Genomic DNA, 131305 nt, shown 5'->3' with positions numbered 1-131305 from the left:
ATCTGATATGCAATGAAATTACCTATTCATGATAAAATCTATATCAAATAACATAATATTCTATACATTACCAGTTGTTAGGTTACTTAGCCTTAAAGGTTGTACAGTTTTTTTTTTCTTTTGGGGCTTTGGGATTGCGTATTTTGTGCACTTGAGGGGACGTATGCTTTTTTTTCTGCAGGAGTCAGAAAAACAGCGCCCCTTACAGTTGCAGAATTTTGTGGAAACTGGCGTCACACCAGACTTTATTGACAACACCATTAGTTCTTTATCAGTAATTTCTCTAATCTCCTCAACACATATAATAGTCTATTAAAGGCCTTTCTGTCAAACTTAGAACAACAGTCTTCAAAAACACAGATGAACTGTAACAATGCCCACATGGATAATAACGTTAATAATGCTATAGCCCACCATCATAATTTTAAAATAATTATAGTAATTGGCTGAATACCAATGTGTTTCAGTGGTATTTTACTGCAATATGATGGGAAAAAAAACACACACACACACACAGATAAGGAAACTGAATCACTGACCAAACTCATTGGTTTCTGATCAGTGTGACCAATGACTGAACAGATAAGGTGCCAGGATTAACTAAGCCTGGCTGTTAGCCTAGTCAGGAACAGGCTAGCTGCACAGAATAAATCGCCATGGTAACTTATGTGTCACTGCTTTTGTGAACCCGAGTACAGACTTAATTCAGCCAGAATATCATGAAAATCCCAGTTTAATCCTCTGCCTTGGTTTTGTGAAACAGGCTTTAGATCTGAAACATTAAGGATATGGCTTGATCTTTACGTTTGGAGCCCTATTCACTGGCAGACAAAAGCAAAAGCAAAAATCATGGTTGTTAAAAGTTGAATACCTTGTGATGCAACTTACATTTTCTATTTAAGATTTAGATTTGTATCTTTTTCTAAAGGCCTGGCATCAGTGCAAATTGCTGTCTGCATTAGTTGAGTTGGCAAACCAAATTTATGCCATTGTTTAACTGTTGTTGACTGCAACAGTTGACTGGATCAGGGGAACACCCCTGATCCAGGCATTGCTTTAAAACAAATGGCCAACACAACAAAAGCTTAAAGGCCACCTTTATAAAGATCAAGTTGTTTAGCAGATAGCCTAATTCAGATCAGATCCTTCTTCCATTTGTGAGACGTTGAGGAGACAGCTCCATCCCAATCCACCCATATCTGCTTGTGCTCGGCAACTGTTTACCATTCATGTGTTTCTTTAATCTCATGCGTGATAGATTCAATTAACTCTGCAAACAGCATCAGGTGTTTTTCTGTGCCTAAAATAATTAGGTGATGCATTATTCATAATATGGAACCAGGGAAGCAGGTCTGAGGTAAACAGGAGGCGTCCGGCTTTTGTTGTTCTCATTACTGTTCAGTTGGAATGATGGGTGTTTTTGTAGTGCTCCCTTGTGACCACAAGATGGCAGAATACACCCATTTGTTTGCCGCTATACTTGTGAGGCAGGAAGGTCTCCTGGACAGTGAGGCCTCCCGGGTAAGGACATTTATAAGTATTTAACTTCTTGCTGAATTAATAAACATAAACAGCAAAACGGCTGTTGATTAATTTATCAGTTATTTAGAGACCTTATGTAAGGTTTTCTCCTCACAGATCTCAGAGTGAGTAATAATTATCTCCCCTTCGTCTTACAAGTTTACCCCCAACTGTTCAAACAAGGCTAGACATTAATAATAGATGAAATGACTCTCTGTGTCATGTGTGCACTATCTGATGATCTGGCTTTTGAAGAAGCTCGGACTGGAGTGGTGGGTCAGCCGTGGTGCAGCATCCATTGAGCAGATGAGGTTTTAAGCCAGCTTTCCTGTGCTGAGGGCTGAACTTCGGCCTTTTAATCAGCAGGTCAGAGTCTGAACTGAGGAAAAACGTCAGAACACACAGCTTATTGCAGAAACAAAATGGAAAATACAGCCAAGGTTGAAAGGAAGCTTCATATGAAGATAAATACACTTGCTGGGTACCTTATTGGATGTACCCTGCTGGTGCTGAGTTCCGAACCCCTTGTTGCCTTCAGAACTTCCTTAATTCTTCGTGGCTTACATTAAACAAGGTTTACATTTTCAGAGATATTTCTCTAGATTGACATGATAGCATCATATGGATGTGGGAGATTTTGCAGCTGCACATGATGTAAAATTTCCTGTTCTATTGCATGATGATCTGGTGACTTTGGAGGCCATTCAATTATAGTAAACCAATTGTCGCGTTCAAGCAACAAATTTAGGATATAAAAAATTGTCATATAGTGCATGTTTCTACTCTTTTCCTCTCTGCTGTCTCTTCATGCATGCTCAGTATGAGGGATTGCTGCAAAGCCATCAACAATGCAGACGACTGTCCGCTGTGGCTCTACTTTCTTTCAGGAGGAGTGAATGCTGCTTGGAGAGACTTGATGTACCCTGCTGGGTTTCCTCAGAGAGGAAACTTTTTGACCAATCTGTATAATTTGATTGCATTTGACTTTGTAAAGCACTGAATTGGGTTTGAAATCAATGTGTTGTGAATTGAATTGAATACTGGATGTAGCCATCAGAAGACAGCCCTAAAGCATGGACTTGGTCAGCTACAGGAACAGCCCTCAAGTGCAATGCTCCCTCAGTACGAGGACCTCAGAGCAGCAAGAAAATAAATATCCTCCAAACCATTGTACCAGCAGCAGAATGGACCACTGATACAAGATAGGCTGGATTCACGCTTTAATCTTTAATTAAACAAACTCCCAACACACTATCTGGATGTTGTAACTGAATTTGGGACTGGTTAACTGCGTTTACCAGTTGTAGCAATTGGTTTTGCCTTTCTTGTTGTCTCGCAGCAGTCTGCTCATTCTTGTCTGACATTAGAAAAACATACCATCAGATATTTTGTCTGTTTCAGGCCATTCTCTGTATACCTGAAAAATGATTTTGTATGACAATCCCAGTAGGTCAGCGGTTTCTGAAATGCTAGTAAATAGGCCACTTTCAAATCCCCTTTCTTCTGAAGCTTGTTTTGAAACCTAGCAAGACGTCCTTACCACCAAAATAAGAAATAAGAAGTTGCTGCACTCTGATTGACTAATTTATTATTGTAATATGCAATTGAACACCCAATAAAGTGTCCAGTGACTGTACATCAGGATTGTACATAAAGTCAACCAAAAGTGACAGTTTATGTTGTTTCTTCTACCCTGATGCATCAGTAATAAATAAGCAAGTTTTGAAATTCCTGTAAAATAGTCGTTAGAAGATTCATTTTCAAAATTTTGTGATTCGGATGCACCTTGCTCTCTGTCTTCAATGTCAGCAAGACCATGTTCTCCATGCAAATATCAAATCAGATCAAATTAAACAGGCGGGATTTGAAAAACATCTACAGTTGTTGGAACAAAGTTATACCAAAGAGGCTGGTATTTAAATATGTCTACACAGTACTGATAATCTGCAGTTTGTTGGGTACGGTGTGAAATAACACCTCATTTCACCTCCTGAAAAATCTGCCCAGTCATTCATGAGAAATTATTTGTAAACCCCCCTCAGACATGTCTGATCTATCCAAAAAGACCCAGAGGCTGTTATTAACGCTGACCCTACAAAGCTTTGGAAATCTCTGGCCAGCAGCAAATCGAGCTCGACAGGAACGTGAAATAGCCGCAAACTAATCCCTTCTGCTACCCTGGGAAGTTTGTTCCATCTGAAATAACTTTACTGTTATTTTTTTCTTCATTTTCCCAGAAAAACAGTTGCCTTTTAGTCAATGTTCAACAGCCAGGTCCACACAAACTGCCATTTTATGATTGATTTCAATTATTATAATCTGAGATTTTAAATGATAAAATATTGTTTAGCAGAAAACCCTTTAATATCTGCACATTCTGAAGTAATCGGTGAGGAGTATCTGCTGGAAGGTAAACCTCTGTCCCAGAGGCTCAAGTCACCTCTGTTAGATTTTCTACTCTATTTTTATCCTTGACTAGTTTACCTGTCTACTGAAAGCACATTGCCACAGCATGCTGCTGCCACCACCATGTTTTTGACACACCCTTTGGATGTAGGCCAAAAAAGTTCACATTTACTCTCATCGCGAAAGCATCTTCTTCTGCATGGCTTGTGTTAAACGATCAGTAAGTAACGATGACACCTAGTGTGGTTTAAATCGGAACAACACCTACACTATTCTTTTTACAGAGAGGAAACCTGGGAACTCTCATATGATTGGCTCATGAACAAGGAAGTAAACCGAAGTAGTTCCAGACCATACCTCTAGGCTTGAAAGGAGAAAAAACGTGACTAAGACATTGTTGATGGAGAGGACCAATTGTTTATGAGGAATGTTACTTCCATTCTAGGTGACAAATGAGAATGATTTAGGTTGATTTTACAGTAAATGGCTTACTTATTGCTCCTTTAAACTGCAAATTTAACTTCTCATGGCTTTCTTCTTTCTAGTTTCACATAAAGCCCTGATGTGTGGAGGACACAACTAACTTTTGTGCTGTCACTTATTTCCCGTAGTTGTCTCCATCCATATTTTGTTAAACTGCAACCAATTTACTTCCCTGTCCCTGCTAAAGAAAAGCACTCCCATAGCATGATGCTGCCACCAGCATATATTGTATTTCATGATGGAGACTTGGGATGGGCGGAGGGTCTTGTGTAGTGAAGCTTTTCATTTAAAAATGGAGGTGAGTCTAGCCCTAATTTGTTCCTGACAGAAAGCTTCAAGCCTCTGAAACTGGAGGAACTTTTTTCAGGGATTGATTTGTTAGAAAGAAATGTGCTTTGATAACTTTTTAAACTTTGTAAGAATGCCTGAGAAAAAAAAAAGACCAAACACAACACATATATTGCTTCAGTAAATTGGTTTCCAGGGCGAAAACTTATTAATACTTAGAAATTCCAGAACCACCAACGACTGTCTCCATTCAGGTCAAGCACTAAGTTTGAACTACATCGGTATGCGCACTTGACGCTGTGGGAAAGCTTGTGTGTGAATGTGCGTGAGAGAGACAGAGGCACATGCAGAGACCACTGACCCCAATAATCCTCTTTCTCCCTGCGTACACATCTTTTTCCTGGGTGGAGCTCTGCTGTTGTCATGGCGACTGGCTGAGGGGAGGAGGAGGAAGAAGAAAACGAAGAAGGGGGGGCGGCGGATAAAAGCGAACACTCTTGTTTCTCTGTGGGATGTAGCGATGACCAGTGGAGCGGCAGAGACATGCGGGGCCTGTGTCGAGACCGTGCTCATTACATTACTTTTGTCTCCTCTCCTTCATTTTGCTGACAGCTTGCTCAAATGAGCTATTCGTACAGGAGGGGGTTTGAGTATGTGTGTGAACCCACACACTCCACCTCTCATCCATCATTCACAAACAACGCTCATAGCAGCTCTGTTAAACCCATCTCTTTATTGGTTTTACCTGCTCCATGCCTTCATTCCACCTTCCTCTGCCAAATCAGTTTATTTCCTTAATTTAGGAAATGAAATAGAAGTTGTTGTTCTTTTTCCGGAACAACATTTGACGAAGATAAACACCCCCTTTTTTGTGCTGTTTTCACAAAAGTCCCACAGAATTTTAGAAGTGATCTGTTAGCACCCAATGTAAAACGATTTCTGTTTCATCTTCTTATTTCTACCCTGAAGACAGATCAAGGGGCTCAGACAGCAGGAACAGCCTGTGCCAGAGCGTTTTCATGTTCACTCGTTTCCACCTTTTTTTAATAAAAATAAATCTGGCTGGACTAGCAGGGTGCTTTCTTAAAATAATAAAAGGGATTAAAAAAAAAGGAATACAACTTGTCGAATCTCTCTCGGCATTCAACTTGTACTAATATTGGTTTTTAATTGCTTATAACTTTACAGATGATATTACTGATTTATAACCCATAAAACAGGTCTCACTGCTTTGGATAAATTCACAACACTGGGAATAAGAACTTCAACAAAGATAAAAGGGCAACTAAAGGAAATTCACATTTACTGATATACACAGTAAAATATGTCCCCAACAAATTTGGATAAAGTTCTACACTGCTTAGAAATATGTAGACAGAGAAAAACACCCTGAGTCTGAAAAAGCTCAGTTAATCAAATTGCTCGGGCCACTTTGAAGTTTGAACACTGTTATTATCCAATTAAGTGTGGCGTTATTATTAGTGTTGCGCCGATGCCATTTTTTGGCCCCGATACGATACCCGATTCCTGGCTGTGCAGTATTGGCCGATACCGATACCATACCGATACCATCTGTTTGAAACTGATGTGTATGTGTATATATGAAGAACTGCATACTACTTATGGTAGTATAACTTTTTATTGCCTACCTGGAATGGGTGACAATAGTTGAATAAACTTTTGGCTCTCAAAGGCCAAAATAGTGCAACATTCCTGAAATTATAACATGTATAATTGCAGTGCAAGAGTAATACAGTAAAATTACATTAAAAACTGAATAATCTCATTTAAACCCTTAGTTTTGGCTCTCAAATGCCAAAATAGGGCAACTTTTATGAACTTATATAACATCTAGATTACTAGTCGGGAGAAAGAAAACTGCGTTCAAGTGACATACAAACATCAAAATGGTATCGGTGCCCTATTTGTTGGTACTCGCGGATACTGATACCACCATTTAGCCAAAAGGCTGAGCCAAAAGGCGAAGCTCTCGATTTACCGGTCGATCTACGTTCCTACCCTCATCTATGGTCACGAGCTTTGTGTCGTGACCGAAAGAACGAGATCCCGGATACAAGAGGCTGAAATGAGTTTTCTCCGTAGTGTGTCTGGGCTCTCCCTTAGAGATAGGGTGAGGAGCTCAGTCATCCGGGGAGGACTCAGAGTAGAGCCGCTGCTCCTCCACGTCGAGAGGAGCCAGTTGAGGTGGCTCGGGCATCTGGTCAGGATGCCTCCTGGACGCCTCCCTGGTGAGGTGTTCCGGGCACGTCCCACCGGGAGGAGGCCCAGGGGAAGACCCAGGACACGCTGGAGGGACTATGTCTCCCGGCTGGCCTGGGAACGCCTTGGGGTTCTTCCTGAGGAGCTGGCCCAAGTGGCTGGGGAGAGGGACGTCTGGGCCTCCCTACTGAAGCTGCTACCCCCGCGACCCGACCCCCGATAAGCGGAAGAAGAAGACGGACGGACGGACGGAGGAAAAGAAAAAGGACAAAATCATAAAAGTTGTCAGCTAGAAAAACATTTGATTTGTAGGATGACAAACTTTACTTTAACAAGATATGGTGCAGTTTATACGGACCAGTAAAGCACGAGTTTGCTTTCTGGCTCTGCTCTAAGTCCACATTATTGCAAACGAAGCTCCAATCTGTCTGTTCAACCCCAGTTCTATAGTTCCATGACTTGTGAACAAGAAACCAAACAAGAAACCAAAAATATTCCTCTGCTTGAGATGGCCTTAAGCAAAACCCAACCCAGAGGGAGCTCTTCATCTTTATTCAGGTAGCCTTAGACTAAGAGGAGCTGACTCTCTTCCCAGCCGTTTCACACCTAGCTATCAACCACTCCAGTGCCCGCTGGAGGTTGTAGCCTGATAAAGCCAACAAAACCACATCATCTGCAAAAAGCAAAGATGAGATCTTATGGTAAACGGCTTGTACTTGTATAGCGCAAGTCTGTTGCCCCAATCCAGAGTCAAGGCTCAAGTCTCTAATAACTAAAATTAAATAAAAAAAAATTAACTTTTTTAGACGAGAATATAGCAGTGTAAAACTCCGTCAGCTGACGGGGCGGTCTGCGCTCGCTATACCTGGAGAGAACACCTGAAGACTCCAGCTGGATGGAAGTTGAGCACAGATGTAATTCAGTTCAATTAAATCTTGCGGTCAATGTTTGGTTTATTGTAGTATTTCATTTGTTACTGAGCAACAAACAGTTCGCTCATCTTAAACACACGTCTGTGACAATAGTACAACTGCTGGAGTTCCTCAAGGATTAAATAAACAAAAACAGAACAAAAGTTCGGACTCCATTTTTACGGCTTGACGACTCTGTGATCCATCCTGTCACGGTTGTTAGGCCACAGCAATTATGCCGAGGTAAGGGCGAGAACAGCTGGTGAAGGCTAGAATGTCCAATTTCACAGCTGCTCACCTTCGGCCTTTGTGATCTCCGCGGCCTCCAAAGGACCAATGCTTTTTTTAGCCTGGGTATTTCAAAGGAGCTCACTTCCAATTTTGAACGCAGTTGGTGTCAGAGGTAAGTTGTGTTTTTTTTTTCTTTTTGTTCTGAAACTATCCAAATTCATTTAATACACTTGGATACATTCATGTGGTGATTTTTATGAAGCTACAGTTAGCATTAACAGATTGTCATGAGCCACTAACGTCCCAAAATTCACCAATTTCACTAGCTAAAAGTTGAGCGCATCCTTTAACAGTCAATCATGTGCAGCAGCTACAGTCTGTAGCTGCAATGACCTGAAGACAGAGACCCAATATTCGAACAGACAAGGAGTGCGTAGTAAAACAAGTTTATTTGACCGAGAGACTGGTCGGAGGCAAGAGTTAGTGGTGCGAACTGAACCACCAGAACGGCAGCAAGACAAAGGAGGTGATGATTGATTTCAGTAGGAAGGCTCTTCAAATTGCACCACTGGAGGGTTTGGACATTGAGATTGTGTAGGAGTAAAATACCTGGATGTTCATCTCAATAACAAACCGGACTGGACACACAACACCAATGTCCTGTACCAGAAGTGCAAAAGTCATCTCCACCTACTGAGGAGACTGAGGTCTTTTGAAGTGGACAGAACACTAAGGACTTTTTATGACTCTGTGGTGGCAGCAGCAGTCTTCTACGCTGTGGTCTGCTGGGGTTGTGGAAGCACAGACAGGGGCAGTAAGAGACGTAATAAACTGAAGGGCTGGTGGGGGGGGGGGGGGGGGGGGGTGAGGGGACGATGTTATCCAAGCTGATAGCAATCATGGACAACTCCTTTTAGCCCCTGTATGAGACTGTGGGGGCCTTAAGTAGCTTCTGGTGTAGGACGCAAAGTAAAACACAAAAGTAAAAACAGTTGGTGTAAGATACTTGCATAACAATATCATTTTGAAAAATAAGGATTTGGTGCACAAATTGGCATGTTTTGTGATATTCTTCAATCAACAAAATGGCAAAGCCTCAAATATATGACAACCTTGAGCAGAATATATAAAGCAAAGGTCCTAAAGGTTGTAGAACCTATTACCTTTATTTGACTTAGGCCTTTTAATTTTTGATTGCGGCTGGTAGTTTGTCTTTGCCAACAGGAACAAGCATTTGTTTGACAGAACTCACTGAATAGACCAATTCTGAAACCAACCGCGAGTCCAAGGAATATGTAGCAGATCTGATGAATACTACAGATTTATAGAAGTTGGGAAGGTCTTTTGGAGCAATTTCTAAAAAACTGTAGCTAACAAGATCATCACTTCAAAGCATTTAGGCAGTTACAAGTCATTAATAACAGGCGGTCATTAACAGACCGCCTGTTATTACTCTCCTGCGGTCTGGAAGAACTCCTTAACTGTCCCGCTCAGAAAAAAGGGAATTGGTTGTTCAGGTACCACCAAGGCTCCAAACTGCCATGAACTATAAATTGCTGTAGAAGAAATCTCACTGTCTACAGAAGAACGATATTATAAATGCATGGGTTGAGAAGATTGTGACCAAGAAAAAAAAGCCTTGGCTTCAAAACAGACTCTGTGGCATAAATTTGAAGCTGGTGACACAAACAAGCCACATTCTTCTAGGGCAAACGTCTATGGCTAAATGAGTCAAAGATTCGGCTAATTGATCATGCTGATAATGAACGAAGAAGTCAATGTCTGACTTTCAAACTTGAGAAAATTGTACTAACTGCTGAGCATGGTAGGGGTTGCATCATGATTTGGGATTGGTTTGCTGGTGGTGGGCTTCAACTCCTTTAAAAAAATGTTTGGACTGTTCTTAACAGCCTAGTCCTTGCCAGGTACATAAAAACGTTAAATGAATTCCCACAAGTTCAGTAGGAAGAATTGTGTGGGCCTCTTTGTACCAATGGTTTCCACCTCCATGGGTTGTCATGATTATGAAACACTGATGAATTCAAACTGTGTCTGGAAATGAAAGCCGACTTACACAACGTTAAATAAGTCAGACAAGGACTTCCTATTTATTTCTGTAGATCACTTCATTAGATGGACAATACTTTGAAAGGTAGCAGCTAATCGTTTTACTCAAGATCAGAGTTGGAAGAGGTCCGGAGAGTTTTTTGGACTCAAACATTCCTTTCACAGCTCATTAGCTGTTTTTAGAAACAAAACAATTGAGTCTTGCAGTCAGATGTTTCGGCTCCACATGTCTTGTTTTTACAAATCACAGTCAGCAGTTCAGTTTTTAACAACGGTTAATTGTAAAATATTTGTTTTCAGTCCCAAACTTTTTCTAAAAGGAACTAAAACTGATCAGTTACCATCCTTCTTTAAAACATTTTCTTGGACCTTTAATCTAAAAATATTACCAGCTCAGGCTTGGAAGAGTAATGCATGTCCTTTTGCTCCTTACTGTCCTCTTTTTTTACTTTAAGCTCTCCTCCTCCTGGGAAAGGCACAATTAGTTTTGACATTAGAAGTACAAATAAGGTTCAAAGTCACAGGATTTTGTCTCAGGCAGGGGATGGACTTCAAATCCTGCATTGCAGCTTATTAGGTGTGGCTGCAGGTTCAATTTCACCTGTCTGACAAATACAATATGACTATTACCCAGCCTGTCTCTGTCTCAGCAATGATCAATATAATCGATTACTAAGTTTATGGTGCTGGATGCATAAATATGTGCAGCTCATCCGATTCATGTTCATATTGATGTTGCTGCATTATGAAGCAGGAGGTTTGCCATAAACCCAAAGGAAAGACTTACACAGACTGTTGGGCCCCAGAAGAAATGTTCGCTCCTTTTATCATTTCTGCATTAAGGGCAACGCTCCTGTAGGTCAGCAGCTAAAAAAAAAATAGAGCCACTGTATGCCATAGATAAATCCTTTCTGCACCATGCACTAACCACTTTATAACCCCAGAGGCTGGAGTCTGTGAGTAAGTCCATCTCTAGAAAAGTCTCTGGTGTGTCTGGTTGGAGACATATGAGTTTCCAGAAGGAAGAAGAACAAAGCCATTGGAAGATGTGGCTATAGAAATGAATATGAAAAGCCATCTTGCAAAAATAAAAAACCTACACAATATATCCCTTTCTATACATTTTTGTCCTGAACTGAAGGGCAGAAATGTTTCAGCTAAGACGCTTGTAGGAAAGAGCAACTGTTAAACCTGACTTGATGACCTTCATGTAAAAAAGGCTAAAGTGTTGGACCAAAACTGTGAAAACCATCTTGGGCAAAATGTATTTCAGGTTTTAAATTGCCAATCAAAGCGCCTTACACACTGACAGACGGATCTGTTGGGGAGCAACAACATGTAGCTGGAGGAAGCTGGAATCAAACCCACAGCTTTCAGAACAAGACAACAAGCTAGAGAACAGATCTTCCTTCGGAGCCACAGACGAACAAGAGTTACAATACTTTAGATTCTCTTATTATAGCTTCTAGTGCCCTGCCTAGTTTCAGCCCAGTAAACTCTTCCGTATAACACCTTACAATTCCATTTTACAAAGTAATCATGTCCGTGAATCTCATATTATTATTATTTTTATTTTTTATTAATTTATTTTTTATTATTGTTCATCTTGGTGGTGTTGGGGACCGACATGCAGAGACAAGAACAGGGGATGAATAGCGGCTTTAATGATAAATAGAACAAAGGCCAAGAGACTGGAGATCTCACAACGAGGGACTGAACCAAGGTGTGTGGAAACAGGGGAGTTTACCCGCTGAATGCTACTCAGGTGAGTTAAGGAACAAACAAGGAACATCTGTCAGAGTAGGAAGCTGAGGCATTGAGGAAAAGTAAAGCTGGCTTCAAACTGACTACATGCATTGTATGTTCCATCATCCTTTGTAAAATGTGGCTTTTCCCCAGAGAAGTTAGATGTGTGCAAAGAGTCATTAGCAGATATGTGGATCTTCAAGGTAAAGGCAATTTGCATGGATGTCCAAACAAACACTCCCTAGGAAGCTAAGAGTGTGCAAATAGACATTAGCATGTGAGAGCATGTCAAAACAATCCTCAGTTGGATCAAGAACCTATAGAACCAGCAGCATGTTTGTTGAATGCAGCAGACTATAAACTTGGCTGGTGGTTTATTTTATTCTCAGCAGGGGACAACAGCCCTCATAGTTTTGGGAAAGAAGCTGTTTTTAAGTCCATTGTTTTTTTTAACTTAATGTTCCAGAATCATTTACCTGATGGAAGAGGGACAAACGGTGCATTGCCCTGGTGGGTGTGATCTGTGGCAATACGTCTGGCCTTTTTCTGGACTCGTGCTGCAGAAATCGTGTCTAGATTTCATAGATGGCATCCCACAATCCCCCTGTACTGATCTTAAATCCTTCCTCTCCTGTGCCGTGCAGCGGTAATATCTGTGGTAAAGCAGGTATTAGTGCCTGTGGCGGTATCGGCAGGTGCCAATTCCCACTGGAAAATTAAATCAACATCTCAATAAAGCCTGGTAGAGGGCTGCACTGACTTTGGACTTGGTCAAACATGTTGGAGCAAAAGAGCCCTGAAGACATAGCTCCCTAGATCATCACTGACGGTAGGAATTTCCCACTGCACCTCAAGCTACTTGGATTCTGTCTATCTCCCTTCAGAGTCTGGGACCTTGATTTCAAAATGGCAAACAAAATTTATTCCAATTTGAAATGAAAACACTGAACCACTCAAAAACAGTCTAGTCGTATATGTCAGGTAAGTTGCTTCTGATACTGTCTCCGGTCCAGGAGTGGGTTAATAGACGGAATGTGACAGCTGCAGCAAATATCCTGGAAATATCTCTTACAATCATCAACACTGCGGTTGTACGCCTTTTTTCCCTTCCACTTAACTTTTCAACTGTCAGTAAAAAGACTCAATGGCTGTTAAGGCCACAATATGTTTATCATTTCTGTGTTAAACATCCCTTGAAACTGGAATTAGCTGTAAGCTGTAAAATTTACAGAAATAAACAGTCTAATGTTGCACCTTTTCGATAAAATGACTAAACTAAATGGCATTTTCATTTATATAAATTTTTATTTAGTTGCACCAGTGGAAGAAGCCTCAACTCATTTAACATAAATAGTAAATGTATAAAATAACTTTACAGGTCCACAGACAACGCCTTTAAACGTCTGTCTGCCAAGTACAGCATCTAAGTTTTTATAGTGACAGAATATTTATGACTTGTTTCATTTGTATGCATTGGTGAAAAATACATCTGTGTCAAAAATGAAATTTTCAGAGATACCTATATACTAGGTACGTAGCGTTTATTTAATAACCAAAATAACAATTTAAAGACTTTTTCCGTGCGTATATGTCTGCTACAGCTGCCTTCCTTCTGTAAGTTTGTAGGATTTTTTTTTATTTATTTTTTTGTCCCGAAGAAATCTAACATTAATTATTCTTTAAAATAACAATGAACGGGATTGTGGAGTGTGGGGCGGAAAGGCGAGCGTAAAAAAAAAAAAAAAAAACACAAAGTCATGAATGAACCGGCAGAGAGATAAATGAAAGGAAGTAGGACACGGGCTGCTTTTCCACATGGCAGCCGCCAAGCGACAGTGTTTCTCCCCTCTGAGCGGAATCGCTCCCTTTTTGCATCGTTTGATCACATGCTGGGAAGGTTTGAAGTGGCGGCTTTGTGTCACACATGCGTACCGACAGAGTGAATGGCACACGGGCGCAGAAGTGACTCCGAGGAGAGCGGAGAGAGAGGCAGAGAGAGCGGAGAGCCATACCAGAGCTGATCCTCGGCAGCTGGGTAAAGCCTTCGCAGGGGGGAGAAAGAGAGAGAGAGAGAGAGAGAGAGAGAGAGAAAGAGTGGAAGAAGAGACGCTCGTGGAGAAGATGAGCATGAAACCCGTGGGAGGTTATAGTATCAAACCACCGGTGCCCACTCTATAGGACTCGCGGAGGAGTCACGGGAGGCGTGAATTTGGCTCAGTTGGGGGGGAAAGTTCTGCAGCTGTGCATGACAATGGTCATAAATGGGTCTCACCTGAACAGCTCTGCCCGGGACCCCAGTGAGGTCGTGCTGAGCCGCCCGCCGTGGGTCACCACAACTTTGGGCTGCTTTCTCATCTTCACCATCGTCGTTGACATCCTGGGGAACCTGCTGGTCATCTTCTCCGTGTACCGAAACAAGAAGCTCAGGAACGCAGGTGAGCGCAGCAAGTGTGGGAAGAAATGAAAAGGAAAAAAAAAAAAAAAAAAATCAGAAAAGCGAAGGTATGTTGAGCGCGCGTGGCGCCCGGGAGCGACGCGCGCGTGATTACTCAGCAGCGACAAAAACAAAACAAACGTCAACATTTCAGAGTGATAGCCGTGGCGCGAGCCCGTTCCGGCAAAATAACCAAAACAAACAACACGTTTATTAATTAGAAACCAACTTTATGACGCAGGGGCTGTACGTAACAGCAGGACGGTTTAGTTTAAGGTTGGTAAACACAAATCTCGTGATATAAAACCACAATTGTTTACCACGCAATCTCTATTTTATTATTATTATTATTATTATTATTATTATTATTATTATTATTATTATTATTATTATTATTATTATTATATTTCCTCATTATTTTTATGATCATGTTTTGCCACGTGCGGGCAGAAATGAACAAATTCTCATCAGCTATAGCTCCGAAGAGGCTGATAACATTTCACCGACCTTCACCAAGTTGCAGACAGGTAAAACAACCTCTTAAAGATGCTTTTTGGCGTCTCCTGACAGCGCTCACTCATCGACACCAAACGCCTCCTAGGCTTATTTCCTAGATCTCAAAGTGAGAAAAAAATAATAATAACAGGAACTTTTATTTTGTTTGTTGTTGTTTTTTCGTTGGCTATTTGTGCGTTTATATGCGCCATGAATCCCATGCTAACGCCGTGGATTAGAGTGTGCGCACTTGGTTAGTGGAGGCGGTAAGGCGCGCTTCTCGTTTAACAGTCAGAAGACAGAGCGCTGCTGAGAAAACCCAAGAGGCTCCTGTCGTGGTCAGGTCTGCTCACGCTGACTGGCAGCGGCGCTTATCGCCGCTGTCATTTGGGGTGGTTCTAAGGGGGGGCTTTTGGAGGGGGTGAACGCATTTAGTCTTTCTCTTTGGGCAGAAATGTTAGGGTCACATCAGACTCCCTTCGTGTGGGATGATGACAGCCACAGCAATGAGAGGTATGCCTCTTGTGAGAAGTAGACGGCACCTCAGGTGAATAAGAGTTAAAAAGCCTCAAGATTAATGAATCTTTTATTATTGTAGAATAATATCATTGTGGTGAAAGCAATGCAACCTGTAATTTGGGTGCATTTATTCAGTGGGGGAAAAGTCCTATGTTAAAGACATGATTGTAGTTTTTATTTTTTTTATCACCTGCGGCACAGACTCACAGATTCATTTAAAAGACTTTTAACTGAATCTGTTTATATATAAGTGGGAACATTGCTGCAAGATTACCTTAACTTGACCGTTTAAACAACGTGAGTATTTATACGTTTATATTGCCTCCGTGGAAAAATAAGAGATTACTGGGTAAAATGAAGATGAACAGCAAAGTGGCTCTTTGAGGTCACAAACTGTTCATAGTAATCAGTCGACTTTTCCTAAATGCCAAATACATTTTTAGGAGTGATGTCGAAAAAAGCGTTCATGTCCTACCACACGTGTAAACATTCAGAGTTTGCTAAACTCTCCTGGGATTTATTTGGAACTGCTTTGGTCAGATGGGATCAATGCCTGAGCATATTTATTATACAGATTTTTATAAAAAATGTTTTGCTAAAAACCTTTTTTATTGACTAGACTTGGACATGAAGCTGAAAATCTCTGGAAAAACTATGTCCATTGTTAAGTATGGTAGAGGCTCTATGATACTGTGGGCCTGTTTCTCTTCAAGTCTTAAGTGATGGGCTAATGTTGAAAGGGGGTTTCACAAAGTATTGGCAGCAGGGGAATGTGAACTGTGAACAAAAAAAAAAGTAACTTAATTAATGTATTTAATTCAAAGGTTGATTTGATAACTTACCTGGGATGCCAACAAACCTTCCAGTGACTGTTATAGGTTGCACATTTATAGGCACAATTGTATTACTTTATGATGATCAGAAGCTGGCAAAGCTAAAGCTTCTGTCTGTTCTCTACTTCTGTTGCTCACATCTAACGGCTTTAGAAAGAGTTGTGCAATCAAAGTGAAAAAAGGTGAGGACTTTATTTCTGAGTACTGCGCAATAATGTGTGGAGCAAAAGCACAATGGAAGACAATGGTTAATTTAGGAAACTGCATCTTTAAAAATGCTCCCTTCATTATGGCTAATCACATGTAAGGAGGTCATAATACAACAACAGGACTTTAATCAAGCATGTTAGTATATATTATTCCAAGACTTTAGAGTCTTCTGTGGGTAAACCTTCCTGCTCATTAACTAAAATATTTTTCCCGTTTTGAATTCTTATCTGTTATCCTGAATGTGGGTCCAATATTTAAGGAGAAGACAAAATTATGATTTAATGGATTTTGCAAATGTCATCTATAAATATTGATTATAGATTTGACAAAACCCGCGACAGTTCTCAAAATCATGCCTTTGGGGCACAGTCGCTACTTTCCCCTCAAAGCTCCGAAGACGTGTATGCCTAACTTGAATCTCTTATGATTTTGAGCTCAAACAGCTGCTGGCAAATTATGTATGGATTGGCAGACGTATTGATTGACATAAAACCGTCCCGTTCACACTTTAAACCCTTTGTTTTACCAGACACAGCAGAAATCTGATGCTGCAGACGACTGACCACACATTTGACTTCACAGTTTAAAAAAAATCTCAGGAGCGTATTTTTGCAGTTTCGTTTTACAGCCAAGATAAATTTAATTTCCCTTTGGCGAGTCTCTGCTATGGCTAAACAAGTAGGCATATATTTTCTTGGCATGTGCTAAATGTTTTTAGAAACTGCAGGGCAGTCTGACTAGAAGGGGATAAATTAAACAGCAAGTAATGAAGCACACTCAGTTGAGAACCTGGCAGACATCATAGACACACACTGGAGGCAGAAGCAGCGCTGCCGTCTATGCATGGCCAAATCCTCTGTCGGTGCATGAAACGGCCCATGATAGAGTGAGCAGGGAGCCAGCAACACATGGTGATTACTCTCAGCTGCACGAGTGAGCACACTCAGTATTGTGGCCTCAGCTCACTGCCAATAAATAATCTTAAATGTATCATGTCTGCTTGTGACGAGGGAGTTTTTATTTTATGCTAGAGTTGAAATTAATCGGGCCAACACAGCCTTGTCTAAGCGGATATTTTGACTGTCTGTTGGCGCGAGAAACACCAGAGTTTGGAGTATGAGCTTAGAAAACCAAATCTGACAGCTGGGTGTGAGTGCTGACATGCCACCTTGCTGGGCCTTTTTCCTCCCGTCCCACAAGACTCAACACTTTGAATGACAGGTGTCATCGTCTGCTATTTCAATGGGCATTGAAACGGGGTAGTTTTTTTTTTTTAAAACATAGTGCAAGCTGCCTCTCAGAGGTTGGTTGTCAGTTATTGTTGTTTCATAATAAAATCAAAATTTTTCACACACATTTGCCAAAATGTACTCTCCTGGAGTTAGGAAATGATAAATGGGACTCGCTGATAGTTGTGATGGCAAATGTCTAGCCCTGGTAAAACAGGAACAATTCCCCGGAGAGAGAGTTTGAGTTATTAACAGATTCAGAAAGTGCTGTTTCTCGCATGGAGATCTGAGAATATTTAAAGTTTAGTCATTTGAAGTTCACTTGGAACAAAAGTAAAGAAGCATTTATGTTAAGTTGATTATTTTGTCTGTTGTTTAATGGTGCCACATTTATAATGAAAATGCATCTTTGGCTTGAGCAGCAGAGTTGAGTGTATGGTTGCATCCATAAAACACTTGCCAAATCCACTCTGGCGATTCTGAACAGCTCTTTGGTGGCAGTAGTGGGATGGTTTGGGGTGGCGTTACTCTCAGCGGAAAAACAGTACTCGTCATCACTGGAAGCAGTCTCTGTGCACAGGGATGTCAAGAAATGATACCAGTTTGCAACCAGAGGTAACACTATGTACATCTCCACACTTTGGGAACAAACTATCCTACAAGATGACATTGCTCAACCCCACAGAGAAGGAGTCTATCGGAGACTGCCTCCAGATTTTGAAGGCACAGAGAATAAATTAGTCTTCATCCAGGAAAAAACCTCAACCATATTCAACCCTTGTGGGATCAGAGTTATAAACACAACCACATTGGTTGAGTTGTGGAAAATGTTGCTCGAAGAATAGGATGTTTTCTGACCGCAGAGTGTGACTAGCTTGGTCACGCACGGCTGTTAATTGCTGTGTATAGGCGTAGTTCCACCGACCCTAATTGTTTTGGCTCACCTGATTTGGCTTCTTCCAACTCGGGTTATCTTTACCCGTTTTTTTTTTTTTTTTGTAATTCAAATTTTTATTGATTTTCTGAACATTATCTCACATAAAACACAAATACAAAACAAAACAAAAAAGGCTGGTGCACCACCCCCCGCCCCCCCAATACCCAGGGTACAGTCATATATTATATGTATGTTACAGTGTCAATTCAAAAACATTCAGTAGTTGAGAGAAAGGTAATTGTCCGGGAAAATCCGACTTCATCCAGATACATTACTTGAAGCCACAGTTCAAAGCACTTTGCATTGTCTCTGTACTGAATTGTGCTATATAAATAAATTTGCCTTGCCTTGCCTTGCCTTTTCAATGAGTCCCAAAAGCTATCCCATTCCATGTCCCTGCTCCCCTCCATGTTTTTGATCATGACTTCATAAGAAGCTGTATCCGTCATTGATTTAATCCACTCATTTAGCTCTGGACACTTTGTGGTCTTCCAATGCCTTAAGATGATCCTGCAGGCTGTCACCAGACCTTCACCCGTTTTGTTATTCCACCAGCCTAGAAAGACCTGGAAGAGGCAAACACCTCCTGGGTGAGCCGGTAGAGCCCGATTTCAAAGGCGGGACTAACAGGTTTAGCATCATCAGGTTAGAACCAATCAGATAACTACGGATGTGACACAATAAACTCTAAGCGGCGCACTCTATCTTTTTCAATTTGTAGTCCGTGAAACATGTCATGCCATTGAGCAAACTCTCCAATAAACAATTTTATGACGCTTTTGTCTAAAGAATTAGAGGATATGTGGTGTACTCGCATGCACTTTCTTAATCTTCCAAGGCACAAAGCAACAAAAATCTCCATATGTATCTTGACTGTTATGGTAGCAGAAAAGCGCTGTTGCATTATGGGTAATTCTGCCACTCAGAGTGACGCATTGTAAAGTCCCGCCTCCTGCGCTGTGATTGGTCCGGTCTGTTTTGGACCGGAGGGAATGGAGCCTTGTCAGACTGACTTCAGTCTGGCATGCCAGGCTACATATAAAAAGCTGAAGTGTCCACAGTGAACCCCACAAGAAGCAGCCAGAACAGGAATGTGGTGTGGAGTAGAGAGGATATACTATTCTCTACTATTATATCCTAGTAGAGAGGATATAATGTAAATTCAGATTAACAGAATTGTATAGTGGTGTTCTCTGGATGTTCATTTCATTTCTGTTAATAAATTCTTGAACTTGAAGAGAAGTTGACACTCATTTATTCTATATGTGTGCAGAGTTTGCTGTTAAAAGAATGCCAGGGCTCGAATCTCCCTTTCAACTATTGTGCTAATATCAGCTGTTTGGGCTGATATTCACCGAACAATTCCATAACAGACATAGTTATTTATTAAACATTAAATAACTTAAAACGTGTAATGGCACAACACCACCACTATCAGTTTCTGTCCCATGTTAAATGAAAACAGCTTTGTCTCCACTGCAGAAAAGTTTGAGATTTTCTGTCAAACTTTGACACTATATGACTGAAGGAGAAAAAGAGTGGAAAGAAAAATATATTAGAATTAGTAAACATGTTACTAAAATTTAGTTTGATCTTGTCATCTCAATGTCAATAATATCTATTGTCTTGTCTTGGAAGCTAATGTACTGTTGCTCCCCTGTTATCTGGGTAGCAATTTAAACATCTTCACCTACCTCTACACCCATACCTTTTTATCTAATAACTGACTAACTAATACATTTCTGAAAGCACAACCAAACTATTTAAAGAAGTACGATTAAGGCAAGGCAAGTTTATTTATAAAGCACTTTTCAGTAACGAGACAATTCAAAGTGATTATCCAGCGGCCTGCTTGAGAAGGCTGCCAGCACTGTGAATGTGTCTCTTAACATTAGAAATGATGATGAACAATGTAGACTTCATTCTAAAACTGGAAAATAATCTCTCCCAGCAATCAGCACAAAGTATTTTCTCTCTTATCAGTGTTCTCTTCATCAACTTCAACCAGTTTAGTGAGTCTTTAGTGCCAACACCAAGCCATTTTTACCTGAACAAGCGCAATTCTCTGGATGTTCTTTTTGTTTCTTTCTTGACTACTTTTTTTTTTACTCCAGTATTTGAGGTAGTCAAACTGAGCTGTCAGCAATAGTCAGAGTCACTTACTTCACCTATATACTTCCCTCTGATGCTTGGTTCGTACTGCATTGGACCATTTTGGCTTGATCTCCAAGCCTGAATATGTGCTTAATAAAGCAGTAAAACTAGTGTGGTTAATAACAGTGTTGCTTTATTGTGACATTGTTACGCATCACAAATAATAAAACAAATGGAGCGGCAGAGGAATGTTCATACAGCGACTCATCTCATGTAGCATCCACAATCTGAAGTGACAGGTAGCGAAAAGCTTCACAGATCTGATACCTCTGTGTCCAAAGCTGTGCCTGCGCTCAAAAACCGCAAGCTCCATATTGCAGTAGAACTGTTTTGAAATATGATGCAGTGTGTATGTTGAGCGATTTGGCTATGCGCCATTAGAATGGTATTTCACCTTTTAGTCTCAGCTTGATTATTATTTGCAATTAATATTTTACAGCATTAATGCAGTATTAAAAGGCATTTGCATCAGTTTTTAATTGAAATGAGTGTATTAGCTTTGAAAATGTGCTCCAGCTTTGTTGTGATATTGTAAACCGAAATCGGCTCAGACTCATGGAGCTTAATAGAGAGAAAAGAAAACAAATCCATGTATGTTATAGAGTCTTATATTCAGCTTCCTGTTTAACTTGGGATCCTCTTGCTGTGAGAAACTGTAAGCCTTTGAGCTTTATTGGGGTTATATTTGTCTCACAAACTCATTCCCACTTTTTAGTTTTTCCATATTGTACCCCATTACAACCAAAAATGTTTATAAATTTAATTGGGAGTTTATATGATAGACCAATATAAAAGTAACAGTTGCAAAGTAGGAGCAACAAATACACATAGTTTAGAATTTTTCCAAAGACAAATCAAAAAAAAAAAAAAGGTAGCTGCACATTTGTATGCCCCCTTACTCTGACACCCCTAAATAAAATCCAGTGCTGTCAGCTGCCTGCCTCGTTAGTAAAGTCAGTACTTTGGACAATCATTCTCTGCAATTGCTTCTGCAATTCGTTTTGTCTTTACCAGCTTTTCACCTCTAGAGACTGAAAATGTTCATCTTCTTTACAAAATAACTTAAGCTCAGTCAGATTGGATGGGTAGGATTATTGAAAAGCAGTTTTTAAGGCTTTTAACAGATTCTCATTTGGAATTAGATCTGGAACGAACCTCTGCCCTAGTCTCAAGTCTTTTGCAGCCTCTGATATATATATATATATATATATATATATATATATATATTTTTTTTCCTTTCAGAATTGACCTGTATTTAGCTCCATCGTTCTTGGAGTTAGTTTGATGAGCTCCATCGTTCTTCTCCTTGCTCTGAATGCATTCCCCATCTGTCCCATGAGCATGATGTAGTCTCTGCCTTGTTTCATAATGTGTTCACAGTAACATGCAGCATTGGCCCATAATGGATGACAAATCATTATGTCGACAGAGTTTTCCACCTCGGCTGTGGATCTCTGCAGCCCCTCCAGAGTTACCACTGGCCTCTGGTCTACTTTTCTGATAAATGCTGTCCTCGTACAAGTTGCTGTTTGTTATTTCAAAAGATGGTTTGATGGCTCTGTTGGATGAGCTCCAAAGGTAATTTGCTCCAGAGGATGTTAAATAGGGCTGCATGGTGGCACTGTTGCCTTGCAGTAGGAATCCTGGGGTCTTTCTGCATGTAGTTTGCATGTTCTTCCTGTGAACACTTGGGTTCTCTCGTTATATTCTGGGGCCCCGTCCACACGGAGACCAGATTGGGTGCATCCGCAAAGGTATTTTGTCGTTCAGGCCGTGTTTCCACACGGATTCGGCCTGTTAGGAAACCATAACCCACCGTTTTGGAAACTGCGTCCCAGAGTGAAAAAATTTCAAAGCGCTAGTTTTGTGTTTTCATGTGTACATCCAAGCCACACCTGCTCTGACATCATAGCTCCATCACTCTTTGTAACTCGCGTGCGCTTCACTCACAAATAACACCAAACGTGGCACCGTTCGGTGTAGCATTCATGCTAAGGCAAATGTCGGCTTTTTAATGGCTGTTGCGGATTCTTCCTTTCCGACCACCCCGCTCTGCTAACTGTGTCCTCTGCCAACTCACATAAAGGTCACGTTGAACATACATACATGTTTTTCGTCTGCTGCCCCGCCACGTTGCTGTGTTTACTTCATATGAGCCCATGCTCCGTGTTTTTTGCATGTTTCTATTGCAGCGCTACCAATGGGACAGGTTGTTTTGAATGGTGCCGCGTCCTCTCTTCTGTGGAAGCACATCGTTTATGAAAACTTACCGTGTTCATCTTCATGTGGACTAGGCCTCGTTTCATCCAACAGTCCAAAAATATGCATGTTAATCAGACTCTGAATCTTTCCAAAAAGAGTGTGTGTGGATGGCTGTTTGTCTTGTGTGGCTCTGTGTTGTCTTTCACCCATTGTATTTAAGTAAGACACCAGGCAGCCCCCTCAGCTCCCACCCCATGAGACCATGCAAGGATAAGCAGGCTTGGACAATGGCTGGATTTCAATTAGAGGTGTTGGAGTAAAAATGGCTCAATACCAATACATACCACGCTTTTCCGATTTTTGTTTGTAAAACTTTTTTTTCCACCTATAATTATTCACTACTTTGTGTTGGTCTATTTAGTAATAATATGCACTGATGTTTGTGGAAGTAAAGAAACAAAATATGAAAGGGTTATGGATATTTTAGCATGGTTCTGTGTATGGCTTGCCATTAAGTTCTTCATTTAGCTACACGTAGATGTTTTGTTTTTTTCCCCCTTGATATGCCTGGTGCTGTTTATTTTAACATGTTTTTAGGTTGAGCCATTCTCACTTTGAGCTTACATCAACACATTTTTCAGTGAAAGCTTCACCACCTCCTGCTTAAATGGCAACCTGTTGTTCATTGAAAGCCGGCACATTTCTTTTTTTTTTTTTTGCCACATAAACAAAAGGTAGAAAAAAACAAAGGGTAAAGTACTATTCTAAAGTTTGTCACAGAGAAAATGTGATCTTAAAAGGTGACAGCTTTGGAAAAGCTGGAATGTTCTCTGCTTGCTGTATCAGTGTCAGGTGGCTGGATCATGTGCTCCTGCTTTTGATGACACCGATGGCTCCTTGCAAGCCCTGCAGAACAGCCCAAAGCCTGAGTTTCACAAAACCTGAGAGACAGTCCCCATTAGTGCATAATGCTAGAGCCTATAAGCAGAGAATTTTGTATAGAGTAACAAATAAAATATACTTTTTGCCCTCCCAGATAATCTTCCAGATCACCACCATTGTACTTTTCTTTTAGGAATCTGTAACTTCAAGAAGGCAAACAGCTAAATCAGACACAAGTTAGTGCATTTCTGTCAATGCATTCTGGCTTGCAGTAGTGTTTATTCTTAAAATTGATAATTTACAGTGGTGACTATACAGTGACTGCTGTAGAGAATTGTACAGTTTCCAGTTTATATATATATACATGGAGTAGATCTGCAAAGTTTCTGCATTATATATGAAGCACTTTCAGCTCCTTGCCAAGCATAGACATAGTTTAAGTGGTCTGTATTACAGGATCTCAATGAGTGAAAGAGAGTTTGCATGAACGGTGCCTTGCAGGAGTATTCACAACTCTCAAGCTCTAATATATATTTTATTGCCATTCGTTATGATGGAGAAACTCTACATCATGTAAAGTATAAGAGAGGTGATGCATGCTTTTTACTTTTAAAAAATATCTGAAAAGTGTGGCATGTATTTGTATTTAGACTTCCTGAGTTTAAGCCTTTATATTTCTAGAGTGTGTGATTCCAATTTGCTAATTATTAGCTCAAGCACAGTCAAACTGGCTGGAGTTCATATGTGAAATTGAACAACAGTTTTCCATAGATTTTCCAATTGGATTTAGGTCTGGACTTTACCTGGGCCTTTCTAATAAGCATTGATATAAACCATTAAATTGTGGCTCTGATTATCTGTTGAGGGTTGGTGTCCACAGCCACAGTCTCAAGACGTTTGGAGCCTTTACCCTTATTTATTTACCCTTATTTATTTTTCCATGATTACCTTGCATTTAAATTCATCCATTTCTTCTTGAAGCTTGACCAACAGCCCTGTCCTTGTTCAGGAAATCCTCACAGCATAATGCTATGTCACAGAGGGGATTGTGTGTTCAGGGAGATGTACATTATTAGTTTCCTCCCACACATATAATTGTTCATGTAAGCTAATGTAAACAGGTGAGACCAAATGTAAACATTTGGTCTCACCTGACCTTGTTGCACATGTTTTTTGGGTTATCAACATTCCTTGTTTTACCCTACAAATAGGACTGCTTATGGCTTTCATTGAGGAAGAACCTTTTTGTTGGTCATTGTGCCTTCTTTGCCTGACAGTGCATTTTAACAGCCACGTCTTGGTAGTTATTCTTTAGTGCCATTTCCTTTTCTTTTTTGTATAATGGATCGAGCAGTACTTTGTGAGATGTCCAAACCAAAGGGGAGATTTTTTATAACCCAGTCCCACGTTAACCTTTTTCACAAGTGAATCCCATTCTGCAGTGTTCCTTGGTTTTCATGATGCTTTTTATTCACTAATGGCCCCTAACAAATCCCTGAGGCCTTCATAGAACAGCTGGACTTATACTGAGAATAAATAACATAAGTTAAGGACTTAAGTTAAGGACTTATGTTATTTTTACTTCTAAATCTGAAGGCAATTGCTTGCACTAAATTTAATTTTGACAAAACAGAATAAGGGGGTCAACTACTCACAGTAGACTCCTCACCGTTGTACACCATTGTGTTGGTCTCTCAATAAGAATCACTATAACACCTTGAAGACTGTAGGTTTTTGTTGGCAGAGAAGATGGAAAAGTTCAAGAGGAATGCAAAATATTGCAAGGCACTGCACTGAAGGCAAACCTGACATGCAGTAAGTGTGGCTTGTTGTCCTTTGATTTTATAAACTATATTATTGGGCAGTTTTATATGTCACGCTGCTGATTGGGAAATTATGGATGTGATAACTCGAGAGGTCTGTGTAAAGGTTACGCAAACATTTTCATTGGCTCATATTTGCCTCATTGTCTTATGTTTACAGTTCTCTAACAGATATGTGAAGGTGCAGAAGTCATAGCTGCTCAGCAGGTCACAGCCGTGACGGCTGGGATGAACATCAGAGTGGCACAGTGTGGTGGAGCAGCTTAACATTACATGAAAAGCAATGAAAAGGTTCATTGGGGGGAAAACACTCACTAATTAGGGAACCATAGTGGTGACCGGGTCATGACCTTGGAATTAATTAATAGTTTTCCTGAGCTGAATAATTGAACTTTGAGTGATAAGGATTTATTTTCTTTTCTCAAGGCGCTTAACTCCTCAGTGCGCCTTAAGTTAACGTCTGCACCGCAGTCAGGACCAGGTAAAACAGAGCATACAGTGGCCTACCCAGAGGCTTCTCCTCAGCTGATAATTTATGGATAGCGTAAGCGGGTTCTCTCTCTGTGCCTTAAAACTTATCTAAGCTTTTATACGTTTTTGATAATCATGCCTTGTAGGGCTACTTGATTTGATGTCAGGAGGCTTTCTGGCTTTTACAAAGGATTAACTCTTAAACATCCAATCACATCATCTAACGACCTGATTACCTTGCATTGCTGCAGGGAATGGACTGGGAATGGACTTTTTAAAAATAATGTGCATCTAGGAGTTTTATTGCCCCATACTTGTTACTTTGACTTGAGTAATGCCATTTGGAATTCATTATTGTTATTTTTAATATTATTTTCAATGTGCTAAGCCTGCTGTGTTCTTTGGAGGTCAGGTCAAAATACAGTAAACAGTATGTGTTGTCAGAGGAAGTAGGCCTACTTTGCAATTTTCAAACATATACTCATCACCTATTCCCATGTATTTATCAAAAGCTTTATTGCGTAAAAAAAAACACATTTAGAAATGTCTGTTTCTTCTGCTTGAATTAGTTATTTTGAAAAAAAAAAAAGTAAAAGAACTTTTACATAACATTTCTTTCTGTCTGATTATATACTTTTCTGCAAAATGAGACAGAGTTTATGATCAAACAGTTGCTTAGTACCTTGGTAGCCTTTTTATCAAATACTTTTTTTTATTTCACATAAAATTTGAGAGTAAAATTTGTGTGACTAATATATTTTTACCGAGGTAAAAATAAAATGTAAAGTAATGCGGCTCTTATTTGAATACAATTTTTGTCTGCTTTACTCACATGTGGTCGGCACACAACTACCTTTTGTGACAATGCCTCCCTTATTGTATGGCATGTTGCTTAGATACAGTGCTGACCTGTGTGCTACTTCATAATGATTCTAACTTCCAACAAGGTGTTCAGCTAATAGGGATTATTTTAAGTTTCATTTTATTAAGTATTTGCACCATGCATATGCAAGTAAATTCACACTTCTCCATTTTTGAGCAGTTAAAAATTAAGGAAGAATAAGTTGAAAGGTTAACTTCTTGTCTTTATTCATAATCTCAAAAAAATTTTTTTTTCCATTAGCCCTTGAGTTATTGAAATACTTATCAGCCTGGCAGATTTTTCATAATTCATTGAAGCACATTGTGCTGGAGTTTTGATAGAAGGCCTTCTTATGAAAAGGTTTATCTTTTTAATGTTAAGGTTATGTCATTCAGTCACACAGCATCTTTGCTATTCTTCATATTAATGTCTTGTATTGTATTGTATATTGAATCAAAGTATTAACTTTAATCTTGTTTTTTTTGTGTTCCTTTGGTTGAAAATTTAGAGAACAATCCTGAGTGACTGACAGCCACTCAATAATAGCAGGAACGTAATAGCCCAAAGAATCATGCAGAGCAAAATAAAAGCTATTATGTTTACTGATTGTTAAGAGTCTTACAAAATAATTTACAAAGGTCACAAATAAGCCCCTTTTCATGTTCTACATCTTCCAATCTCATCTTCAATGTTGTGTCATCCTTTTCAGTTCTGGTTTTCTTTGCACATGATGGTAGGTTACATGATCATTACAAAACAAGAAATATAATCAATGCTTACACGAGGTCAGGGTAATGAACTGACCTGTGCTGGTCAGTTCATTCGTCTTTTTTTTTTTACACTTGCACAGCCTGAATCTTTGTGTAAAAATGTTCTCTTCAAAAGAAATGCTATACGGTTTTATCCATGTGATCCATGTAATTTGAGTGTAGAAATCTTGTCGTGAAAATTTCCATTTGAATACCAGTTTGAACTTGCAACCTAACTACCTATATACTGTAGACACAAACTCCAACTACAGAAGGATGGTTTGGTTGGGCAAACTGCAAAGGACAAAATGGGCATAGGAAATAGATGGATGTTGTCCAGTGTCAATTATGGTTAACTCCATTTTCTTAGCTCTTTTGTTTTTCTTACTTTATTCATAACAATGGCCCTATCTGTGTTTGTGAACTTTACATCCACTAAAATGTACACCAGTGAGGGCACTGAAATCCATTCAGCTGGCTAAAGATGTTGTTGGCATACAGAAAACAGAAGCATAGTACTTGAAATAATATATCCTATAGTGTCCAAGCAGAGGCCCCCATAACCACTCATACAATTCACCTTAGCTAAGGCCCGCCCCCTATGTTTACCGTCCGTTACTATGCCTGGCAAACATTGCTAGCCGCCCACATATTGTTATGGATTCCACAGTGATTTCAGTGAAGGATATTCCTAAGGAAATTATTTCAAATCTTTGGAGTAATGTCTCAAAAATATTGGATAGGACCAGACAGGAAAGGACTGCAATATGCATATGAAAAATATATTCACAGCATTAATTGTCAGGGGAGGGATGTATAAGGAGAGGACACAAAAATAGAAGCAAGGGCTCAACCTTCATATTAAAAGACTCAGCCACCCCACGTCTTGATAATTCACATATAAAACGTATAAAGGAACAGCAATGTTCTTGCATCGCAGGGGAAGGAAATATATTACTTTATTATAATCCAACTTTCTGGTTTTAACCAGGAAGCTGTAAGCTAGATTTTGGTATCTGTTATGCTAGCCGGCTGCTTAAGGTGTTTTCTGTTTATAGCATGCTGGGATATTGTTCGCACATGATGGGTTTATTAAATACACAGAGCATATCTACCTTACTCAATGTTAAAAAAAACCAACAACTTTTAACTGATTATCTAATACTGTCTTGTAGCCAACAACTGTGTGCTAGTTAGCATTAGCATCTTACTTTGGAACAAACATGGTAGTTTTTCGTGATCTTCGATGGATTCAGCTGTTCTTGGCGAACACATCAATAGTACCCAAACATTCAGGATATTTTTATTCGACTTGTAAGTCCCATAAACACATCGCCTCGGCATTTTGCAAAGGAAGTGAATGTTTGCCGGGCCCTCCCCTCTTAGTTACGGTTGCTAACGTATGATTGGTCAGGGGCGGGACTCAGCGAAGGGTCATTTTCAATAACGCAGATGTGTGTTGATCTTCATGTTTAGAAATGGCTGCAAAAAAATCTTCTTTCCTGAACTTGTTTATATTTACAGTCAGCACAATATTTAAACATTTTAAGACAGCTGGGACTGATACATAATCTTTTAGCGAAAGTTTATTTTGTTTTTCAATTTTCATTTTAAGTGAGGTAAAATACATCTTTCAGTGCCTGTTGAAGAACTGCAGCAAAGAGGGGCATCTTGGATCACAATATCTCCAAAACAACTATTTATTTCAAAGCAAACAGCAGAGCCAGCGGTATATTGCTTATTCAGGAATTGCGCAATTGTAATAAAAGCACCGCAGGATCCTAAAGAGAAATGGCAATGCAAGATTATACAAAAAAACCTTTGTATTTGCATTTTTAAAAAGCACATGCAATTTCACATTTACAAAAGATGCCAATAACTGAGAAGGGTGATGTAAGTTGGAAAGAAAAATGTTGATTTCTAAAGGCTCAAAATTTCTCCCTCCTTTCCCTGAAAAATTTAAGACTCTCATTATGTCATCTTTCTGATATTGTCATTGATGTCTAACATTTAAAGGAATATCTGTGCACAGCGTTTGCTGCATAAGCTGTATCTCAATTATTTTGTTCATCTATATGTATTTCAACGTGTATATAGTGTAATGCAATACTCTCAATTCTAACCCTCTTATCAGCCGCCCACCTTCTTTTTTAATTCCTCTTCCTACCAAGCCTTACTCATCCTTATACAATCAATGCTTGTTATTTTTTTCTCTCCTCTTGCTTAAATCTGACCTTCTAGGCTTCATATTACACGACAACCTGTCTGTTTGTATCACTTTGATCCAACACCCCCACTGTTCTCAGAGGATTCTAGGTTGTCAGGCTACATACCTGTGGAGGAATTCTGCCAATAGCGCTTTGCATCAAGCCAGTCAGGCAAGAAGACATTTTTTGCAACAAACCCTGTGGATTCCAGATCAAAAGAATGGCCAGATGGACAACGCGAATTAAGGACCTTTATTAGTGTGAAACAGTGACCCTGTTTGATGTGGTCAGATTAAATAAGTTCGAGACCCCCTGTTTCTGGTTTCACACGCTCACAGATCAAAGTGTGATTTTTCCTGAAGTTAGAATAAAATAATGAGTCCGTTAGTACCACAGGTGCATTTCAAGAAATTAGAAGATCAGTGATTTTTTTTTATTTATTTGCTTCAGTAATTCAATTCAAAAAGTGAAACTCAGAGGGCTTTACTGCTCACAGGGTGACATCACAAACACTTTTTTACTGTTAAAGGGGACGTATAATGCTTTAAGTTCTTCCTTTTGACACTGAAATAATCCAGTTGTTGTCAATATAAAGTGGAACAGTAGAACAGAATTCCTTGTTAATTTATCCCCACATTCTTCTATTTTGCCCCTCATCTGAGGTGTGTCTGAGAGCAACTTATTTTGGTGCGATCTCTTTAAATCTAATAGAGGCACTTCACAGCCTGACCTCCTTTGGGTCGCAGAACTTTCCACTTCACTCCGTTTGGCCATTTTGTAGGATTCTGGGGGACAGTGTAACACACATTTGGATTATCCACTTATAGCCTCAGCATTTTTCATTTTGGATTACAAAATTGCTCTTTGAAATAAAAATTTGTGAAACTGGTAATCTGGAAGTCGATGACCTTGTTTAGCAGCTCCGCAGTACTGTTTCTCAATAATGCGACGTTCAAAAAAGGTAATTGAAAACTGAATGGCTTGAAAAATACGACCCAAACAGAATATAAAGATATCCCTGCAGCACCTGGACAGACTACATTAAAATCTTCTGCACGCCTAGTGATTCCAAGTACACAACAAAATGTATTTCAGGGCTAAAAAATGGGATTTTACATGACATGTCCCCTTTGCATTTCCTGAAATGCAAAAGGAAATGCTGAGTTTTTATTAGCTGGAAGCCATAATCATCACAATTAAACTGTTATGTTTCTAGCCTGCATAATCATGGGGAAGACTGGCAACTTGACAGTCGTCCAGCAGACAATCCCTGATAACCTCCACAAAGAGGGTACGCAACAAAGGTTACTGCTAAAGAAGCTGGATGCGCAGCACCAAACATGCTGGAATGTTTAGTGGAAGGAAAACTGTGGTAGAAAAAGGTTCAGAAGCCCCAGAAATAACTGCTACACTTCCTATACGCGAGTTTGGGGGAGATTCACAAGGCGTGCACTGTAGCTGAAGTCAGAGATTCACCATACACACACACACACACACACACACACAGATGTATCCAGGACATGGGTGATTCATTCCTTGTGCTTATCAACTCCTGAACCAGGAGTGTCAGCAGTGTCTTACCTGAGCTAAGTAGAAAAAGTAATGGACTATTTATCTATTGATCTTTATCTTCATGTACAGCACTTTAAATGTCTTGTTACTGAAAAGTGCTATATAAATAAACTTACCTTACTAGGGGTCTTAATTAGATGTTTTTTGTAATGTGTCTTTAAATGACATTTGTTATGAATTGGTGATATACAAATAAACTAAATTGAAACTGAATTTTAACAATATAATGTACAGAGGTGCAGAGTACATGAGATCATGTTGCCATTTGCAATTCAAGCCCGCTCTCAAACTAACTCCATCTGTGACCCACCCCCTCACATTTCCATGTGCTATTTTTAATCATTCATCGTATTATTAAGTGAAAACTTCTTTGCGCCCAGAGGAAGCTTGAGATGACGTCCGTGTGGACCATTAGAGGAGCGAGATCAAGTAAAGCCTTATGCTTATCCGAGGGGAACTGTGCATAACACATATATAGTGCAAAGTGCCTGCAGTGCAGTTTTAACAATTTGATTATACACACATGGAAGGGTTTGGAGTATAGAGATGATAGCAAGTGAAAGGGGAGGAAAACAGTTTTAATCCCATCGAGAAGAATAAAAACAAAGAAAAAGAAATGCTGCCTTCCGCTTTCAAGGTGCCCTTGGAGGAAGCACTTGGTCCACTACTGCTGGTCTACAGTGAAGACTAAGGTTGGACTCAGCAGCTTCCAGCTGTGAATGTGTCAGGCCTCATGACCGTTAAAACACAGCAGCAATGGCAAAATGAAAAAGGAAGAAGATGCAGGCTTGCAATAAAGAATCGGATACTCTGACCTCTTAAAACAACAACAACAGCAGCAACAACAAAAAACTCACTTCTTTCACTATTTTTTCATTTCTTTTTATTAATAGGGGTTAAAAAAGACCACAGTTGAGCCTGTGGACTAATAAGCAAACAGCTTAATCAGAAAGCCTCAGCAGTCTCCATGAGGCAGCCGGGTGATTCACTTTAACAGGATGTAATGATGATTATTACGGCAGACACATGAATGCCATTTGATGCAGCCTTGTGAACACTGCCTCTCGCAGCTTTATCAGACTACTCTCTTGGTTCAGCGAAGCAGTTTATCATACTACACTTACTCGCATATACGCACACTCCAGATGAGTGCACCATTAAAAAATAACAATTTCACAAAGTGCACAGTAAAGACATGAGGTCATTGCATTCATGGGGTTAGACGGGGGCATGCTGGCCGTATAACTTAGTGATGAAGTTCATACAAAGCCGCATCCAAAATTGGAAAGATACTTTTAGCTTGGTACTGTTGGCTAAATTTGGATCAGTAGTGTTACTATTTAAGGGAAATGTGTACTTGGAAATGTAAACCTGGTTTAGTTTTTAATTTTTTATTTGAGAGTGTGAAGTACAGATATTTGTGGAGAAAAGAAAGAACACTCTTTTAGTTCCAGGATGTTACATACAAATTATCTGGGGTCTCATTTCTTGTGTGTTAACCAGTGTTAATCATGCTTGCGCTGGTGACACATAACTATACAAAAGGACCTTTCAAATAAATAAAAAATGCCCATAAGCCAACTTAAATCTTAATTTAATAGTCCAGCTCCCGCCTCAATCGATCGTGACCGACCCAAAACGGGTCAGCCAATCACATTGCAGTATTATGGTTTAAGGTTGGAAATACAGCTGTGATAAAAGCAAGAGGTGCTGAGCCCACAGCTGAACCAAACTAAACATGACAGTGCAAGAGGATGCACGCATAGCTGTTGGTATCACATCTGTTTTGTCAGAGTCCACAAGTGTCACAATCCAAATAAGCGAGCCTTTACTAGCATAGTTTCATGTGGTTTCTCATAGCATGTGCTGGTTACAACATTTTCATTCAATACAGTGATTGGCTAAAACCAACCTTTGGTAGACAGGTACTAGGTGTCACTCAGAAAAATTTGCTCAATGTCCCTCCTCTACCTGAACGGATTCGATGAGAGCAATCCCAGATTAATAATGTGCAGAAAGGAGAGTGCTACACATTATCAATATGGATTCCCATGGTACATATTTTCAGCTTTAAGTAGTGGATTAAAATTTATAGAGATTTTGTGATCCAATTGATTTATAAATAAATGCGATTTTGATTATAAAAGTGATTAGAGTTATTACCCTCTTCTTTCAGTTGCAAATCTCTGGTTTCTTGAGGATGAATAGCGTTTTATGCATTTAATGGCAAATGTAAACGTTCTTATTGGACAAGAAATTTGATTAATGAATGAAATGCTAAAAAGAACGACAACAAAACTTTTGTTGTTTAATGCTAGGACCTCTGTTGGGAGAAAGCGCACTAGTGTCAAACCTCTGTATTTTTAATCAAAGGAGAAATAAGTAAGACATTTACTGCAAAAATTAACCAAAATCATTCTCATTTATCACCCAGGATGGAAGTAACAAGTTTTTCTCCTTTCAAACATATAGTTACGGTCCGGAACGACTTCTGTTCAGAGTGTAGCCCCTATTTACTTCCTGGTCCCTGAGCCAATCATATGAGAGTTCCCAGGGTTCCCAAAACGGAGCCCAGCATTTGGTATTTTATTTTGGCAAAAGAGCAGCAGCCTGCAAACAAGAAAGCCAGTAAGAGAAGCGGACCAGAAACAGAACAGAATACAACATCATATACTTATGCTGTGTAAGTAAGCATTTGGTACAAAGATTGGAAGGTGTGGTAAATGTTTTCCACTTCTGAACAATCGGTCGTAAATTGATGGACTTCAACTTGTGTAAACAAATTTTAATCTGGGATCCTTCGCAGATTAATAGGCAACAACACTTAGTTCCCCAAGGTCATTGCTGATATCCCTCTGTTGTGGCATTGTAGCAATACTTCCATGATCAGCAAGCTACAAAAACTCCTGCAGTGGTTATACTTGCTAACATGGCAAGCCGGATTGATAATGTGTAGCAGTCTTCGTTCTGCACATTATCAATCTGGGACTCTTCCTATTGAATCCAATCAGGGAAAGGAGGGACATGCAGAAGAATTCTCCAAACTCACTGGGCGAAACGGCACGCAGTTCCCACTACCAAGGGTTGGTTTTAGCCAATAATGGTATCAAATGAAAATGTTGTAAATAGGAAGCGCCATGTGAAACCGCAACAAGTTACACTGGTCAAGGCATTCTTGCTCTTTTTTCAAAAAAGAAGTCATAGATTCTAACAAAACAGATATGATAGCAGCAGCTAAACATGCTCCCTTGTTTTTTTTAGTTCGGCTGTGGGCTCAGCAGCTCTCGCTTTCATCACAGCTAGTATGTCCCGCCTTAAATCATAATACTGCAACATGATTGGCCCGCACCATTTTTTGTTTGGGCCCAAACAATTCATATGGGAGTGGGACAAGATGGATTATTGTGTGTTTGTGAATGCACAAATACCGTGAGAGTTAACAAAGTAAGCAAGGTTAATTACTAGCAGATAATCAGTTCTCTGCCTGACTGCTAATTTCCCTCTTAATTTCCCTGTTTTGTACTATTCTACACTTGAGATTAGCTAAACATAGTTTTAGAACCCGGTAAACACAAAGTAATATGTATTATGTCCTGATAGACAATAGATAGATATGTCCTTAGAATTGAAAGAGGGTGTAATTTTTTTACAATGACTGTATAGGGTTTATATCGCGCCTGGCCTGGAAAGAGATTAGTGTAAGCTTTCATGTTTCTGAGTTCCTTTAAATGTAAGATAAGCTCTTTTGACAAATCTCACATGAACTGGTCATAGGTGCTTCGCACAGACCCCCCCCCCTTTAAAATAGGGAAATATTTTTATTTTGCAGCTACTTCCTGAGAGATAAATGAAAACGCACATTTGTTTCTTTATTTGTCCTTAGGACCCTTCTGTTTTGCATATCATCACAAGTGGCTAGAAACCTTTGTTATTCATAGATGATCTGTGTAACTGCTTTAGCAACTTTACTGATAAGAAAGGAGGTCTTGACTGATTCCATGAAAAGAGAAAAATGTTTGTCACAGAGAAAACAGCTAAAGCTCACAGAATTATACATAAGTATGAATAGAGGAAGTGCATGGAGCATTGGAAATGATTCAAACATGTCAGATGGTCAGAAGCATGATTATAGCTTAGAGATACAATTGTACTTTTCTTGGGAAACTGATTTGTGTCGACTGTAAACATAAACAGTTATTAGTCTCTATAATGTCATGAGCTTATAAAAGCCTATCAAGAATTTGTAAGCTGTCAAGAATAAATTGTAAAACAGTTACCTTTAGTTTTCTTATCTAACAGTTAGAATATGAATTGCATTTTATACGTTCTCTAATTTTAAGGCAGAAGTTGCTGCTGTTTTCACCGTTCCTCATTCTAGACAGTCTCCAAAGACAGCAAAGGTCTAATGGCCTCCTTTTTACGCTGATGGTTTCCATTACTACTAATTTCCACTAACCTTTGTTTGACTTCCTGCTACAACAAGCCCCAATGACCTTAAAGCCACAGCTCATCCGTCCTGATCCCAAATCTCCAACCTCCTTTGGAACTTGAGAAAAACCTCCCTCTTGAGTTACGTTACAGATCTCCTGAATGGGATTGTCTTCCAGACATTTCCAGCTCCCCCTCTCCATGTGTTTGGGTTACCGGAACAATCTGGCAACTTCCCGCATGCTGCCACCAACTGACCACTTTGTGGAGATTAGCTATGGACCGACAATGCCAAACGCAGAAGTCCAACAACACAACTTAGGTTTAGATTTTTGAGGCCTTTTCTCTTAATACCATAGCATAGCAACATAATATAAAGTTACGTTGGCATGTTATGCCTCTTTTTGCATATAATCTTGTACAGAATAACTAATGCAATTGAGAAATTTGTATATAAATCCTTGTATTTGAGGTATCCAGGCATATTTTATGAGTAAGTGCAATGTTGGTATTACAGGGTTTTTAAAAAATGTTTTTATACTTTTAATACTAAAATAAACATTGCAGTATAATTTTAACTGTTTTTTTAGACTTGACCAGTGGTAGCTGGTGACAAAAAATGTTACTATTAACTATTAATTCTACTACAACTTAAAAATCCAGCAGCAGCAAGTCTTAAATTTGGTCGGTCCAGTCCAAGTTCCTATATTTGCTGTTTTCCCTCTATTGGAAAGCCTCATAAAATTGTTACTTTGTAAAAAGAAAAAAGAAAAAGTTGCCCCTTTCTTTGTTGTTGTTGTAGTCTGACTTCTCGTTTGCATTCACATGTTGGAGAGACATTAGTGCCTGTACATCTGAGTTGCCAGGAGTGGGGTTTTGATTGATATGTATCATTAATTAATTTCATTGGATAAAGAATGAGATAAAAAGTGCTGACGGGCCACGGGCGTAGAGCGCTGCGCCCTGAGGAGAATCTTTAAGTAGCCAATTAGAGACCAGCATGAAGTCATGTAGAAGGCAAAAGGTTACACGCACACATACACACTTATTTTGTAATTTATGTTTACTGTGATTTTGATGGGGGTGGCGCCCAAACACCCCCTATTGACAAACCACCACTGAACTTGAATATACTGGAAGAAAAAGTATTTAAATTTGATCTGTCAATATATTATAGCTACTGTATGTAAAATTTTTAAAAAAAATCTAACAATTTATCGCTTTATTAGACTTCACGGTTTAAATAAGTAAGTCTCCATTTAAGTAATTAATTTTTTTTTAAGGTTTCTCTTTATGTCTGTTGTATCATATTATTTAACCCAACCCCACACACAATATAATACATTTTTCTGAAGGTCCTGTATGGTTACAGGACACTAATGAACATTAATTATCCAGAGGGTTTTAAAGGGGAAACATTTAGGCAAGTGTCATGTTTCGATGAGGCAGTCACTGTTGATGAAGGTATATGCTAATCCCAAAGAGGCAGATTATTGCATGTTTTTCTGTTTTTGTAGTCTGTCAAATTTTTTTGAAGTAATTAGCAGAGTCCACTGCATCTCCCTAATGAGCAAGAGCTTAGCTTCCCCAGCACAGTATGCTCTCCTTTAATGACCCATAAACATGCTCCCCGTGATTATTATCTGAATGAGTGTGTTTTGTCACACTCTCAGACCCAACGACACATCATTTGGGTTTGCTCCAGCGTACTTTGGGTGTTATCCAAAAGCAATAGAGAGAGAATTAGGCTGTTCGTGTTCCTGTTCATGCTGCTCTGAGCAGTGTGGGGCTCAATTTCTCTAAATTTCTTTTAGGACAAATCCACATGGCATGCAGCATGATGGCGAAATAATCTATTATTTTGTAAAAAAAAATTCTGCAATGTAATGACCCGTTTTCAGATGTGTGTATAAATAAGAGAATCATTTTGAGTTTTATTGAGAGACCATTAGCGATCAGCCAGTGAATTATCATTTTGAACACTAAATGAGATTAGACTTTTGCTTTGCTGTGGTTGATTTTCATACTGAACGCAGATAAACACAGTCTGGTTGAGAGAAGCTTTAGTGAACACATTGAATTATTCTACGGCTGCAGATAAGATTACACCTAATGTGGTAGTCCTTTGGTTTTATGTAGCATTTAAAAAGATTACCTTTGGACACTTGTGGAGCGTAACCTGTTGCTCTTCTATATTACTTTGCAGACAGTATTATTAGTCTGTATTTCTGATTTCACTACTGTTGAAGCTAGTAGTAATGGGTGTTTTATAATTTTAACGGAATTAAGAAAGTGACTTAATGTTTTTGCTCCATTTAAAGCTGGCACCAAATTGTCTGGAGCCAGAGAATTGCTCAGTTTGAGCCTATTATCTGTAGTAGGGTGACCTGCGTATTGCAGTAGATGCAACTAAAGCAGAACACAGACACACAGTTTGTGACAAAATGACATGTTGTTCAAATATTCAGCAGCAGGCATGGCACGCTTTTATCAGACCGTTTCATCTTCATGTGACTTTCACTTGTTTTGGGAAATTCTTCACTGGAGAGGCACAAAATAAATCCTCCAGAGTTATGAATGATGCAAAAAGCTAGCTCTCAAAAATCATTTTTTTCAGATGCAAAGTTTTTTGACAGATTTATTTTTTAATCCCAGGATTTTTGTTTGAATGAAGGACAAAAAGTATCATGATCTCCAGGTGTTTGTTTTGGTCTAGTTATTTAGTTCCCGGATTGTGCCTTCTTTGGTTTATAATACATTAGTGTTTGTTTATTTTTACCCCGTGGATTTAGTTGGTGGAAGTTGTACTGTCTGTATCATGTTGGTATCATTGTCTGTAAGGTTCATTCCTGTGTTCCCTTCCTCTCTTGCTCTTCCCAACACGCCCCCCCTCTCCCTCAGATCTCTACCATCATTGCTCTCACCTGTCTCCCATAATTATCTGACTACCTACACCTGCTCTTCGTGCCTTCACTTCTGTCTCTCTTTTCAGTTCTTTTCAGCTCTTTTCAGTTGATCTATGTCTCCTGCCACCCTGTTCATCTGTGCCAGTTATTTAATTCCCATTGCCTACGTAATCATTCTATAGGTTCTCCATTATTTGCAATAAAAAAAAACTTTACCTGCATCAGACTTTGTGCTTGGGTCCTCCTTTACCCAAACATGACAAAAGGAACATAAAAATGAAAAACCGAAAGAGTATAGGCTGAAGTTGGTGCTTGCACAGCATTTACCCCATTACAATTTTAAATCTCACCAGGACAATGAAGCACACAATTTATACTCATGACAGGAAGAACTTATTTATTATATTATTATTATTATTATTACTATTATTATTATTATTATTATTTATGCAATTTACCTGATTTTAAAGTACAATGAAGTTTTATGTTAGCAAAACAACAGCTTTGCAGTTTAATCCCTGCAACAGAGTCACAGTGACATTTTCATTAGTTTTTAACATTTGTTTTATTCCAGGTGGAAACTTATTTTTCTTTGCTCTGTTTAGGTGTTTAATTGAATCTGCATTAGAAATTGCAGCTTTTAAATGATTCAGATTTCTGTTTAAAAACAGTAAAATAAAAAAAAATATATATAGGAAGAAAAGCTGTACAGTTAATGCAATAATCAGGGTTATCATTATGTAAACTATATCCTTATCTTAGCGCTGATATCTCCCAAAGGCCTGGAAAATCCCAAAAACTATTATATGGTTGTTAACTGATGCTATCAACCATCAGAGGTTAAACCCTTGAAAAAAGAGAAACAGAGCAACTTTGGTGTTATTTGCTTAGCTTTTCTGCTCATACATTTTCCTATTAAATGGCTTTAAAGGCTTTTGTGTAACTGCGTCTTCACCAAATATTGCAAAGTTTTCCAAAGACAAGTTTTAGTTTTGACTAATTGTTATTTGATTTATTTGTACTGTAGAGCAAATGAAAAAGTTTGTAAACATCCAGTTTGTATTTTAAGATCACTGCCACAAGGCCAAACACATACCACATACAGTATATTTTGTCATTATTTTAGTGTATATTCAGATTTTTGTTTAAATACTCTGCTTATTTATTTATTTATTTATTTATTTATTTATTTATTTATTGTTCTTCTTACTGAATTTTTCCTGGTTTAAAAGTTATTGCATATTTGATTTGGGAGTTATAAGCTCCTCTAAGGACTAAGGACTTCTGTTTTCCTGGCAGTGATACTTTACTATTGTAATTAAGTGCTAAAGTTGCTGTCTCATGTACTGAAAAAATAATTCAGTGTAGTTCAATTCGATTAGTAACAAACAGTATAAAACTGTAGCTTTCATTATCACACATCCTAGTCTATCTATGGTTTTCTATCTAATTCTATCTAATTTTTAAAAAGGGAATTTGGAGAGCAGTAGGGGGGTAACAAACGCTTGCAGTCAACTTCCCGGGGTTCTTGATAATGTGAATAGAATGTTATACTAAAAAAATCTCAGTTTGACCCATTAGGCTTTGTGACTTTGCTCTGAACATGCATGACGTTCCTGTGTACCTCTGTGAGAACCTGCTCGATCGTGTAATCGAAGCAGATCTCAAAAGGGGCAGCCCGATATGGTCTCATTTGACACTGTACGTAAAAAGAAATGAAGCACAACAAAAATATGAAACTGAAATGATCAGTCAGTCATTACTGTCAGCCACATATGAAACCTTTACCTGAATCCTTTTGCAAGGATCTTAAGTTATTGCTCCTAACAATAAATGTCACCACCAAGGTGAGTATGGTAAAGTATGTTGGTGTGTGTGTTAAGTGTGCAACAGTCCCTGTCAGGACCAATTTGAGTATAAAACCAAGGATGTATTTGCAAAGTGGGCCAGTTCACCAATTACTCTCTCCTGTGCGGTTGGGGGTCAAGGGGAGGATTAATGACTAAAGAATTAACCTGCGGCCTCTTCCATATATGTGTGTGCTTACAGAATAAGCAACCCAGGCTTTGGAGGTAATGATGCTGGGATCAGTGTCTCAATTGAGCCTTGTGGAAGCTCCTTTAATCACAAGGATATTCTCAACAACACTGTTGTGTTAAATAAAGTCCCAATAATTAAAAGCATGGCATAAGTCTATAAGCTTAAGTGTTTAAATCTTGTAGGATTGTAATTGATGCACAGTCATATTTTCAATATCTAAAATTTTAGCTGTCCATTCACCCGTGGTCATCAGCACCCATTAAGGCTGTACTGATAAGTGTTCCAAACAGCAACGCATCAATTAGTTTTACAAACACTGCTTTACTGCTCAAAGGAGAGGGGCAGCTTTTTGCCCAATACTTGTAAAACAAGAAAATTGAAAGTGTAAACGATCACATATTTTAGAAGGACTACGAAGTGAAGGCCATTGCCACATCTGTAGTGACAAAGCCTCTGCTCATTGGAACGCATGGGAAGTTCTCTGATGAGCAAGAGTGTTTTTAGATGTAGGACTTACACTCAACATAAGTCTTCATCGTGTAAGTGCATTAGTATTTAATGGGAAACATAAAAAGGTCTTAATTTATATAGCAGCTAATTTGCTGCAGTCTTCATAATGATTGCCTTGGTTAAAATAATAAATCCCACTGGAGGACATTTCCTGGAGCAAGCCTGAGTCATGACTACAACAAACCTTTTGTTTGGATTAAAACGAGCGTCTTTACTCTCATGTTTGAGCTACTTTCCCACTGTTTCTCATTTTGCAATGTATTTTGGCACACCAAACACCAGTCTTACGCAGGTTTAAGAGTGAAATGTTTTTTGTGGAACGTGAGGTCTGTCAAATCTGTAAAGTATGTGCATCAACTTTGATGCCCTCCCGTTTTATATAACGCATATGTATTAGGATGGAGGGTGCATATACCACTGCCAGGTAGATTACGTTTGCCTTTGCATCACAATCTTGTTTTTTTTTCTTCATTTTTGCCCTCCATAATGAACTAGAGATCAAAGTTCAATGACCCATGCACAGTTCATGAAGTCTTCCAAGTGATCATACGGTTGTCATGAGTACTAACTGTATCTGCCACATTATGCAGACACTCTGTCATGAAATTAACATTATTATGTTGCATAGCTGCAGATTAAACTGTGTTTGCTACAGTATTAGTTGTGTTGGAAGGTTGAGTGTTTTCTACCAAAGGCAGCACATTTTCCCAATGTCACTGAAAAATCAGGCAGATTTCCAATTCTGTAATCCAAGCACTACCATCTGGTCAAATATTCATTAGAAAGCCAATAAATCTAAGTGGAGTCTTAAAAGAACCTTAAAGCTAATTTCCAAGTCTTTGTGGTTACCAATAAATTTCCACTTGTCAGCAAATGCCCCTAAACACAGCAACAGTCCTTCATCAAAGCAAGCTCACTCCTCGTTTGCACGATTCCAGTCATGGTGTTAATTTAGATGATTTTTTTTTATCATTGTTCCTACTGTATGTGGTCAACATAGCTACACTCTCCACAGTCACAAATTTGCAGGCTGCACATGGTTGACTGCAGGGACACAACCACATGGACTGGTACATATGATGAAATCTGCGTCACACAAGCCTTTCAGTTCAGTGGACAGATGAACAGGAATTAGCTTTCAAACCCCCAGCTGTGTCATTGGCATTTGTTTGCTCGTTTGCGCGTTGCTCGTGTGGGTAAAACAGTATTTCTTGTTTGGATAGTCACTTTTTATTTAAAGATCTAGCAATGAAAACATTAGTTTATTTTATCATCTTCTATTTCATTCTCTACTTCTTTCACATTTTTTATTTTTGTTATGGAGCTTAAATTATAGAAATCCCAATCCGATACCAGGTGTTGGCTTGGGAACCTGATCAATGCTTTTGTAAATCAGTATCAGAGACCTTAAATAATCAAACTGTTATCTGCTTTTGGTCTTCTGTTTGTGATTTATGGCAACTGCAGTCTGCGTCGCTTCAGTTTGTGCCGCTAAATCTATAAGTAACTGCCTCTAATGACCCGGGGTTTACTTTAACAACATAAGTGTTTTCACTTTTTTTCCAATGCATGAGAAGACTGTAGTGGCTGCTGTGTTTTCCTGTCTGTCTGTGTGCAAAGCCCTGACAGCTGTTGGTGTATCGAACACTAAATGCATTTTATGGACTTTGAAGTAAAGAGCTAAGATTATTAGAGAGCTAGACAACTATTTTTGTTTTCACACAAAGAGCTGGAACCGCACTGACATGTTTCCCAAGCCGAATTATCTAATGGTAAGATAAAAAATATGTAGTTCCATGCATGCAAATTCTGGATGTCAATATAACTTCAAATTAGCTAATGCTATGAGCAACATGACGCTTGCTTTTTTCAGTTTGTCTGTTCCTATCAAATAAACTAACTAAATAAATAGTACATGAATAAAATAGCCAGGAAAACATGGGTTACTCATAGTTGATACTGTCATTGCAATACTCACCAATCAATTACATGTTTTCCTAATATTGTGCAGCCCTAATTTATTTTTTACAATCTCAGTTATTACATGTTATGTGGGCTTTAAAGGCGTAATGTAATGTATGTAATCAACATAGATTCTTTTTTTCCTTCCGAGGTGCTCTCATGAATGAAAAAAAGTGTTGTTTTTCTTTAGTTCCCTTTTAATCTGTTCATATTTGACATTCACAAACAGTGAAATGTTCAATCTTTATTTCTACATACATAAATACTAAGAGACACATTTTGGTTCTGTCACTGCAGACTACCTGTTAGGTCTTTCATGTTTTAATGTGTTTTTTTTTAATGGCATGCAATAAATATGAAATTTGGTATAGACAGCCTAAATGTAAATAAAAGGACAATTAGTCAGTCGCTCCACTATATTGCATTTTTTTTTTTTGCGACTGTTGCACCCTAAAATCCCTGATTTTAGACTTAGACTTAGACAAACGTTATTGCCATTTTCGTTGCATACAGCTTACGACAATGTAATGAGATTGCAAATGAAGTAAAATAACATTACAATATAGAGTGCAGCAGTGATAAGAATATACAGGGCAGGAGAAAAGCATTTTTTTTTTTAAAAGTGTGCAGAAGAATGTTCAACCATGATTATAGGGCAAGGATAATGGTGCAAAAAAGGCATTAATTTGAAAAGTTCAATATTGGCAGTGAAAGATAATAATGGTGCAAAAATGCAATAAACGTTCAGCTGTCTACTTTTAAATTTAAATTGATTATAAAAGTTAAGCAATGTTGGCAGTGCAAAGTAATGATGCGAAAGGGCCATAAGGTTCAGTTCTGTGCATGTTTGATGCAGAGTCCAGTTTAGAGTTTTGTTGCAACTTGTTCAAAAGGTTGCTGTAAAATGTGCACTTTTATTTTCAAGCTTAATTTTTTGTACCAGAACATGGTCTTACAAAAACATTGAAATTGATGTATTTAACCTTTCCAAAAGAGTCCAAGTAGCATTTTCAAGTACTTTTTTTTTTATAAAATAACCGTGTTACAGATCAAATCAAGTCCTCAGGAGTTATCAAACTGCAAAAGAAAAATTCTGTTATTTATTTAAGTTAACATAAACGGTACACAGAAAAGTACACAAATCACAGTTAGTAAATCGTACTAAACTAAAAATAGCTTTTGCAACATTTCAGTAATTTTTTAACATAAGTTGCATCTAAATTTGATGACATTTATTTGCCTGTAACAAAACTCCCTAGAGCTTTCTTAGAACTTAAACCGCTAAACAAAACAGCCAATCCCACTTAAATAGTTTGCCTTCCTCTAAATCTTCCCCACCATCCTCCATCACATCTCTTGGAAAAGGCCCAGGAGTGAGATGCTGGTTGAGGTACAAGAAGACCAAAGCTTTTAGATTGTCGCTTTTAAATGTGGTTGCTTCATTCAGCATCAGCAGAGTTTATGGTCACATCTTTGAATCTTTTGGCCAAGAGGCTGCGGACAGGACGTTTTTCTTCTAGGCCACCCCAAAACAAGTCTAGAGCTACCACCCCACATGCTTTTGGACCCAGGTGGTTAAAATAGGTGTCAAAGCCTTCTTGAGGCGCAGCACTAAAACCTGGGATGTGTTTGTAGTTGGAAGCAGTTAGTTATAAACGAAATGTAGCAAGGATCAAACAACCTGACTACTTAAGGAAGTTTGCAGGTTTCCCATCTGACATTTATGTGCTGTGCTTTTTCTCTGCATCGTTATGTTTCCTCCACCGTGTTGAGGAGACGCAAACACCCTCAAAGTACATGGCATAGGCTTCATGCTGCAGCTGTAGATCCTCAAGATGGCCAAAAGTCTTGGTGGTTGCAGGACGTCGACTTTGGAAGATGCTGAGAAGCTGAACAATAATTTTACACTTGTCTGGTATGAGCTGGATATGGATCTGCAGATTATGCAGTGGTGCTTGGAATTTGGAGCATTTCATGGATTCTCTCCATAGACTGTGGTGCACTTTTGCCACAGAACAACAAAGTAAATTAGACCGGTGTTTCACTTTAAAAGAAAATACAAACAAATATAGATGTGGGTTTAAGTAATAATTGTGTTTTTGTATGCAGAGTATTTTAATAGTATAAAAGTTTACCTGCATTCCCATTTCTATGAACTCTTTGTAGGGCAGGACGTGTATAGAGTTGTACTCCTTAGCACTGAACCATGAGTTCCATCGTGTGGAGCAAGGATTTGGAGCCATGGTTGCCTTCTTTCCAGCTGGAAGTTTCATGTCATGAATGCTAAGTATCTTCTTTTACGAGAGCCTGCTTGGTAGAACATCTGGGAGAAGCTTAGCATGAATGCATTTAGCTTGTCAGATGATTTTCAGAAGGCATCCCTGATGAGATTCGTCGTGTGTGCCATGCATGTAACGTGTAGGGGGTTTGGGAATGAAGATTGCAGCGGGGTTTTGTATGCTTTCTTCATGTAAGCTGCGTTATCTGTGTCAAACACAATTTGAATCTCATTGGAAATGCAGTATTCTTGCAGACACCTGAAAACAGAGATGGACACAGTAGAATGGTTGCACTCTTGTAGGAAGGCTGTGTCTACAAGGTCGGCCATGATCATCCTTTCCTAGGGGTGCGATAAGTATGTTTAGTACGCATCTCCCTTATACACCTGGGGTCTCATCAAATATAATGGCAGCAGACTTCTCTGCAAGATCTGTTTTGAGTGCTTCCTCTTCTTTTTGACAACCTGTGCCAAAGTATTTTTTTGATGAAATCCTGAAATAGGCCCCCCATTGATAACATTTTCCCTCAGGAATCTTTGCATGGCAGGGTGGTCACTTTGAGAGAGAGGAATGTTGACTACAGTGCAGGTGGAAACCCACTCTTCACAAATCAATCAATCAATCAATCAATCAATCAATCAATCAATCAATCAATCAATCAATCAATCAAATTGCAGGATTGGCCAAATAATGAAAAAAAAGAACCTATAGTCTGAGAAATACTGCAATTGTTTGGATTAGCTAACACATTTTTCAGTAATAAAAAATACTTAGCAGCAGTGCTAATCTTTAAAAACACAAGACTGTCTTGAAGAAACTCAGCTAAGGGTAACACTTTTGTTTGTGTGAAGAGAAACACACACAGCAGTGTTGCTTATATCAAAGGTGAGTGAGTTTATTGGGACAAAATGACAACACTAATCTGAAACATAAAATGCTGATGAAATGTAGCATGCCATTTTACTGCGCTTTATAGCATATTGGGACTTTGGCTTTCCTTAGCTGATCCCCATCAGTGTTAGAGGCACAAAAAAATCCTGAATGGAAAATCCCTTCTAAACTGTCAAACATTGTTGAAAGAAATTGATTGAAGTGCTTCTTTGTTGTTTCACTTACTGGCTTTTACTTAATGCCACGGTCATGCTGCTAGTTTTTAATCAAGATGGTTACTTTGTGTGTGGGTTTTCTTTCAGAGTTTGAAACCTCCTTCTAAAAGCAATGAGTTAAAAGTTTAATGTTTTTGACATAAATATGACTGCACTCACTTGCAATACTGCATGTCTGTAATCTGAGGAGAGGAAAAATATGTAAAACGAAAGAAAAGTTGATGTTGGATTAGTGGGAAACTGACACACTGTATAAGGTTTTAAAGAAGGGAACTTGGTCAGTAAATATGAAATATAATACTGTGTTCATTTCATAAACCCGGATTATTTATACAAAGTGTTGTCATAAGCTGTCATAAATGAAATGTATCTCATATATTTAAAGCCATCATTTTCACATAATGTGCAGTAAACCATCTCAAAAAAGTTTTAGAGAGGAGAGAAATTAGTTTTCTTTTACTTTTAAGAGGTTACGCTATGGTTTTACAGTTCAATTGGGGTCAACAGGACAGTAGCAATAACTGCTGCAGGAAGTTAATAAATATCATAAAGCTCAGTAATTGTTGAAACTGCAGTTTGACCTCAGTTTCCCAACAGAACAGCAAAGACGCGCAAAAATATACAGATGATTATTAGCCCGAGGACAGTTGCATAACTCATTAATTCCCACAGCCAAAGCTGTTTCTTTTCTTTTTGCCCTCTACAATTTACCCTTCTCAGAAGCAAGATGACTAAATCTTATTGCCTCTTATAGTTTTACTTTTCATAGGAATTAGGAATTATTCCTACATCCATGTTCAAACTTTTAAGGACAATTACTTACCACCAGCACTTGTTCTTGGTCTGCTGTTAACCAGTGTGCCTCCTTTTAAACAGTTGTTTTGGAAACAACTCATAGCCTTTATGCCACAGGCTTTCGTTCGGGTGCTTCCGGATTTGTTTGGGCACATGGATCACTTCCGGTGTGCAGGCAACACATATTACATCCCAGTTTTCTAAACTGTATGCACGAGAAAGAAAAAAAGCTGAAAAAAGTCAGGAATCACATTTATATAATGCAGGAAAAATGGATTACAGGAACTGAGTGGAAATATTTACTCTAACACGGATTATGACTATAAAACAACAAAGGTAAGCCGTTATTTATGGGTTTTTTTGCCTTTTTTCCCCTCTGCTTCGGTCCCTTGTTCAGTTATTTTTTCATGTACTGTGGTAATAATTATAGGAAAGACAGGAGTTTGTGCTTTAACTTGAAAGGTTGTTTTTTGTGGTTTGGACGGTATTGAGCTGACATTGCTGTTTATATTTCCAGGGATGCCTCTTTAGCTTCTTTTTTCCATTTATTTGCAATTGGGCCTTGTTGAGGTAGAATATGTTGTTTCTATCATTTAGATGAGCCTTTCTCCGTTAAGTGGATATACAATATGCATATATTGATTAATGTATATCGTGTTTGGAATGTTTTTTCTGGCAGAAGTGCTGTGAGTTTTTATGGTCAACTCTTCCCTGTGGATAGGAATGATTGAGTGTGGCCTTAACTTCTCATCGGCAGGAAAATGGAAGAAACTACTAGTTACTGGGCCCAGTAGCACACAACAGAACTCAGTTCCAGTACCAGAAGCCTGCAGCTGTTTTAACTTTTGAGTCTTATTCACGGTCGGCTATCAGCTAAAACAATAGGGAGCAGGTGGCACCCAGAAGTGATTGATGTGTGTTAAATTTAAACGGAAGTACTTCAGCACTACTTCCGGCATTTAAGCCATTTGCTTTATTTACTTCATCTTAGCTGTTAATGAGCTTTGTTTTTAATGGTAAAGGGTTTATACCAGAATTTCTGGTAGTAGGCTAATGTTATTTAACCACAGTTTTTCAACTTTGGAGCTAAAGAACTGCAACTGCAAAAAGTATATAATTATTCACCAATCTTGGTGAATATTGCCTATTATCATTGCAAAATTAAACTGTGACAAAAGGTAGTTTTTGTTTTATTATTAATAAAAAAACTAATTAAACAGAAATGAAGTGAATTACAGATTTGCAGGTCCCTAGAACCAGGCCTCAAATGTGTCACATTAAACAAGCTGAGCCCTGAAGTTATTCTGCAGCTGTATTCAGAAAGTAGAGCAAACTGGATGTACACACTCACATATGCACACACCTTGCATCAGCTGTGGAGCATGATAAGCTCAGTTCCAACGTGTATGAAATGCTTTCCCCAACCATCGCAAAGCATATTAATAATGAAACGGGACACTTTTTAACTTTTGGCATAAATATTTACACTTTTTAGCTATTTACTCTTGCAAGCTTGCAAACCTTGGCACTGTTTGTATGAATGTCTACTGTAAACTAGGGTTTATTTCCAAACCAATGTGCCCGAATTATAGTGATAATGAGATTTTGTCTAATAATTGGATCAAATCTTCTTCAACCTCACAGACTTTTGGAATCTTGACACTGAGACTTTAGTTGTACTCCAACCTTAATAACCCCAATAACCTTGAAGCGTGATGAGTGTGCTCATTTCATAATGAGCAGCAGTGACTCCTCATTAAACACTTACTTTCAAGGGACCTAAATGACATAAATGGGATCAATCCAATCTTCTGACAGGATCAAGCTGCTTTGTAATTGCAAATGGGAATCCAGCCACCCTGTAATTGGTTGCTGTTTGCGCGTGCATGTGTGTGCGCGTGTGTGTGCGCGTGTGTGTGTGGGTGTGTGTGTGTGTGAGACTGGGTGGTACATGCCATCAGGAGCCCCTTTACCAGAAAGAGTGGTGTTATAGGTTCCTTACTCAGTTGGTTATGTATGATTTTGTAATTTGGCCATTTAGTGGATTTTAAAAATATTGAAAATGATTTAAAATCAGTGTGAATTGCAGCATGGACAGGAAGTCAAAATAAAGGGAACACTCAGCAAGCACAAAGAGAGGAAAGTTATTTATTTGAAGAAAAAAATGCAAAGGTGGAAAGCAAGAAACTCAAGCTAGCCAGTTGTGGAAAAGAAAAATAACTTCACATGAGATAAATGGAAAGCCTCAATACATGAATATGTAATAACACACAAGACAAAGAGTTTATAGGAGAAATGACTTGATAAAGGTTAGATGTGACAGCTGCAATCAGCTGTAATTAATACATTCAAACCAAGACCAATTAGAAAAGTTAGGATCAAGGAGTAAAAAAAAAGTAAGGGGTATCTTAAGTTGTTTCTGACTAGAAACAGATGTAATTGGATTGGATTCAGATTGGATTCAGTGTGAGATTCACAAATCTGTGCGAGTCAATTTCAGGATATGGACAATCAGGTGTTAATACATATCTCTGCTGGAAACAATCATTTACATAAAAAAATTCTATTTAGTCATAGTTTCAGGGACATTTTATACAGAATGTGCAATCACACTTTTCTAATAACAAAACAGGATTATTGATTAATAAAAATAAAATATAAATGTCAAACAGACTTTCTCACATAACTAAAACTTCGTAAAATGTATATTTATTATATGTTTTTATAGCAGTATGCATCCGAAAAGTAAACTTTAAACACCCAGTAGAAGTCCTTATAAAGTTATTGTCTATCAGCTTTCAGAAACATTTCAGTTTATCAGGTTGCAAAGGATCAAAGTGAATCCAATTGTCATGCTCAATGTGCACAACTGTACGGTCAAATAGGATCTCACACAGGCTAATGGGCAGTAGGGCAGAGTTCCTCCAGCCAATCCATGGTAGACCCATCTGCCACGCAGTATAAGTCCACGGAGAGAGGTATCGCTGTCCTAAAACATCAGAATGTACCTGTGTTATTATTGTTTTACAGTGATGCGTTTCCATTCTTCACGTCTTGTTATAAGTTTTGGTAGAGATCCATTTTAACATGTTTTTTACTCAGGAAGCCCCAACCACCTGCAGAGAATTCAGTTTTATTTATATAGTACCGATTCACAACATGTTTTCTCAAGACACTTGAGAAAAGAAAGTTGATTCAATGAAATCATACAGAGAGATTGGTTAAAACGTTTTCTATCTAAGGAAACCCAGCAGATTGCATCGCATCGTTAGCCATGTTTCTAACCAATTCTCATGCAAATTTTGAGCAAACTTTTAAAAATTTGCAAAAAAAGAAAATGCAAATCAGGCATGTTTTAATGGACTGGTTTGTACCAAATTAACCAGGCGACACAAAGCGTAATGTTAACGTGTAGCTGTGTTAAACAGGAACTAGAGGATGCTAACTAGCATGGATCACAGATCAGTAATAGAGTGAGGTTTTAATGATGATTCTAAGAAATGCTCGTGTCTCATCATCGGCGCACACACACCTGTTGTTGCTTCTGGCCCGGTTTTTGAGCGCTGTGGGAAGACGCAGCAGCAGAATCAGCTGATTAGTCATGTGAGGTATATGTTTGCTACGTCCGATCTAATACGACAAATGTGTTTCCATCTCCTCTTTAGCACATTTAGTGTTGTTCAAAAGAGTCAAAAACCACCTCAAGCGAGCATAAAAACGTTTTTGCAAAACTTAGTGTATAATTCAAATTTTGTTGTTTCCATCAACCTTTTCTAATGTGATACTTCAAAATCCGCATTAAAAAACGTTGATGGAAACATGACTACTGACTTGTTGCATTCACTCCTCCAGAAAGAGCATCTAGCCACAGTGGACATTCGCCTACATTGTAGTTGATTTTGCAGCAATTGCTCATACCAAGCATGCAGCTAAATTCCTAAATTCACGATACATTGTCTATTTAATCAGGTAATTTTTGGAAGTTTTTCGCACATTAAAAACATACAGCAAATTAGATTTTCTTTTAGACGAGGGGTCAGTGAAGATCAAGGGAAACCAGTATTTATCACCAGCTGGTTCCCTAAATATCTTTAATTCTACCTAAAACGTAATAACTAAGACTTGTTTGCTATACTCGTTTAAATAATGAACACATGTCCACTCCATTTTAATTGTCTGATGTTATGTTGGCTGTTTTCTTTCGCTACTGTTTTGCAAATAGGGTCTAATTTTTGAAATCCATATTTCTGTTTTCATGAGACAAGTCGTTTAATTATTAGAGATCACTTCTTCCTGCACTGAGGGACAAGGAGGACTCCAAGGCTAACTGAAGTAGTGAACGGAAGTCTTTGTGAGCTGCAAAAATGTGATATCTATCTTTGACTATAAGTAAGGCTACGCTTTCCCTTGTCTTCATTGTTTATTGTTGTTCTCCTTCTGAAGAAGCCACATTCGCAGTGATCCTGGCAGATGTCATATCCCCTAAACACAACACCTATGTCAGAACGTCAGACCTGAGTCTATCATTTCACTTATCAAAAGGTGTTGTTGTTTAAAGTCTTGAGGCTCTTTCATTGACCTCTGACTTGCAGGCAAATTTAGCAAAGAATCAAATGTTTCAGCATTCTTCATGTGACCATCAGCGAACAGTAATGCTTTTGTTATGTTCAGTAGATCTCTGTATGCAGAGCCACATCTACATACTCTTGCTGACATGACTTCTGTTGTCTCATAAATTTTCACTTTATCAGGCAACTAAGCAATAAATTAATGTTTGTGTAGTATATTCATTTGGTGATTGAACTTTGATGCCTTCAATAGGGGAAACAAGACCAGCTGGCTACCAATTAACCCTTCTAATTGCAAACTTCAGCTATGAAGCTGCAGAAGTATGTTTCACTGTAGCAGCATTCAGGGGGATATTTTCTTGTTAAGAAAAAGATACATACATTTAATTTAGATTTTTTTTTTATTTTATTTTTTTTAGGTGATTGGATTTTGGGGTGATAGAAAAACAGTTTTCGCGTTTGTGATGCATTAAAGGCAAACCTGTTGTTCCTCGCTGAACTTCAGCCTCCCTCTATCTGGGTCAAGCCATCAACCCCCTGCCTCACACAGCCCTCTGCTGCCTTTCAGAGAGCTACTCAGCAAGAGTTGTATCACCTGTGGATTACATGATAGAAACCAGGGTGGACAGAAACTTAACGTTTCCTTAGAGGAGGCCTGGTAGGGGGTAGCGAGCAGTTTAAAGTAAAATTTCAACAGGTAATTTATGCTCTTTGTGTTAGCCTTGCACATTTGAAAGGTGCTTGCACAAAGGAAAGAGACAAATTGCTTGACATCATTTTGATGATTGCAGTCTCTCTATGAAAAAGTTATTCTGCAAACGTTTCAATTGTTTTCGGTTTTATTTCTTTTTAAAAGTCCTTGGGGAATTAACAGAAAAGAGAACTATATTTCTGTAAATGTACATCCCTGATCTTAAATTTAGTATCCATCCAGAAATCAGACTGGTTGATGTCATCATAACTTTAAACAATTGCCTCTCAGGGGACAGCAGCCTTTACAATCTTGGCTTTATTCCTGCTAAATGAAAATTGTCTGAAGATGCAAAACCTACATAGTGTTAGTGGCTGGTAAAAATCTAAGTTTTATAAATGAGTGCTGGTTGTTTCGCCATGAATCCATTCATAGCCTCCAGAAGGACCTTTCATGCATCATTTCACAATCAATTTTAATTTTTTTTCAATACTTTGCTCATGTTTTCTGTCAAGAAAAATGGTTTTCTGACTCCAATAAAGAAATCTACCAGCGGGAGGCCATATTTATTTTTGGCTTGTTTAGGGGTTATAATCTGATCTTTACATCGATCAGAACTAAAATAAATGGAGTCAAAGGCAAATCCAAATTCTTCATGTTTTTCTATAATGGTGGGTGTTCATATATGAGGTCATGCAAGAGTTTAACAGTGGTGGAGTAGCCCTTTGCAAATCTTTTGTAGTAGCCAGCAAAACCAAGGAAAGTTTGGGGGCTGGCCTGGTTTTCAGGGTGGCAAGTTTGCCTATATCTGTTTCTACTCCATTACGAGAAATGACCCAAAATAACAGATATTCTCCAAATACAGCTTTAGTCCGTATTGTTCCAGACAGTTCAACACTTTCAATGTGTCCTCATGTCGTTCAAGAAAGAGAGCAAAAAACAATCAGAGCATTAATAAAGACAAGCAATTCTTTCAAATCAATGAACTAATTCTTCCATGAATTGGTGAACTATCCTTGCCACATTTGTCACCCCTTGGGGCATGCCACTGAATTCCCAGAATCCAAGAAGGGATGTTTGCCAGTTTCTTCTCTGAAAACCAATGAGATTGATACAGGACTGAAATTGTGCATTCAGGTTTTGGTGGACTGTATACAAGTTTTATTGTTTGTAAGTTTAGTTTCCTGTAATCTATGCAGAGTAAAACACTACCAATCTTTTCCCTCACAACAATAATAGGTGATGCAAAGAAAAATTTTGATTTTCTGATGACTCCGGACTCCGGAAGATGTTTAAGAGGTTTGCAGACGGCATTAATATCTTGTGGATGAATGGAAAGTGATGTATGATTAAATGCTATCTTATCAGAGAGATTTTTCTTCTGCCATATCAGTTCTGCCAAATTCATGGTTTGCAAAGACCTCTGGAACACTGCTTAGTTTAGCAGTAATGAGTTCCCTTAATTCGGGAGAATTGAGGAAATTACCAAATTTGAAATTCATATTTGACCATAAGAAATTGGGATCTGATTGGTGAAAGGCTGTTTGCTGATTAGAAAGAACAGTCTGAAAAGCAAACATTTCTGTAAATCATGATTAACAACTCCCCTAACACAAGTGTCTACCTAGCAGCAACAGTCAGGAGCTCTTTCCAGACATTTTCATGCATTCCAGGACTGTTCATCAATGGGCTGCTTACTGTATGCCTAATTTTAAGTATTTTAGGAGGGCTTTATATCCATAAGAAAGTGGATATCTAAGAGGTACGTGATCTTCACAGTGTCTCTTATAGAGGACATCAAAAGTGTTAGTCCCAACGACAACAGAAACTGAAGTGTTTGCATCAGGCCCAGCACGAGCAAGAGTATGAATAGTGACTGACAAGTCAAGAGACTCTGGATGAAAAGGAACATCAACTTCAATGTAGCCTATATATGGTGCAGCCTGAACATTTTCCTCTTCTACCTTAAGGAGATCGGGAAAAGGTTTGAGCTCTTGTAGATATGTGTTTGCTTTAAAAAGATTATGGAAATGCTGTCACCTGTGAACCAGTATCTAACAAACACTTGAACTCTGTCGCTTGTATGATTACATTAGCAGTGCTTTCACTGCCAGTAAGACCAAGTGGTAGACATAAATTTGAGAGCTTTGTCTCAAAACATTTTCTGGGACGTTTTTCCACAGCAGTCTCTGGGGAAGGACAACCAGAGACTGCATCTGATTTGACAGACGTTTTGTGTCTTGTCGTCTCTGCTCCAACTGCTTTTGTTTCTCCTTTTCTAAATTCTGTTTGGCAGGATTGTCATATTTTATGGCATTGTGTCCATCCTCTCCGCATTTAAAACAATCCTAGGGTCTAGGCTGGGTTGATTGTGGATTTATTAATACTGGCCAATTTATGCGGTGCTGGAGATTGGGATTTCTTCTGGGAAATCAACGATGATAGTTGGCTCTGCAATTCAAGATGTTCTCTGAGTTAATTTATTGCATGGCTTTTTACGTGTTGAGTGTGGGCTAAAAGCACAGTGCTTTGAAGATTTAAACTAGCTTTCTGCTTTGATGCGCCAATGTGTTTCTTCATTTGATTTTTCTTCAGCAAGCTACTTTGTTCCATTTACAGCAGACAGAAAAGATCAGAAAAACATGGGGGGGTCATCCTTTTTTGCTCTAGCTGAAGATCGTTGATGAGCACTTTACATCCCCAACAAAACTGTTAAACAATGTCTTCCGGCATCCCTTGGATATAATAATGACTGATGTCAAAGAAAGTTGCTGGAGAGAAGCAGATTGTCGTTCACCAAAACTTTAAAAGTTGTTACAAAATAAAGCGAATAGCTCTTCATCTCAAACTGTTGCAAATACTGAGTCAAGAAGCTTCAGCTACACGGATCGTGAAGCTTTGGAACTTAAACCTTTGACTACATCAGCTCTAGAAGACAACAAGCTTTCTGGTATTCATCTGGTGACATGCAAAGAAGAAAGAGTTGGATCAGCAAGCAGCAAGTCAATATGAGATCTCCATGGTTCTTAATCTGATACATCACTTTATTTGGAACATTTTACACAAAATGTGCGAATCTCGAATTCAGAAAGCGGCATATTTTTCGTCTTTTTTATTTCACAGTGTTCAACAATGACTTTCTATACTTGTGGTGGATTTGACTGACTTCCAGAGAGTGGAAGGCCGGCTTCACGCTGACAACATTCCTTGACCGCTCCATGCTTTTATTGCAAAATGTGCCGCGCAGCAATCCAAACTGGATCTGTGTAGGATCCGTTAATGCATGCAGACAGCCCCGCCCCCCTCCCTCCTTTATTTTGAAATAACACCAGATCTGCTTTACACTTTCTGTGTCTGACTTCCTGTCTGGGTCAGAGAAATTGACGCATTTTGCTCCGTCATTCATCACAAATAGACTTGTTTCATATTTCTGACGTACAACCAGGGATGGTTCTCTATCATGACGAAGTGCCCATGGAGCCGGTGGGAAATGCCCTATCGACTAGAATGGCTTTTATTTGTGATGGATTGGAGTACACATTGATAATGGGGTATGTGTGAATGAGGGGTAATTCTTTCAAAACTTGGGGTTGGACTGGAATCCGCTGGTTGGTGGTTCCCTCCGTGTCCCCATCACTCCTCTCCTGCTGCTGTTCCTCTTGTTCCCCCACTTCTCAATATTGTTCATCACATCTTTTAGTACAACCTCAAAACCTTCACCACTACAGTGTGCTATCCTTTTAGCTTATAAAGGTAAGTCGTAATACTACTACTAACAAGTGTTATTGTTACTTCTAGGGACTTTTTGTAATTTGTATAAAAGGCAAATAGTGTTTTTAATACTTCTATAGCAGATGCATGTTTCTGGACATATTCACTTTTTGGTTTCTATAACAGAGCATCCCAACCCATGGTACCAACAAACATGCAATGGTCAAAGTCACTTCAGTCTTCTTTCAACCCTGTTCTGATGCTCCGTTTGAACTTCAGCAAGCCATATATGCTTTACCATGTCTAGATGTTTAAATGCATTTAGTGGCTGCCCTGTGATTGAGAGATTTACTAGTTCTTTTTACAAGGAATTGAACAGGTGTTCCGTAATACATTTTCCAGCGAGTGTATTGCCTAAGACTTTTTTCAAAAGATTACAAGAAAGATGGATAGTTTGGAAAATATAAAGAAATGAGAGAAGACTCTTGCCGCTTGCATAGGAACTATACGTGTGCTAGATACAGTTGAGAAACTGTGGATGAGAGCGTCCTTAAATTGTCCCAAATAATTTGAGCTGCCTTGAAGCAAGCCAAGACAACTAAGACGGCATATGACCTTATGTGTTGGAGCTTCATATCAGCTGATCTTGATATATAAAATCCACCGATCGATTGTAAAAATTTTCTTTTTTTGCTGGAGATATGTAAAGCTTTATCCACAGTACTCTCACATGACAAAACAAGGCTTGGATTTTCCCTTTAATATAAAAGAGGACTTTACCGTGTAGGTGAAACACACCTGATGTCACTCCTATTAAATAATTCACATAAAACTGGTATCTTGTGAATCAGAATGGAACAAACTTTGGATGATCAGCACATTTCTGCACAGTGCCAGAAACATAACTCGATTTTAGCACCGTTTTTTTGAGGGGAACCTATTAAAACAGTTCCAGATGGGGTTTTCTGCTGGCCTACTTTCTGTCTTCTGTTCTGAATCACAGATGGCAGAAAGATGGCACAATCAGCTACTTTGCATTACCGTCCTACAAACATGATGGTGTGGAGGGCAACTCACTAGGGAGCAGCTGGAACACTGTAAATCTTAGCAGCACCAGCAGCTACAAGAGGCGCAGCCACATGGTTCACCCAGCCCACTGCTCCTCACGAATAAAGTACAGTATTCTGCAATAAATGACCCAATGTTCATTAAGATTAGTGTGACAGAGTAGTACAATCATGCACATCTAAAGCTTCCAATGACATATTGGTGTTTAACACGGAGGATAGAATAGCAGAAATATCACATTTTCATATTTGTTCTGATAAATGGGTTAATTTTCACATCCAATGCTGACACTAGTGCAAGACATATAAAGACTGTGTAATCAGATTGACAACATGACATTGGACAAGTTGTCTGGGGGGTTTTATCAGAAAGAAGTGACTGGACCTGTCAGGCTGTGTCACGCCACCAGCTGTGAGGGCCTGGCTGACATCCAGTGTGACACTACCCGTGGTGTTTTGTCATCTCTGCTCCCCAAACACTGCAAAGTGAATGTGGTGGACAGGTATTTTCACAACACATGATCCTCAAAATTTCCCTAGCTGCGATAAAAGTAAAATGCCACGACTTTTGAGATTGGCATGCCTCCGTTAAGTATGGGAGATTTTAAGAAAGTTGAGCAGATTGGTGGTAAACATTACTGGCTGTGAGATGGTGTTTATTGAGTTGCAACCCTGGGCTAAAACAGACAGGGCATTCTAATATTAAGTAAATAAATGTGTGAGTGAATGGGTGAATGAATATAGTGTAAAGCGCTTTGGGGTCATCAGGACTTGGTAAAGCGCTATGCAAGTGAAGGCCATTTACCATTTACATGTCTAAAAATACAGCAAGCAAAAGCGAAATAGTGAGCATGTATTGAATGATACAGAAGGCCTGTAATTTCAGCCAGACACAGAGAACGTCTATTTATTTAACCTTTATTTATACAGCTATTCTCATTGAGATCCAACATTTAATTTTCAACAGAGATTTGTTTTGATTTCAAAGGTTTATTTCAATAATGAAATTAGCAGATGAAAAGAAAACTCTGTGGATGCACAGTTGAAACCTCTGAAATAGGAGAGGACTAGTTAGTGGCAGGTAAAGAGTAAAAGGACTTGACCGGCCTCAAAATGAAAGCCACTTACCTTTTTGGGATTAGGGTGAGGAACAAGATCCATATGATTTGCTACTTTGGGAATTTGTCAGTTCTGGGATTCCAAAGATATGAGACTGCATCTGTCTTCGGTCCGTTCTACTTCGGCCTGCATGCTATGCAGTTCCTCTCACTTCTCTGGAGAAAAACTAGGGAATCGTAGGTGAGGCTGATGACATCACAACAGATAATATGGAAACAAAGTGCTGGCCAAACTTGATACCGTACACAGGCATCTGACAATCTGTCAGAAATGAAAAGCAGGCAAAATTGGGGACCAAGACTATATCACAGGGAAGACCATGTAGACGGAAGACCTCTCAGACCGGGATTTTACCTAATTCTTTGGCTGAAGGGAGTTTTTTCAGAGGGCCCAGGTGAACTATTTTAGACAATCTGTCAACATCATTGAGAATGGTTGTGTTGGAGGGGATTCAAACCTGTGATGACGTCCGTGGAGAGGGGACCCCAACTGCTAGACAGGAGGTACTCGCAGAAATTCAATGGGAGGTTGCCCAGAAGCTTTGGATTGGGAACCTTGATGACAGACCGAGACAAAATCCTTGTCTTTTAAAATGGTAGATCACCAGAAGTAAGATCAGACTAACAAAAGGGTCTTATATGAGCCAGGATCACAAAATAGATAAGATTTGTGACATGATTTGTGAGTACTTTCTCATTCAGGTAATTCAGGTGAAGCAGACAAGAGACAATTGACAAGTGGTTGTAGTGCTATTTTTATGTTCAGTCCAGACTACAAATGGTAATTCGTCCCCCTTCAGCCAGTGTTTCCATTTTTCGAGAGCAAGCTTAAAAGCTAGGAGTTCACAATCTCCTTTCCTTTCATCACTGGATACCCTTCTGGAGAGAAAGGTACACAAGTGAATCTTCACATCAAAAACCAGAGGAAGCTCCTACTCTAGTGTCTGAAACAACAACCTCACACAGAAACTGAATTAAAGTCAGGGGAACGAAGGACAGGACTAGACTCTTAAGCTTGATGAAGGCTTTCTCAGCATGATCGGTCCACAGGAATTTAGTCCTGCCAGAGGTTAGGGCATAAAGTGGAAAAGGAACCTGACTGTAATTTTTAAAGAATTTGTGATAGAAGTTGGCAAGAAACCTCTGTAGTTGTTTTCTGTCCTGCAGAGTGGACCAGTCACAAACTGCAGTGACCTTAACTGGATCCATGAGGACATGGCTGGAATTATGATGAAGCCCACAAAAGATGTTGTTGACTGATGAAACTCATACTTCTCAGTTTTAATATAAAGACTTGAAGAAGTCTCTCAGAAAATGCCCTTACATGCCACCATGCCCTTACATTTTTCTTTGTAAGGATAAAAAAATGCCCAACTGTTGAGAATTTAGCAGGACAAAGGATGTTGTGTGCCAATTCTGAGACAATCTCAAAGGAATCTCCTACCCAATGGGAAAACTTTCTTGGCCTGATAAGATAATTGCACAGAAGCACAGGAGTGTGGGAATAACCTAAGATTAAACATAGAACACCAAAAGAAAAATTAAACTACAATGGCAATTTGTTGATGATGATATGTTATATGATTCATATGACTGTGGTTTATGGATACTTGAACTGGTGCTTAAATCAACCGCATAACTCCTATACATTTCTTCAAATTACAACTAAATTCTATGTATTTTATTTGAATTTTATGTAGAGCACAATTGCAAAGTGGAATGAAAATGATTTTAACAAAATGTATTTCACACATACAAAACCTGAAAAAGTGACAGCATTTAATTTAATACCCCTAAATATAATCCAGTGCCATCAGGTCACCTAAATAGTACACAAAGTACACTTGTATGTGATTTAGGATCAATATAAATCCCCTGTTGTTCTTTGAAGACTACAGAGAATTGTTTGAAAACATTATTGAACAATGGCATCATAAAAACCAGACAGGTCAGGGATATAGTTTGGAAGAAGTTTAAAAGAGAGCTGGTTATAAAACAATATCCCACCCATCTTTCCGAAATGAAAAAAAGTATGACATAACTGCAAGGTTATCAAGGCATCTCCATCCACCTAAACTGACAAGTCAGGCAAGGAGCTAATCTAGCAGAGAATCAACCAGGAGGGTTATGAAGTTTTTGGCATTTATGCAAAATAGTTTCTATGTTTGAAAACACTAAGACCGAACATGTCCCTCAACGCACCATCCCTGAAGGGAAACCAGGTTGTTGCAGCATCATGTCGTGGGGATTTTTTTCTTCACTAGGGACAGGGAAGTGGTCCAAGGTTTATAAGAAGCTACACAACACAGATGCTAAAAAGTTGAGTGGAGATTTAGGTGGAGGAGAGCCTTCTAGAGGAACAACAACACTAAACTTATAAACAGAGGCACAATACAGAGCTTTGATCAACGCTTATTCAAGTGTTAGAATGGCCCGGTTTCGACGTAACGATAAACAATGGTAAAAAAAAAAATTCAGTCTATAAATGTACAAATCTGGGAGAGACATACCCCAAAATACTTGCAGATGTAATAGTAGTGGAACATAGTTCTACACAGTATTGAACCAAGGGGGCTGGATACTAATGCTTGGCAGACTTTTCAGATCTATATTTTTAACAGTTTGGAAAAGGATGTATCCTTTTCTCTTCACTATTATGTGCTGCTTTGTGTTTCTCCATCACGTCTATAAATCTGTACTTTTGCAAAGGCACTGTAAACTGTGATGGTTGTTTAAAAAAAAAACTCTTTAGACATAGAAGTCAGTTAAGGTTAGTTTATAAAGCCTTTCTTGCCAGTTTTAAATGGGGGTTGGGAATCTGCTATTTCTGTGAGTGCCTTTTATGTCGATATCCTGGAACAAGCTGAAAACAAATGATTTATTTAGTAAAGAAGATGGATATTGACAGATTATATCTTACGGCTTCATAAATGCACTGTATTCTGTGGGCTTTTGCATCCGTTCCACTGTCTTGAAATAGCTACAGTACAGCACGCATGAGATGAAATGTGCTGACAGCCACCATCCACGGCTGTTGCAGTTTTTATTCGTAAGCACAATACCAGCAAATCAAGTAGTGATTTGAGAATGTAATCATTGCTTCTTCATAAAGGCTCCATCTCATTCAGTAAATATTCTCACTCTAATATCGCTTGGTTTCTTTCCCAGTAATTGTATTTGCATTTAATTTAAAGTTAAATCATTTTGGTCGTGAAGCTGTTTGCTTTTTTTTTTTTTCATTTTGCAGGCTTCTTCGGAAGATGCCTCTATACTTTTACCAGGAACTTTCAAACCCCTGTTGCACTGAATCCATTAGAGCTCATAAACTCCCGCAGTACACTCTAACACACGAATACACACAAATAATTACAAACTGAATGTCCTCCCGTTCCTAGGGGGCTCATCTTTATTTAAGACTATCCTGATAGTTAGCAGAGCTACCGCTGCTTGACTCATTACTCCCATCAGTCCTGAGACATCACAGTGTTTTGATTCTTGGGATCGTGAGTTCGACACAGACTTTCTAAGACTCAACAGGGTGCTGATTTCTTTTTACACAAACAATAAAGTTAATGTTCGGATTAAGTTAATTGCAAAGCTCTGTCAGTGAGATTACTCAAGAATAAAAAAAAACGGTTAAACACAATTATCAAGTAAAAATGCTTTCTCAAGACAAGAAAAAGAGAGTACTCAGTTAACGGTAGCAATTTCTCCATCAATGGCTTCATTCAAGAAAAAGACACATCTAAAAACAAACTGATTCATTAAGTCAGGAGAACTTTCTGTATGACAGAGAAACAAATAGACTATACATAAGAACCAGGAAGAATAATTTCAGTTCATTCCAGTATTATCTGTTCAGAAGTGCGGAGCAGAGAGTACTTGCTATGGAAACAAAAAACAAAACACACAAACGTTGTTAAAGGCTGCAATTGCACTGTTAATGAATCTAAGAAAGACATTGAAGCACAAGGCCAGGAATATTTTGTCAAGTGTTCTGTATAATCTTGGACATGCTATCGATACAATTGGTGGTTTCCAGATAGGAACGTACTCCCGTTGTTTGCTAACAGATAACTCTCACAGGAAGAAAAGTACAGAAGTATCTATAAAGGGAAGTTCTCCTTTCCGCTGTTGCTACAGGCCTGTTCAATATGAGGGATTGCTGCAAAGTGAAAGACAATGCAAGCGACTGTCCACTGTGGCTACACACTCACCCAGAAGGAGTGAATGCTGCAAGCCAATGTCTGAAAGCGATCAGCTGCGTTTCCTTAGAAAGAAAACTTTTAGACCAATTTCAATTATATTTGCATTTGACTGCACTGTTTGATACCTAAGATCAGTTTATGTACTTGATAGGAATCTATAAAGCACAAGACAGAGGACCCGGAAGTTCAGGCAGACACCGGAAATGGTTTAAATATGTATTTTGATAGAGCAGCTGGTTCGTGACTGGAATCTGCCGCCAGCACGAAACAGGAATTACTGTGGAGGAGGAGAACAGGTTAGTGGCTGCTGAGATGTTTACGATGGTAAATAAAGCCACTAACCTCTTCACAATCCGAGCAGGGTTCGAGGTTTGGATCAGTGATTCCTTTATGATGAGGGAAAGCCAGAGTGCTGTGGCTGCAGAGATGCTGACATCAACACAGGCAGCTGTAGGAGAGACAAGAGCTGGCTTCTTTAATGCAGGCTGATTTGATCGGATCACTGAAGGCTTGACTTGGTTCCGTGAGACAGACGTGGGTCAGTGACTGGTAGGTAGAGATAGGCAGATAGATCCATGGGTCAGACTGGGCTGATAAGTCAGGAGGTATAATAAGGGTTGTGGTCAAGAAATCAGAAGTGCAGCAGATGTCCAACAGGTATGAAGCAGAGAGGGAAAATCTAAAGGACAAGGTCGAGATCAGAATGAGACAGGCAGGCATGAGAGGACCGCTGGACAATTACTAGCTGAGGGTCACAATAATCTGGCACTGGCTGCCTGCAGAGACTGAGTATATGAAGGCAGGGAGACAGGTGAAGGGAAATGACTGTTTGAGCTACCGTGGGAGACGGTTCACAATTGTATCAGATAATCTTGATTGCCATGGTTCAGGTGGAGAGTGAGAGAGCATGCTGGCAGCCGGGCCAGAATCCTACCGGAATCTGTCTGTATGATTCAGCTAAATGTAATTTTTCATTTTACTGTGCCTTCAGATGACATGTCTTGTGTATTGATGCTATATATTTATATATATAAAAATTTAATTGAATGAAATCGAAAAGAAAAAAAATACTCTTTTAAAAATACAGATGGAACTCCTATAGGTTTTGAATCGTACAAAAGTAAAAAAAAAAAAAAAAAATATTTTCACCCTGAATGATAAAAAGTAGATATTCTGTTCTCCACAAAACCAAAAAACCTCTAGTCACACAAAATTGCAAAGTTTTCCTTTCACTCACATTCTACCCTAAAAATACATGTTTACCGGTATGCGTTTGTATTTTTGGGTTTGACAAAAAAAATTATTGAATGCCAGAAGCATTTACTTTTTAGGTGGGTACAAAACCCAACGCATTTGCTATGAATCATTCTGGGAGCCGACAACATCAAAAAGTTCTTTTAAATCAGGCCAGAGATGAGGGATGCCTTACTGATCCAAATCTGGTCCATCATTGTGTGCTGTGTTCCCTCGTTCACCGTCTTCATCCGTGCCATGGTTGACTATTTTCCTCTGTGTTACGTTTCTCTCTCCACACTTTTGAATTCTCCTTGCTTTCTTAACAGCTTTTATGTTATGTCGATACATGCTCAAGTAACGAGTCGGTTTTGAGAATGTAAGGAGTACAAAGTACAAATATTTAGGTTCAGCTGTAAGAACTAAACAGCAAAGAGAGAGAAAAAAATACATATTCAAGTACAGATACCAGAAAGAGCTACTGAAGTACAGAATTTGTACTTTGTTTCTTCCCATTGCAGGTGTTAATTTATACAGCTCTCTGTTAGAAGATGGATATACAAGGTTTCTATTTGTCATTGTGTCATAATGATAGTAAAAGAAAGCTCTTTAGTATCAGTGATTGCAGCCTTGTCTCATGGGTTCTTACATCTAATGTGTGAACCTGCTGATCCTTTCATAATGAGCTGTACTGTTGTAACAGCACATTATCAACGGAATAAATTCACCAATGTCATACTTCTTTAAATCCGACTGTTATTCCCTAATACTGGGTTAACAGTGTAACCCTTTTTGAACTGTTCTAAACAGAACTGACATCAAAAGTTCAAAAAAGTAGTAAGAATGCTCGGCCACTCCGTCCCAGTTTTGCCAATCCTTAATTTATAACACCTGCTGTTATACATTAGTTATAAATTAGTTATAAATCAGTTATAAATTAAAGTACAGACATTAGAAACATTATGAGGCTGAGCAAGCTTCCATTCTTCAGCTACAAATTGGGTTTTCGGTCATACCTGAGCGTGCCTTAGGACAACTGTGTTACCTTTTGACAGGTCTAGCACCTCAGTCAAACTCCCAAGCATCCCCTGTCCCCAGAGGGGGTCATGTCAGGCATTGGCCAGACTCTTTTTACTGAGAGGCCATCAGGACTTGGCTCATCGTCTCTTTGCCTTAGTGAAACAACGATAAGAGAACCCCTTGAAGTACCGATAAGTATCACAGCCTTAATCACCTCAAGGATGGATTATTGCATCTCTTCGCCAGCCCCTGCTGTCTAATCTGCAGCCGGTACAGAATTCTGCAGCTAGCCTCCAAACCAAAACCAGAAGAAGATTTAGAAATAAGGTTCTCCCACGCCAGTTAATCTTCCGCTTTCTGAACAAAAAGTAGTTATATATTCTTTTCTTTTTCTGTTTTTTAACCTTTGCAATCAAGTTTTGTACAACTTTTTAATCATTTTTGAGTTCCCCTGCATTTTCTGCATGCCACTAATGAATAATACTTTCCTACAAAAAATACTTTTGAAGAAAAAAAAGAGACTGAATAACATTAGACTGCATGTAATTCGATGTGCCAAGACACATACAGATATATCTAGATATTTTAAGAAAGATCATCGAAAAGTACATTTTGTTTAGTATTTTGATCAAATAAACACATATGTATGTAGATACACGACACAAGAGACATCACACAGGTAAAATAACGATTTCAGTTCATTTAATTCAATAAAAAAACAAAAAAAAAATGTATATTTAATTTCTCAGAAATTAGAATATTACATAAACCAATAAAGTTATTATTAATACTGAACTGTTGTTGACAATTCATTGACATATTTCTGACACCCTTTACAAGGACTGTAAGCTAAAAAAGGTAATTACTAAACAAGCTGGCCACTGAAGGCCATTTTTTTTATACATTAAACAATAGAAAATTATAATAATCCACCAAAGTTGGAACCTAAACCAAGAAATACATCCTCTAGCCAAGACAGACATTTCTTTTATGCAAAACAATGTTGGGCGTAGTAGTATTCTCCCACTAATCTGGCAAGCCAGATTGACAATGTATAGCACTCTACCGTCTGCATATTGTCAATATGGGATTGCTCCCATCCCTTTGGGGAAAGGAGGCACATCCAGCAGAAATTTCTGAGCTGATTTGGTGTAGCGACACCTAGTGCCTGCCTACCAAAGGTTGGTTTTAGCCAATCACAGAATCAAATGAAAATGTAAGCAGCAGGTGTCATGAGAAACCATAGCAAGGTAAGATAGTCAAGGGTCTTCTTGCGCTCGTTTCAAAGAAGAAATTGTGGATTCTTACAAAACAAATGTGATAGCAGCAGCGATGTATGTGTCCTCATGTGCTGCCATGTTCATGTTGGTCCGGCTGTGGCCTCGGCAGCTCTTGCACTTGTCAGAGCTGTATGTCCCGCCTTAAACCACAATACTGCAACTTGATTGGCTCGTACCATTTTGGGTTCGGTCACAAACGGTTGAAGCCCGAGCGGAGCAAGATGGATTCTTGTGTGTTTGTGAACGCACAAATAATGCCAGAATTCAGCTTGCAGGTCAGGCTATTCTTCCTCTTCTGGCAAATACTGAGACCCATACAGTATATGTCAGCAACTGAGAAATGTAACCTTAAATACAGTATGACAATAAAATATGTGCAGATAATAGGCTGAGTAATATTTACCTTTCTGCTTTTGATTTCCATAAATGTTTCATATTTTTTATCTGGTCTTGGACTCCATCTGTTTCTTTCAATCCTGGGTTCATAATGTTAGGCGGGTGTCAATGAAATGTATTTCACTGATCAGACCAGCCCTTGAAGTCCTTAATTTGAGCTGATATGTGTAGAGATTCTAACTAAATATGTAACTAATATGTTTCTAATTTAGAAGATACTTTTGTTTTGACTCCAAATATTTTAGATGGAAGAAACCAAGCAATGAAATGTTGAACTACCGATAGTAAATGTTGCGCATCTCCCTGTTTCTATAGAAATGAACAGTATTAACCTTGTTTATATAGACAAGTTTCACTGCCAGAAATCACGCACCGCCACTTTTGCTGGCTTCTGCTAACAACTTCAGGGTTTAAGCACATCCACTTTCTCGCCACTCATTTTACAGGTAAGCCATGCTTGTGATGAGCTTAATCAGCCTTGCTGGGCGACATCTCTGAGTCACGTAACAAAGCAGGCTTCCTGCGCTCCGAGTTGACCTGCACACCACTGGCATGTATGCGCTTCTCTGTAGGAGCGGGGGGGAACTGGGAACATATTATGTTCCCAGTTCAATATTGTAGCAGGGTGGATGTTTAACAAACTACTTTTCATGTGAACGAAATTATAGCCTTTGCCATCCAATGTAAATAAACGCTGCCCTTCCTCAACCGGAAATGAGTAGCAGAAATAGCTTGATTGCGGGAGTAAACCAGAAATGCCCGTGAAAGTTGTCTGTAGAATAAAAATTTTAATAGTAATCTTCTGCTTAGTGTGTTTAAATCTGTGATCCTGTGCATTGGTCAGCACATCTTATCATACAGATCTCACCAAACCTCGCCTTGACATTAAAAATTAAAATATTTTAGAAATTCCCAGTATAAAGGGTGCATTTTCTTTCTAAATGCTGTGCCACTGTAATGTGATGCCGTATCTTTCAGATAACTGAAAACTATCCATGCCCTCATAATGATTTTTCATGCATTATATGGAACGTTTCGGTTTTCTATTCAGGACTATGGGCATTTTTTTCTTTACATTACTACTGATCTCTGCAATGTCCTTTCACAATGATTGCACTTAGTCTTGACTTTTGACCTCGAGAAATGACATGGCGAGTTTAGTGATTCATTTGGTTGTGTTGTCACAGTGATTCAGGACTGACTCAGTCAAACTGGCTCCACCTGCTGATGGTCTTCAGCACTTCTATATCATCTCCTGGTAGAAGTCTGAATCCTGTGTGCTGTGTTGAAGGCATTATGCACACATGTTTTTACAGTAAAGTTTTATTAATACATGCAGAAGCGCTGATCCGAGGTTAATATAAATAACTATGATAATGCACATGTGACGGTGTTTTATTATTATTATTATTATGTAAAAGCCCTTACAAAACAGTCCTAAGAGCACCTATGAACTTCTTAGGTTGGAGTTTTTTGAAGACTTTAAATTTGCTTTGCTCTTCTAAGCTGTTGGCTAAGTGGAACAGTTTAAAGCAGCACAAAGTAAAAAAATTTACCTTAATGCGTCCTGTTCAAAGTCCCCGTAATGGTAATATAAGTGTTTATGAGACACTTTTAGGGGGTCTGTCATCTCCCACTACTGTCTCTGGCCCGAAAACCACACTTGCAACTTTCTCTGAACCAACTCGATGGCAGCTTCGCGGCTTTGTTCTCGCTGTAAGAGGAAGAGCTTTACGGCAGCCCGGTGTAAGCATCAAAAGCATTGTTAATAAGTCTGCTTATTATGAGTGAATTTTGATTTGTTTGTTTTTTTCTGAAGTATCTTGTAAATTTGGTGACTCTCTCTCTCTCTCTCTCTCTCTCTCTCTTGCTCTCGGAGACTAAACAGCTATAGTCTCCGAGAGCTACATACATGCGCTGGAGCTGCTGCGTTACAGACACAGACAGTGAGCCGGCCAATACGACTCGACCGCATACACACGTCTCTCTCTCCAGCTGCTTTGGGAGTGACAGTGAGCTTTAGGGTGCGGGGCACACAGAGGGCAGCCAAAGTTTACCACAGTGCTATTTTCAGAAGTTTATGTGTCGCTTGTAAATTGCATAATGCTGCTTTAAATATCTTTCATTTTTGTGATGAACAAAGGGATTGGGGTTCCGATAATTCGGATGGAAACAGCAGGAGTGGAATCAGAGCTTTTATTAAAGCGCAGAAAAAGCTGAGGTCAAAAGTGAGTCTGACGAGGGCGAGGCAAAGGACAGCAATCCACAAACTAAGGGGCACTGGTCAAAAACTGGTAGTCAAACAAGAATTGCTGGATGGTTTACTCACACTAGAGTTTTTAAAGATTTGGCGCTTACACACTGGGAAAGTCAGGAATATAAAGTGCAACAGCTCCCAGAATCAGAGCTATCACAGGTGTAATCCCTCAGACACAATACCTGAGCAGAGCGAGGCAGGAAAGGAGTGACTTTACCGTCACTGTAGGCAGAGATTTCACAGGCAGGATTAATTAACCTTTTATACAAAGCTGAGGTCATTCAATTAGGTATTTCCTGCAGGTAAAATACTAACCGCTCATTACCTATTCTTAAAACCCCAATTTGAAAAACTCTCCCTTTGAAAGTCTCCCTTTACAGCTAAAGTGTCCAAACTTTTCGTCACTTGGTCTAAAACTGTCAGGTCAATAGTACAAAAATTTTAATTACAAGGGGGAAAAAAGCAACCTAAAACTCTATTAGGATTTTTTTCCTTGCTACACACTGTATCCTTCCATCCATTGTCTTCCGCTTATCCAAGATTGGGTTGCGGGGCATCATGTTTCATTAGGGAACCAGAGACATCCCTCTCCTCAGCTACGTCCTCCAGCTCATTCTGGGGGATCCCAAGGCGTTCCCAGGCCAGACAGGATATATAGTCCCTCCAGCGGGTTCTGGGTCTTCTCCAGGGTCTCCTCCCAGTGGGATGTGTCTGGAAAACCTCCTATGGGTGTGTAAATTATTGCAGATGCCAAAAATTAAAAAGGGTTTTGCAAATTGGCCGTCTGAAGAGAGAGTTTTCAAAGATAGACTCACACAAATCCTGTTCTTATTGCTGAAAATAGATAATTTCTTCTTCAATCAAAATAAATTTGCAAACTGGATTAACAAATTACTTAAAAGCAGATTTTAATGCACAGTAGTCTGCTTTTAAGAAAAAGTCACTGGATATATGTTGTCCAATTTACTATGAAATTCAAATAATAAGAAAAAAAATTAAAAAGTGGTTATTAAAAGACAAATATTCTGTGCTATTCCTGACATTTAAAATCAAATCAATTTATTGTCACGTAACATAAACAAGGTGAATGAAAAGCTTACCCTCACAGTTTGATACATATAAAAAAAAGTTTATAAAACTACATCTTTCAAAATATACAGTTTTTTAGAGGCCATTTGTCCAGCGTTACAAAATTGGAAAGAGCACAAGATTCTTTGTCAAGATTTAAAAAAGGACACAGCTATAGTATATAAAAATACATATTCAAAGTTAATCTGAGACAAAGGTGCATTGGTATTGAGCAAAAATATTTATTTACATGATAATGCACAATGTTTTAGTTTTGTACAGAGGTTTTTTAAGGTATTGGACAAGATATTAATTATGCGTGTTGGTGGAAGATTGAGGGAATGAATTGCAGAATGCAAACAGTGTTGTGAGTCTTTATGGTGGAAAATAGTCTGGGTTTATCTCACTATTAATTTAGAGTAGTTTGGTTGTCGTTGTTGTTCAGCAGCCTAATGGCCCATGGAAAGAAGCCATCTCAAAACCGACTGGTTCTTGACATGTTGCTCCGGTACCTCCTGCCGCTCGGCAGCTGAGGGAACAGACGGTGGCTGGGGTGGGTGGAGTCCTTTATGATTCTCCTGGTTTTCCACAAACAACATCTGGTGAAAAGATCTTCAATTGTAAGACGATTTTAACTTGTCGGTAATATTTATTTTCCTAATTAAAAATAATAAGTCTCCATTTGTGCTCAATCAGTCCTGAATTGCAGTTGTGGGCTCCACAATATCAGTCCAGGGAACACACTTTGGCGATCCCTGCTTTAACATATTCTTTCTCAGACAGACTTCCTTGTAATCATAATAAAATAAGAGGAATGTTAATTTTCTTGTTTTGCAACCTGCAGCAAACAAGTAATTAGGTGTACTTTGTATGAACATAACTAGTTCTTGTGAGATTAAAACACTCTCAACACTGTTTGTGACGCATCACCCAGAATAAAGTTATATTGTTGCCACTAAGAAAAGCATTTTTATCAGTCTTATTAAACACATCATGTGAGCCACTCAAACAGAAACTGGTTACTTTTAGATCAGATGGCATGATGAGATGAGATTACTCTATTGGTCCAGACAGGGAAACTTGTTTCACCACCAGATCAGACAATTATTCCCCTGCAAACACAGAGAGCTACGAAGGCCGCTGTAACATGATTAAAAGCTATTTCACACAGAGGACGTTAAAGTTTTTAATCCAATTTCTAAAAAGATCAGGTTTTATTGACTTAAATTCATGTTGTGTAACAGAGACCATTAACACAGTTCATCCAAAAGTTTCTTCACTTTTGTGTAAATGTGCTTTAGATTTCTTAGTCTGTATGGCATAATCTGGGGACCTAATTATGCAATCAAATTAGGAAAAAAAGTGTGAAAAATACAACCCACACACTACCTCCCCCAAAAGCCCATCTGAATAAAGAAATAAGAGAATATTTACATATCAACGTTTATTTGCCTACACCCACCATCTTTTACCTTCTACTTCTGGATCTTAGCACCTTGTACCTTCACAGGTGTATGTCTCTACCTGCTGTTAATGCTGCAGGTCGAGACTAAGCCTGGCTTTGAACCTTAACACTCCAACCCAATCTTACTTACAGGTTTACCTAAGGGTTACAGCTGGGATTAGCCATAAACTGCTCACTTATAAGCTATTTGTATTAAACATGATTTTGACAGACAAACCCAGATTAATCGATCATTACATGTTTTTCATATCACTACATCTGATCAGATCTTAACAACCTGTAGGAACTTACTTGGATTATGATTGTCCAACGTAGGGGTCACCAACATGGGGTCCGAAGGCACCAAGCAGACCCCAGGGGACCACATATTGCGCTCACGAGCCTGTTCTAAAAACAGCACGACCCACCAGTGAGCTGCATCTAAAACTTTATTTGATTATATTCCTCTTCCTGTTTATTCACACTTGCATTTATATAGATTTAAAAACAACAACATATATAACAAAGCATGAAAAATATGTTTATTTTACATAAAGTTAAGGTGTACTCTGACTTTCCTAGTTCAAAGGTCACTACTGGTATCCCTTGGTGTGACACGGCACCAATGAAGTAGCTCTCAGTTTGAAAAAGGTTGGTGACCCCTGGTCTACAGCTTTGTATATATATATATATATATATATATATATATATATATATATATATATATATATATATATATATATATATATATATATATATGTGTGTGTGTATATATATATATATATATATATATATGTATGTATGTATGTATGTATGTATGTATGTATGTATGTGTGTGTGTGTGTGTGTGTGTGTGTGTTTTGGGTCTGACTGGTGACCTGTCCAGGTTGTACCCCGCCTCTCACCCATTGAACACTGCACCACCTCGCGACCCCATGATAAATAAGCGTGTTAGAAAATGAATGGATGGATGTTTGGGGTACGATTCTGATAAAGCTTTGTTGAAATTGTAGCCCATCGTCTTGCCAGAACTGGTATAACTGAGTCAGGTTATGATCCACAACTTACATGCAGTATTTTGACCACATTATGGGTCTAAGGTCAGGGCCACTCCAAAAGGTTAACCTTTGTTACTAATTTGCCTTTATGCTCAGAGTAGTTGTTCTTTTGAGAGAGCAATTTGAGCCTAAGTTTTAATTTCCTGGGTGACGTCTTAAGATGTTCCTTTATAATTAGATGTTATTTTTTTCTCCATTGTGCATAATGAATTGTTAGTATGTACTTTATCAGTGTTGAGTTTTAGATATAGATTTGACAAAAGTAACTAACAAAAGTTATATTTTCATATCAAAGAATTCTAATATGTCTTGTATCATGCTTTCATTGGTTAAATCTTCTCAAACAGGCGACAGCTGTTTTGAAGCTGAAGACACAATTAAACATAATTATGCAGTTTAAGCAAAAAACTCACTTTTTTTCTTGCCATGTTATTTCATTTCTGTTTATTTGTGACTTTTTTTTAAAATCAGACTTTAATCAATTTTAAAAATAATCCTGTATCTTTTATAGCAAGCTGAACCCGTGGGTAGCAGGCCCTCAGTCAGGAAGGTGATAACATACCACTGTATCCGCTGAGCCATCTGAGGCAGCACATTTTGAAGGACAAAAGTCAGACTGTGGCGTACTCTGAAACTTGTCAGAGGCTTGAAAATTTCCACCGCTTTGGGGAAAAAAAAGCTGCACCACTCTCAAAGTGAAACGGGAGTCTGATACGGATGCTGACTCCGGCTGCAGAGGAAAGCGTTTTGTAAGGAACAAGAGGATGAAGGTGCAGGTCTCATGCTGGGCTTGTTTTTTTTTTTTTGTCTATATTACTGCAGAGGTTGAAAGGGGTTAGTTAGGAGTTATAAAAACAGCTTAATGTGTTGTTGTTTTTAATGGATTGATGACTAGACCAAAAATTAACCAAACACTTGTATTTATTGTAATTATCTTATTAAATATGAACCGTGATTGAGTTTATAATTTGCGCCTATTGACCCAATTTAACCTTTTTTAGCGGTTGATCTTGTGAACACAGAAATTAAATGGATGGCTTGCAGGGATTGACTGGAACCAACGCAGTATAAACATTAATAAGATCATGGTGATAATGAGTGGAAAGTTCTGTGCGTAATTAATCAGATAATGTGAGCAAAAAGGGAAGGATTTGTTCTCAAATAAAAGGGGAAGTTGTTGAAGATGAAAACACGAGAGACCAAGTCTGGCCAGAACCGATGGCAGAGATGAAAGTAAAGAGTGAACAAATAAAAAGTCAGACATGTGAGAAGAAAATAATCTTTCTGACTGCACCTAAGCTGAACCCTGTATCAGATCGCAGCGCTTTCATATGACTGCAGCGGCTTCGAGAAAAACAAGGTGGCTGGTCTTTTATGACCAAACCATCTGGGTATTTTAATTCTTCTAGGGAATCGGTTAGAAGTCTTCACCATTGCTGCTTCACATTCAGCTCGTATGTTCAGCTGGAATGGCTGTAAAATGTCAGATTCTGAAGAAGTTGGTATTACTGTCCTAATTAGCTATAAAGGTTTGAAATTAACTTTGATGTGATGTTCATATTTTATTCAGTGTGTTTATAAAATGGTTCTAAACTGTATGCATATGTCATGGGGAAATAAATTGTCATAACATTTTAATATTGTGGCTTTAACGCCACGAAAAAAGGGGGAGATTCTAGTTGACAATAAATGGACTGTATATCTTTTTTTAGCTTACCGGGCCTTGTCGATGTTTATTCCAAGCCACAGGGGCAAAAATGCTCAGATGAGCTTCACCTAAACCTTAACAGAAAATGGTTAAAAGTGCAGGATTGCAAAAATGGAAAAGGGACACAGCGCCGGACCATATCTATCCTCAAGCCAGATGAAAACTCAGAATGATGCGTCAATCACAGAACTGGCCACGGTGACAGAGAGAGACTGAGAGTGAGAGAGTCCGGCAAACCCAAAGAGAGCCGGCTGCCCAAAGGCGTTTACCCTCGACAAGGTCAACACAGTGTAAAACCTTCTGTATCAGCGCTTCCACGGAGGCAAACAGACATGGGAAGGACAGGGTGCACCTTAAACATGGCTGTTTGCCTGTCGCCTCAGTGTTCTCTTCATCTACAAAATCAGTTTTTAATAAGGCAGTAAACGCAAAGCTCCAAAGCCTTCCTCCATCTCCAAGATCATGCATATTTATTCCCCTGGTGTGTTGTCAAACTGTGGGCTTGCCAGTTACCACACTCTATGTGTTTGTCTGGCTGCAAGCTGACGAGTGAAGTTAAGGGTTCAGTTGCCAAGGAGTGAGGTATTTTCCCTGCCTAGTCTACAGAAATGGAAATAGAGCTAAAGGCAGCGTATATAGTATACTAAGATGAATCATATAAGCACAATATCAGTGTTAAAGCTAACTCTGCTGGATGTGTTCAGAGGCGACAATATTGCTGTTATTAGAACTGTTTTACTAGATCACAAAGAAGATATATTTCCCATACAATGGTTTAGTGAAATGTCTCTGACAGTCAATTATGAGATTTTACTTTCTAACAAGCTCTTTTAATGTGGGCAATAGTGCTTTTACTGCTGATTTACACATTTAATAAAGGCCTATCTGGAACATGTTTTCCCTGTTTCTATGCTCTTTTCCCATAGGCTGTCTTAGTTAACTGTGAAATAAATAATCAGCTGACTCATTTAAAGATACATTAACATTAATTGCATTGGCGGTTTATGGTTAAATATGGCTGTGCGGAGAGCAGAAAAATGAGGTGGAACCTGGTACGGAAACAATCATATGTAGCTGGAATTTATAAAGGGAAATTGCTTGTGGGTGTGTGCGCGCATGATTTATAAATCAGGATTATTATTTTTTTTGGATATGCAAACTTTTAGTATAGATTCTATGCAATAGCAAAGAGGCTTAAAATTTAGGCAACTGGACTTTTGTTCAGTTCTTTCTGAAAAACGTTTCGACACCTATCCAGGAGTCTTCTGTCAGTTCTGGTGGCTCACACTGAACAACCTGTAGTTGGCGTGCTGCTGTTTTTAAAGGACATGGAAAGAAAGAGACAACTGAGCAAAGGTCCGGTTTCCTCCGATTTAAGCCTGTTTGCTGTTGCGATGACCCGGATAACTGAGAATTTGCACAGGCATCCTGTGGAAGTTTTTTATACTGTTATTCTTGATTCCAAAATCATTAAAATACAACCTCAGGAAAATAAACTAAAATTATATAGCACCTTTTCAGTCATGCTGACCACTCAAGCCCTGTACACTAGAGCCACATTCATTCAATAACGTGCACATATTCATAAGTGCCTTGCCCAGGAGCACATCAACACGTAACGAGGGGAAGCTTGAATCAAACCCACAACCTTCTGATTGCAAGACAACTACTGAACCCATCAAGCCACAATGGACATAAATGCACACATTTGACACTGTCATAATTTATTAAACAAAGCTAAAGCCAAAATGGTAAATATTTGTGTGTAAAAAACTAAGTATGCCCCGTGTTTCAACCACCTTTATGAGCTAACAGCAGCTTTTGTCATTGTTGTTGATTAATTTTAGCTCATTGCTCTTCCTGATCTTGCTTTAGTTTATGGAGGTTTGCAGACATTCTTTTTTTGTACAGATCTATAAAGGTCCCACCTTCACATTTCTCTCAGTTTATGTTCTGGACTTTGACAGAGTCATTAGAGGGACTTGATTATTTTCTTTTTCATTTATTCCATTGTAGATTTGCTGCTGTCTTTGAAATTATTGTCATGTAGCTGAAGCATCCTCCAGCTTCCAACCTCAGCTGTTGGACAGATAGCCTCACGTTTGAGTTGGGAATACTTTGGTATTCAGAGTAGTTAATTTTCTGTGACTGCAACACAAGCCACCCCATCCCCCACCCGCCATGCCTGACAGTGTGAGGAGTTTGTGCTGATGCGCTGTTTCTCCATACATGGTCAAACATCTCTACTGTAGGCATCATCTGTCTAGAGCTGCATTCAAGACAGTCCACAGTTCAGCTCTTTAGACCCTCCACTGTGGCTCTTAAGAACTTTGGCCAATAATGCAAGAGAACTGACCAATATTTTAACATAGAAAGGTAATTTTTAAAAAGTCTAGCTTTAAAAGTTTTTCATATGTATTTTCATGCAGTATATGCACAACATTACCACAAAATAATGACATTGACAGTGCATGGATTGTTTTCTTGTATGGCTTATTTTTTTTGTCAATAGGTTATAAACCTGTGCTGTCTTGATGTAATTTGCCATAAATATTTAATGTCCCATTGACGAAAGTTTTGCTTTTGTTGCTCTAAACAATTTTTTTATTTTTTTTTTTTTTTTAATAAACAAATTTTGTTTTGCTGGATTGAAGGCAAACATGGTTCTTACCCCCAGATTCCACATTTTTGTGACAGCTCTGGTCCATTCACGTACACGTCCGTCCATGCGACGGAGCAACGTTGCTATTTTAATTAATGAGAACCATTCCATGTCTCTGCTCTGACTTCTCTAACCCCCAGTGGGTCGATACTGAGCCTGGTTCTGCTGGAGGTTTTCCTTCCCGTTAATGGGGAGTTTTTCTTTCCACTATCGCTCCATGCTTGCTCAGTATGAGGGATTGCTGCAAAGCCATGGACAATGCAAACGACTCTCCCTGTAGCTCTACGCTTCTCCAGGAGTGAATGCTGCTTGTCGGGACTTTGATGCAATCAACTGGTTCCCTTATATAGGAAATTTTTGTCCAATCTGTATAATATGATTGAATTTGACTTTGTAAAGTGAGATGACATGTTTCATGAATTGGCGCTATAGAAATAAAATTGAATTGAATTAATTCCACATTCTTCAAACGTCACCGTCAGCGGACAAGCTCTCCATCGTTCACCGTCACAGTACGGAACAGGTCTATTTTCTGGTCCATTCTGGTCCGTTGGACACCAGCCAGAGAGGAATAGCCCACTTTTTCCTACTGAAAGTCCTATAAAATGACAGCGAAGTGTGGATTAAAATGTCTATTAACGTGAATTAAAACAAAATTTAATTATTTTAAATACAAAATGATATAGGTTTTTTGTGGCCAATGTACTCACCCATACTTGATGGAAGTAAAAATGTAGCAACAGAGAACTTTTCGGACACTGTTCAAATGATGCATGAGAAGTTTGTTTGGTTTCTGGCTCCTTTATATGCCCTTTGTTATGGCATGAATTCGTAATTCTCACGCATGCTGTCCTCGAGCTCCAAGGAACTCAGAGCGGAGCAAGATGGAGTAATGGTGGATGTCGTAGGCGTTGCTTTTCACGGACTCGGAGGTGGTCCGGAACGAAGCGGACAAGTACAGGAGCGGATCATGTGCATGACAGGGTGGTAGAGGTTTTGACTCCACAGGTTGTTGTTCCACAACTTTTGCACTCATTCCGATGTAACTTTTTAAATCTAAGTCATGGTGCTATATCCGTTGTATAGAGGATATCTTCTTCTGGTACCCATTTTATCCATTGTTGTTCACTTTTTTTTTTGGAGATTTTTCACAGCTCTAGTGGCTCGCTTTGTAACACAGTAGGCTGACAGGAACGGGGGTGGAAGAGGGGGAGAGACATGCAGCAAAGGACCGCCGGTCGGAGTCGAACCCGGGTTGACCGCGTCAAGGACTACGGCCTCCATACGTGGGTCGCGCTACCCGCTGCGCGCCGCGTTCACTTGTTTTCTAATTGTCTTGTCATTTACTTCATAATTTAAGTACGGTCTAGAGAGTATGAGATGTTAAAATTGGCACCTGTCTTAAAGGGGCCTAGTCACATTATGACCAGAAAAAAGAAAACACAAAGACCATATATTCATCTTCAAATATAACAATCAACACCAAGCGTTCGTACTGATTGTGTTAACTTAGTTGTTTTTTGGCCTGAAAAGTGTTTTGCCCCAGTCACGATCAGCTGATATAAACATTGCGGCAATACCACAGAACTATCCTAAAGCCAAATGGCGACAATTGACGCAGCTAGTATAAGATCCAGTAGACTGTCCTACAATGCCTCGGAGTAAAGCAGCAGCTCGCTGTGGTCAAAGACCTACCTGCTCTTCAGGGTTAAGGTTACTTTACCTCTTTCTTTTCACACCTCTGCTGGGTGTTGCAGACTCGCTCGGCTCCAATGCTTCTCCTTGTCTACTCATTGTGCGCATGCTCAATATTGTACTTCCGGTCACACTTCAAGTCCAGTTAGGGTAAATATGAACAAAAGCACTTTGTTTACTAACAAATAGGCCAAAAACATTCATAATATACAGAAATGAAATACAATAAGCCAACAGGGTGCAATCATTTAATCAGAAAACCTTTGTATGCATCCAGAGGGCGCTACTGGTGAAGACATTTGTAGAGTCATAGTATGTGACTAGGGTAGTCACAAACTGTGACATTGTACTTTAAGGGCTTTCCATTTATGGATGATCTTCAAACTATTTTTAAATGGCAATAACAGCTGCTTCTGTTAGGTCATTGTGTGTCTTAAAAAGTCACGTATGCTCCAGAGCACAGGTGGTCATGCATCACCGTGCTACTGCTCTCCCCCTTTAATCCTGGAAGTAGCAAGGGTGTGCTGAGTTTTCTGCATTCAGCTTGCACATATGGGCTTCATATTAATTAATGAAGTGAATTTGTTCTGTTAAATAATACAAACAACATTAGATTTGAAGAACTTTAGAACCTGAAATAAACCAGTTCATTTTTATTTGCTGATTCATAAAACCACAGAATGGCAGGTTTACTAATTTATTTGTTAGGTGAACTAAAATACTGGAACACCTATTAAAAATCCAAACCTGCACAATCTGCAAACTAAAAAAACAAAAAACAAAACTCTGAGGAATGTTAGAAAGGATTATTTTCCAAGAGTTGTGCCTGACAAGTTGTTCCTTAGGAAACCTGTATGGAAATATTCAACTCATTCTATTAAGACCGTCTAAAGTTTATAAAGAATCGGTGAAAACATTTATCACTGTCTAAACACATATGCAATAGATATTGCGATACCCCTGGAACTTGAGGAACAGAGGGAATGAGAGAAGCAACTCTGACAAGTCCATGCCCTTCAGACCGAGTGGCACACACTGGTTAGAGTCTTTACTGGAAAACAATTTTTTAACCCTCTTTTTTGTGAATACATAATGCATTGACTACTTTCAGGATGGAAGGACCATTTTACCCAGTATTACAAAAGGTGTTTCTGAACAGGATTGCCAACTATAGGTTTAACTATGCAGGGTTTATGCAGGTGTACACCTTCCAGTGGTCATTGCAACCTTTCCAATCCAGAGAGCCATTTTTTCCTTCAGCCTGGCTAAATAAAACGTGTTTAGAGCCATAAATATTACATGACCATTTGGGTTTTTGGGTTAATTTCTGAAATCTATTAACAGAAATATGTTGTAATTTTTAAAGGATCACTATTTATATTTTTAAGTTAAAAAATGAAGAAAAACATTTTTTTTTTTACAGAAAAGGGGATGGATATGTTCTCTTCTATTGACAAGAAAAACAGATCGAAAGAATAGTAGCTGCTTCTTTTTGTAATTCTGCTGTGGAGATGTAATGGCAATTAATCCATAAAAAACAGCTAAAACCTCAATTTGTTACATGTATTTTTTTCTCTTTAAAACTCTTGGTACTTTATAATCTTTAGCCAGAGTTATTAAGAGCTGATGTGGAAGGTCCAAAGAGCCACTTGCGGCTCTAGAGCCGCAGGTTGCAGGCCCGTGTCATAGATGCACACTAGACAAACAACCAAGCACAAACACACTCTAACTCCTAAGGGCATATTTAGAGATAGCAGTCATGCATGTGGGAGCAACTGGACAGAGCCCACACATAGACAGGGAGAACGTTCAAAACTCAGGCCGAAATTGATCCCAGGACCCCTCTAGCTGAAGGGCACCAATCCTAAAATCTGCCCCACCATGCAGCCCCAAGGGGTACGTGGGAAATTAGAGCTGGGTGTGAAACTGAAACAGATTAACTTAAAAAACAATTTTAAAAACTACTGTTTTAAAATATATTGTATATATTCTATAAAATATGTTAAATAGGCGTATGACAGCATACATACACGTGTACAGTATATATATATATATATATATTCTGTTGAGCTGTAACATGATCTTGTGACAACAGCAGCTGTCCGTAATTCTTTAATAGAGGTCAGCTGAATGACAGGTATAAAAAGAAGAAACTTAATTAATAAGACCGCATGATCTTTGGTGGTGGGATATGTTGATATGTTCGTTTGGAAATAAGACACGACCCAGCTGATCTAGTTTGCTATTTAAGCTGAGCTGATACTGACAGATGCAGCGTGCGGGATTGGGAGTGTGTCTGATACCGTCTCTCCATAAATCAGTCAAAAACGAAATGGCTTCTCCTGCTCCAGTAATTGTACTGGAAATGATTCCCATCCAACATGCATTAAGTGCATCTTATCATCTGTGGCTGTGGGTTTTTCAGGTATAAAAAACGGAAGCCTGGACAGATAGCACTCCTTCTCATTCTATGCTCAACAGTTTCCACTGATATACAAGGAAAAGATATGAAAATACAGTTTAGTTAGATGGGAAGATAGTGTCAACATGTCACAACATTCGTATCTGTGACAAAATATTAACTTTTTTTCATTTGTTTGTAAAATAGCTCCGACTTTTTCTGTCCTCTCCCAAAAAAAACATATGTATTCTGTTCCTTGTTTTAGGTACAGCAACAAAAAAGAATAAAAGAAATGTCTGTTGAACAGACTTGCCTATCATCCATAGTTTATAGCTCCTGCTGACAGTTAAGTGTATGCATTATTTAGCAATAGGGACATGACTCCATTTTATTACTGACCAACATCAAAAGGTGACAGCTGAAGTTAACGCTATAAATAATTCTGGGAATGCGTTTGTGCCTTATGTTTTGAATGAGATATACGTATCCAGTCTCATGAGACCCAGCTAATGCAGAAGCATGGATATGCGTATTCACAATTCTGTATCAATATACAGTTTTGAACTCTTTTACTAGAATTCTGTTTTGAAACTTGAAATAAAAACAGAAAAACACACTGAGTAAAGCAAAAAGCGTTTTTTTGAAACCAAACTGACTTTTTCCCACTTGCTCAGTAACTGTACTTGTTAAAAGAAGCTGCTTTGGAGGATGTTAAACATGACTACTAAATGTTGATGTCCCATAATAATCGGTTTCAAAGTGCGTGACTTATTTCACAATGTGCGTCAGTCGGTGAATGGAGCACATTTTGACTTTGCCATTTCAATCACCAAATTAACACCAAATCAGTGTGATAAGTATTTAGCTTTTAATATAAAGTGGGACATCCAAATTAAAATCTTTGTAAAAAAGGCAATTTGTGTCTTGAAAATGTGTCGGCAAAAAATAAATCAGCATGGGGCATGCTCTTGGCACAGCGGGTAGCGTGACCCCTGTACGGAGGCCTTAGTCCTTGACGTGGTCGACCCGGGTTCGAATCCAACCCACGGTCCTTTGTCTCTCCCTCTCTTCCACCCCCCTTCCTGTCAGCCTACTTTCATAAAAAGCGGGCCACTAGAGCTGTGGAAAATAAATAAATTGGCATTATAGTGGCACCAGTGAAGTAAATCATTTTTTTCTAGTACCAGTTTACAGTGCAATATTCACAAAATGATACATAGCAAAGCCACTGAACACTTTTCTGTGGACCAGCCACCTGGTTGAGGAGATTTTGCACAGCTCTCTTTGCTAAATACTATGGCCACTCCCACTTGATTGTCTTCACAGAGCTGTCAGCTCTTGTATCGCTGTCTCCAGGCTTGCATTTAGGAAGAATTGGCCCCTAGAAACTTGATTCTGTCTGTACTTTTTAAAAAAAAGTTTGGGAAAATGCAACAGCATTGTAATTGAACAGTTATGCTGTGTCACACATCAGCTTTGTTCAGGTGACGCTGTGCATGGCAGCTTTGGTCTTCCTCCAACACTGCACACACCTTCCTGATGGCTTTGAAGGTGAACACCTCTCAGCCATTGTTGGCTCCTTTGCTGACATCGTAGCAGACAGAAAAAGCAAGGAGGGCAAAACAGGAGACCTAGCGTGCATGTAGAAAAAGCGTATGGGGACTACTGACAAAACAAAGCCAGGATTATGTGAAGCGTGAAGCAGGAACTTGCGTTCAAAACATTTTCTCGTCAAAAAAAGAAAGAAAAACATGTTTTGCTGTGTCTGCGTGTTATGTCTGAGCCGCTATCTGCTTCATCAAAAATGTCATTATTGTAACACAGGAAGACGATACAGATTCTTGATTCTTTGGATTCTTAAAAAAAAAAAAAAAACAGATGTGTTTATAGTTAGAGATTGGTGGTCTACTGCCTATTAATCTCAGGTAAAACTATATCATTGTTATTGTTTAACTAACACATGATTTTCATGATTTCAGGAATGTGATACAGACACTGAAAAAAATTGCACACAATCTTTCCTCAGTCTTGGAAAAAATCTGTCACCTACGATAAGATTCCATAAATTGTTGCAATGTTTCAATTCAATCAGATTATACAGATTGTTCAAAAAAATATTCCCATCTAAGGAAACCCAGTGGATTGCATCAAGTCTTGACAAGCAGCATTCACTCCTCCCGAAAGAGCATAGAGCTACAGGGAGAGTCGTCTGCATTGTTGATGGCTTTGCAGCAATCCCTCATACTGAGCATGCATGAAGCGACAGTGGAGAGGAAAACTCCCCTTTAACAGGAAGGAAAACCTCCAGCAGAACCAGAACCAGGCTCAGTGTGAATGGTCATCTGCCTCGACCGACTGGGGGTTGTGATAAGAAAAAACAAGAATATGTTGCAGGACAAAACAATACAAATGTGAAAAATTCACAAAAATAGGCTCCACTTTTGTCATGGTTTCTATCTTTGGAAAAAATATTTTACAGATCTTAGTTTGCAGGAAGACCAAATGCCTAAGAATTGAAACGTTGTTTTTGCACGTGACTTATCTTCTCTCTTCTTTGGCTGTGTGTTTCATTTGTAGGGAACATCTTCGTGGTTAGCCTGGCAGTGGCAGACCTGGTAGTGGCCATCTACCCGTACCCTTTGGTCCTCACCTCCATTTTCCACAATGGCTGGAATCTCGGTTATGTTCACTGCCAGATCAGCGGCTTCCTCATGGGTGTCAGCGTCATCGGCTCCATCTTCAACATCACCGGCATCGCTCTCAACAGATACTGCTACATCTGTCACAGCCTCAAATATGACAAACTTTACAGTGACAAAAACTCAGTGTGTTACGTGATTTTAATATGGGCACTGACTGTGGTGGCGATCGTGCCCAACCTGTTTGTGGGTTCACTCCAGTATGATCCACGGGTTTATTCCTGCACCTTCGAGCAGTCCGCCAGCTCAGCGTACACAATCGCAGTGGTATTTTTCCACTTCATACTACCCATTATGATTGTCACCTACTGCTACCTGCGCATTTGGATATTGGTTATACAGGTACGAAGACGGGTCAAGCCCGACAACCGGCCCAAGCTGACACCAAACGACGTCAGAAACTTTGTCACAATGTTCGTGGTGTTTGTGCTTTTTGCTGTTTGCTGGGCGCCGCTCAACTTCATCGGCCTGGCCGTGGCAATCAAACCAGAGGTTGTGATTCCCCTCATCCCAGAGTGGTTATTCGTGGCCAGCTACTTCATGGCTTACTTCAACAGCTGCCTTAACGCCATAGTATATGGCGTGTTGAACCAGAACTTCAGGCGGGAGTACAAACGCATTGTTGTGTCAGTGTGTACAGCCCGCATCTTCTTCCAGGACAGCTCCAACGATGCAGGGGAGAGACTGAAAAGTAAACCGTCACCGCTCATGACCAACAATAACCAGGTCAAGGTGGACTCTGTCTGAACCTGAACTGAGAGACTGGATCGTTTATGCTGGATTTGGGAGTGTATCTAGTTTTAAGGCTGACTGTCAAAAATACCAAATGTAAACATAAAACAGCTTCTGTCCTTTGGGCTTTCAAGACTGTCACACTGTACGGTGCTATCTGACCTCTGAACAATCACAGTAAAAACAGGGGTTTATCTATTCTTTGTCTTTTTATCAAGCACTTTGTTTGACTCTGCAGTACTCGTAGTAAAGTAACTAAATAACGTCCGTTTTTCTTTCATATTTACATTGATGAAATTAATGTATCACTCACTTTATTATCAAGTATTAATTTTGTTTAACACACACACACTACCAGTCAAAGGCCTGGACACACCTTTGTAATTTATCGACTTTCGCTTTTTGTCAATATTTCCAGCATTGTAGATACTTAGTGAAGGCATCAAAGCCATGAGGCTAAGGTATATAGACTGAAAACATCTCTAATATTTTAGCTTTTTCTAAATACTTCCACTTTGTTTTGGTTACTGTCTTGGTCAGTCTTGGCGATGAGCTTCTGTGATAGTTTTAGTCACCTGAAAGGGTTTTCCAACAGTCCTGATGGAGTTCCCAGAGGTACTAATAAAATTAAAGACAAATCACTGAATGAGTAGATGTGTCCAAACCTTTGACTGGTAGTGTATATATGTAGTTAAGCCCAAAATCATGCGAACTCTTGGCATATTTAGATTGTGAAACATTTAACCAATACGTTTGTTACAAGCAGGAAGTGAAACAGGCATTTCAAATTTTGAAAAAAAACAACAACAAAAAAACAGATGTTTTTATTGATGTTATACACTTTCTTTACAACTGATGAAAAAAAATTGGATTGGTATTACAGGAATTTCTAATTATAAGAAAGGTATTCATGTCAATGGTGGATTTAGGTGTAAGGTAAATATATGATTTCACTGACATATTTCTTCTGATTGGAAGTTATATTAATGTCTTGGAGTGACACAGCCTTGATTAGGTAGGTAAATCTGTGGAGGGAGCTAAAGATGAGGCTGGTGACCCGAAAGCATATAACCTTCAAAGTTTGTTGCCAAACTTGAATTAACAAAATAGCAGGGGAAGCACTCACAAAGCTAATCGGCAATTATGAGGCCTAATTGCTGTAGGGCCAAAAAATAATTTTCATACCAACCATTTTCTTATTATATAAAAATAAAAAAAATGTAGGAATTTTTTTAACTAACTGATACCCTTTGTATATTATGTCATCTTCTCAGAAATGCCTGCCCCATTTCCTTTCAGAAACAAGCTTCTTGGTTGAATCCCAGGGGCATGGCATATATATATATATATATATATATATATATATATATATATATGCACACACACACACACACACACACACACACTACCGGTCTAAAGTTTGGACACACCGTTGTAAAGACATCAAAACTATGTAGCAAAAGTATATAGAGTTATGTAGCAGAAGAATTTGTTAAAGAACACAAAAATATATTTAAAATTTTCAATTCTTCAAAATAGCTGCCTTTGTTTTGTGTGTTCAAACTTTTCACCGTGTGTGTGTGTGACCTCATAGTCAGGGTCAGGATGAAAGAACTTGAGGCCAATTACTTTTATGACATTTTGTTGAAAATAAAACAATGAAGTTAACTAATTTTAATAACCTTATTTGTGACACTGTAACACTACTTGAGTACAGGCAGTATGGGTTTCTGCTGTCTTATTATACCTTACAATATTGTCCTTATATTTTAGGTGGAATATTAAAATTAGTAAGAGGGATCTCTCTCTCTACCCTGTGAACTCATTATACCGTATGCATGGATATAAAAAAAAGTTCATATGCAAAATAAAATTGAATATTGATTTTTGATTTATTTATTTGCTTTACTCTTGTGCTCACTTTACTCTTGTGCTCAGAAAGGCATTCTGATGTGTTTTCACTCGTCCTAGTTTTTGCGATCAACCTCACAACTTAAATGGACGCAAAGTTTAAGAAAAAAAACTTAGTGCAGAGTCATTAACTAAAAACATTTTATGTCATTTTTATTACATTTTTATCTACTGGTTACTAAACATTCTTGGTTCTGCAGATTTGGTGTCCTTGTTTTGCCCAGTAAGGTTCCAATTGCAATTATAAAACAGCAGACACATCCCATCAAGTAAGGAAAGGCAAATTTATTTCTATAGCACTTTTCAGTAACAAGATGATTCAAAGTAGTACTTCCTGTTCCAGTCGATGTCTATGAAACCTAACAGAGTAAAATGTTTGCAAACAAACCACACTTCTGCAGATTATGGTGAGTTGGTTTGTGCTTAATCCTGCACTAGTCATCTTGTTGCAGAGTAAAGATGAAAGTACTGAGCACACATCCCAGGACCCCACAGTTTATCACGGGACTATATAATCTGTTGACCTTTCTCTTGACGCATGCCACTCCTTGATTTAGTTTTTTTTAATAACCTTTAAACAGTCACGTAACATAAGAATGCTCGTCTTTAATTACATTTTTCTAAAGCATAACTTTTTGACAAACTTATCCAAACAATGTGGTTTAATAAAAAAATGACAGTTTGCTAAAGCAAATGTGATGGAATGTACCATCTCATTGTTATTTTATGCATGTATTTTATCCATGTAAGCTATACGGCTCGCTCTGTGAAAATACAATGCTGTTCTGGGTCAGTTTAAAGTGTTGGTAGGCACTAGGATCCTTCAAAATGTGAAGGACTCTCCAGTGCATGCATGGGAGGCACGAACTCTATAGGCTACTGTACATCAGGGCTTGCTTATGTGTCGCATTGTATGCGTAGGCTACCCTAGTTAAGATAACACAGAAAGGCGTCAGGCAGCACAGTAGAGAATAGCTCAACAATGCATTCGAAATCCACTCAGTTTACGTAACAGCCACAGACCATCATCCTTTAAGCAAGCGCTGAAAGAGCTCCCAGTGGACTCCCCTCCCCCTCCTCTGTCCATTTAATCCCAAGAGCTGTGTTTGATAGGAAAACAGAGGAGCTTGGTGATGAGCAAATGTAAAAATCCCTGGGATTTAATCTGCCTCCAAACGTTGTCATACAGTAATCTGGGCCCAAAGACTTTTTATAGCCCAGGAAGTACAACAAATGAAAGAGAAAAGACAGATGTTTTATGGCCAGTGATTTAGAGTTCATTTATTACTAATTTAATAGTTTTACGAAGAAAAAAACAAATAAATCCATGGCCAAATATAAGCTACACAGAATGCAATTGTGAAGCTCTCAGAAAAATCCCCTTTTATGATGAATTCTTCTATCTGAAAAAATATTGGTCCATTCTGTTATACAGATTTTGCCTTCACCAAAAAAGGCAAAATGTCACTTGAAATTCCCCATAATAGAAAGAGCTGTTGATAAACTTTTGTTTCAAACACACAAGTTGAGCTTCAGACGTGCCTTTTTGGATCCACAATAGACCATGTTTCAATACCACTGGTTGCTGAAAGGTCTTGCCAAGAAAATGATCAAATTAAAGTATCTCTGAAACCAGATACTTGTTTTCAGAAGATCCAGGAGCACACTGATAAGAAAGTGTGAGTGTAAATGAAAAAGAAAATAGGAAATCTTTGGTTTGGTGTTTAGGAACCTACTGGAGATGCAATGCTGATGGAGTAGTGATAGTTATTATTTCCTCTTAAAAGCAAAACGCTCCATGCACAACAGCATTAAGGTGTCTTACAAATCATATTATAGAACTGGTATTTTACCAGGACATGTAATTTAAATCCCACATTAAACAGGTTTCTAAGATTTCTTTCTTTCATCTTCAGTATGTTTCCACAATTAAAACATTTCCGCTGAAATATCCGCTGAAAAACTAGTCCATCTGTCTGTTACTGCAAGGCTGAGCTATTGTAGTTTTTTGCTATCAGAAAGTCCAAAAATGCAGTTCAAAGCCTTCAGCTGACACAAAATGCTGCAGCAGGAGTTCTCATGAAAATCAAAAAGAGATCATATTTCTCCTATTTTAGCGTTCGTTCATTCCTCCCTGTTAAATTTAGAATATTTAAAATTCTCCTTCTCACGTGTAAAGCCCTTTCCATCATATATTAGAGATCTGAATGCTCCATATGTTCCTGACAGAGCATTTCGCTCTACTGGTGGTTTCAACAGTCTCTAAAAGTAGAATAGGAAGCAGACCTTTTAGTTTTCAGGCTCCTCTCCTGTGGAACCAGCTCCCAGATTACTATGTGAAGCACACACCCTGTCTACTTTTAAATCTACATTCAAAGCTTTCCTTTTTGATAAAGAGTGGCTTAGGTCATCCTGAGCTATTTAGTAGTTATGCACCTATAAGCTCAGGCTGCTGGAAGACATAAACACCACATTCTCCTACTACTCCTCTCTAGTTGCAATCATTTATCAAGTCATTGCATTGCGTTATTTCAGTGGTTAACTTTTGCTCTCTGTCTGTTTTTTTCTCCTCATATTCTCTACGTCTGGCGTAGAGCTTGGTTTTGCTGTGACACCATCCTGGAGAGGATGGTGAGCTACTGCTTCCAACAACTTCATGATCTCCAGCTATGGACGATACACTTAGCCCTGTGTTTCAGTGGATAACCCTGTTTCTATCCTAGATATTGCTATTGGCTGAGCGTTTACTGCTTGTGCTAACTATATGTGCTCTTTTTTTATCCTCTAGACTTGAAAACTGGCTCAGACGTTATCTGATCAGCTGTGTGTCTCTCCCAGATTGAGGCACAAAAAGGAACTACTAGTGCCTTCAACATTTTATTTTTCTTTAGCATAGAAAGTAATCCTGGATCAGTGCCTATGTGATTTGTGTGTGTGTGTGTGTCTGCTCTGTCTTCTCAAACAGTTGCAGATGGTCGTTCACACTGAGCCTGGTCCTGCTGGAGGTTTCCTCCTGTTAAAAAGGGGGGTTTTCCTCTCCACTGTTGCTACATGCATGCTTGGTATGAGGGATTGCTGCAAAGTCCTATATGACAGCGACTGCCCACTGTGGGTACATGCTCATCCAGGAAAGGTGAATGGTGCAATTCAACGACTCAATGCAATGTGCTGGGTTTCCTTCGATAGAAAACTTTTTAGCCAATTTGAATAATAAACAAAACTTGATTCAATTGTTTCATTGCTTCATACAATTAATTTGTCATTTATGTAACTTACTTAAAATCTGTCTGCATGATTGGATTTAAAAAAAAATTGTAATGTGCTTTGGGACGCAATTTTTTTTGTCAGGTAATGCAATATAAATAAACTGCATTTAACCTAAATGGAATTGAATTTCACAATGCTTCACCCTTGAAATTCCCTCATGTTTTAGGGAAATGTATTAATAATTCTGGCCTTAAAGATTGTGGTTTATGCTGTGGGGAGCAGTTGTCCAACTGTTTTTCTAGTTTGCTTCCTGAATTATTTATACCTACTCAGATTTCGCTGGAAGAAGGAACATTGGTGTGGTTTATATATTAATTTTGCTGCCGACTGAAAACAAGCTTGTAAAATGCAAGAAGTTTATTGTGTCAATTTTGCTGACATGCATTGCTTTCCTAACTGTGTCCTTTAGCTTTGACAATATACTACTAGATGCGTTCAGCAGGGCTGTTGTACAATGTAAGCCTATTTATAACAAGGAATGTGGCATAATAAAATAGTAGTCAATAGAAACACAAACACAGTTGTTGTGCCAGGTTTCATTGTGACAATTTCCATTGTGGTGCACAAAGATGCATGTTATTTCATTGCAAAAAGCCTTACTAGCCTAACAATTTTACTTCATAGCAAACACAAATCTATTCCTTAGCCTTGGTGCAAAATCATCAGTTACAATTAATTCAGCTTACTTATCAGGTAAAGCTTTAAAAGATTCCTGCTGAAATCAATTTAATTAACTGATCGATTGCTCTAAAAGAGGGAACGATGTGCTTCAAATTATTTCCCTCTTCTTCTTTTTTTTAGCAAAGCATTCCTCCAAAAATGAAAGCTTGCATTACATCAAAATGAATCCACATGCAATAAAGGTGCTGCTAGAATATTGCACCTTATAGAGCAGTTTTCCAGATCATCAAACACGTCGAGCTGAGAAGTTTAATTCCATTGTAGAAGGCTTCAGCAAATACATAAGCACCTGAAAGTACCAGCAGTTTCTTCTTCTAAGGAGTGCATTATGGAGTGGCTACCAGCGAAAAGCTTTTCAGTACTATCAGACAGTGGATCTAAGAGCACCTGCATGAAGAGAGCATGAACATTTTACCAACCTTCTGGCGAGAGGGTTTGTCAAAGGTAATTTGTCCTGCAAATGTGAATATTAGGTGTCCCGTGTGATGCTAACAGTGTAGCATCCATAGGTGGGTTTGCTTTTCATCCGAATGAGCCAACTCTTCACTCTGTGTAAGTATAATGAGCAGGTTCTTCAAGCAAAATTGATAAGTGGCTCAAATATTATAATGCCAAAGACCCAGTTGTGTGGGCAGGAAGCTCACAACAAATCATCTCCACTGAGAAGCTGTGGCGAGTTTTCAAAAATAAACAGAAGCCTACAAACTGTGATCGATTCCAAGGATCAATCAGAAATGAGTGAAACACCACTAACTTTAACACCCCTAAAAAAAATCCAGTGCAACCAAATGCCTTTAGAAGTCACCTGAATGATAAAAGAGTCTACCTGTTTGAAAAAACAAAAATGAAGAAACACTCTAGACAGATGCAGAGAAAGCTGTGGGTAATTTGGGGTGACTGAGGGTGAGTGGGTAGAGTAGTTATCTCACAATCTGAAAGTTGTGGTTTCAAATCCACCTTCCTCCTGTTGCATGTCACTGTATTTCTGGGCAAAGTGACAGTGGTTCAGAAGCAAAGAGTCTGGTCCTGCAACCTGTGGGTTGCTGGTTTGAACCCCCGCTCAGTCCTTGGCCAAGACACTTCTGCTTTACCTGCTGCCAGTGATCAGAGGGCCTGGTGGCACCGACTGCATGGCAGCCCCGCTTCTGCCAGTCTGCCCCAGGGCAGCTGTGGCTACAAACGTATCTAAACACCATCAGCCTGTGAATGTGTGAGTGAATGACTGAATGCAGAGTAAAGTGCTTTGGAGTCCTCTGGCTTGATAAAACGCTATACAAGTGTAGGCCAGTACTTAACCCCACGTTGTCTGCCAATTTGTGTATCAGTATAGGGATGTGTGCACGTTTCTGTGTGTGACTGGATAAATGTTGCTCTAGTGTAAAGTGCTTTGAGTGGTCGGTATAACTAGAAAATACATTCAGTCCATCTACTATTTAATTACATTTGTAGATAAGCTTAAACCATGGTTAGGTTCTGAAATAATATCCCAAGCTTTGAACATCTCACAGAGCTCTATTAAGTTTATAGTTTGAATTTACTAAAAAATGGCACTGAGACATGGCCACCGGCCTAAACTAACTGGCGGGACAGGGATATCATTATTCAGAGGAGAAGCCAATGGCAACTCTGGAGAAGCTACAAAAATCCAAAGATCAGTTTACAGTTTACCACATGCCATGCTAGGGACACAGCTAACATGTGTAACGAGGTGGGCGGGTCAGATGAGACGCAAAACAAATGCAAAACGGTATGTTTGCTCAAAAACCCAACACTCAGACCTGGACACAGTGTGAACATACCATCCCCATTACAAAAAAGTGGCAGGGTCAGCAGGGTGGAAGGCTTTCTTCAGTGAGGACAAAAAAAAAAACTTGTCATAGTTGAGCTATGAGGATCCAGGATCTGAACACAGATCCTGGAGGAAGACCTGTAACAGGCTGAAAAAGATATAAACTAGGGTTCAGGTTCATCTTCCAGCAGGCCATTGACCCTTAACATACTGCAAAAAATAAATATTTATGTCCCGGACAAAGTCCAGACTTTAATCAAATTTAGAATATGAGGCTAGACTTGGATATTACAGCTCAAAGACCATTCTCCATCCAATCTAACTGAGCCTAAGCTCTTGCAAAGTAGAATGGACAACACTCTCTGTCTCTAGGTGTCTAAAAAACTGGGGGACAAACCCCAAAGAACTTCCGGGGGCTCAATTCATATGCATGTCATTTTTTTTTTTTTTTCTCAACATAACGATTAAAAACCATGCAACATTTTCCTTCAACTTTACAATCATACACTATACTTTACCTGTGGGATAGAGGAGTGATGGTGTAGTGGTCAGAGCAGGGTGCTGGAAAGAGTGCAGCTCCTTGGTTTGAATCCCCCAGACTGCCATTCTGGGTCTCTGAGCTAAACCCTTTGTCCCAGAATGCTCCCTGGGTACTGCACAGTTGCAGACCACTGCTCCCCAAGGGATAGGTTAAATGCACGTTAAACAAGTTTCTTTGAAAGTGTGAGTTGCAATGACAAATAAAATGATTATTATTATTTTTAAATGCCACTGAAATACATTGAAGTTAATGATTGTACCGTGGCAATTTGCTAACTGGTCCTTGGAACATTTTTTTTTTACTTTTTATTCCTACATCATAGAAACATCTTGAACATTTTATTTATTTATTTATTTATTGAAAACAAAGCCTTAATTCATCTGTACTTTGGTTTGTATTTGTCATTTCGTTTCTTCTACATATCTAATGTCTTTTATCAAGTATTTATTGTGTGCTGTGCATCGTATTTAGTCTGTTCTGGTTTGCTTTGAGTGTCACTGAAAAATGACAAAAAATGGACATGGATAGTGGACAGTGTCGCTCTGTGCCCTCATTTTTCTCTCCCGGAGACTTAATCCGCAGGTGAATCACTCGGGCCTTTGAATGCTCCCTAGAGCTGCACAACACTGCACTCGGCTGTCTGGGAACTGCATGGCACAGAGGAGATTATAATGATCTCACCAGCAGTTGGGTTACATAAACTGACATGATAATGGTATGTCCTGAAAAGAGACAGACACCATTAGCAGCCTTGGGGTTCTCCTGTTGTAACGGCGTGACAGACGAGTGTGACATGTCTAGAAAGTGACAGCTATCGCTTTACATTTTACTCGACACATTCCTGGCCTTTTTCCAATTCAAGCATTTTCTTAAAGAACTGCATGTCAATGAACCGCTCATTAAAATAGTTTCCCTGCAGTTATTAGAGGGAACAAATTCCCACTTCTCATTCTGCTCTCATTTCTGCCTCTTCTGTTGAATTTCTGCCGTTTTTTTCCCCCCTTCCTTTTTTCTTTCCAAGCTTTCGTGTAGTAAGGGAAGTTGTTTTCACATACCTTTTAACACATCTCCCAGAAGGGCATGTCAGCTCTGCTTTCTGCCTGACCACACAAAAATGATATGGAGCTCTTCAAAGCGCTGAGAAGCGGATAAAAGGGGAAAGTCTGAAAGCACACTTAGAAGCACAAAATCTAGATCTGTGTAATAAGCTTAAACTGATGTCAACTAAATCAATGCAAAGATCAGTTTTGGAAACCTTTTTTATATATATATAGCTTACAGGAATTTCTTGTGGCGATGTGAATGGGCTTAATCCATGTAAGATCTACTGGGGAGGAAGACTTGATGAAGGTTTGCAGGCTTTAATTAAACGTTTATAAAGCGGGTTAGAAAATATGACTGTTCAATATATTAAAATAAAAATGTAACTTCCTCTCTCTAGAAATATCTTAAAAGATGTTGACTGCACAAGCATCCAAACCTTTACTTTTGTGTAATATTCTGAAATATTTGCTAATCTGTAAAATACATTAAACACAAGGGACAGTTTTTGAGTTTTATTTTTATTTATTTTTTTACTAAACATAGGGATGAGAGATGAGTTTTACTCAGTGTTGTGCCTCACAGTCATTAGATAAAATGAACATTGGATGGAATATGAAATATGAATGACACACCAAATCGACAGATTTAGATTAACCCTTTTCAGGACAGCCCCTTAAGGAGAAGAAGCAGGCAGCCATGCTAGAAACAAACTGTCTGCCATCTTCCTTTCAGCTTTTGCAAGACAAAGTTGAACCAGAGACCTGGCACAAGAGGCATCTTCAAGCTGTGCAGACCTTTCCCAAGAGTTGCTAGAGTGAAAACCTGCTCAGCCACGTTGTCAAGTGACCTGACCAAGCAACCCAGGCCAAGAAGGCCAAGACCCATCAGTCCGGCGGCCCGGTCTGGACTTGCTAACCTCAGTGCCTTCTCTGTTCTCCTTCCAGAAAGAAACCCATACGGCAGTCCAAAGTCTTCCCTCTGGTTTTCAGTCCTCTGCCCCCTCGATTCCCAGAGTTAGCTGACAAACTTACGTCTGAATCCCTTCCAAAAGGTTACCTCACTGCTCCTCTGGTCACTCTCCTCTGGATCTGCTGCTTGGACCTCTCAACACAACCATCATTACTCACCTGCCTCTCCACCCTCCACCACTCCACTCTTGTCTCCATCTCCCTCCTGGAACAAGAAAACAAACACCATCAGCAATCTGCTTCACAAACCGCAACCTACCAAGGTCAGCACCCGTGGTAATACCTGGAATCCTTATCAGCTCCAACAACTGGGAGACTTCAGTTTCCTCTCAAACATAATTGCAAACCACCGAATATCACTTTGTACAATAATCATGTCCCTCTACTCCTCAGTGTCGATCTGGAACCTGCTTTCAGACTGTTTTATGAAATGTTTATTTCAGGATCGAGAGAGATCGGCAAACACAAATAAGGACTCAAACACTGTTTCTGTTAGAATATAAGGCACACATTTATTATTCCCCACAGAACACAGCAACACAAAACAGCAAGCACTTAAAGCCTGGCAAGCTTTCAAACAGGCGTGTTGTTCCATCTCTTACCACGGTTAGGACTGGGAAGGTGGTCAGTCCGGTTAGAGAGCAATCCACGCGGCCGGGCGTCCATACAAACCACGTCTGACTTCAACGACTGAGGGCGGTCCCCTTCTTTTTATACCAATAAACAAAGTATCAGATGGGAGCTAGAGTGGCCACTTCTCCCTCCCATCTGAGCTGTTCATCCCATTTCCAAAACAAAAAACGTTCCCAGCATCTCAGCAGTGTGTGATACAAAATAATATTGCAAACTCAGATAATAGCGCAAATATAAGCAAAATGAGGAATACAGAATCAGTCTTTCCCACACCACATTGTCATAGGTTCCCACCACAAGTTAAAACAAGTTATAGCAAAATAACACGTGTTGTTCTTAGTTTTATGTGAGCAACATAACAGACACGTGCATATATGTTGCTCTTAGTTTAAAACTAACCAGTTTTTCCCAAAATACATTGTCAAAGAACAAAAATAATTCTTTAATATATCACAGACCTGGAAAAAAATCAGTTTCTCTTTTGTGTCAGTAAGCCATTTAAACCTTCTCCCGCTGTACATAGTTGTTGGCAACACAAAAGTCTTACTGACAAATATGTTGATAGGTTCTCCCAAACCTTGTTTGGTTATATACTCTTTTCTTTTCCTTTTTTGATGTTCTGAAATTTTGGATATTATTTTTACCAATCCAAAGAATATTTTTGGAAGTTATCTTGCTTTACTGTCTGTATTAACATGCAAAGGATGGATATGAATTAGTACCTGAGGATAGACTTCATAATCACTACATAGCTCCAGAAGTAGCAGAGGGTTAACCTGACTCTTGTCAGGTGGATGTAGTTCCGCTGGGCTTCACACGGCGTCAACACAAGGTGTGTGGAGCTCTGCAGAATCAAATCCATCTGGCAAGAGTTGGGTTAGTAGAGGGTTAATTCAAACAGAAATTTAAAGCTTGTCTTCAAAAAACCTAATTGCATGTTGAATTATTTTATGCAGTAACTTACTCCAGCAAAAGAAAGATATTAAGTAAAATTAGTTTTAAAAATATTTACATACAAGATGAACCAAATCCATCCTGATCTTACTGTTGATCATTCATTATTTAGAACTGATGAGACAACAGCTCTCACATCAGGCACAGTGAGGTGACGAAAGTTGTGTACATACACTTCTAATTAAAAAAGGTACTTGAAAGAGCAAGAAGCCTTTAATTCTCAGAAAACCACCAAAGTTGACTATATTAATTTAGTATAAAGTGTTGTGCTTAGCTTCACCTAGCTTAGCATTGGTTGTAATTGGAGCACAGGAATGAAAAAAGAGAACTAAACTGCTCACTGTTACTTTTACAAAATAAGGGCTTTTTTTATTTCAGCCTATTTACTCGTCTTCCTGACATTGTTGCAAAAAATATTTGATGAAATATCTCATTGTTCACTTTCCATGGAATAATTCAAAACTGTGTTCAATATGCTTAATGGAAAATATGCAAACAGATACTCCTTTGCTTAGAGTTGCTCAACGAGAGCTCATCCAGGGGGAGAGGGAGGGAACAGGAAGCACACAACTGATGCAAAAAGAAGGTAAAGCCACATTTCAATAACCCGATGGCTGTGTTTGCTCCATTGCATCCTTTGTACTATTTGCTTTGTGAATCAGACATTAAAGCTGCTGGCATAATGTTTCTTATATTGCCATATATGTTGGCAATGTAATTTTATACTTTTTATGCTATTCTTTCAAAATTACTAGTTTATATTATAAAAAGTGATTGTTGTTGTTGTGTTTTCTCTTTCAGGGCGACCACAATTATTTTTTTAAATTGCTTTCTATTGTTTAAAAAGCTGAGGTTGGACTTTTTCAAATTTTACAGTGTCCTTTTCCCTCTGCACCAGCTTCCAGTGGCAACCAGCTGTAAAATTACCAGCTTTGTACCTCAGTGTAAATAAACAATATTTAGTGAACAAAAGAGAGAGGACAGATTATTTTTGTCTTATTCCCTTCATAAATTCTATTCACAGGTAAAAGAAATCAAAATTAAGGGGCACGGTTGTTAGAGGGCCAACCCTGTTCCCTTTCAGCATATGACAAGGATAACATGTAGAAAAGTAATTCAACATGTAAACAAGGTGAAAATACAGTATCTTCCAAAGCTGGAAGCATATAAACAGCATGTCTTTGATCATTTACTGCATTTTCTTGCAAGATATTTTACAATATCTAAGAGAACTGTAGAAACAAAATGATTTAGGTCACCCGTAGGACTGCAAGCATATGTGAGTAGGACAAGGCTGTGGATAGTTGTATGGCCTGGGTTTAACACTGTAATACCTGGCAGTTCAGGAAACATGCTGCTGCAATCAAAAATCAAAGTTATTCTGACATAAGTGTTATATTTATAGTATGGATAACCATCCGGGTTACATTAGAAACACTACCGTGTTAGAAGCAGGGTGGCTTTTTGTAGTACAGTTTTAACCCCATCTGTAGCCCAAATATATCATCAGTAGCTGACAAAGACAATCCCATTTCAAAGGTTCCTGAGAATAAAAAAAATGGTAGATTCAGAATTGTAAATGTAGGGTATTTGAAAGCAACTTTATTAGGTGATCATCAGTTAGATCATCATTTTTTTGTGTCTCTGTTCTGTCTTCTCTAAGCCCCAGTGGGTCGAGACAGATGGCCGTTCACACTAAGCCTGGTTCTGCTGGAGGTTTTCTTCCATGTTAAAGGGGAGTTTTCCTCTCCACTGTCGCCTCATGCATGCTCAATATGAGGGATTGCTGCAAAGCCATCGACAATGCGACGACTCTCCCTGTGGCTCTGCACTTTTTTAGGAGGCGTGAATGCTGCTTGGAGAGACTTGATGCAACCTGCTGGGTTTCCTTAGATAGGAAACCTTTTGACCAATATGTCTGTATGATTTCATTTAATTGACTTTGTAAAGTGCCTTGAGATTACATGTGTTGAGTGAGAACTGGCGCTAGTTAAATAACATTTAATTGAATTTAATTAGCCAGCACAAGATGTACATGCCAGTAGGTTAAACATATTCAGCATTAATAACTGCAAGATTTTTTTTGTCAGTTCTTCATTATGCTTAAAACTAAAGAGCACTGCTCTTTTCACTGGCTCTTCTGGGAGATTAGATTCAGGTGATTACAAGCAGGCCTTGCTGCCTGGGTGGGTTTTGTCGGTTGGATACATCCAGGAGTGTATGTCTTTGCCAGTTGTTTGGAGCTGACATGGTCTTACCACTGTGCAAGTCATTGAATAAGATTAATCAGGTCAGTGATCATCAACTGTTGGGTTCACTAACTCAAATACGAGCAAAAAGATTTCACAGAGCACTAGGATGAGTATTATTATCTGCTAACAAATTCAGTGACAGATGGCCTTTAAACCTCAACTGTTGAGTTTCAAATAGAGGCTGGGTGGAAATCAGTGATAAACCTCAACCTCAACATTGTATGGTATAACCGTTCCAATCCAAAAAGTGAAACAGAACATTGATAATGAGCTGGAGTCTGGTTTAACTTCTGTTTTTTTGGTTATGGTCCTCTTTTTGATTGGCCATTCCAGTGCAAGACAAGCCTGATGTGAAACTCCTTGTCCTATTATTCCTATGTAAACACATGTTTTCTTGTATTTTGTACTTTATGAGTATTTAACGAAATACTCTTAACAATACCCCCAACATTTCTGATTGCTTATCTCTTAGCTATGTATAAATAGCATTGCTAACAGAAGGTGTTTAACCTGTTTCAACCCATATTTACATTTATTCAGTCATTTAGTCATTTATTCAGGCTTTTTAAAACAGCTAGGATTATTTGTTGATGCTTATGTACCATGATTTGCAAATTTTTTGAAGAGATGTATCATAAATGTATAGCAGCTCTACATGACGTCTTGGCCTACAGTGCTTTGCAAAAGCATCAGTAGTTGCTAAAAGTCCAATTTTATTTTGTCAATGTCAAATTTTAATAGGTGTCATTGGAATCTTATGTAATAGACCAACAGAGAGTAGTGCATATTTGAATTGAAGGCAAATGATGAAGGTATTGAAATATTTTTTTATAAATTAAAATTTAAAAAGTCTACCTCGCATTTGGTTTTTGGTTCCCTTTTTCCTGCTCCCTCTAAATAAAATCCAGTGTAAATAATTGTCTTCTGAAGTAGCCACAATGATACATTTTTGTCACTGGATGTTAAATTTGGGCTGAGAAGGAGAAAAGCTGTTCAGCCAGCTCTGTCTGGTCACTGTGGAGTGCCCTCCGTGACCCTACTGCCATTAGCCAAAGGGCCCAGATTATCTGCCGTGAATATTCATAGTTGACTGATAACACAGCACTATTGGTGCCTGTTCCAAAAAAAGTAAAAAACAAAGCAAACTGACTTGTTTTCCTTAGTTGAAGACGTTTCGCTTCCTCTCCAGGATGATGAGTACCAAGCTTTATACTACTGCCCAAACAAAGGCCTTGTAATGGCTTAGATAACATGCAAATTCAACCGAAACAGGTCCACCCCTCTGGACCTGTTTCGGTTAGGGTTAACAGATAAGTATCTAATTGTTTTCCTTACCTCGTAGATCTCGAGTGTTCCGCCCGAGTCGGATCCCCTTCCTAAGATCCACCTCAGAAACTTTGCAACAAGAGATAAATAAAAACCGTGACACTGCCTCCTGTGTGCCGATGTTTTCTGCATGTGGGTCAGACATCTTAAACCAAACATGACATTTCCAACAGACCTTATTATTAAGTTACGGCGTGTGAGGACCATTAGGTGTCAAAGTGAAAAGGGGACTGAAAACAAATGCATTCTGTAATGTTTCGGCAACCGTGTGCATTCTTGTTTGTTTTCCCTGGCTGTGTTGCTCCCCTGTGCTCAGTTCCACTAATTGTTCAGGCAGCACCACCTGCACTTAGCTCATTAACTCTGAGGAGCTGCACCTGTGGGTCTGCCTATATATTCATGCCTCTCACAGCCAGTCTCTGAAAACCATAGTGTGAGTAAACCATCAAGCGGTCTTTAATTGCCTACATGATATCGGCCAGCTCTGTTCTGCGGATTCCTGCCTGTTTGCCTTACCCCTGTCAGACTCTCCCATTGGCCTCGGATTTCTGGAAGCAGGAAACCGGAATCATCTCATGACCAAACCTGTCTGCCTCTGATCCTTTTGGAAACCTCTGCCTGTCTCCTGCCTATTGTGTATGGCCTAAACCCGTATTGCAGATTACCTCCTTGCCTCAGCCCCACAATTTGTCAGCTTCAAACTGATTCACCAGTTAACGCTGCATATATATCTGGAACTCACGGATATATTTGTCTGGATCACTTCTTCATTCTGGTTCCCGAGAAGGTTAGTGGCTTATTTTCAGTGCTCACACATCCTCCACTCAGTGCGGTTCAGCCACTAACCTTTCTCTCTCCCTTTCAGCAGTTCCTGAGTGCCCTCCAGCCTGTTTCTTTCCCAACTACACCTTTTTAACTCAAATCTCTTAAAACACACTTGTCCGACTGAATTACCAGGTCTCCAGTTTCTTACCCATTACAGCATTCCCACTTTCTATGTTTTTATTTGTAAAATAAGATTTATTTAATCGTCCTTCTAAAAGTAGTGCACTACTTTGTGTTGGCCTATGACATACAACTCCAATAAAATACATTTTTGAAGTTTGTTGTGGAATAGTTTTCAAAAAGTTCAAGGGGAATGAAAGCAATGTATAGAAAAATTACTGAAACCGCTGTCATCTTCGTAAATAGCAAGATGCTTGGCTTCTGTATTGACATATTCAAGAAAATAAAGAGAGAGGATAGAGCTCCGTAATGAAAATAAGTGGGTAGTTATTCTTAGCTTTTCGCTGACATATTCAGACCATCTAATCCATTCATTCGACAGACAGATGATGGTGTCTGAATGTGAAATTAGTCAGAGCCTCAACTGTGTCTGTTTCAGGTTTTTTACTTTTAATGACTGTGCTAATTAACAACTCTTCCTCAGCTCCGGGATAAAATGGGGAAAGGGGTGATGGATGGGTTTCGAGACAAAGAGAGGGAATCCAGAAAGAAGCCCAGCTAAAGGAAGTGGTCAGCTCAGTGTTTCAGAGGGGGGCCCTTTTAGCAAAGGTCCAGGCAGATATACTTCCTCTTAATGAGAGAGCCCGTCGGCTGCCAGACATGCTGGGAAGCTAATATTAGTTTTCACTTTGTTTCCTTCAGGAGAAGGCATTCATTATGACTAAGCCTGTCTCTCTTGAAATACATTAAAAAATGCACACATTTCCATATAAGATTCCTTTTCAGTCTATATTGTTCGCTCTGATTGCTTTTTATCTAAAATCTAACATAAACCTGATAGAATAGGCATCTTTGCCAGGATTCAATTTTTAATTGGATCTTAAGGTGTTTTTTTTAACAGCAGCTTTTCACAAAACATAGTGTCATGTTTTACAGGTTGTATTTATATTTTTGTTATATTCTCACTTTATTTTGCACTATCCATCCATGTTTTTAGTCACACCACCTGTTTTGTATATAGTTGATTGTTCTCTCTGAAAACATTCAGCTCTGCTCCTCTTGTTTAGTGCTAGATTATTTTTATTCATTTGGTCAGTTCTTATTCTTACTGAGTTTATTTAACCTTCAGAGTTCTGCTATGCTCAGTTTTTGTGCTGAAAAGACAGTTATATCTGAAAAGAGGGCAGACAATAGATGATAAACTGCAGGCTTTTGCTTTGTTTTTTCTCCATATTGCACAGTATACTTATTTAGTTCTGAGAGACAAGTGTCTAAAGTCAAACACATACAGAAAAGTGCTCAAAACCACTTGAAAAGATTACAAAAAACTCTGCCTCTTTTAAATCAAAGCTTTAGAAACCAAGGACATTTTCCCAAATATTCACACAATATATAAAATTTGCCAAAAACAACACTATTGTGCAATTTCAAAAGTATTCAGCAAAACTATTGAAAGATTTTCTACCTTCCCTGAATAAAGATTTATAAAATAATATGTATGCTTCTTGCAAGGAATGTCATAAAATTGCATATAAATGTAGTTGTTTTGGTTAAAAGTTTACTTTTCCACATAGAGTATGGGCAACGGCAGCCTGGTTGTAAGCCATTCTAAATTAATTGTCTCAATAATAATAAAATTGTTGCTTTTTGTTGAGTCTTTGGTTTATTTCTTACATCCTTGTTTGCTTTAGTTTTGAATTTGGATATTCTGTCATTAAAATTGACTTTAACATCCGAACTGCCTGTTTTGTTTCAGCATTTAAGTCTGCAAGCTTAGGGTGCTTTGTCACAACCAAAATGTTTTGATTCCTGCGGTCTTTCAGGTTGTGTTCAATCTTGAGCAGTCCCATTCTACCAGCTTGTTTATTTTGCTGAGACATGAGTTTTCCCAAAGGCTTCTCACACAGCTAGTATGTATTTGATGGTACCAAAGGCAACATATGGGGGTTAATGAACTGTGTAGCACAGAGGATATGTCTTGTCCTGGTTAGTATGGCTCCAATATTTCACATAGCTATTTCTACAGTGATGCCAGACTTTTCTATCCCATTGTGAATCCTTTGAAGGTCAGAGCTTTGAGATTTGTTTGGGCACATTTGTCTCTGTTTATGCTCGGAATGTAAGCTATGTGCCTTAAATGGGGGCTAGTCACTTACTATGACTTTACAAATTTCTGCATCAGTAGTTCACTCTGATTGCATACAAGGTTTTCCAATTAAATTATCATGCCATAACTAAATTCACAGCTAAAAACCTCAGGCTGATGAACAGGAAGAAGAGATAGAGGGACTTATTATACTTGGCTTATTATACTTTATGTCTATGTTTTGCACTTTGTATTTGCTCTGTTTGTTAGTAAACTAAACGCTTTGTGTACGTTTTTCCATAACAAAAACACGTGACCGGAACTATGATATTGTGCACGCGTGAAATGATTAAGGCAAGGCAAGGCAGGTGTATTTGTATAGCACATTTAGTAACCAAAAAATTCAAAGTACTGTACATGAACAGAGTATAAGTAAAGAAAGCATTACTGAAGAAAGCACATTGCAGTGGAATAGTAGCTGCAGATTTAAGATATAAGACAACTTGGACTACAAACAAAAATATTAACATTCAAATGCAACTCTAAACAAATAGGTTTTTAACCTATTCCCTTGAAAGGAACTCAAGGTTTCAGCACTTTTACAGTGTTCTGAGTTTGTTCCAGATAAGTGGAGCAAAAACTAAATGTAATGTTCTGGGTTCTGTTCTGGTTATGTTAGTTATTTTACTCCCCTGTCTTAGGTTTTCAAGCTGCTTTGAGTTTTGTCTTGTCCTGTTAGCTTCTTAGTTTAGGTTTGGTTTCTGATTTATTTCTTGTTTTGAGCCTCTGCACTGATGTCTGGTCTAATTACTTACTCTGCACACCTGCCTTACTCCACCCTTGCTGCAATCATCTCTGACCGGTTTCACCTGCTTCATCCTCCATATAAACTGTTGAGACCAGACATCAGTGCCAGGTCGTCTGTTTGAGTATGGGTGAGTCTCCTCCTGCAAGTTTCTGTTTATTGCTTGCTTTTGGATTTTTGACCCCTTGTTCCCCAGAGATCTGAGCCACCCTGTTTCTGTCTGTTCCTGCCTTGCCTGCCCAACTGGACTGTTTATTTCTCTGCCCTTTTTGGTTTTTGGATTTTGTTAATAAATATTCTTTTACCGAACCTCTGCTGGTCTAGTTGAATTCTGGGTCCTCTGCTCTGATTCTTGACACTAAATGCTGCTTCTCCACGTTTGGTTCTGGTTCTGCAGCGTAGGCTGGACCTGAGTGGTCTGGAGGGTTGATACACTGTGTCTGTGATGTATTTAGGTGCTAAGCCATTCAGGGATATATAGACTAACAAAAGGATTTTAAAGTATATTCTCTGAGATACAGGGAGCCAGTGGAAGAACTTTAGAACTGGGGTGATGTGCTCTACTTTCTTAGTCTTAGTGAGGACGCAGACAGCAGCGTTCTGAATCAGCTACCGCTGTTTCATCGTATTTTTTGGCAGACCTTTGAAAAAACAGTATTGCAGTAATCAATTTGACAAAAGATAAACACACAGATCACTTTTTCTAGATCCTGCTGAGACATTAGTCCTTTAAACCTGCAAATGGCCTTATGGTGATAGAAGGCCAACTTTATAACTGTCTTTCGTTGTCTTCGAAGGTTTAGCTCTGCTTTAGGGTCCTCAGGACTTCTTCTTGTTTAAGGAGAAGCAATAGGAGAGTCAGAAACGCCCAGCGGATGTGCGAAAATAAGAGGTTATTTAACCCTAACCATGTAGATCAGGCTGGTGTTCGACTATGCCGAACTTTTACTTCGTTGCGAGGCATTGCAGGACGATCTATTAACTCTTACAGCAGCTATGTCAATTGTTACCATTTTGCCTGGTGCAAAATTCTTTTCAGCCTCAAAAAGGACTAAATAAACATTATAAGGACAAATGCTTGGCATATATATATATATATATATATATATATATATATATATATATATATATATATATATATATATACTGTATAACACACGGAACTGCATTTTTGACGTGTTTTGAGAATTTCTTGTACTGCGTAAAACCAGAAACCCACCATTCAATAAGTGACTATTTGATTTACATTTATTTTTTTCCCATCAACAAGTAGTCACTACAAATGTGCTTTATAAATAAACTTGCCTTACCTTGCTTACATATTTGACAGTCTGTAGTCTGATTGTTTCTCTTTAAATTTTATCTCCAATTAAACAACAGTTAACAGAACCCCCGGTCTGGTAAATTTTCTGAATGACAAAGCACTAAATTTGTAAAGCTTGGTCAATTTTAAAAAAGTAGAGCTATCCAGTTTGTGGGTTTCCAGAGTCATTAAAAAAGACTTGCCTATATTTTGTCAGATGCAAAACTGACTCTTGAAGTGTTCTTTGATCATGAATCATGAATTCATAAAACATGAATCCTTCAAAGATGGTGTGTTTATACTTTTAGTGTAAAGAAGGTGAAAATCCTTTTCAAATGTTGAAAAGGAGACAGTCTGAGGACTAGGGACAAGGCAAGTCCATTTCCATGGCTGAAGTTGCCAAAATTGATCTCCAGCAGCAGGTTGCCAGAGGTGGATGAATTATTTTATGGACTTTAAGGCCTGTTCTAGTCAATATGCCTCTTCAGCAATGTGTGGTGCTAGTTCCAATCTTTAAGAAACAGCACCAGAGAGTGTGTTCTAGCTATTGAGGGATTGCACTTCACAGCCCTGAAGGGAAAGCCAACCAATTGTTGAACCTTGGATCCAGGAGAAAGGACAATGTGGTGTTCGTCCTGGCTGTGGAACGGAGAGCCAGAATTTCACCCTTGAAAAATTCCTGAGGGGGACACAGAAATTTGGTTGTCTGAAATTTTGTGGTTCTGGATAAAGCTTACAACTACCCTCATTTTTGGTTTATGTGTGCCCGAAGCAAGAGCTGTGGCTGCATGGAAGCCCTGCTCCCACCGTTTCAGTCATTGTGTCCTTGGGCAAGACACGTCACCCGCTTTGCCCACTGGCAGTGGTCAGAGGGCTTGGTGGAACCAATTGTATGGTAACCCCGACTCTGTCAATCTGCCCCAGGGCAGCTGTGGCTACAAATGAAGCTTACCACCTTCAACGTGTGAATGTGTGAGTGAAAGGGTGAATGACAGAATGTAAAGTGCTGTGGGGTCCTCAGGGCTTGATAAAGCACTGGACAAGTACAACTCATTTACCATTTTATTTTTACCACCATAATGTTAGATCTCTACAAGTCCAATTTGTAACACTTCCTATGCAGATTGACAGTAATGTAAATTGAGATATCCAAGTATAAAAAAAAATTAAAAAAAAAAATCAGAACAATGTTTGAAAATTTCCATTACAAACTGAAAGCAGTAGTAGAAATACTAGTAGTGTTGTAACTTAACTTTAGAGTTTGTATCTTCTATATTGAATAATATGCACCAATGCTGCCAAACATTGTTTTAACAAACCACATTTTTAGTTGCAACGACATTATGAATATTTATCAACATTTTAGAAACGTTTAATATTTACAATTCTGTGAATAACATTTCTAAACTGGTTTAGTCTTCTACTAAATTACTGGAAACCTTAATCTGTGTGTGTTTTCACATTGTTTTTATTACATGATCAATCATATTTAAAAATTAGATCATCACTACCAACAATGCATCCTGATGTCTATAAGTTTGAAGAAATAAACAATTTGAGTAGAGTTTTAACTTTAGACATGCATGAAATTTCAGTAACCTCATGAGCTTGCTTCTTTCTTTCTTTCTTTCTTTCTTTCTTTCTTTCTTTCTTTCTTTCTTTCTTTCTTTCTTTCTTTCTTTCTTTCTTTCTTTCTTTCTTTCTTTCTTTCTTTCTTTACCCCTGTGCCAACTACTCTTATCAGTATTTATGCAGCATTCTCTTGAGCTATGAACAGCTTTAAACCATGTATTGTTTGATTATCGGGTTCACTCTATAGTACCATATAAGACAGGCATGTGTTTATTTTAAAGTTCTACATAAACTCCCAATTTTCTATAAGTCTCTAGAAATTAGAACCCTGAAAATGTTCTCGTTACCAGAAGAAAATGGCAGACATATACTGTCCTTTAAAGAGTCAGCAAGCTGGTTATTTCCTAATTAGGATAGGATGAGATAAGATTAGAGTGTGGCAAAAGGAAAGAGATCAACACAGATGGAGGGTTAGGAGAGAGTGGTGTGCAAGTGTGCCTGTGTGTGTTCACTTGGCTTGCTTGTTGCATGGTTGGCATACTCTCAGTTGGATGAGAGGACATTTATGTGATGTCAGCACGCGTTAACCCATCTGAAAATACATCGGAAACAAACAGAGACACATGTGCCCAGTTCCCACCAGCTCAAAGTAACAGGCCTCTGAATGGAAAGGCTAGCTGAACAACATGGAACAGATCCAAAAATAGATGGGTATAAGAGGGGGCTTCTTGGTTGAAGAGTCACTGTGGGTTTAAAAAAAGAAAACCTTGGAGAGAAAAAAACTTGAAAATATTGAATTGCATGCTGAATTCATCATGAAGCTCCTATATAATAAGTGTACATTATGTAAAAGCTGTTTAAGAGTGAAACCTAATCCAACATGCCATAGCTCAAAAGTCATGGTACTTGGCAATTGGCTAATTAGTTTAACTATGCATATGTGACACTATTTTAACAAATGATCAAACGAAAAAAGAAAAAAAAAAAACATCCGTTTTGGTGGAACAAACAGGTCAACTGTCCTGGACCCAAGAGGTGGGGTGGTCTGATCATTAAATTATAGGCAGGAAAAAAAATCTAAATGTTGATATTAATGTAAAAAACAGTTCATATTTGAGTTAACAAAACCATTATATCTATAGTTATATATGTATAGTATGTTTTGTTTTTTTTAATTGGGATATGGGACTTCCCCCATCGTAACACAAAAATGGTCTGGCAATTAAGGTGAGTTTTGACTTCAGCTTTTGGGTTAATTCAACTCATCTTGATGATCGGTTATTCAGACTCTTGCCTTCAGGTCGCCGCTACCGAGCACAGATGACTAAAACGAGCCGACACAGAGACAGTTTCTACCCCCAGGCTGTGTCTCTGATTAACACTTTACAGTCAGGTTAGCCAGCTATTCTGCTATTAAACAAATCCCCTTTACATACTGCTCCGGTTCTTACCTTTGTACCCTGAAAACTGTATTTTCTGTCATAGACTGTAACTACTGTCTGTTTACTTGTCTGCCTGTTTCTTTACATTGCATTGGTATACACTTTAATATTACAAACTAAATTCACCGGCCACTTTCTTAGGTACACCTGTCCAACGACTCGTTAACACAAGTTTCTAATCAGCCAATCACATGGCAGCAACTCAATGCATTTAGGCATGTAAACATGGTCAAGAGGATCTGCTGCAGAAAGGTGAGTTAAGTTACTTTGAATGGTTGTTGGTGCCAGATGGGCTGCTCTGAGTTTTTTAGAAACTGCTGCTCTATTGAGATTTTCGCACACAACGATCTCTAGGGTTTACAGAGGATGGTCTGAAAAATGTTCTGTCATAGATTGTAATTACTGTCTGTTTACTTGTCTGCCTGTTTCTTTACACAATGTGAGCGTTGGAATCTGAAGTCAAATTCCTTGTTTGTACCCTCAAACTTGGCAAAATGAAGTTTTATTCTGATTCTGATGTGTTCTTAACTAATCAATGAATTGGTATATGTCATGGTTTAAGTTTTGTCTGGCTTCTTTGTTATTTTGTAGTTCACTTAGCTCTCCCTTGCTCAGCTTTAGTCACTCCTCTGGACACTAATTAGTTTTCATTCCCGTCACCTGTCAGGCAGCAATTACACCTGATCTCTTGCCACCTGTGTTCACCTCTTTATAAGACTCACCTCATTCTGTTCTCGTCGCCGGTCCATAGCGTTGACTCCCGCTCAGTCTCTGCCAGAATCCTTGTCAGCTCAGTTTTTTGTTACAGTCAGCCAATAGACTTTCCTTCAGCTTTGTTTTGTTCCAGTCTCAGCCTAGATCCAGCTCAGCTCTGTTTACACTCCTGTTCTCATCTCCTGGTGAGCTGTTCCGCTCTCAAGTCCACGGATCAGATGTTCTGCTCTCCAGTGCACGGCTCAGATGTTCTGCTCTCCGGTGCACGGCTCAGATGTTCTGCTCTCCGGTGCACGGCTCAGATGTTCTGCTCTCCGGTGCACGGCTCAGATATTCTGCTCTCCGGTGCTCGGCTCAGATGTTCTGCTCTCCAGTGCTCGGCTCAGAGGTTCTGCTCTCAAGTCCACGGCTCAGAGGTTCTGCTCTCCACGACCTCAGCTCAGATGCTCTGTCCTGGTCGCTAGTCTTCGGCTCCAGAGTTCCTCCCGGTCAGTCACTCCACACGCCTCCTGCCGCAAAGCTTCTGCACCCTACACCTCCGTCTGTTGAATGACTCTGATCCCATCATCATCCATCTTCCACACTTTTCAATAAACTCACTCTTAAGAACTAGCTCTGTGTGTGCGTGCTGTGTCCGGGTTCATCCTAGACAAATATCATAACAGTATATATTTTAATATTACAAACTATGTCAAAGAATGAAAGGGATTATGCTTACAGGAATTATCATCAAAAATAAATGTATGCAAACCGATACTCAGATTCCTGATTTTCTGACTTAACACTACATTTCAGTAATTATTATGCATAACTTGTGATGTATTGGTAATGTGAATACACGTCATAGAAAAACTGATCTTGTGGAATTAATAAATATCTTTTGTAATCACTGTTCAAGTAGATTAATCTTTTAAATGGACTTTCTCGTCTTCATGCTGAATTAACCGTCTCTCAAATTGGCCAGAGTAAAAGTATGGGTCTGAACACCTGATGGAGGGTTTAGGTGAGCTTTTTCTCACATTAAGCAATTGACTCAGCTTGCTCTGTGTTTTTTTAATTACAACTGCCACCCTGCAGAATTGTTTATGAGACTATCCTGCTGCAATTTTCTCTTCAGTACGATGAAACTGGTAGCCCACTCTATCTCTCTTACTTTCTCTCTAAAATCTCACACCAAAGGCAGCAAAGGCTGCTGAGGCCCTCTGGGCTTTGTCAGCCAGCTACTGGCTCCCGCATTACACGCAGTCCACTGTTTTCCTCTCAAAGCCCTGTAGGCAGAGATGCTAATTTGAGCAGTTTCTAGATGAGACAGCTCTCCGAGAATTTAAACTCTATCCACAGAGAAAGACTTGCCTCCATGCTTTAATGCGCTTCCATCATAAGCACGTGTGAGAGCTTGTTTTAGACACTTAAATTAGCCTGGCATCATGTGTTACGCAGGGAGTGGAAGCTTTTTATAGGCTTCGGTCTACCAAAAATAGTTTCACAACAGATTTGACTGTGTACATTTTTTATGAGCATTCAGGCTGCAGTGGGAAGTTAAATAAACATTATCTTTGATGGACAAACTTACTGTGTCAAGTAAAAAGTTGTTGCAATTCAAAGAACTGTCGAAATCAAATGGTCTTTGTTTGTTATCCTGTTAATGTGGTAAAAAGTTTAGAGAATACCCATTAAGGTCACTTTGCAGGTTCCTCTAAGCAAGAAGATGCTTTGTTCAAACGCACTTAGGTCAAGGTGTGCTTGGTTAGAGTTTGCAGTTTACACCACTTCATGTGTTTGTTTTTCCCAGTTTCATCGGTTTAATCTCATAATCCAAAACATGTTGATTTGGTAAACTCGAGAAAACATATTTTGTTTTGGTACAAGTATATATAGTTAGTTTACCTGGTCCGTCACTGTGTTGGCACTATAATGGAGTGTAATCTACAGTATGCTGGTATACTAATCTTCTTACAAACTGCATACTTTAGGCAATAGGTTCCTCTGATCCTCTGACCCTGAGTAGATAGAAGAGACTATAGATGGATAGATGTTTGAGAGGCATTGTAAATCCCCCAATAGCTTAAATACCACTTGCATATATCACCCTTTGAGCACTACAGGCTCTTATGGACACTAGAGATTGCAATCAATGTCAATCTACTGTATTTCACAGTCATGTGGAAGCTTATTTTTAAATATCTGTATGTACCAAGATACGTATAGTATCTCCATAGCCAGACTGTATGAATCCCACCTTGTCACCGTCTGTTGCTTCTGTGAAAGAAAGAAAGAAAGAAAGAAAGAAAAAGTAAAATTGACACAGCAAACTATCTCAAGTCACCCAATAAAGGAGAACCCTAAGTCCTAGATTTGAAAGTCCACAGTCTAAAGTACCTAGCCACCATGCAGTGTTTCAGAAAACATTGTCTCCAAACACCAGATTATTCTGGAGTTAAATGTGAAGTAATATGTTTAACAATAGATCAAACTGAGTCATAACTTGTTACACTGATTCCAAGGACATTTTACAAAAGTGCACCTCAAGCACACTCTGTTTCATCTTTTGTTGGAAAACTCAAACATTTTGTCTGGGACAGCCAGCATACTGCTACATGCAATTGTAAATCCTGTTTTGTGAAGGGCTACTAGAAGCACTGTCCACTGCAGGATAAGGACATTTCCTAGTCGTTTAGCCTCTCTACCTTATACACATTAATAGAACACTATAAATTCCAAACCCATGTTTGTTCTTTGCATGGTGTAGTCTTAATCTCTATAAAAAATGCGTTATCAAACTGTATTTACTGATTATGGTTTTCAGACCACTGCTGAACCCACGCAAGGATTTCTAACTTATAATTAGATTTGCTTTTAAATATTGTGCTGCCTGAGGGCTTGATATGGCTATACTATTTTTCTCAGCTCTGTCTTTGACTCATAGAGATGTGTCGGTTATCCTCATGTACAGTACATGGTGAAATCTTCAAATTTTGTTTGTCCACAATAGAAAATAGTTTTGAGTTGCTGACCATTAGGGGAAATGAATGCCCACACAGCCTTGCAGACATGTGAGCTCTACTCATCTTTATATGTACGCATGTGTGTATGTAACTGTCATTATGTCGTAGTGTTTGGGGTTGGACCGAAGTAAAGACAAGAACTGGGAAACCTCATGTTGTATGATGATTGGTTTATTAAATGAAGCTTACAAGATGGAAAGGACGAAAGGAAACAGAACGAGAATGAGACAGAACAGGGTAGGATGACGGAGGACAAACAATGAGTGTGACAGAACTGGCTGAACTTACAAGAAATGACACGGAAGGAACAGCTGGTGGAGCAACTTAATACAGGAGAGATGAGTAAAGGCAAATAGGCTGAAGGAGAACGAGAACAACGAACTGGCAGGGGCGAGAGGATAACAGAATCTAACAGGGAACATCAAGAATGACCAGACATGAAGGAATAACCTAACAAAACTAAGGGCAGGCAGAAAACAGAAGTCTCACAGAACTACTGAAATCATAATGAACATAATCTTACAGATACAAAAATACACAACTAACATAAATCCTCTTTTTCTTTTTCTTCCCACAGGGAAGGAGAAACAAAGCAGAAGTAAAAGTGAGACCATAGAGCTTGTACATTAGCTAAGTTAAGGAATGGAACTTGTATAATGGTAAAAGACGGCCACCAGTCTTACCATCAACAAAATAGCTTTTATCAGCCGTTCCTGCTTGCATAATAATAATAATACATTTTATTTAGAAGTGCTTTTCAAAATACACAGTTACATTACAGATTAAGATAAAACAGTGACAATAAAACAATTAAAACATCACCTATAAAAGTTAGAATCACAGAGAATAAGTAGTCTTGAATAGATGTGTTTTGAGTCTGGATTTCATTAGGTGTAGAGTGTCAATATTTCAGATGTTTAATGGGAGAGAACTCCAGAGTTTGGTAGCAGAGCAAGACAATGCTCTACTCCCAAAGTACTAAGGGGAAAAAAGGGAACAGAGAGATGGATTGAGGATGAAGATCTAGGCAGGATAGGTAGAGGTGTCATCTGCGTAGCAATGAAACTGAATGTTAAACTTATGTAACATGCCAAAGGTGTTGGAATCATCATACAGGTGTTTGATGGAGGAATTGCTGGCATTCCATCCACCCCCAATCTATTCAACAGAAGAGCAGAAGCTTAATTGCTTACGCGTTTGAGGTCAGCATGCAATCTAGGAATGGTGCATATCTCTCATACTGTTGTTTACATCGCGAATAAACACAGCAGCCCAGCTTCATTCACAGAAAGAGCAAACAAAGCAGGCTGGGTTTGTTCACATTGCAAATAAGCGCAGCGGTCCAGCTTTGTTCACAGTGTGATCAAACAAAGCAGTCGAGCTTTGTTCAATTTTCAATTCAATTCAATTTTATTTATATAGCTCCAATTCACAAGACATGTCATCTCAAGACACTTCAAAAAGTTCACAATGTAAATGACTCACATGCAGCTTTGTTTGAAGCGTTAATAAATTACAGGCAACAATTACCATCAGGTAGGTGGTACACATTTATTAAAGCGTGTGTGTAGATGTTTTTTTAGCTAACTGTTTTTATTTTCTATAACTTATTTTTTCTTCTCAATGCAATGACCAGAGTTTTTTTCCCCAATGTTGTGTTTGTGACAATGACAATCAAAGGCGTTGTATAACATTCTACTTCAAATATCACACTTAAAAGAATAACCCTTCCACACTTTTTTTCAGTACCTCAATGTTGTTTTTGATTGCTTAGCTAATGCAACAGCTTGCCTTGTCAGCCATATGTGCCCAAACCCACTTATTATGCTGAGTTCCATGGCAGTCGATGCACACACTGAAAAGAGTACATTGTTTGACCCCAGCTTGATTTAGTTCTTCTTTATGTATTTTCTTGCTCCCAGAACAGCCAAAGAGGCTTGATCTCTACTTGGAAATTTGTCTCTGATAGCATATATTGTTTCACTCATGTAATCATTTGTTTGCAAGTTTCCCCAGCTAAAAGCAAGCTGTTGTCGTGGTGACACCTGTTCTCTCTGATTATAGTGTCTGTCACAGGAACTAATGCAGAAAGAGAAGTTTTAACTGACTGGTGGCAGTTCTGACTATTGTATCACAGATATGCTTTTTCCTGAGAAATCATTTTGGAAAAGAAAGCCATGCCCTGATGATCTGCCAGTTGATACTCTCCATGAAATTCATGTATGTTGTGTTTGTTGGGGCCTAACCATGAGAATAAACAAGTACTGGACTATGCAGAGAACAAAAGAGACTGGTAAATGTCTAAATCCCATAATGCACTGCATAGGAAACGTTTGACCAATCTGTATGATTTGATTTGAATTTAACTATGTAAAGTTCCTTGAGATGACACGTGTTGTGAATTAGTGCAATATAAATAAAATTGATTTCTAAAAGGAACAAATCATAAAAACCTAATAAAAATCAATATGGTTCACCTTGAACCTAAAAATAAAATAATAAAATGTGGTCTATTAAATATAAGGTCTCTTCCTCCAAAGACTTTGTTAGTTAATGAATTGATTTCTGATAATCAGATTGATTTGTTTTGTCTCACAGAAACCTGGCTACAAGAGGACTACGTTAGTATAAATGAGTCAACCCCCTCCAGTTATTCAAATTTCCACATTCCCAGATCTGTGGGAAGAGGAGGAGGAGTGGCAACCATCTTTCAGTCAGAATTATTAATTAGTCCCAGGCCAATTAATAACTACAGTTCTTTTGAACATTTAACCCTCAGTTTCCCTCATCCAAACTGCAAAGCAATAAAACCTCTTCTGTTTGTTGTTTTGTATCGTCCACCAGGCCCTTACACTCAGTTTTTGGATGAGTTGTCAGATTTCTTATCTGATTTGGTGTTAAATACTGATAAGGTTATTATAGTGGGTGATTTTAACATCCATGTTGACACTGAATGTGATAACCTTAGTGTAGCCTTTAAAACTATCCTAGATTCAATTGGTTTTGTTCAAAATGTGCATAAACCGACGCACTCTCGGCTCCATACTTTAGACCTTGTTCTGACATATGGCATTGATTGTGAAGAATTAACAGTATTCTCTCACAACCCTGTCCTGTCTGATCATTTTTTAATAACATTTGAGTTTAATCTAACTGAATTCTCCACCCCCAAAAGAGGGTTCCATTATAGTAGATTTTTATCGGATAATGCTGTATCAAAACTTAAAGAGTCTGTCCCCTTCTTAATATCCTCAGTATTGCAGAAATGCCCTGTAGATGGCAGCATTGCTGTTTCTTCCCATTCACAAATCGATACCTTTGCTAACAATGTGACTTCCTCATTGCGTTCTGCATTAGACAATGTAGCTCCCTTGAAAAAGAAGGTGATTATTCACAGGAAGCTGGCTCCTTGGTTTAATTCAGAGCTGCGTTCCTTGAAGCACAATGTTAGGAAATTGGAGAGAAAATGGCGCTCTACACACCAAGAGGAATCCTACTTAATCTGGAGGGACAGACTATTGTTGTATAACAAGACCCTCCGCAGAGTTAGAGTAGCATATTTTTCATCATTAATTGAAGAGAATAAAAATAATCCTAGATTTCTCTTTAGTACAGTTGCCAAACTTACCCAGAGCCACAGCTCTGTTGATCCATCCATTCCCTTAGCTCTTAGTAGTAATGATTTTATGGGATTCTTCATAAATAAAATTGATGCCATTAAAAATAAAATAATTGGCATCCTCCCAAACATGATTACCTCGTCCTCAGTAAGTGAGGCAGCATTGGAGGAATCTTTAGAATCTGCGCAGTGTTTGAACTGTTTAGAAGCAGTAGAGCTTTCTGAGCTATCTAAAATTTTAGCTTCATCTAAGCCTTCTACCTGTATGTTAGACCCAATCCCAACCAAGTTGTTTAAGGAGGTATTCCCTCTGATCAGTGGTCCTATTTTAGACATGATTAATCTATCCTTAGTAAATGGATATGTACCACAGGTTTTGAAAGTAGCTGTTATTAAACCTTTACTTAAGAAACCTTCTCTTGATCAAGATGAGTTAGTAAATTACAGACCTATATCTAATCTTCTTTTCTTATCTAAAATTCTTGAGAAAGTAGTTGCTAATCAACTTTGTGAACATTTACAAAGTAATGACCTACTTGAGGAGTTTCAGTCAGGCTTCAGAGCTCATCATAGCACTGAAACAGCTCTGGTGAAGGTCACTAATGATATTCTCATGGCCTCAGATAATGGACTTGTGTCTATACTTGTCCTGTTAGATCTCAGTGCTGCGTTTGATACAGTTGATCACAATATTCTCCTACAAAGACTTGAACATACTGTAGGGATTAAGGGGAAAGCATTAGGCTGGTTTAAATCTTATCTGTCAGACAGATTCCAATTTGTTCATGTTAATAATAAATCTTCCTCAAACTCTAGGGTCACCTGTGGAGTACCACAGGGTTCAGTCCTTGGACCAATTCTCTTTACTATATATATGCTTCCGATAGGCAAAATTATCAGACAGCATGGGATTAATTTCCACTGTTATGCTGATGATACTCAGCTATATTTATCCATAAATCCTGATGAATCCAATCAATTACTTCGACTGCAGTCATGTCTTGATGACATCAAAAGCTGGATGACTTTAAATTTCCTGCATCTAAATTCTGACAAGACCGAAGTTTTAATCTTTGGGCCAGAGTCCTCAAAAAATAAACTTCTTAACCAATCACTTAATCTGGGTGGCATTAACCTGGCCTCTGGTAATAAAGTAAAAAATCTTGGTGTTATTTTTGACCAAGACATGTCATTTAAATCCCATATTAAACAGGTTTCCAGAGTTTCCTTTTTTCACCTCCGGAATATCGCCAAAATTAGAAACATTCTGTCCAGGAGTGATGCTGAAAAACTGGTCCATGCATTTGTTACTTCAAGGCTGGACTATTGTAATTCTTTACTATCAGGAAGTCCACAAAATGCAGTTCAAAGCCTTCAGCTGATCCAAAATGCTGCAGCAAGAGTTCTGATGAAAATCAACAAGAGGGATCATATTTCTCCAATTTTAGCTTCCCTTCATTGGCTTCCTGTTAAATCAAGAATAGAATTTAAAATTCTTCTTCTAACGTATAAAGCCCTTAATAATCAAGCTCCATCATATATCAGAGCTCTGATTACCCCGTATGTTCCTAACAGAGCACTTCGCTCTCAGACTGCAGGTCTGCTGGTGGTTCCTAGAGTCTCTAAAAGTAGAATGGGAGGCAGATCCTTTAGCTATCAGGCTCCTCTCCTGTGGAACCAACTCCCAGTTTTGGTCCGTGAGGCAGACACCCTGTCTACTTTTAAGACTAGGCTTAAAACTTTTCTTTTTGACAAAAATTATAACTAGTGACTCATGTTACTCTCAGCTACCTTTATAGTTTTACTGCTATAGGCTTAGGTTACTGGAGTATATCAGGATCTAATTTTCTCACTATATTGAGTTCTACTGTTCTTCAATTATGCATTATGTGTTGTCATTTCTGCTTTAACTTTCTGTTCTCTCTCTTTTCTCTTCATAGTAGGTACACCTGGTCTGGCGTTCTGTTAACTGTGACATCATCCAGAGAAGACGGCTCACCTGCTACTACCATCTAATGTAGAACAGATTACTAGATCAATGTGTGCTTCTGTGCTTTTTTGTTTCTCTTGTTGTGTCTCTGTTCTGTCTTCTGTAACCCCAGTCGGTCGAGGCAGATGACCGTTCATACTGAGCCCGGTTCTGCCGGAGGTTTTTTTTTCCCGTTAATGGGTGGTTTTTCTTCCCACTGTCGCTTCATGCTTGCTCAGTATGAGGGATTGCAGCAAAGCCATGTACAATGCAGATGACTCTTCCTGTGGCTCTACGGTTCCCCAGGAGTGAATGCTGCTTGTCGGGACTTTGATGCAATCAACTGGTTTCCTTATATAGGACATTTTTGACCAATCTGTATAATCTGACCCAATCTGTATAATATGATTGAACTTGACTTTGTAAAGTGCCTTGAGATGACATGTTTCATGATTTGGCGCTATATAAATAAAATTGAATTGAATTGAATTGAATTTCAATTGTTGTGTTTACCCTACAACTCTAAATGGTTTGCAGAGCTGGCCATAGCATTCCACCAGTGCTCCCACACATAATAAAAGCACTTAGAGATACACATGGGACTTAATGGAGTCTCTAAGCAATGCTGTAGCTAATACCTTGTTTGTCGTTAGTTGAACCGCTAACTGTTGACCATCTTGCGAGTCTGTAAATGTTTTAGGCTGCCATCTTGGTATTCCATTACTCCATTCAATTAGTTACTGTGATGGCTAGCTGATACAACATTGTTAATCTCTAATTCAGCAAATTGTATTTGAAACATTATTTATTAAAATAATGTTTATTTTCCTTTCTGCTTTGCATTGGGAACTGGTCGTTTGAACAGACTGTTATTCTTAATTAGTTCTAAGCTAATTTGGTTATTTACTTTAGTTGAATGCTACTAGCTTAGTTAAATAATTTGTTGACTAAGGTTTTAGTAAGGAGTTGGAGTCTTTTGTTAAATTATCATAGTTGGAGAGATGTTCTTGTTTATTCTGCACATATGTCCAATACTTTTTATTCTATTTAATGTCGGAGGGGAACGAGCTGGAGTACCGGTCGGTCATCATGAACTTTGTGGACTGGTGTGAGAAGAACCACCTGCGTCTAAACACCAGCAAGACCAAGGAGATGGTGATCGACTTCAGGAGAAGACCCCCACCTCACTCACCTGTGAACATCCAGGGGCAGGACATAGAAACTGAGGAGAGTTTCAAATATCTGGGTGTTCATGTTAATAATAAACTGAACTGGACTCATAACACCCAAGCTCTGTACAAAAAGGGCCAAAGTTGCCTCCACCTCCTGAGGAGGCTGAGGTCCTTTGGAGTGAGCAGGCCCCTGCTTAAGACCTTCTGGCTTCAGCCCTTCTCTACGCTGTCGTCTGCTGGGCTCCAGGGAGCGCAGAGCGGGACAGAAAGCGGCTGAATAAGCTGGTGAGGAAGGCCACTTCTGTCCTGGGCTGCACTCTGGACTCTGTGAAGGAAGTGGCCGAGAGGAGGGTGTTGTCCAGGCTTAAATCCATCATGAACAACACCTTTCACCCCCTGCACCAGACTGTAGAGGAGCTGAGCAGCTCCTTTAGTGACAGACTTAGACATCCTGTCTGTAAAAGGGAGTGCTGCTGCAGGTCATTCATCCCTGCTGCTATCAGACTTTACAATGCTGCACTATAACTGCAATAACTTGTGCAATTACTATTTAATACCCTGTGCAATAGTCCTGTTAAATAAAAGATTTCAGCTGTTATAGTTACTCACTACCTCACTGTTGTTCTTTACCTGGTACCACTTTAATGTACAACATCAAATCTATATGTATATAAGTCACCTTGAACGTACATAAGTCATCTTAAATCTCTGCTTTATTTCTCCTTTTTCTCGATCCACTGTATGTGGACGCACTGTATATATCCCATGCACCTTTTCCTCCTTTCGGCACCTTCTTTTGATTATTGAGCCGATGTGACACGTGAATTTCTCCACTGTGAGATCAATGAAGTCTATCTTATCTTATCTTATCTTATCTTATCTTATCTTAAGAAAGCCAGTGCATGAAATCACTGCTATCTGTTCTGTCATACCACATCTCACCAGCCCGGTGTTCATAAAACAAGAACTGCTAGAGTTCTGTGGCTATTTCCTGAAATTGTGATCAAAATATACCCGGTAAATAGCCTTTTGCACTTTCAGTAGCTATCAATAATTATTTATGGTCAAACCGAATATATTGTTACACAACAGATGTTTGGTCATATCTGTGAGCATGAAACTGTGGCATATGGTGCCCAGTTCTAAACTGTCGACCTATATTTGAATTCCTGGCACCTGCACATATCATTAGATAACAGGATCTTAAATGATGAGGAAAAGAGCATTCTCTTCCCCCAAGATCACTTTCCAAGCTTTACAACAAACAATTTTAAATTGAAATGAAAGGATGTCATGTTAAATGTCTGACATCTGCAAAGACTGATGTTTGAGTTATTTTTTTAATTTTTTGTTGTTGTGTTGTTTAGATAAATTCAAGAAAAAATAACTAAACAGAAGGCGCATGCTGGTATTCATATAGATATCAAAAACTGTTCAAGCAACATCATACTTTGTTATATGTGCATTAATACAGCTCACGTGTCATCCAGTGAATAACTATGGTCAGGGATCAACAAAGAATTTAGGGTATGAGTTTACGAAAAAGATACGTTTCAAAACAATCACTGTCATTCAATAAATCAGCAGAGTCTTGAGCACTTAATCTCATGCATATTTAATAAGGATATATTAAAAACGTGCTCACTCATATTGGGCACACTCAGCTGTGTTGCAGCTATTTTTAGATCCTCCATCCGCTGTTCTGGCTCTGCACGTGAGGCTTTAGGAATTGCAACAATAGAATGAGATAGAATAGAAATATCTGTTATTGTCCCTCAGTGAGGAAATTCAGGTTTACCAGCAACATGGCAAAGAGGAATGGAATCATATAGATTCACAGGAGGGTAAAAATATAACGACATTAAATAAGAATAAAACTGTACAGTAAGGACAAATTTATAACATAAGAAAATAACACTTCACTTATTAAAAAAGTATCAAGCACAACTGAGTACACAATGCACATGTACACTAGGGGTCTAATGTTTAGGGTCACTTTTTTAAATTGAATTAAATTAATCAGATATACAGTCCAAATATTGTCAATGTGGTATTCTGTCCATAATGGCATGACCAACACAGTCACAAGTTCTCAACCCTATTGAGCTGTTGTGGGAGCAGTTTGACCATAAGAAGTGCCATCAACCCATCTAGTGGGATGTATTCATGAAGCATGGGGGGAAATTTCCTCAGATTACCTCAACAACTGTAATTGCTGCAAATGGAGGATTATTTGATGGGAACAGTGTTGGTTATAAAGTCTAAAGGTTGCTGGGCAGAAGGATCTGCGATAATGCTCTTTTGAGCATTCTATTATGCAGCAGTGTCACTCAGGGAACTCTTCAGTTCAGTAGCAGCTTCATCCCTGAAGAGGGAGACATCATCCAAGAGTGATGTTATTTTAATAATAATAATAATAATAATAATGGCCTGTTCAGTTCAAGTTGGCCCCATCTCCAGGTGGATGGGCCAATGGGTCATCTGGGCTGGGATCAGGGTGGGGGGTCAGGACTAGACTATAAACCAGGTAAGTCAAGTTGTGGTGCCCCCCCCCCCCCCCCATCTTGATGTTGGGGTTCACTTCCCAGGTCTGGGGGCTGGATACCTTTCTAGGGTGCTGGTGCCTGGACCTGGGAGTATAGGATGTGTGTGGTGAGTCTGCGTGTGTGTACTGCATCCCCTTTCCTTTTTTTTCATGGGTAGGAGTGTTTGCATGTGGGGGCACTAGGGTCAGTACATGGGAATGTTACTGTGTTTTCTGTTTGTCTGTGTTTTCTGTTTGTCTTTTTGTCAGGTTGGGTTTGTCCCCTCTCCTGTGACATCTCAGGTCACTATGTGTGGAACCCATACCGCCCCCCCCCCCCCCCCCCCCCCCCCCCTCCTCAGTTGGCTGGTGCCTTCTCCATGGCTGGGTGCTTGGTTGGGTGCCAGCCCCCAGTTTGTTGGAAAGGTAAGGTATTTGCCAAGATCATGTACAGGATAACCAGTCTTCACCTTTTGCTCCAGTTGTGAAGCCTGATAGTCTCCTCTCACTTTGCGGGGAATATGAGTCACTTGGTGGGATATGGCAATGCAGAGCCACAGAGAGCCATGGAGAGCTAGCAGCTTATTTATGGTGTTAACAATGTAGCCGTGTCCGCTCACAAGGTCTACTAACAAAAAAAGTACCATGAAAAAAAAAGAATAAAAACATAAAATGTTCACAAAACAGTCATAGCGAAAGAAGTAGAAACACGTAACATGTACAAAAATGAGAAATTAAAAAGGAGAAATATTCCACACTGAGTAGAATCTGGTCTGCCTGCTCATGCCGCATAGACCAAAAGGCAACACATAACAAAATGGAAAAATGGGAATTTTCAGAGATGACAGAGCTGCTGTAAGTATCTGGGTGTATTTTTTTGTAAATATTGCCACCATGATTAGCGTCAAGCATAGGGGTGAAACACTGGCCTTTTCACTGTCAGGCGCAGGCATGGTTATTAAGGTTTTATGCGCCTCATCCCACACTGTGAGAAGATGATTTGGAGGAATGCTATTTATAGGATAGTATAGTCATGTTTGAAGCCACAAAGATAAAAGAAAGTTGGAAAGCAAGTCAGCAAGAAACTGTTGCTAATGATATGAGATCTGAGGAGTGGAATGTTTTTTGGTTCCCTACAATATCTTTTTCACAATAACATTTTTTTTCTTTGTCATACCATGTTTATTTGATTCTATATAATCCATCTTATAAAGATAGAACAAATTATATTATCTATCAGTTTTATTTCAGCAACTCAATATCTAAAAAATCTACTTCCTAATGTCATATACTATGCAATAAATGACAAGTTTTAAAACTAACTTATTTTCACGCAGTTTTACACATTCTCTAACCATTCTCTAACCTGCATTTTGCAGTCAGTTTTCTAACTTTCGGTGCCAGCTTCTCCTGCTTGTCCGGGCTCTCCAGCCAATATGATCATCTGATCTCCCTGACCCTTCCCACTCCTGCCTTCTTTCTCATTGAACTATCTCCCCAGTCCTTGCCAGATTGCCTGAATGTGTTGGCCGTCCGTTTTCAGCGTTTGTTGTGCCAGCTTGCTGACTTCCTGCTCCTAACCTTTTAGTCTGTTTTTGGCATCTGATCTCTGCCAGTGTTACAATGATTGCTTGCCTTCCTGGTTTGTTTCTCAAATATGTTTCTTTCTTCAAGTAAAAGATCACAACACATTTTTTTCCACATCTATGTAGGCCAGCCCTTCCTGCGCCTTTGTTTCCTGAAACACAAAGTTTATTTTTTCTCCTTGATTTTCCACTGTAGTCTACAATCAAAGGAAGTACTTTTAAGGTTTACTCAACCTAGCTTGGACTGCTTCTGTAGAACAAGTACAGAACTGACTTGTCAATGAACATAGGTTTTTTTAGGTACTTAAACAATGGAAGAGATTCACTCTAACTTTCTCAAGACACCAAATGCAGGTTCAGATGGTTTTGTTCAAAACTGGTTCATATGCCTGTTGTACACATAGCAAGAATTAGCAAATTCAGTTGATTGTATGTCTTTTGTAAACAGAGGACAATATAATTTCCACTCAGACGAGTCTCTCAGGGAAAGCTTCCTCCACAGGGTGTTGGAAAAAAAAGGATAAAACTGATTGTTGATCCTCGTATTTTGAAGGAGCCATGTGGCTTTCATCCTGACGGTAACACAATGAATCAGACATCAACCAACGAAGGAGTTTAGTTCATGGGTGATAGGAGGTAATGGGAGAAGAATAGATGGACTATGATTCTGCATTACTGTGTGAGTTGCTTCAACTAACATGCTAAAAACAAAGCTGTGATAAAATGTGAAGCTTCTGATTTACTATGGAGGGTTTGCTCCGTCTGGTAACCTGACTCAAAAGTGTGATAATGAAGTTCCATCAAAGTATATCTCCTCCACGTCCTTGTGTTCTCTCTTTGCTGATTTTCCAGCGATGCTATACTGTCAAGAGACCCAGGTACACCCAGAACACATTAAAGTGTTTATTTTTTACCATGACCATCAACAAACATTTTAGGTGTTGGAATTTCCTATGCCCACAAAGTATCCGCATAGACTATAGAAACCAGGGGTTTCTTTTCACGCAGGAAGACCACTGCTGTGCTGAACCCCGCAGCAAGCGCAGCACGCACCGCTTCCTAAATGGAAGGGCCTTGAGATGGTTTGTAAATAACTTTTGTCTTACTGAGGTAAAATTCTAAGAAAAATCTTAAAAATTCTAAGAATATTCCTAAAATTACATCAATTAGAGCTGCTTTTAGTTTTAGGACTCTTTGTGAATACGGGCACAGGGTTGTCAAACTCAAGTCCTCGAGGACCGGTGTCCTGCAACTATTAGACTTGTTCCTGATCCAACACACCTGAATTACATGGTTGAATAACCTGCTCATGTTTTCCAGAGTCCTGCTAATGACCTGATTATTTTGCTCAGGTGGCTTGAAGCTGAGACACATTTGAAAGTTGCAGGACACCAGCCCTCGAGGACTGAAGTTTGACACCCTTGCTATAGACCATTTGGACTTCTCCTGCAGTACAAACTAAAAGGCTATGTTTCAGGGTACTGCTGTGCATCTGTGTTGTGTGAGTGCTCTCTCCTTCAGGGGATCTCTGCTGGGAGGCGTGGCCGGGCTGAGCTAGGTACACACTGTTCGCCCGATTGTCAACCTAATAAGAAACTAACAACATCCAGTTGCGATTCTCCCAAGTTCTTTACCCTGAAAGAAGTGGTATTTTGTTGTAGACTTAGGTAGTAATAAAAAGACTTCTGGAACAGCAACTATACTCAACATAGTCAATTGAACAAGACAGTGGGATGTTTTCAGCTTCAGTACCGGACTCTCATACACTTACATACACTTACACCCGAGAGACGGGTAGATTTCTGGATTGTGTGTGTGAGAGAGAGGGAGCCCCACTCTCGGTTATGTCAGCTTATATGGATGAGCAAACACCTGCTGAGGATTGGTTGATGCTTACCATGTTCTCTTCCGGAATACCTGTCACTATCACACTTAAAGAGCTTGGCTCCAGGAATATCCAAGTGTCCATTCTTCTCCGAGATAACTGTCCATTTGTTTATGCATGCCACATCTCTAAAGTCCTTGGCAACCGTGGGTTATCTACTTGTTTCCCTGTTAACTGCTTTCTGCAGCTCCAGCCTCTGTGATCGCATATCCTTAACAAATCCATGTGATAGAATAAAGCGTTTTGAATTTTCTGAGCCTCTGCAGATGATCATCTTCTTAAGAAATTATTTTCCCTGCGACCTACCTCCTTGTTCCCTGTACCTCTATGTACCTCGAAACAATCTGATATCCTCTCCAAAGACCAATTACCCCGAAATATCATTACCTATCATTGTTGTCCTCTGCTGCTCCACTGAATCCCGCTTACCGGGTCTTCTCCTGCCGCCTGCCCGCTCTGCACTGCCTCTTTGCCGGCCATTCTCTTCCAGCTTGTCAGTCCACCAAGCACCATCCCCTCCCAGATCCACCATCGATCTCTGTCCACTCATGACTCACTCACCAGCTGAACCGACGCGACACACCTCCTCCGACGCCTCCTTCCATCTGCTCAGAGTAAGCCATCCAGCCATCTCATCCAATACTGCATATGTCCTTCATCACAGCCTGAACTAATCCTGTACTCCCTTCCAAATGCCGATTGCCAGGCCCCTGAACCGGCTCTATTATAGTTTCAAATAAACATTGCTCTGTGTCCTGAATGAGATTTCTGCATGCGAGTCAGAAAATTCAAGTCAAATCATGATCCTATAAAACATTAAAGATTCAATGATGCTCACATGACTGCACAGTGTTTAGAAGAGGCTGATGAGAGAAAACTGTAATCTTTTTGTCGTCTGAACAATTCCCTCAGCCTGAGTCTGGTCCAAACAAAGAAGATGACCATGGGTTTAAAGAGGATTAGGAAAAGGCCAGACATCATTTCGATGTGGACATTTTTGATGACTACAAATACCTTGCTGTTGCCCTGAACAGCAGATTGGTCTGGAAATGCAACACTGATGCTCACTCCAAGAAGGGGATGAGCAGACACTGCAGAGATACAGCTATAAGATAAGGCACATATTGGTCTAAACCATGGAGGATTGCTTCCCCAAAATACAGCGTGCAATTCCTCTCAACATGCACCTGTTGAAAAAGCAGCATTAGACCCATACTGGATATAAACTAAACAAACTGATAAAGAGAGGTGGCTCTGTGCCAGAAGAAGCTTTGGAGTCCCCAGAGCAAACTGAGGAAAGAAAGAGAGGACAATTTGGTAAACATGATGAACAAATCAGACCTTCTGGATGACACAGAGATAAAAAAAAGAGGTCGTCCCTGCCCAAAACACTGGGTAGGAATGACTGGAGATCCTTTCTGCTCCAAGTAATAACCTTTCCACAATGACTATGTGCCAGAAGAGGGGACTTCTTTAAGATAAACCTCATCTTTTGCTGAATTCTTTATCTGCTCTTTATCTGTCGCTACCCTATTAAAAAAAAATTCCAACAATTTACAGTTTATGTATTGATTTTGCATTATAATTTGGATCAGGTGCAAATAATACCTATTAATACAGTAATTTGTCCAAGTTATTTTAAAACCATATAAATGAAGGGACAGCAATGAATAAAATGTACGTATTGCAATATTTATTGAAGCTGATAAGGATGTATACATGTCATCATGATTAATTTACATTTTGTGCAAAACTGTTTTGTTATAATAATCATAATCTAACCAAATTCATGACAACATTGTAGTAAAAATAACAAGAATGATCAAATAATAGCTATAACAAGAGTAACAAAATAGCAGTAGGATACTAATAATACAACCTTTAATAATTATGATGATAAATATCCTACAAAAATTAGAAAATAATAATAATAATTACTACTGCTGCTACTAATAATAATAATAATAATAATAATAAGTAACATAACAATTAATGACTGGTTATGCTGTTTTTATTTCGTTTTTTTCTCAGTTTTGTATCTGATTGTTCTATTTACTCACAAGTCATTGAATTATTTTTATAATATACAATGACAGCAACAAAAATGTCCTTTTTACCATTGTGTATTTATTTATTTAAGGTCATTAGAATTATCAGGAAGATAAATAAAGCAAGAAAGAACTAATAATTGCCTTCTCCATATTGCAATAAGTACATTTTTGGAGCTATACAGTTTTCTAAACACCATGTAATAGCTAATATGCCTTTTAATCAGACTACTTTGATATGATATGATGTGATATGAAATAAAATCAACTGCGCAGTGATGTCATGATTGGTGTGGGGGAATCTGCTCAGGCTGTCAATTGTCGAGCCCTTACAGCACCCATCAAAGCCCCAGAGAAATTGAAGCCAAGGGCATAAGCGATAAGACTGACAGAGGGGGGGGTGGGGGGGTGATGGGTGTGTTGGGGGCAATATGAGGCTTAGACAGGGGGAAACCTATAAAAGGGGGCGATTGTAACAAAAAAAATGATATATATATACTAATATATGCAATGAAAATATAATTAGCATATAAAATAGCTGCCTGTTTAACAATATCCTGAAAATAGACTTAGGCACTGATGGCAGTGAAATACTGATAGAGTTAGTACAGTATTGAAAATCTTTGGAGCTTATTATGCTGTCAGTCACTGCAGGGTTTAGCTTCTAATCCGATCCCAAACAGAACCCTAAATCCAGTCATCTTTATTCCTCTGCTCACTCACTAATGTATTCCACTAAGGAATGGTGTACATAATGCTGGCATAAATCTTTTGCACTGATCACAGACGTCTGCTTAAGCTCATTCCTCAGCTGGAAACACATTGTACCCATCAGTGAGTAATTTGAAGGGTGAATGACGACAGGCTAGAGGAAATTAACTTTTTCATCCATATTCCATTCGCTGAGTGTATGCTTCACCCATTTGTGTTCTTCCATGGGTTCCATGCCTTCTGTAACACGGGCAGCCTGGTGTTTGACCAACACCTTACTCAGCATTGCAAGGTCTGAACGTTGACAAAGTTATTCACAGGAATGACGCAATGCAATTCTGAACTCCAAAATGCAAGAATAAGGCAGGACAAAGAAAAACAAATGTCATGATATTAATGTTTTTTCCATATCTTGCCAAGCGTCACCTTTATTTTATCTTTAATTGTTTTCAGGACAACTTCAGATATGTAGAAGTCCTGAACATAAAAACCACAACATAATCACTGTCCTACGCAACTTACAATTCTGGCCATCACAATTGGTAAGGATGGTACATGTCTGCTCTGTGTGAGGGATTGCTGCAAAGTCAACGACAATGCAGACAACTTTTCAATGTGGCTTCGTTTTTTTTTCAGGGGGAGTCAACACTGCACATCAGTGACTTGATGCAATCTACTGGGTTTCCATAGATAGAAAACTTCTTAACCAATCTGTCTGTATGATATGATTGACTTTGTGAGGTGCCTTGAGATGACATGTGTTGTGAATTGGTGCTATATAAAGAAAATTTAATTGAGATAAAAAGCCTAAAAAACGATTTAACTTTTGACTACGAGTGAATAATTTCACACGTAAAAGTTTAGAAAGTTCAGAAACTTAAATTTCACTGGGTCCACAAGGTTGTATGAGGACGTATAGTTATTTTGCTACCACGTACAGTCAGGAAGATTGTAAGGGAGATAAGAAAACAAATTGTCAGAAGGCTGTGATTAAAATAATTCCTACCAAGTGCAATTTGTTAAACTTCATGCTGGCTTTAATTAAAACCATGTGCATCCTACAAATGAGTCTGAGATTGAGCCTTTTCTTGGACAAACACTTGGACAGATACAGTATGTGGAAAAGCAGCTCATGCTCACTGTGTCAGAATGTTTTGTACTGGAGTTTAGTTTTGCAATCTTAGTGTCAGTTTGTGGTTAATTGTATTATTTACTTAGTACCTTCACTGCGGAAGTTTGCCACAGGCAGATCTGGGGTCCATTCTTCGTACGTTGCTTAAAACATCCGAGATCAAATGAGACATCCAAGATAATTTCATCCGGCTAATCATGATCCGGCTAATTGGGTTCTTCGAACACACCTGTTGTTTACGATTAGTATCACTGGATTGAGTTATCTGAGACAACTGCGCGTTCATGCGTTTGTTTAAAAGGGGAAATGTATCAATAGTAGAAACAATGATCAGCAGCGCTGCTATTGGCTGTTCAGCATGAACAAAGAACGCCCACAGTTTTTCTCCCAAGCAGAACACGAGCTTTTAATGGAAGGTTATGCTGAATTTGAGTCATTAATTAAAACACCTCAAAATCTGCTAAAACCAGGAGAGAGAGCTGGCAAAAAGTAGCAGACAAATTAATGCGTAAATACTGTCCATGGTAGATGTTTCTATCACATTCTACAGCATGAATTTTTGCATTTTATTAATTTGATATTATTTGTTCTTTTATATCAGAGCCTCCATGGGACCCACTGGAACAGGGGGACAAGTAAAAGTGAAATACAAGAATATTCTACAAAATGGTAGCCTTTAATTGTTATACTTTATTTTAAAAAGGCACTTGTTATGTCAAGAGATCCAAATTTCAGTGTCATTCCATAGACACGGGAAGTAAAGGACATGTGCAAACTGGGAATTTTACCAAAAAAAAATCTTTATTCATAAAAAATGAAAATCTTCCTTTTCCAAGTCATCCACAGTTTACACGGTAAAACTGTATTGCTCCGTGTCTAAATAATCCATCCATAGTTTTTTCTAATACAATATACGGCTCAACAGGAAGCAAGCCTTTCAAAGTAAACTAAACTTCACAATAAAATGGCCTGAACAAATCTTCTTACTGAATAGGATAAAAATAAAAAGCAAACCATTGTACAAATAACTTAAATATTTTCTATTTATGGCTCCAACACCACTTTTTCCTCTTTAAAAGCCACTGTTAAATGATGTGTTTATCTGTTTATAACAGCCACCAAGAAAAATCTCTCTACAATTACACTGTTGCGCTGCGCTAAAGGATCCTGTCTATTGCGCAATACGCGATTATTCGAAAAACTCTGCAAATTATTCTTGCCCCTTCCGCAACAGGTTGCTGTCGTAAAAATGGACATGGCTGCGCCAGACTTCCCATCTCCTCCGCTTATAAAGCCGTGATCTAATCTTGTTTACATGAAATAAGCCTGCTCTGGAGCAGGCTTAAGCTGGCGCACATGTTGCTTTGACAACAAGTGCAGGAAGTCTTTCGAAGAACCAAACGATCCAAGATCATGCCAAATCGTCAACAATGAAATCCTGCTAACTGAGTTAGCGACGTACGAAGAACGGACCCCTGATCTCTGACAAACAAAGCTGCTGTAATGGTGGTGATAGAGAAGCTCACGGTGTTTTAACAGAGGCCCTTTTGCCTTATTTACCAACATTAATCCAGCGAAGACAGGGGGAAAAATGTTCAAATGATCACTTGGGTTTATACATACATATACAATGGTTTTGGTCGTGTGGGCTATGGGCTGTAGGTAGTATGACTCTGAATGTGTCAGTCATATGTTGTTTTTTGGGCTGGCTGGCTATTCTCGCTCTGCTCTGCTCCACTTTTCTCTGTTGAATAGTGGAGCAGCTGCACCTGCACTGAGCCTGATTGCCTGCATAAGCTTCTCCTGGTACTCTTCCTACTTATACCTGCCTCTAATAGCCAGATAGCAGCAGATCATTTTTGACCCATGAGTTGCTATCCAGCGTTTGTGTTGCATGACCGTTTTACTGACCGTGTTCTTGTTTCTGCATTTTCCTGTTTCACCTTGCCCTTGTTGGATACCTTAATGGCTTTCTTATTCTGTTCAGGATCTGGACTGTTTCAGGTTTCTGATTCCTGCCTTGCCCTTTGGACCGGTCTGGCTATTCTGCTGGATCTGTCATTTATGACCACTGCCTGCCTTAAAGTGCTGTGCTCAGCCTGCTCAGCCCGTCATTTCCGCTATGAGCAGCTCTACCTGCTACCTGTTCATCTTGGACTCTTTTCTGTCATCTCCACATCTTAGTTCATTTGATTTATGTACAATAAAGTTTTTAAACACAACACTGTGTCTGGCTTGAATACTGGGTTCCATGTCTGCACATTACAGAATGTAGATGTGCGTAGGCATAGATTAATGTGTATTGATGTTTTTACAGGGCAGAGTAGTCCAACTACTCTGTCCTCCCAGCAGAGACGGGTTACTCTCCCTCTCAGGAGAGAGCTGTGTTAAGGAGGAAACACACCGGACAAGTTGCAAAGCTCAGCAAAGCAGCATACGAGCGTCCTACACTTAGGTTAGCTTTTCATTTTAATCAGTCAATAAATGTACGCCAGAAGCATAACGCTATGCGAAGCCTAAATTATATCGAAGCTCCAATTTCAGACGTGTATACGCTGCTGTTTGGCAGGGAATAAACGGAAAAACATCTTGTGTCAAAGTTCACTTCTGAAAGTATCCCAAAATAAGAGTCGTAGAAATTAAGCGCCATGGATGATGTAGTTGTGATAAGCTAACAAACTAAAATGTGGGATTTCTAATCAGGTATGGTCAAGACACAGACTTTTAGGTGATCAACATCCATCCATCCATCCATTTTCTGATCCGCTTTATCCCTCATGGGGTCGTGGGGGTTGCTGGTGCCCATCTCCAGCATTCACCGGGCGAGAGGCAGGGTACACCCTGGACAAGTCGCCAGTCTGTCGCAAGGCGGTGATCAACATATTACTCATAATTTAATATATTACCCATATTACTGATAATTTGTC

The 131305-nt window shown here is 39.0% G+C and overlaps 1 protein-coding gene across 1 annotated transcript; it reads left to right on the top strand.

The window, feature by feature from the left end:
- Window positions 1-13774: 13774 nt before the first annotated feature.
- On the top strand, window positions 13775-85282 carry mtnr1aa (melatonin receptor 1A a). The gene is made up of 2 exons (XM_012859393.3): window positions 13775-14308; window positions 83641-85282. The coding sequence occupies exons 1-2, from the start codon at window positions 14119-14121 to the stop codon at window positions 84507-84509; spliced, it is 1059 nt and encodes a 352-aa protein (XP_012714847.1). The 5' UTR covers window positions 13775-14118; the 3' UTR covers window positions 84510-85282.
- The last annotated feature ends 46023 nt before the right edge of the window (window positions 85283-131305 follow it).

Source organism: Fundulus heteroclitus, chromosome 5 (genome assembly GCF_011125445.2).
Source record: "Fundulus heteroclitus isolate FHET01 chromosome 5, MU-UCD_Fhet_4.1, whole genome shotgun sequence".
In the NCBI taxonomy this organism is placed as follows: domain Eukaryota; kingdom Metazoa; phylum Chordata; class Actinopteri; order Cyprinodontiformes; family Fundulidae; genus Fundulus; species Fundulus heteroclitus.
This window is presented reverse-complemented; position numbering and strand designations above follow the sequence as displayed.

Excerpts from the sequence above, each read along its gene's own strand:
- mtnr1aa (XM_012859393.3), top strand. The coding sequence starts at position 14,119 with ATGACAATGGTCATAAATGGGTCTCACCTGAACAGCTCTGCCCGGGAC. Across the intron at positions 14,309-83,640 it reads CAAGAAGCTCAGGAACGCAG|GGAACATCTTCGTGGTTAGC; the intron begins GTGAGCGCAGCA and ends TTTCATTTGTAG.